The following is a 123,129-nucleotide window of genomic DNA, read 5'->3' as shown; positions in this document are numbered from 1 at the left end:
ATTATGCCAAACACATTGCAAATTACACTTAGCAAATTAATCCCTCAGTACTTCTGCATTCACTTTTATTACCTTCTGCACAGATGCTGTCTTCATTCACACATGCATTAAATAAGGCACATGGCCACTCCTTAAGCAAATCACATCCTTATTTTAGATCAATATTTTACTTCTGTTTTCTATACCTGCAACCTTACAATTTTCATCCTCAGACAAATCTCTAAAATACTCCCTGCATTTCACAACTTCAATTTCATCCCAAATTTTTTATTTCCTTCAAATTACTTTGCATTCGCTCTGCCTCTTTCAGTTATAAATTATATTGTTTTCTGCTTGATTGTTTGTCTGGTGCCAGACAAACAATCAAACACCAGACAAAAAGCAATCAAGCAGAAAACAATACCCTGATCAAGGCACTACCAAGGAGAAAACCATACCCCCAACAACACTGGTAGGGCAAGCTACTGTATATAAACAGGGAGCACACCCCACACTTACTTGCACCAATGATGTTACCAAGTCAAGTAATGAAACATCTGCAAGCAAACAACCAAGCTCAGAGAGCACCAAGGACTCCACAATATAATAAATGTTTTGGAATTGTTTTCTCTAGTCTGGGATCACTCTCTTGTATACCTTCTAATTTTTGCTAGAAATGATGGGATTTATACAAATGTAGCTAATAGAGGATGTTTCATGCAGGCCTTGGACATCCCACTTAATCCTCTTGTGGTTCATCTTTTCCTTCTGTAAAACTGGACTGATAGCTCTGCCCTCCCCTGCAAAGGGGCCAGCAGGTTTAAGTAGTGGTTATGAAAGGTGCTTCCTGAAAGTCCTACAAGCAGAAATGGATGAAAAGCTAAAACTTCTTCTTAGTTCAATACAAATAGGGAACTATCAAGGGTAAGGGGTGGGAAGAGGGATTCTATCTTACCATCTGTCTGTAAGCATGAATCTTAGTAGGAGGATGAAAGGGATGAGTTGGCATTTCATCATCAAAGCTGTTGCTGTAATTCATGGGACTTGGGCCCCCTCCTACAGTTATAAAAGGGCAGGTGGCAAGGTGGGTTGCTGAAAGGAACAAAATTCCCAGCTGAGCCTGAGAAGATAAAGGAAGGAATTTGTGATATGAAGCCTATTCTTTCTGCAAATTGCCTGCGCCAGCAGTAAAAAGCGGGGAGGGGATTGGAGAGAAATGGGCAGATATCTTTAAAAATACATCAGTCACCTGGGGCTGACTAGTAAACAAACAAGAAAAAACAGCTTGCTACAGCGGCTGCGTTGACATGTTTGGAGGGTGATTCACAGCCCATACTGCCTAGTAGTCAGGAAATCCAAGGCACACCCAGAAAGACCTGCTTGCAACCAGCTGGCTGGGTGTCACAAGTCAGACCAGCTTCTTCATCACCATCAGTGAACTCTGGGTTTTTTGTTTTTTTTTAAGTGGCAGGATCTTTCTGATGGCCATAATGTGCTAGAGTGCAATGCTTCATGAACATGGGCTTTGTGAGAACTTCCTATGCCTGTTCAACTCTTAAAAGAACCTGGTGGAGAACAGTAAAGCATTCTATCCAGTCTTGAGTTCTCCAAAACTTCTAAACTACAGTAGAGTATTAGTTTGGGGCTCTGTACTACCTAGGTGTGAGCATAGAATATAGAACATTATACATTACTTTAGTTATTATTAAAAAGAGAAGCCCTGATTTAACAGACCAGCCCCTACATGGTACCTTTCGTAAATAATTTCCATCAATCATATGGCATTATGATAATGTTAAACTGTTTAAAACTTCACTCCTGAGAATAAAGTTGTGCCAGAACCGATATTGCAAATTCTAAAAAGTTTTCTTCCTCTAGAAAAGAAAATAGAACTTTCTATTTTTCTCTGTAATTCTCTGTTATCCCCCATTTGCACTTAAAACAATTCTGTTGCATTTCTCTTGATGGTATTTTTGGATCTGTTTTACTGCAGGTGGTGAAGAGTGTTACTGCTAGTGTTGTTTTCTGTTCTACGTCTTTCCATCACTCTGGCTGTCCATATCCCCATTCTGAACAATTCCAGTGGGAAGAGCCATTTCCTACGTTCTTCCCTTTGGATTTAATTGAGATATGGGAAGTCAGGGAGGCTGGAAAGAAAAATGTACCATGAAAGAAAGGACTGCACAAACCCTGCCCATCTTTTGGCAGGATAATTTTTGTATACTGCACATTACTAGTTATATAGTGGAGCTGAATATTATTCCTAGGGAAGGGGAAAAAAAGCACCTAATAAGAAAGTGCAAAAGCTGGGTTGCAGTTAAATCTCAGAAAAACCAGCCTGATAACTGGCAAATAGAGGGAGAAAATGTAGAAGCAGTGACAGACTTTGTATTTCTAGGTGCAAAGATTACTGCAAAGGCTGACTGCAGCCAGGAAATCAGAAGACGTTTAATTCTTGGGAGGAGAGCAATGACAAATCTCGATAAAATAGTTAAGAGCAGAGACATCACACTGACAACAAAGGTCCGCATAGTTAAAGCAATGGTATTCCCAGTAGTAACATATGGCTGCGAGAGCTGGACCATAAGGAAGGCTGAGAGAAGGAAGATAGATGCTTTTGAACTGTGGTGTTGGAGGAAAATTCTGAGAGTGCCTTGGACTGCAAGAAGATCAAACCAGTCCATCCTCCAGGAAATAAAGCCAGACTGCTCACTGGAGGGAGTGATATTAAAGGCAAAACTGAAATACTTTGGCCACATAATGAGAAGACAGGACACCCTGGAGAAGATGCTGATGCTAGGGAGAGTGGAAGGCAAAAGGAAGAGGGGCCGACCAAGGGCAAGATGGATGGATGACATTCTAGAGGTGACAGATTCAACCTTGGGGGAGCTGGGGGTGGCGACAACTGACAGGAAGCTCTGTTGTGGGCTGGTCCTTGAAGTCAGGAAGAGTCAGAAGTGACTGAATGAATAAACAACAAAAGGAATATTATTTTCCAGTTAAGCCAAGTCTTTTCTTTATTCAGCTCCTAAATAATTCTGTAACCTAGCATTCATGTTGCTTTTTGAAAAATAAGATGTAAGCACCATTGGCACACCGCTTTGATTTTTTCAGTTTGGAGATGACCTTTTGGCTACTCCATTTCCTGGGTATAAATTGCCTTCATTCCATTTTGTCCTCCCTTTTCCTTGACTTTGCTGAAGCAGGTTTGTGGAATAAAATAGGGTGTTTACATTTGTTTACTTTTAGTGCTGCAAAAGAAAAAAAAGAGAACCAATTTTGTGCCAAGCTACTTATTATAGGTTCTATGGACTCCAAATATCTCATGCTCGAAGGAAACTGAGTAATCAAGGCTGGATGCAATTTCCTGTTTTAAAAAAAAACCGATGGGAGGCAGAGCAGAGGCAGAGGGTAAGGGGAAGAGGCCGAAACTTGTCTGTTTGCAACTAAACTTTCTGGAAAACCCGCGCAACTCGAGTGGTTGAACGTTCTCCCAACTTTCGCTTTCCCTACTTCGGAAAACTTTAGGAAGTTAGAGGGAAAAAAGTTATAGCCCTTATAAAGCACGAGGACAATCAAGGGTTTGCGCCTTTTGCTTTCTAAGCTCCGTTTCCAGAGGGGTGAAGGCGGGAGCTGTGGAGCGGAGCAGCGGGAGAGAACCGCACGTGGAGAAGGCGGTAAGATGACCGTCCGCTGATGGAAGCGCGGCTGAAGACTCATCTCAAAGTAAGTCCCCTCCTCTCTCCCAATTTTTTAAGCCTCTGTTTTGGGAAATGGGGTGGAGAGCGGTGGGTTTGCGGAGTTTCAACACGACGAAGAGGTGACTGGAGGCGACGTTTGCGTCGGGCTGGACTTTCTTCGCGAGGGGGACGATTTGGGGAGCGAGAGATTTAGGAAGCCTGGGCTGGCGCGGGGCGGTTTCTCCAGCGAAGCGTCTGATTCATCCCCAGGGGTGAGCGTCTTGTGGGCCGGCCGGAGAGGGAGCGTCTTCAATGAACTTCGCTCTGTCTGTTTCTCTGTCTCTGCGGGCGGCGGCGTCTCCTCGCAGGGCTCCTTCCGATGTCCCAGGTGCGAAGCGACCTCCCCAGCCGTTCCTCTGACTCGCCCGATGGGGACCCCCAAGGGGATTCGGTGCTCTTCCCAGCCCCCAGCACAGGTGAGTGGTCTCTCTCTCTCTCTCTCTCTCTTTCTTTTTTTCGAAGGCATGGAAATCCCCACCCCTTCACTCTGGGCCGGATTCTCAAATGCTTTCAAGCAAAACACCGCAGAGAGAGGGAAGTTTCTCTTCCCCTTCCCCCGCGCCCCCCGCTCTCCCCCCACCCCGCCACCAAACTTTGCGTGTAGGCATGAAGCTTCACAAAGCTCCTGTAATCCGCTGCAGTTGGCCCGCTCATTTTGTGCTTTTTGTACACATGCCGACATACCCACCCTGCCTTGGGCTGCGCGTTTCCCCCTCCCAAGATTCCATTTCCGAGGGAAGAAGGGCGCTGGGACTCGCCCCAAGTGCTGGGACGGCAGTGGGCTTTCAGGAAGTCCCCCCCCCCCCCGACCTCGCTTGTCTCAGCCGCAACTTTGCCTCCTGGGAGCCTGCGGGCCGCTTCCCCGATCGAGCTCCATCAGCGGCTTGGCTCTTCCTGGGCGCCGTCTGGGAGAGGCTCAGCCTTTTGGAGAGCCGAAGGGGGGCTGCGGACGAGGGACAAGGCGAAGCCGAGCGCTTCCCCTTTATCTTCTCTCCCGAAAGCCGCTCTTCGGGCGCCGTTGGCTCTGCAAGAAACGCAGGGCTCCTGCGGGGAAGGGGAGCACACCCTCGGGCTTGGCCAGTTTCGGGCGGGGAGCGGGGAAACCGATTTCTCCCCGGAGGTCTGCAGCTTCCAGGCACCGTCTCTGGCTGGTTCTGGGCCGGCGCCTTGCCCTGATTCTCTCCCCGACCCGCCTCCGAGTCCTGAGCTTTTTGAAGTTCGTTGTTTGCATCCTCTTGCCCAAAGTGCCGCCGGGAAAGAGCGTCTTCCTTTGTTCCATTTAATCCTTTCAGCAGATCTAGCTTCGAAATGGGGCGGGGGAATGTGCTCGGTGCTCCAAACGAGGAGAGTGCATTCCACCATCCATGCAGCAGGTTTCAGAGCCAAAATAGCCTTTCCGGTTTGGAAAGGAACCACAGTACTACATTCACAGGAGACCCAAAACTCCATTACCTGGGTAACCATTTTTCTGTGTTTGCAAAAAAAAACCCCACTGAACTGGAAATTAACCAAGTCAGCTAGGTTCGGACAGCAAGCTAAGTTACAAAAATTCTAACCAAGATTTAATGAGTTACATAAATGCTTCTGCTGGGTCTACATCTGTCCTGTTTAAAGGTGTGGTGGGAACACCGAGACAGCAGGTTCACACAAGAGTGGAAATGGCAGATTGAGAAAAGGAGGCTGAATTTGGGTTCTGAATGGACAGCTATTGTGCTATGCAACACTCAAGCCACAAGTCTTCCTGTGGATTATTATTTCCCAAATTATAACACTTTTAACCATCTCCAAAGTAAATTTCTGAATAATTTTTAAAGCACATCTGGGAACTCTTCCTCTCCCCATTCAATGGTGAACTTGTAACTTTCCAGAAGTGCCTGAACTACAACTTCCAGTGGCCTCAGCAAGCAAGGCTGGTAATGAGAGATGGTGGGAGCTGCAGTTCAAAACATCTGTAGGCTCATATGATCCCCACATCCCTACTTCAAGCATATATATTATGCTTTATTATTCTTTATATTACTATGTTACTAACAAATATTGAGAGCCAGTTTGGTGTAGTGGTTAAGGCATCAGGCTAGAAACCGAGTGACCGTAAGTTCTAGTTCTGCCTTAGGCACAAAGCCAGCTGGGTGACCTTGGGCCAGTCACTAACTCTCAGCCCTAGGAAGGAGGCAATGGCAAACCACTTCTGAAAAACCTTGCCAAGGAAACTGCAGGTGCTCCTCCAGGCAGTATCTGAGAATCAGGCACTACTGAATTAATAAAAAAAAAATATCGGTATGACATTGCTACACTGAAGAGTTTATTGCAATGAGTGCTATAAAGTTACTCTAAGAAAAAGTGATGGAAGTTGTAAATGCTATGAGAATAATGAAAAATGATAAGCACAGGTATAGTTACTATAACTAGAAAAATGTTAAAATATAGGTACTATTTTTTTTATAGTATAGTTACTGTGTAACTTGTTTGCGAGGAGTTAATCTATGCCTGGCAATTGAAAAAATGCTGTTATTGCTCCCCTATACAAAACTATGGGATCTGTTAAGTGCACTAGGAAGGTGTTTAGCAAAACGGTTGAAAGGGTGAAAGAGGTGACAGTAAGCATATTGAAGGAAGTACAGTGTGGCTTTAAGGTGAGCAAGGGATGAGGCATACATGGTCATCCATTCTGATGATGTATGCCACCCACCTCATCTGGGCTGTGATAATCAGGGATGCAATGCTGGTGGACCCTGTGCAATCCAAGACCTCCAGGTTGGAGACATGGTCTTGCCAATGAATGCCAAGGATGGAGCACAGAGCTCACAAGTGAAATTTCTCCAGTTGTTTGTGCCTTCAGTACAGAGTCCAGGACTCACATCCATATAGGAGAGAAGGGATAACCACAGCTCTGTAAACTTTCAGCTGGTCAAGATATGGATGTTGTGTTGATTGAGCACTCTAGTATGCAGTCGCCCCAGTGCCTGGCTGGCCTTGCTGATCCTGGAGTAAATTTCTTTGTCCAAAGTCCCATCACTCAAGATGATGTTTCCCAAGTATTTGAAGCTGTTTACATTTGTAAGCTGGGTGTCGTCAGCAGTGATTTTTGGTTCTACAGGGTTGGTGTTTGGCACGGGCTGGTAAAGTACTTCAGTCTTGTTCAGGCTGATAGTCAGGCCAAAAAGCATAGCAGTGTCTGAGAATTTGTTCAGCATCATCTGTAGATCACTGTCTTTGTGCGCCGGAGTGCACAGTAATCAGCAAAGAGGGTTTCTGGAATGACTGTATGGAGGCTATTAGTCCGTGCGTTCAAGTGATGAAGGTCAAAGAGAGAGCCATCCAATTGGTACCTGATGTACACTCTCTCCTTTAGAACCTGGACAGCATGTGACAACATGCAAATGAAGAACTAGCACACAACCCTGTTTTACCCCTTTGGAAATGGGAAATGCAGCTGATATATCACCATTGTAAAGAAACTGTCCTGTCATTCCATCATGGAGTAGCTGAATCAACTTCGCAAATTTCCTCAGGCATCCATTACATCTCAGGATGATCCAGAGATCCTCCCTCTTTACACTGTCAAATGCCTTTGTCAGGTCAATGAAGACAGAATAAAGAGGCTTGTTCTGCTTGATGCACTTCTTCTGGACTTGACTTATGGGAAATATCATGTCTGCTGTACTCCGTTCTGGCTGAAAGCCACAATGCGCCTCTGGGAGGTTCATTTCTGAGACAGTGACAAGTCTGTTCAGGAGAATGTGGGCAAAGATCTTGCCTGTGATGGACAACTCTACCCACTGGAACAAATGAATGCATTATGAAGTTCTGCTTTCCTTCCGGTATATCACCATTGTCAGCGTCTACGCACCAACTCTCACAAGTCCAGATGAAGACAAGGAAAGTTTCTACAAGGACCTGGACCAGATTATTTGAACAAGCCCTGCCAGAGACAAACTTGCCATTCTGGGTGACTTCAACACTAGGATGGGGACAGACAGTGAAAACTGGGATGGAGTCCTTGGGAGACATGGGGTGGGAAAACTAAATAGCAATGGCCTACTGCTCCTGAGCAAATGTGCCAAGCATAACCTGTGCATCACTAACATGATGTTCAGACTTGCAAACAAGTACAAAATTACCTGGATGCATCCCAGGTCCAAAGACCGGCACCTACTTGACTATGTCATTGTATATCAGTGCAACCTCAAAGATGTCAACATCACCCATGCCATGAAAGGTGCTGAATGCTGGACAGATCACAGGCTGGTCCAGTTGGTCCTCAACCTGCATATAGCCTCTTTACATTGTAAGCAACCAAGGACTGTCAGAAAGTCATTCAGTATCAGAAGACTGCAAGACCCAGACCAAGTCCAATGCTTCTAAGATGTACTTAATGAAAAACTCTCCAGCAATTTACTGCTTGCAGGAACCTGTTATGAAAAGTGGATGCAGTTTAAAGATGTCATCATGCAGACTGCAACAACTGTACTTGGACTGAAAACCCATGCACATCAAGACTGGTTTGATGAAAACCATGAGACCATTTCAGCAGCCCCCCAGGCCAAGAACAAGGCCTATGCAGACTGGCAGAATGATCCATCATCTGTCTCAAAGAAAGACAAGTTTAAGCACCTGGAGTCCAAAGGACAGACAGAACTGGGAGAAATGCAGGACGAGTGGTGGCAGAAAAAGGCTGAGCAGTGGAACATTATGCAGACATGCATGCCACCAGAGAGTTCTTCAGTGCCATAAAGCTGGTTTATGGTCCTTCTAAATCAGGATGCTCACCTTTGCTGTCATCTGATGGGTCAAGCCTGATCAAAGACCAGGAAGGACTGAAAACTGCTGGGCCCTATGCTACGTCTAATGGAATTAAGGCTTATGCCCAATTCTAGAAGAAAACAGCAGCATCTAGAGAGTGTGCAGAAAAAAAATAAACACTAAGGCCAACTTTATGCAACCAGCCTTTTCAAACAGGATCAGGGTGAGTGATTCCCCTTCTTTCCCACAGCATCCCCCCCCCCCCAGGGGAATTTGAGATTTCTATTGCATGTCTTTGGATTCTGGGGAGAGAACAGACTAGTCAGTGATTTTCTTCTCTCATCTTCTGGTTTGCAAGAGAAATGGCTTTTGCTGACTTATATGCACTATAAACAATTTAAACAGACTGTGCAAGATTATGCATAACTAAGCTGCAGTTGTGGGCACAGATAGTAGAGAGTAAGGGCTCTAATGAACATGAAATGCATATAGTTGGAGGAAACGGAATACAAAATTCATGGGAGATGTATAAGTGAAAGTTGCTTACAAAAACAAATGTGGATTATCTTGGATTTTTTTAAAGCACCATTTATTTCAAACTTTCATGAAATAGAGAAGAGAATGCCATATGGTCAGATATAAATTATATATTAAAAAAAATACTGGCAGAAACTAGATATAAGATGAAGTATATATATATATTTTGGAAAATATCTGCTGTTGAGTTTACTAGGATTTATTTTGGAAAAGTATATTTAGAATTATATTGTAAAAAAATGTTGTCCATAAGTGCCCAAAGCCCCTTTCTGCAGTCCCTAGAGCCTCGTGAAATCATGTCTCCAAAATTTGGCTGGAAACTCCTGACAAACCGAGGGATAATTTCTTGCCTATTTTTGCAGAAAATAAACCTTATCCTGAAATCCTGCCAAAATGCACATACCCCCCACCCAGAAGCCACTATTTGCGCAATGTCATGACATCATTAACCTGCCTACTGTTACCCTCAGCCCTCTCCCCACCCTTAAATAAAATGCAGCTTCTGGGCTACCAAAAGACTGGCCAGCCCTACTGTAAGAGTTCTTCTGGTTAATTTCTATATATTCAACACTTTTGTAAAATAATTAATATAGGGAATCCATTTGTCTATCCCCATGAGGAATGCAGCAATCAGATTCTTCTGCAGACTAATACGATACAAGTCCTACCTCACAGAAGCATGGGCTGTGTTCTCTGTGCCGTAATTATCTCCTCCAGGATGGACTTAATGCCATAAGTACAGTCTTTCTGGATCACGTGAGGAATTAATCATCAGCATAAATTGACATGTATTTATTAAGAAATAACTCCCTTTGAATTCAGTGGAACTTACTCCCTGATGCATTTAAGGTAGAAGTCAAAGGCTAGCATTTTATCTTAAAATGTGGCTCATCAGATGCCATAAGAAAAGTGAAAGTTAGGAAAAAATAGCTTTACCCTGTTGTTTGTCACAAATCTCTGATAACAAAAGCATATTTCCTCTATGCATGGACAGCCTGTTTTGACGGTCTCATGTTGATTTGTGCAAATAGGTTAATAATGAATACAAGATAAAGTCATAGAGATGTATTCAAGAATATTCAGCTTGTTACTTCATGTATATTCACTGTGTGGATGTATCTTAAGTTTCAGTGCTGCCTTTATAGATCCTGCTTTCTGCAACATACAAGAATTAACCTTATCATCCCTAAGTATTGAAAATGGAGTAATTAGCAGTGAAGGATATATCCTGTAATGTATTTTGCATCAGCCTAACAAACTTAGCACTGGCTAACTTTGCCTTAATTTCCAATAAAGTTGTTTAGGAAACTTCGCTGAAGAAATGCAGATTGTCCATGTTGTTTTATTTCAGACTGTAATGCAAACATAAACCCTATACCAACCAGAAAACTCTTTTCCAGGACAAATGCTTCTTTTCTGCCCCTGCAACAAGATTTGAATGAATGTTTGCAAAAAGAAAAGGCACTTGCTGATCAGCCATGTTTGCATCATTCAAGACTTCTGATGTCACAAAACAAAGCAGGGATTGACTAAACCTGTAGGTACACTTTGGGAATGTTTACTGACTGGGGACCTACAGTCCTCAAAGAGAACTGACAGCCAATTAAGTACTTACTCTTCATAAGCGGAGGTGTCTCGGCAAGTCATTGCTCAACTGTCAGCCACTGAGGAATACTTTATCCTGCCCTCTTAGTCTTGTACCCCGACCCCCTGCTCCCTTTGTAAAAAAAATACACCACTGGTATGTCTCTGCTCATTATAGTAGGAAGCTATCAAGCTCCTTACTTTGTTATATATTTGAGCCCTTGTACCCCGTCATGATATACATCCATCATATAGGAATAACAGGAGCTGGGAGGTCTGGCAAGCCAGATGTCCCTTCCAGGACCTCACAGATCACATCCTTATAATACCACACAGTGAAATGCTATTCTTTGCAGTAGCAGTCATAGCTTGAAATGGAAGTTCCTCATTTGAAAGAAAGCTCAAGAATGCAACAAAGAAAACCAGGACTTAGCATGATGGCAAGCCTTGGCATGGCACTGTTGGGTCATTCAGAGGCTCAGCCTGATCTATGAGCAGATCTGCACCACTGTCTGGAAATTGCCAAAGTGAGAGAGGTTCATGGATGACTTATGACTCCTGTATCAGAAAACTTGGCACCTTCAAGGTAGTATGTCCATTGTAATCTCATGACATTTCCTTGAAATGTAGTTCTGACCGTGAGCAACAACAGATTTGAATGAAAATCAGATTTGCCAGCCTCCTAAACAACTATTGACCCAAATTATTCAGGTAGTTCAGAGATAAGGTTTAACCATATCATTAAACTAAGGAGGTTAGAAGCATTTTTTCTTTTTATTCTTTTTTTCCTGTACTTTTTCTTTTTGCTTTCTTTCTCTGTTTCTTGTATTCTTTATTCATTTATGTCAGTTTTTATGTTCTTTGTAAAACTTTTAATAAAATTTATATATAAAAAAGAAGCATTTGCTTCCCCATTCAAATAATCATCAATTAGTTTTTTAACTGTTTGTAAGCTGCCCAGAGTTGTTGTAATACGAGATGGGTGGGGAAGAAATATGATGACAGAGAGATAGAGAGATAGAACAAGCAATGAGGGAATCAGTACAAGTCATAGGGCTGCATTGTAGGAAACAGAGCAACAGATTAAGGTTAATGAATCCATGAATGATGTTTAGGTTGAGTCCTCATTTTCTCTTGTCTTCCCACTTCTGTGTAAAAATCCTAGCTTCTTGTAAGCCAGAGTTCTACATTACATCAGAACCAATATACATTAGATTAATACTAGTCAGGATTTTTGCCCTGAAGTGGGGAGATGAAGAAAAGAGCAGTCCTCAGCATTCCTGGCTTTCTAAGCTGATTTACAAAGCCATAAGTATGAATGCCAATCTGGACCACTAATTAGAGAAGAATTGTGGCCCATTAGGCTCCTTAGTGTTTCTCTCCATAACCACTGGCTTTCACAAAAGCAAGAAAAATGGAGGATCTCAACTGAGTTTGATAGCAAATAAATACATTCTCACCTTCTTCCTCCTCTCTGAAATAAGAAAAAGGCCATTTATTTTGTGTGTTTATGTGGAACAGGAATGAGTAAACAGTCACTTAAAATAGATGTAGTAGAAGAAAAGGTTACTTCACAGGCAAATATGAAAACTACATAATACATAAAACAAAGTCCAACGAACTGTGGCAGCTCTGACATGGGTATCTCTTTCTCTCCTTCTTTCCAGTCATTCATCTTTCTGTAGTCAAAATTCCACTTTGCTTTATGATCTTCATAGAGCTGCATGAGATGTACATGTATTCCTAGGATTTTATTTGACCTTATATTAAGACTTCCTGTTTTCTTGCTCCTGCCTTCCTATTTTGCTGTTAGAGCCAGTAGTTCTATGGTATATTTTCTCTGAGGAGAGAAACACAAAGGCAGCACTAACTTGTCACAGACATACAGTGCAGCTTTCTAACCAAACCCAGCTAGTTTGCCCTGAGGTATAATGTGTGTCTTGAAAGCCATTCTCTATCCAGATCCTGGCTTAGCTGTGTGGTCCAGCCCCTCAAATGGTTCCAAACAATGCATCTTTCACAAAATACTAGTGCTTTGCTCAGAGTTAAGCCTGCTGATCCAAGCAGAGCATTTATCTGGCCTCCAATCCATCCATTATTCTGCCTAAATATTCCACCTTTTTCAAATGAAGACCCTTCATGATATACGAAAGCCTTAGTTTTATGTGTCAGTTTCCTGGCCTAGATCTGCCCAACATTTAAGGCCTCACAATCTGGATTTTGCAACAGGTAAATAATGAGAAAATTTAAGTGTAGCAAAGGAAAAGCTGAGCTGATTCTTTCCCTCAGAGATCAGTCCTATTCTTGTTATGGTGTGGTATGTTTTCTTTTCTCCTAAATATGGAAGCTTCCAGACAGCATCTGGCTGAAGGTGTTGTGCCAATGCAAACAGGGTCGTTGTCCCTTTGCCGGAAAAGATTTGTGCTGCAGCTGTTGGCAGCAGATGTGGACTGAGGGAGAGGCAAAAAGCAACATCTAAGTACAAAAAAATTGATTGTACAAGCCTGCAAGAAGCACTGTGGTGGAATAAGGAGGGTCTAGATAGAGCATACAGGATCTTCAACTGTGATTTTTGGAGAAACTGCTAACAATATTGTATGACATAGAATATTGATCTGATTCAGTTTACAGGCTGTTCTTATTTTGATCTGCACAGTTGAACTTCCAAATGGGAAAATAGCCTTCAGTATGAGTTGTACAGCTATTGAAACCTATTTAGACTACACCTGGTAGCAATACCTTAATAATAGAACTGGAGGCAGCATTGCCTCTGAATCCAAATGACTAGGGCAGTGTTTTTCAAACTTGGCAGCTTTAAGATGTGTGGACATGCTGGCTGGGGAATTCTGGGAGTTGAAGTCCACACATCTTAAAAGTTGCCAAATTTGAAACATACTGGACTAGGGCATACCCTCTCCAGTTCTACTCTGAAGAAATGATATGTGACACTTTTTGGTGGGGGAACTTCTACAGAATACTTTGGATTCAAAGCCAGAAAGTGCTTTGGAACACATAGATGCACACATGTACCACTTGACTTCAACTCCTGAAGTCAAACCTGCCAGTTTGGTATAATGGTTAAGGTGCTGGGCTAGAAACCAGGAGGCTGTGAGTTCTTGTCCCTCTTTAGGCATGAAAGCCAGCCGGGTGACCTTGGGCCAGTCACTCTCTCTCAGCCCAACTCACCTCACAGGGTGGTTGTTGTGGGGAAAAGAGGAGGAGGAAGGAGTATTAGGTATGTTCGCCGCCTTGAGTTATTTATAAAAATAATAAAGGCGGGATAAAAATTAAATAAATAAATAAATCATGTTGCAGCTATAGAGAACAGCTGTGGGGGGAAAAGGCAGCTATTTTAAGGAGATGAAGACAGGTACTGTCATGAGTACTGATGGCGAGCAGGAGAGGGCCCCTATCCAGCGGGGAAAATGCATGTGTAGTACTGAGGAATTAAGCAGCCATTCAAAGAGACACAGATCAGACCTGCCTTAACTTTTGGGGTTTATCTGTCTGGGTTTTTCCCACGCTTCTTCAGTTTGTTAGGATTCTGTTTAATGTAGCAGTAATAAACACTAGAGACCTACTCCTCGTCTCAGCATGATTTCTGACTGTTAGGACAGGTACTGTGTGGGTGCCCTTGTAATTCAATGCATTTTTGGCCTTCAAATCCAAAAGATTTCACTGCCATATTGTGGGACTTTTTCCAGAGGAAAGATATTTGATTGTTTTTAGGTAGACTACCAAGGCAATGTTTATGTTTTAAGGTTTTTAAAATAATACGTTAATTCTCTGCTTAACAAACAACTTCTGATGGTTTTAAGAGTTTATTGCTTTCAGTTTTTGTTGTTTTATGAAACATATTGTTGATTATAAATTATTTTGGGGGTTCTCTTTAGGATCAAAAAGTAGAGCAAGAGCTCTTTAAAAATAAATATTTAGAGTTCTGATTTTATTTACATCTGTGTGTGCTTTGATTGAAGATTTACTTATTACAGCTTGTGTTTTAAATCCTGGGGAAAACATGCTTTAATCAGAAATGTACTAAGGTATCTGAATATCTTAAGGAGAACTGAGCAATTGTAATACCCATATTTCACAAATCTCTGCATGTCTTTATGTATGCTGGGAAAATTAAATAGAACCCTTGAATTTAATTGACTCATTATTTGGACCAGATGTTTCCTTTTTTTTCTGGACAGCTGCAGATTTAAGCACCCCCAAATAAAGTCTGTAGCATGAATCTGACTTGAGAATTACACACATGCAAAGGAAATCATGAAAAGCAACTCACGGGCCATTTGACCACCACTATTTAACATAAAAGCCATTTATTTTCCTCCAATCTCATCACTGATAGCTTCTACACAAGGATTCTAAAATTGCCTCAGACCCTGGTAATCCTGTGCAATCTGCTACATTCAGGAGCTGAGCTGCTTCATTTCTGACTAAGCTACAGGGAATTTGAGATCACACCAAAACTACTCCTCTCTTTGGTGGGAACTCTTGCCACCCTCTGCCTCCCAGTTCCTGAATTCAGTTTAACTGTGATTTCCCCCTCCCCAATAGGTTTTCTCTTTGGATCATATCTGCTAAAAACATCTGTTTCAAGGACCCTGCTTGGGGATGGTGGCGGGGGGGGGGGAGCATCAGTTTGGCAGCAGCTGAAGAGAAGGTGGAAACAGGCTGAATGCTTGTCAATTTCATTTCTGCTCCCTTTCCTCAAGAAGAGTTTCAGGTTCCCTGCAACAGTCAAAACAGCTCAGTGCATTCCCTCACTCCTGCTGTTTCATCCACCAACGGTTGTGCTTAGAGCAATTGTGGAAAGTGCAAGTGCCAATCGTTTTTATTCTTTTGGCTTCGCAGCTCAGAGTGCCTTTAATATGAAAATAGAAGGAATGTCACCTCTGCTGTTAATTTCCCCTCATAGAAAGTACTCTTCTTCTCTCCATGAACAGTCAGAGAAATACACTATACAATACAATATACTAAAATTGTGGTTGGGGGCACCAGCAATTTTTTACTCTCCTCTTAATCAGCTGTCAGGAATACTGGATGGTGTGCAGTGTTCTGTGCCTGTTCTCAGTGTTTCAAGATAGCAACACTAATTGTAAGCTGCCCAGAGACATGAACGTGAGATGGGCGGCTATATAAGCGGAATTAAATAAATAAATAAATAAATAAACACACACGTAAACACACACTTTAGAGAGGACTGCTTCCAACTACTTTTGTGTGATTTGAGACTTAATCAAGAATCATGGAAGGATCCCCTGTTTCATTGATTTGTGAGCTGGTCATTTTTTTGCCACAGAGAGGAAGAGTGAAAAAAATGTGCAGAATGTACTCTACCTTGAGAATGTATATGCTTAACTAGAATCCAAGCATCGGAAAGCAAGTAAATCTACTGAATTTTTTCCCCTATTATAAGACACTTCCTTATTATAAGACACCTATTGTAAGACACATTTCTCGAAAAAAAATTAAAGAAATAATTTATCAGTTGTAACCTATGTTGTTTAAACTGGTGTCTCCAATTTCAGCTGAAATTAGGCTTTTTACTTCAGATTGTGTCCCTCTGTAATTTTGTGACTCACTTCCCTTTCTCACATAAATGTTAATTGCCCTGTTGATGTGCTACATAACCAAGAAATAATGTTTTAATGTACCCTGGATGGTGTTTACGGGAGACAGGATTGGGGGAGGATTGTGTCCAGAAAGGTAGGTCCAGGTCCATAGGTGGAGAGAGTGACTCTACTAGCTCCCAGTGATGCTGGTGGAAAAGGCTTTGCAACTTTGCTACTCTGACATTGGTGTTTTGATAGCACCACTAGCAAAACCAGGGAAATACCAGAGATGTACCCTGGGAAGTTTTGAATCTGCCAAATTAATGTTTTCAGATGAGAGAAAAAATTCCATCAGCCCTGGAGTTGGTGTACTTAGTTTACCTCCACGCTTCTTCCTCTCCACTGCCATCAGCGTATATAATTCTGCCCTGGATTCCATACACCCCATGCTCCTGCCCTGTTATACACATTTGAGTTTGCTGTGCCATCAATAAATATTGCTAGCTGTCTCCATGTAACGGTAAGAAATACATCCCAAGTTTATTAGCAAATCAATATATTCCTGTTATTATTAAATTGGTAATACTTTGTATCAAATCTTCCACATACCAAGCAAAACTCTTAGTACAAGTAGACAGATTAATTTAATAGGCATGATGGAGACCCAGTGGGATGACTTCCATGACTGGAATATAGCAACTGAAAGATACAATTTGTTCTAAAGGAAGTGAAGCGGTAAAAAGGAAGGAGAAGCTGCACTGTATGTTGAAAATATCCATGTGAATGAACTTGGAGACACCATAGGGAACAGTGAAGAGAGGAATAAAAGCAATAATGCTGTTGATGTCGACTTTCACCTGCCCATCTAAAGAGAAGATATGGATGAAGTGTTTCAAAAGCAAACTGCAGATCTTTCAGAGAGGAACAAGTAGTTGTGAAAAGTATTTTAAGCATGGTCTTTCCAGAAAATATCTCTCTTGTCTTACTGACAACTTTATTCTTCAACTATAAGAAAACAAGGTTCCCTTGATCTTTCTGGGGAAAGGTATTATGTGGTGCTGATGCTCTAAAGCTGAATGTAGTCTAATGTATATTTTAGATTTCTAAAACATAGATTTGAACAAATTAAATAAAATGATAACCAGGTTTCCATGGAGGAAAAGATAGTTGTTAAAAGAGCTCAGTATGAGTAGTAGTTTGAAAAAAAAAAAAGATATTAAAAGCACAGTGGCAAACAATTGAAATGAGGAAACAAAAAGGAAGATAGCAGAAGATGTCAATGTGAATACATGAAAAAATTTAGTGAAGATCTGAAAACAAAAAAAGAAATAGGAAGTAAATGAGGTATGTCTTCAAAGAAGGAGCCTGGAATTGCAGATACGGTGTTAGAGAGAAGCCAAAGCTCAGAATGAGCTGAAATTGGCCAGAAAAGAATGTTAAAATGTGTGGAAGAGAAAAGACTCAGTATAGCACCTGCTCACTGAAGATGACAGACTAGTAAGAGATAACAACAACAACAACAACAACAACAGAACTACTTGATTCCTATTGTGGTTTAGTCTTTTGTAGGAATACTGTAGGATATTTGTTCTACCAGCAATTATAAAAAGAGGGATGAGGGGTCAGGATGAAGATTAACAGAAACATGGTTAAGGAATACTTACTTAGTTTGAATGTGTTTATGTATCTCCCAAACCAGTTGAAATCTATCCTTGGGTACTACTAATGGAACTTGCTGATGGTTTGGCTAAACCTTTGAGAAATCCTAGAGAATAGCTGAAGTGCCAGACAACTGAAGGAAGGCAGATGTTATCCCTTTCAAAATATGAAAAAGGAGACTCTAGGAAATTACAGAACAGTCATTCAGACAGACTCAATATCTGTGAACATATCATAAAATTATTGATAGGTAAACATTTTGAAAACAAGACAGAACAAGGTCAACATGGGTTTGCCAAGAACAAATGTTGCTAGATTAACCTTGTGGTGTCAGGGCTGAGCCTGCAAGGTGAAAGATTGGACATCTCAAATGTCCTCTTCTGAGAGCCTTCTAGGTCCACACATCCTGACCCTGCTTCCTGACTTAGGGTAGCTGCTTGTTGCCACACCTACCTTCAAGGGGTTCACTACACCTGGTGTTCTCTCCTAACCCTGGCATGAGAAAGAGAGAGAGAGAGAGAGAGGGCTCCAAAACCTGTGCATCTTACTGGCAATTAAGATAAAAAAGATAAACATGAAATAAATTGTATGAACACCTCCTGGCCCCATAGCATTGAAATATGTGACTAGGGAAATGTGCCCTCTCCCCCTTTGGGAGATGGATCAATCTCACAAAGTATAAATAGAATACCTTTATTTTAGACAAGGGGGAAAGATAAAAAATCATTTTTAGCATTAAGTAGTTGCATGCAAGACATTAAGTGATGAAAGAATTGAGATAATAGAGCTGCTAAGTAATAGAGGGCATCTTAAAAAGACATCCAGAGCTGCTAAGAGTGGGGCAGCATACAAGTTTAATCATAATAAATCCAACAGAGAAAAATATATAGAAGAAAAAATAAAGTTCTGACAGACCACAGGATGACACAGATCTGATCTGTTCCTGATTTAGAGGCAATTCCTATGTAAAGAGGATCCATATTGCACAAAAAGCATTATGGCAGAGGTTGTATAGAAACAGTAGTCATCAGAAACAATAAGTTAAACACCCATAGTCAAATTAAAAGTAATCTTATGCAATAATTCTACCTAAAAGTTTGTTATTTATCCTTTCAATGATAGCCATTTTCCCTGAAACAGATTTTCCTCTGTCTCGATTTCTCCTTGATTCTTACCCAGATCCTTATAGTTTCCAGTCAGTTAATTCTGAGGCTGCTGGGGAGATGGAAGCTATTTCTTTTCTATTCTCAGCCAACTTCCATCTGTGTTTTAAAAAGGCAACTGTTTTCTCTCTAACAATAAGGGAGGAATTTGGATAATATGATGTTGCATGTGACCCAGAGCATAAAACTGCCCCTTATGCAGATGTAAATTCCATGTCTGAAATGAGTGAATGTGGATTGAAATTCACACATCTGGCTGTCAGTGATTAAGTAGGGGAGAGCTTGCCTGTCCATTCACTATAAACCTCACCTCATTTTTTTTTAAAGGGTAACTATCTTAACAGACTGTGGGAATGCTGTGGACATAATATATCTTGATTTCAGGAAAGCATTTGAAATTGTACCTTATAATTTGATTAAGGTAAAGGTAAAGGTTTCCCTTGACGTAAAGTCCAGTCGTGTCCGACTCTAGGGGGCAGTGCTCATCTCTGTTTCTAAGCCTTAGAGCCGGCGTTGTCCGTAGACATTTTCCGGGTCATGTGGCCAGCATGATGACACGGAACGCCGTTACCTTCCCACCGAAGCGGTACCTATTGATCTACTCACATTTGCATGTTTAAAGCAAAGGTTCCTCATCAAACTGAAATGGGCAATTGCATACTTCAGTGTTTTTATCATTGACTTTGATAAGCATTTCTTTCATCTTCTTATCCAAGCATGCCATGACATAAAATTGGGTGGGATAACTAATATCCTAGAAGACAAAACAATCTTGATAAGTTAGAAAAACGTCTGAACATAGTTGCCAGATTGTGCAGGAATCCAGTGTGCCTTCCAAATACCACATATATATTTTTATACATTTGACATCTGGGCTATATCACACACATCAATGGCTGTTTTTATTTTTATTGTTTTCTAAATATATATCTTGCATATTCAGATCACTGATGTTCTCTGAACGGCTTGCACTGAAATAAGACATAGACTAATATAACTGGATATTAACATATTACAGCTGTAGCCAGATGCAACTTAGAAATATTGTGAAAGAAAACACAACCTTCTCTGTAGTTAAATGACTGCAACAACCCTTGAATAAAAGTGCTGGAATAATGTTGGAGTAGGCAAGCCACACAGGGAACAGAGTTTTAAAGTGGGGAAGTGCCCCCCACCCCCCGCTCTCAGTTGTTATTTACTTTGCCTTAAGACAGTGTAAATGGCAAATTTAAGATGTGTGGACTTCAGCTCCCAGAATGCTGTCTGGGGAATTCTGGGAGCTGAAGTCCACACATTTTAAACTTGCAAAGCTTGAGAAACATTGCCTTCAGAGCTGGACAGATCTGAAAAAGAGCCTCTGATTAAATCTCAGTGAGCAGAAGGACTTGGGGCTTGCTCAAGAGATTTTGTTGCCTGAGTCAAAGAACAAGATGGCTTATTTATTACCCATTCTGGATGGATTAGCATCTGATTTTTTTTTTTTTTAATTCTGCAGATGGGACAGCTTATTCTACCTCTCCCAATGGCAACAGGATAGCCAATAAAAGTTACCAAGAAAGAAACCAAGTCCACCGCATTCAAACACAATCCAAGGGAGGGTTTATACCAAATCATCTTCCAGGGCTTTCTTAAAAAGCCAATTTTTAATGCCGCCCCATGTAACCAAATTATAATACAGCAGAAGTCAGGACTGTGCAGGCATTACTTGCAGTGGCCTCAATCATGTATGCATGCATTGTTTTGTGTCATTGTATCACTACAGGATAGACAGAGAGTTGTAAGCAGAAAAAAAAATCAGTTCCATCTCAAGCCTGTTTTCAGGAGGCAGCGATCTTATTTTCTAGCTTCCATTACAACTTGTGAAATATCTACATTTGTTTAAAATAATAAACTGAAGAAAAAAGAAAAAGAACAATAAGCTGCCTTTTACCCTTTCCACAGGTTCCAGTTTTAAAGCAAAACAAATCCACCTTCTGGGATCTGCTCTCTACTGCTTTAGCACTGCATTCTTGCACTTACTCCTAATTGGATTTCCTTTGAAATTGCCTGACTAGATTCTATTAGTTGCAGAAACCAAACAACCTATCATTTGGGTATTCTTGACTTTCATATTCTCATTTCTCATTCTTTCCCAGAATTGTAAAACCCCATGCATGCCAAGCTTCAGGCTGTACTCTTTCCACCCATAGACTCTCATCTGATCTAGTTTGATAAGTCTGAACCAAATATTGTTTATGAAATGCCATAAAATGGAGGATGCAAGAAACAAACAAGGAAGCCTTTTACAAAATGTTAAAGGTACAACCTGTGTCATGAAGAAATGTTCATGAAACATCTAAATCTGATACTAAGAATATTTATGTAAAGCCCTTTCAGGAATTCACACCACTTCATATGCATTCATTAATTGGAATCCTCAACAATCCTGTCAGAGACTGAGAGTAGCTAGCCAAAGACCATCTAGTGACTTCATAGAAAGATCTCATTTAAAATAGGAATTTCCAGATTTGCAGCTCAGTCTTTTAGCTCTATATTACAGCTGCTGTCAATATGTTGCATAGTTTTTGATTAGCTTATATAAAATAAATTAATAAAACATACAATTTAGAACTTTGAGATCAGGGCTTGACTCCAAGAAATATAGTACAGGGAGAAGGTACTACACATTATCTCTTGAACAAATTCATTATTCTTGAGCCTAAATTATGCCATCTTGAAACAAGAGAACATACTTGTTCCAGCCCTTTAACCATTCATGATCTAGTCTCACTTTTATCAACCTGGTGGTGTCTGGGATGATGGGAATTGTAGTCCATCACATCTGGACAACACCAAGTTAGCAAGGATTTATCCTTTTTCCTTCTAAATATGAAAGCACATCATTAGGTACAATATCACAAGAGTTTTTATAATGCTTGTTTGATACTGTATAATATAAATTGTTTTCTTTTTTTATATATTCTAATACAAATCAATAATATAGTTAGAGATATCTATATCCATATCTTCTGCTTCTTCAGTTCTACGTGAAAGCCTATTATTGGGCTCTCAAATGGTCAGGTATCCAAGAATGTTTATATTAAAATTATTTTAACTTTTTCAGAGAAGGAGCTGGGAAGTAAGGATGAACTTAATTTTAAAAAACTTCTAAATGTTGGAGTCAATAAAAACTAACTGATTACAGTAGTTGTTAGACCATTTACCTTGGATTTCTAGGACTGTAGGAGAGCAATAGGTGCCTTCTTGGTCTTTTCAAGTATTTCAGACAACAAATCCAGTTACTGTATCTGCAGCAGCATGCTGATTGGAGATGATAGGAGCTGTAGCCAAAATATCTACCATCCCAAAAACTGTCCATCGCCCCAGTCAATATAGACATGCTGTATTCAATAATGGGAGTTACAGTCTAGCACGTCTGGAATGGGCCAGGTTGAGGAGGATTGCAACAGAATCTGATTAAACAGGTGATGCTGTTGCCCTGAAGGTATGTGTAGTAGGACAGGAGAATGGGTGCTGATTTCAAAGCAAAATTGTTTTATCCTGTTGGGAGATGTAGGAGATTACAGAAGAATTAAAAAGTAGTTGCACTTTATCCATTATTACAAGGGAAGAAGACATAAAGAAAGCTCTGTTGACCCTTGGCCTGTTCTTTGCAAGCTGATCTTGGGTAATACAACTTTTTTTCATAACCCTTAAAGACTGCTCAGAGCACCTGGGACATGTCTTTCCAAATTCAGTATGAGTTAAGCAGTTTTATTGGTCTTTCACACAGAGAAAAATAATCTGCCCACATCAGCCAGTCTTGTAAATTCCAAGCAAGCTGTGATGGACAGTACATGGAGGGTAAAGTTTAAAGGTTATGTGACAGCATCTGGAATGAAAGGGTTTTGCAAGACATCATCATCTGTATTAGCCTTTGAAAAATACACAGTTCATGGATTCTATGTATGCACATGACCTGCTTATGCCTATGGTCCTGATGCTTCAGATTTTCTTCTGAGTGGGAGTTTCTTGTTGGCATGCTAGTTTGTTTCCTCATTTGGACAGTATTGAAGTAAGATGATAATATCAGTTACAGTGGTGATGGGGGCTGTTGGAAGAGCTGAAGAACCAGGTTAGGGACAGATCATCATGGAGAAAAATCTATCTATGTGGTCGCTAAGAGTCGACAATGACTTGATGGCACATAATCAATTAATCAATCACCAAGGATGACAGAACTGCATTTAAGATCCTCTGGATTCATTTTTAAATCTGAAACAGTTCCATGCTGCAGTTGAAACATCTGTGAGTTTAAGCCCACCTGTCCCATACTGGGTGCTCTGCCTGGCCTCATTATTAGACAAAGAGAGGCAGATGCCTCAGGCAACAGTTGGGAAGGGGGAGCAGTAGAAGCTCCTTATACACATTTCCTCTGAAATCCTCCAGCTCTTTCTTTCTATTAGAGTTCTTGAATATTATTGGGATTTGGAAGCTACAAAACTTTGGAAGTTATGTAGGATCAGGCCTGGGTAATCCTTGGATGGGAGATTACCAGGAAATGGCAAGGCTGGTACGGAAAACTGGAAATTGGAGGTGGGGGGGCTTCCAAGAAAACAGCGTTGCCATTGTGTTCCAAGAACACTGCATGAAATCACCAGGAGTCAAGGTGGACTTAAATAAGACTTTATAGGCTATTCAGCCTACCTTGATTTGAGAGGGGGATGTGTGTGTTTGTGTGTGTGTGTATGTATGTGATCTGTATGGTGGGCTGTCTCTAGATAAGACAAAGAGATGATGCAAAGTGGGCAGTACTTTGTCACCCCCTTGAATTTTCTTTCTCTGCTTCCCACAATTTAAGAGGGAAGGGAGTAAGGGGGGGGTGTATTTTTTTTAACAAGGTTAAGTTTTTGTAGGGTTTATACTACTGTTTTTGTTTGTATTCTTGCCTCAAAATGGTGCAAGATAATGTTTCCAGTTTTTAATCCTTGGGGATGAGGGGATGTCTCAGATCCTTTGTAGTGGCCTAGGTGTTTGGTGAGGGCACTGCTCCTGTCTTAACTGATCCTCCTCCCCAGCTGTTTATTTTGTATATGTGAATCAAAGCCTGGAGTCAAGACATTAAACTCACAGATGTTTCAACTGCTTTGCTGGCTGGGGAATTCTGGGAGTTGAAGCCCAGACCTTTTAAAGTTGCTAAGGTTGAGAAACACTGGCTTAGACTGAAGAAAAGTTTATATTGAAGATTTGCTTTTAAATTTTTAAACACTGGTTGGCAATAGTAGCATGCCCTACTCAAGTTTTCAAACAATACTGTCATATATTTTCCATTACACGTATTTATGCAAAATAAATACTATTTTGTTGTTTCCAGCCTAGCCTTGCCTAGTAGTAATTGAAAAAATGTGGAATTACAGCATCTTTACAGACTCTCCAGGTCTATTTATCTTTTTTTAAACTAATGTCTGCAGTAGCAATTACTCTGGAGAATTGGTTTTGTTGCTAGAAATACTATTTTCATCAGAATTCTAAGGTATGGATACCTAAATGCCTAACTGGACGTTGCACATCAAACTCTTTGACCTTTTCTCTGGCAGTGTGCATCCCAAATACTATAAAGTTTGAGAGTTTGAAAGTTTGAAAGAGAAACATTGTTTATAGAGAAGCAGTGGACATATGCAAAGGGCCATTCATGGTGGCTTGCTTATATCCTATGTATGGACATGCATATATCTATACAGGTGGCTCTCATTAGTTGTGCTCTCATTATCTTCAATTTTGCACATCCCCAGTTGATAAATAGATCTTGCATATCAGCAATACTGGCCTTGTTTTTCGTTACTTTGTTCATATTGCAAAATGGCAGATGGACTTTGCGCATACATTCAGGATGTTTTTTAAGGATTAGGGTAGGCCTTTCAGTGTATCTGCTTCTTCTTTCTCTCACTTGGTTGTGGTGAATCTCCCTGGGTCAGCCTGGTCTTCCTCAGGGCAGCTACACCTCTCTGAAACAGTTTGTCTCCTGATGATGGAGGGAGCTGTCTGAGTTTCCATGTGGCTCATGCTGGCTTTTCTGCTCTGTGTGGCTCTTGTATGTTCTCAGTAAAAGGGCCTTTTGACTGCAATGCTAGGTACTAGTGCTGCCTACAGACAACTCACAGCTTGCTCCAATGGTCACTTGTGCTTGAAGTTCTTCTCTTTCCTCTGAAGTTTCTGACCACAGTGCTGGTGACCACAGCTGCTCCTGCTTGCAGGAAGATAATGGCAGCAAGCAACCCTACAATCTGTTGAACTGCATGGAAGCAGAGATTAGATGCCTGTATGTCTTATAATTTGCTTTGCCTACAGGCTTTGTGATTGTTGATTGATTGATTGATTCCATCAACAGTTTTGTTTATTCATAGATGTGCCTATTGATGGTAGGTACAAAAATGTCTCATTTGCAAATTTATTATGAAGCTCAATCACTACATAGTGACTCAAGAGCAAGCAGTGCTGTTATCTGGCTTTCTTTGATTTGCATCTCGGTACAGAGCAGGCTTTCATTCGTTCCTTGTTCTTCTCCCCAACTATGTAGAGAAACATAGTGATGGAAAAAATTAAGTTATCAGTAGGGTGTACAGGACATAGACTTGTACTCTGGATTGAGGCAAAAGATGAACATGTCACTTTGTATTGATACAAACCTGTATATCTGTATCAGGGATGAGCTGAAGTCCAAATCTCAAGACAGTTGCAAAGTTGATGGAGATATTCTAAGAGATTTCAGAAGTGATAGAGAAGATGCTTAGTGCAGAGATGCTAAGATGAATCCCTAATATTATGGTGCATTCCATAATTACATGACTATAAGAAATTAATTCTGCTTATAACATTGGGTATCTTAAGAACATTGGGTTTTTTTATTTTGAAATATGTTTCAGGTGAAAATATGCTTCGAAGTATAGGAAATCACTGCTGAAATCCCAGAAGACAGCAGGGGATATGAACTGTTCAGGCCACACAATCTTCTTTGATATACTACATGATTACAAAAAAACCAAAATGTTATTGTTATATTATTATCAATACAGAATTGGCATAGACATTTTTTCTCCTGAAATATATAGAATTTTTAGTTATTCTATAAATAAATAAAATAAATTGCCATTAGACAACCAGTTCCATGAAATTATGCATCATAATGGGAAATGATGGATTTTTTCTTAAATTGCCATTTTTGTTCTCTTCCACAGCTATGATCTTTATCAACAAATTTTGAATCCCATGCTATTTAAATTTCATATACAAAATAAGTGGAATTGGAGCTATTCAGGAGTTAAAATTAGGAGAAAGGAGGACAATATTATACATTTTTACAACATCTCTAGGGTGGTATTCAAACACTTAGAAATTTCGGTAGATGAGCATTCAGGCATACACATTTTGTTTAAAATCAAATGTTGGATGTTGTGTTGTCACTACCCTAGATGATATTTTTTGAATGCAACCTAAGATGAGGGATTAATGTGACTTAGAGTAAAAAGACTTGGATAAGTTCAAATTACAATTCTCATTAATAATAATGTCCACTAGCTCCCATATATCTAATCTTCAATTAACTTCTCCAAAGATCTCGTAATGGCTTAGAGAAGCACAATTTCCCCTTGAAGAACCTGTGCTGGTTTGACCTAAGAAGGTTATACAATTACTGTATGAGCATGTCCTTAATGAGACTTGCCATAATTTTTGTTAGCATGATGATCTGTGTGAAAGGTCTGCAGTTTTCCAAACCTGTTCCTCACGTGCTTTCTCCCAGCCTTCAAGCTTGTCTGTGCGTTAATACAGAAATAAAACAAAACATGGGAAGTACTACATTGCCATTTTTCTTCCTTCCTTAAAGAAGTAACTTCCAATAGCAACTGCCATTTTGTATTAAATGTTGTCCTGTAATGATCTTTCATAAATATTACCAACCAAAATGGGGGAAATCTAAAAAAATATCAGGATTTGTATAATGGTTTATACAGTAAATGTGATTTCTCACAGTGTGGTGGTAATAGACACCTCTCTACACACATGTGAGCTGCATTCGCTACCAATCCTATAAGATGCCCCCCCGCCAACTGCTTAAAGTGCCCTTGTAATAAAACATTCACAGCAAGCTGAATTGACCGAGTGGTGACAGGGGGAAGAACCAGACAGGAAACAGTGGTCCAGTAAACTACATTGTTTCTATTCACTGACCATATCTCAAAGATAGTATGGCTAGCATGATGACCTAGTAGAAAGGGATAAATAATAAGGCCACCTAGATGGGTTTATCAAAAGCAGTCCAATGTCATACTGTAAATTACAATGTGCCTGCCTATGTCTTTGTCTTGTCTTTGAAATGTAGTAGGCCAAAGATATATAAGCTATGGTTCTGCTTTTGTTCAGGGCTGCACAGCAAGCTGCCAATGCTTTGCTGGGAGTCTGATTTACACTATAGTTATTTGCATGCTTAGTACATCTACAGTATTTTGAATCTTCAAAGTGATCTGGTTGACTTAGGTGAGCCAGGCTTTGGCCAGAACACATGGCAATGATCTCCTTAGCCATTGCTGCCTTTTCTCTAAATATTTTTATATGAAAACTATGCTAGCATGTTGATTTCAAATTGAATGCAACCAATTCATTTGGGGAACCAATTACTAATCCTTCAGTGCTGTAGAATGGAGTGACCACATGGCAGAAACTTTAAAGTGTGTAAGTAACAATCTTGCTTAAATCCATGTGTTTGTTTAATTTCATTCCCCATGTTAATAATAACCTAATGCAATACAACCTGCTTGGGTACATGTTTATTTTCTCATAAAAATGGAAGGTAAGTGTAGCTGTGACAAAATGATGGCATATACAGTAAGTCGCTGCCTATATATTTATAGTACATTGGGTGCACTTTTTAAAACTACAGTATTTACCCAAAAGGAAGACAACCATTAATTTGACACCCCTCTCCAAAGGAAGAGTAAACAGAAAAAAAATTATGCAGACACAAGACAAAACTCTTGCTTAACGCCCTAGTTTCCCTTACCTTGTCAACCTAAGATTACCAATCCTACATTGAAATCAATCTTGGAGATTCTCCTTCCCCATAAATATCTATACATGTCATACTTATGCATGCCTATGCAATGGTGTGCATATCTACTTGCCAAAAATCACCCTCCAAAAAATGAAAGGAACAGGACATTTGGAATTCATACCTACTGATTCTTACAGAAATGGCCTCTGATTTATAAAATTGATTCCCAACCAGTCATTTTCTCTCTCACATGAGGACAGGAGGAAGAGCAACTACTAAGGAAATAGTCAAATAAGAGGGACTTGGGCTCTTACCTCACCAATAGAAGAGAATACATGTAGCTCAGGGTTGCTGAGTCCTTGGTGCTCTCTAAGCTTGGTTGTTTGTTTGACATTTCATTACCCAACTGGTAACACCATCAGTGCAAGTGTTATCATCTGACCGTTGCCTTGGTGGCAGCTCTTTTTCCTGTCCTTCAAGGCCATTCCCTATGCCCCTACACATACACAGACCATTCTCACACCCTGAAAAAATAAGAAGTCTCTCTTTTAGCAGAAGCAGCCATAAGGATGGAGTGAGGGAATGGGATTGCTCAGCTCTGGGAAAGGAAGAGAAAGAGAGAAGTAAAAGCAGATGAAGTTGAGGCAAGGAGAAGAGATACCCTGATAGAGAAGAAACAAAAAGAGAGCAAAACCTAATTTAGGTGTCATAAAAAAGTTTAAAATTCACTAGGCAAGCAGCCCTTCTTAAACAAAAGCTAATCTTCAAAGTCATTCAAAATTTTCAGCAAGCAATCATTTGAAATTCCTGACCATTTACAAAGCAGGTCAAATCTGAGGCTTGCAAGGAGAAAGCCCTATGTATAACACTGAGATATGTAAATGCCTTAGTTTATTTTGAAGTGGGTTAACTGTTTAATTGTGTTTATTAGGACGGTCTTTTAGAGGTTCAGACAGATGTTTTTGCTTTTGGGACAATGAGTCTATTTTGCGTAAAAGGATATGTATTTATTTAATTTATATTGAAATATAAATATAAATATAATTTATATTATATTAATAAGGTTATGGTTTAAATATGTAATGGTGGAGATATAATGTTTAACTATATAAATGCTTTGGTTAATTGTATAAGTAGGTTTGTCAGGATGATTTCTTTTTGATGAATGCGTTTGCTTTTTATTAATAATATTAATTAAATGTAGATAGGTTTTATTCTTTTTTTAATTATTGTAGCAGATAGAGAGGAGTAAACTTGTCATGAAGAAGGATAATATTTGATTATCTGTTTATCAGGTGAAAAATATGTTATAAAAATGTTTTATTTATATATTCTCCTCAAGGGAAAAATAGTTTGTTTTAGAGGAAACGTCATACTGAGAATGGAAATGCTTTGTAGAAGTAATGTTTATTCCAGTTTAAATTAGAGCAAGAGATTGATACTGAGTTATGTATATCTTTGTTGCAGAAAGCTGAAAGTCGTTGTGTATGTAGTGTGTAGTAGTCCTTTTTGTACCCTCACACTTTTTAGTTCTTTTTTTCTTGTGGTAGTCTTTATTTCATTTCTTGTAGTTTTTATGTATATGTTGAAAAAAATTCATAAAGCTTTAAACTGATATGAAATTCCTGGCCATTTTTGTTTCTTTGTTTTCTCATCTGCTGACTGAGGGGAAAAAACCCTAATCTTCCTATTAATAAATATGGTCACTGTTTCACAGGGAAACAAGGTACTGATGTCATGATGTCACAGAAATGGGCAGGACTGTTTTTTCCAATATTTTGTTCTGTGGGCTTCTAAAGAATTTCTCATTTGTTTCTTGTTTTGCTTTAGTTTCACTAAGCCTATTGGAAAGTTTTGCCCATCTTATTTGCTCTTGCTATAAAATAGTGGGAATCACACAATCCGTTTTCAGGGACAGTGAAAATTGGCAGCATAAACTTTGGCTGTACAAATTGCAGTATAGATTTTGGGGCCACATGCAGCCTATAGCTGTGAGCAGTACGCTCCTGATTTATTACAGCATAAACTGATCCTTATTAGTGTTCAGGTGCGTATGTGCACGTGTGTTGCATTTCTTATACCAGGAAGGCTTTATAAACAAAAATCCAATACTAAGTTTTCCTTTCATTCATTTAAGAATAATGGGATGTCGGCCTTCATACGTTGCATGCAGAATTAGTTCCAAACCTCATGAAACCACAGCTCCAATGTCCCTATCATAAGACGCAAGTGTCCACAAATATTCAGCTTTGAAGACAGTTCAGAAAACCCAGCTGCTGCAAATACATGTTGCTCCATTTGTAGAATTATTTTTACATCTGTTTCACTAAAGAATGATGCAAAATCTCAGTAAACTTGGGAAAGTTTCACTGTTGATACAAAGAACGTGCTCTGCTTACAGACTCAAATGCTCTCTCTCTCTCTCTTTTATGCAGCTTCATACCATCTCCACACTTAAGAGCTTGAATCCAGAGATTCTGTTAAATTGTTCATCCCTAATAATAAATATTTATATTGCAATATTGCCCAGAGGCAGCCTTTTGTGGCATATATTGCATACACAGGTAATAGATGACAAGTTCTGTATTACCACTATAACCCTGCAAGCCTAAACACATTTACTAGACAGTATGTTTAACTGAATGCAGTTAGATTTATTATACCTTGGGGGATTTGCATTTCTATTCCAGGTATTTCTTGCTAAGCGGATTATCTCCATTAAGAGAAATACAAAAAAGAAAGCTAAAACTGAAATACAAAAAAGAAAGCTGATGAATAAAGGAAGATGGTGATGCCCCATAAAATGGCTGTAAAGAGCTACCGTCAGTGCACATTTGAAGATCCATCCAGAAACAGGTGGGGTTAAATGCTAAGCATGCAGCAATCCAACCAGTTTCTTTTGCCTCATTAGTCTTTTTCTGATTCTTCTGAGAGATCAAGACAGAGTTTTGAAGCTGCAAAATGATAGCTATAAAAACCTACCAGACTCATTTGGTTAAAGAAAGTACCACTAACCAACTCTTCAACATACCCTTCAGCAATTTCTCCACCAGATTTTAGCATTTTGTGCATTTTGAAAACACAGAGACTGAGAAGTAGAATAATCAGCATGTGGTCAAAGCAGGTCAGATTTTTGAATGATGCTATTAGTTCTAGGCATTTTTCTCAACCTTCTAGCTCTGAAACTTTTGTACTGCAAACATGAGTCAATTGCCCTAGAATGTGGAAAGTTTCCAAAAGCATTGACACAGAATAGCATGCATTGCTCTCTTCCTCTAATGCTGGCGTTTCACATTGATTAATCATCTTAATTAGTGATGTGAATAAGATTTGGAGATGTTTCCCAAATACAACTTTTTTCTCAGAATGCAAAATGGATTATAATTAATTTCTCATTGTCATCTATATGCATCAGAGTGATATTACCAGAAGTCAAAAACATCCCTGAAAGTTGGGATCTTGGTGTTTCTTGAGCTTGCTTTTCTCTTTGCAATGGTTTCATTACCAAACTAAGTTATATTGTCCATGTTTTGACCCAAGAGTGGGATTTACTCGCTATTTATGTGTGGGAACTTGTTCTACCTATTTTGATCAGGGTTGCTGTGGTTGGTGTGTGTGTTTCTGATTGGCCTGCCTGGTTTGGTTGATTGTATTGTTTACCTTAGATTATTGCTGCCTGTTGTGTTGGTCTCCCCTTATCTATGTGTTGATTGCTAGGTGTGTGATTATCTTAAGGAAGCCATCTTTGCTGTGGCAGTGTAGAACTTTTGAAAATGGAAGGTGATTTATATCTTGGCTCCTGTGCATTTCTGCCACCTAGGAATATCCAGTTCTTACATACATACATACATACATACAATTAAAAAGATATATATATATATATATATAGTGATTTTATTATATTATTAATTAAAATAATTTTATCAATAATTAAAATATTGTTTATTATTAAAAGATATATATAGTGATTTTATTAACAATAACAGTTGCAACAAAAACTTAACACAAACTAAAACAATAAAAGAATAGAAAAAAATAGAAGGTGCAGATAAGAAAAAAATAGAAATGTAGAAAAGAAAGAAAAAATAAGAATATATCAAAGAAAAAGAAAAGAAATATATTAAGAAATGACTTCTCCCTTCATCACAACAAGTTTAAACAATTTTAGTAATTTATCACCTTTTAAAATACAGCAAATGATCTCTTCTTCCTATATCCCATCTCTTACCTATAAACAAATCCTTAAAGCCTCATCATTTCAGTCCTGATGTCAGCAAAAGTCCATTAAGGGTTACCAGAGATAACAACATATCTATTTTAACCTTGATCAAATAAACCAACTTTATATTCCTTCTTTTTACATTTAACAATCTTGATATTTAGTCCCTTCAAATAATGTCCTAGAACTTAGTTTCTTTTGATTTTTTCTTTGTCCCTTCTTACCACATTCATCAAAGCTTTAACAAGTCTCTTTTGTAAATCCAATATAGGAAAATTATCCAGGTCACTCTCTTGGTGTGTTATTTGTATATCCATTCTAATTATTAAGATATCAGCTGGTTTCTTTTGTATGTCCAGTGTAGCATCTTTTTCCATATCATTCTTGTAGCCTGTCATTTTTAAATCCACTTTCAGATCAGTCTCAGTCGTGTCTGGTAAAACGTGTTTCTCTTCCATAACATCTTGTAAACACAGTCTATCTATAGAGGCAGATACTGTACTCTTAAAATTGTGGATTCCTTGTGCAGTTGGTTGGCCACTGTGAGAATAGACTGCTGGACTAGATGGTCCTGCACAACTCCATCATGGTACTGCAAAAAATCATGTGTCCCAGATTTATTTATTTATTAAACAAATTTATATGGCCACTCAACTCTGGGCAGCTTACAAAATTAAAATCCACAATCCAAAAATCCATCAACCCCCCACCCCCCGCAATGGGAATAGATACAATTTTGTATATAGCTTTGTATATAGATATAACTTTGTATAGATACAACTTTGCTCAGGTTTTTAATTTCTTTGGATGGCTTTGCTACTGGTTGATGTGTAGGATATTACAACAACAATTTAAATTATTATTTATTTATTTTCATTAGTCTTTTTAAAAAAGCTTTTTTAAAAAGAATCACAAATTCAACAAATAACCACAAAAAATCCCCAGTAAAAAAGCATTTTTCTGGGCATTCTCTAATGATAATTAATTACAATTTAACTGAAGGCCTTTTGATCATTTTTATTTTTGTATAAGCAGCAACAGCCCACAATAAATATTTTGATTCTTGAAGTCATCAACAATTTTGAAAGTAGTGGAAGATTTCTATGTCTGTAAATTACAACTGTGTGTGTGAGTATGGAAACACCACGTAATCTCATAAGATGCGGAGCTTTTGGCTTACGTGTCTTCTTCAAGAGCAAGAAGACCTTATATAGCTAATGCCACGAAAACATGAGTAAGTAGAACCCACTGAAATCCACTGAGAACTATTTGAAATTCCAAAAAGAATGACATCAAGTGCGACTTACATTCTCAAAACTCCTAATGATTTAGGCTTCATACTTACTGCTTAATGAACATTGCAGTTCCATGGGGCTTTCTTTTGAGTAGATATATACTGAATTATACCGTTAGTCAGTATTTATTGAGTTCAGTGTAACCTGATATAAAATGACCTGCTTGAAAAAACAATTTTAAATCCAGAATGTTCTAAAGTTTTGTAGCCTGTACGTACTCTAGATTAGTGTTTCTCAACCTCAGCAATTTTAAGGTGCATGGATTTCAATGACCAAAATTCCCCAGCCAGCTTAAAGTTGCTGAGGTTGAGAAGCACTGCTCTAGCTGATCCTTCTCTTCTGCTGCAGTGATCCAACTAACTTTCCATCACTTAGTCACTTTTGGTCTTTGAAGTGTACCTCTTACGACGAACAAAGAGATGCAATAGGATAGGGAATAATAACTGTTCTGTGCAACATTTATTTATTTAATTTGTATGGCCACCCATCTCACTAAGTGAGTCTGGATGATGAACAAAATTTAAAAAATAAAACAAAATAATACAAACATTAAAATCCATAGCAGCCGAGAATAAAGCACCCATTGCGGTGACTAAATTAACCACGGAACGGGTCCCTGCACACACTTGGGGCCTGTCATGATCTCGTTGCAAGGCACAAAGAGCCTCACAACGTGGATCATGATCATTAAGGAAAAGGGGAAGGAGATAATCAAACCAGGGATTAACACAAGCACCCAAAGGCACCCACACCCATGGACCCATAAGCAACTGAAAAGAGAAACGTCAGAGGAATGAAGATAAGACGCACATGGTGCCCCGGAGGACACAACCGTCGCAGGGAGACAAAGAAGACACCGGGGAAAACGCCCAGGCAGCCATCAAGGGTCCCATCAAGAGGGATCGAGGCATTGAGGGGTGGGGAAGCCCGGGGCAATACAGGAGGGTATAAAAGGGGCACCCCCACACTACCTACTGTCATGAGTGCCGTTGAGCTGAAGACATCAGCACAACGGCACACATGACAATAACGAGGAAACAGAGGAAGGGGCTCAAGATAAGCATAGCATGCACAACAAAAACCACAGACCCTAGCCGGAGCATGCAGCCATCAAAACACAAAAGAGAGAGAAGAAAAGACAAAGGATAGGCGGATCGCGAGGCACACCCAAGCTGTTAGCACAAGCGCAATGGAGATCGCCCAGCTGACAGCAATCACCGGCTGAATGAGGAAACCGATGATGGGCGATCCCGGGGCACCCGCTGGGGCCTCGCAACCCTTCACCTACCGGCAAGACAGCATGCAGGACAAAGGGGGGATGACGTAACCCAGGGTGAGGGGGCGCTGACCGGCGCGGGGTATTTAAACCCCGCACCGGCGCGCTCTCCTCACTCTCAGCTTTTTTCGCAACTGATACTACGTAAGAAATAAACCTGAACCTGCTCTCATATGAATCAGCGTCAGTGTTTTACTCTGCGGTAGGCAGTGCATGACATAAAGCTGAGAGTCACAAACTCAGCCTCGACGAGCCCCACCGGACAACGAGCCGCGGGAGGAATAGACGGCGAGAAGACCACGAGCAATGAGGCCGACGCATCGCAGCCAAAGCGGGCGAACCGCACGGCAAGAAGCGGAGGAGGACCGATCGAGGCCAGAGGCACCGCGGACGCCAGGAGCCATGGACACCCGCCCGGCCCACCCCGAGCCTCAGCTCCAACCCCAGAGGGAGACGGCGGCGGAGGCGACCCGGCCACGGGAGGGAGCAACATACCTCCTGAGACCAGCGGAGACCCCCCCGCCCCACATTGCACCCCAGCCACGGGCGTGGAGCGGCAGCCCAACTGCAGCAAGCACGGTGGAGGACGGAGAGGCAACCCAGCCGACGCACCCCCAAACGGAGGAAGCGGACCAGCGGACGGGACTGCCTGAACCCCACCAGCGGCTCAACCCGGCGGACACCCCGACAGACCCGACCCCAGCTGCGGCGCGGATTTCGGACGGGGAAACTCAAGCCAGACTCGCAGCCATGGAGGCCCAGCTACAGGACCTCAGGACCATGCTGCAATCGCTGATGTCCCCGGCGCCGCCCAACGACGTTCCCGTGCAGGCCCACACCCCGAGCGGGTCGTCGCTCCCCCATGGGCCGAATGCGAATCAACAAGTGGCCCAAGCGGACGAAGCCAGGAGTCGGGAAGCGAGAGGAGGGGACTCACAGAACGCCCGGGCCCCAAAGGACTTCCCCATTTTCTTCGACGGGAACCCCGCGAAACTGTCATTCTTCATTACGAACGCCAGGGAGTTCATGGGGCGGCACGGACACTCCTTTAACTCCGAAGCGGACAAGATCGCAGCCGTGGCGATCAAACTACAAGACCGGGCAGCGGACTGGTACGTCCAAATGTACGAGTCCAACTCCCCCACCCTCTCTGACTTCCATGCTTTCATTACCGAGATGAGGCGCTACTTTGAGGACCCACTAGCCAAAGAGAGGGCTAAAAGCGCACTCCAAAGCCTCAAACAGGGCGCACGCACTGTCCCGGACTACTCCCTCGAATTTAAAGCTCTAGCAGGGAAGATCAATGACTGGTCCGAGACCACCCTGCTAGAAATGTTTAAAAGGGGGCTCAACCGCGAAGTACTTCAATGGGCTCTCTACCAGGACGATCCGGAGACTCTGCACGGCTGGATCCACCTCGCGGGGAAAGCAGAACACGCGCACCACACCTTCCTAATGGCAACGACGGAAGACAAAACCAACACCTACCCAAAGGTATCCGCGCCACACGTGGGGACGGCCGGTCCCACATATCCAAGGAAGAAATTCACTCGCGGGCCCTGCGGGAGGTGTGGGAAAATGGGGCACAAAATGGCAGATTGCTTCTCCAACCGAACCCCAGCGAGCGCGCCTAAACCCGCACCGAAACCTAACCTCAAACCAACTAACCCGCCGGCACCCCCCCCACCGCCAAATGACCGGAGCCACAGCGACACCGGACGAAGGCTGGGATGCTTACTGGGGGGGAGAGGACGCCGTAGACCCAGACCAGCCGGCGGGAAACGCTCCCCGCCTGCCCTAAAACGCGCCGCGAGGCAGGTGGTGGGACAGAGGCGCGGACCACTTCGACAGAGCGGTGAAAACGCCATAATAATGGCGGCAATCAAGCTCTCTGGGGGCAACGGAGCCACCATGGCCGCGGCACTAGTGGACTTGGGGTGCTCGAAAAACCTGATCCACCCCGACATAGTCGCAAAACTCGCCCTACGCTGCCTCCCCCTCCCCACGCCGCTGGCATTTCACCAGCTGGACGGCTCAACAGTGGGAGGGACACCAGCCACGATGCAGACCGAGCCGGTTACCCTACAAATGGGTACCCACACCGAACGAACATCGTTCGTGGTAACCCACATAGGACGGCCCATCGTAGTCTTGGGGATACCATGGCTCGCAACAAACAACTGGGCGACCCGCACCTTCCGATTCGACGACGGCGAGTACCGGGCGCCAGTTCCAGCGGGCAGGACCAACCCCACGGTGGGACGAGCAGATGCGGCAACCCAGGACAACACAACCACACCAGAAGACCTACCGGAGCAATACGCTGACTTCTCAGAGGTCTTCGGAGAGGCGGAAGCTGATCAACTACCCCCCCACCGCAAGACGGACTGCAGGATTGACCTGCTGCCCGATGTCCCCTTACCTAGGCCGAAGATTTACTCGATGACCCCGAAGGAGATGGCAACCCTCTGGGAGTTCATCGACAAAAACCTAGAGAGGGGATTCATAGAGCCGGCATGCTCACCAGTCGGAGCACCCGTCCTATTTCGAGAGAAAAAGGACGGCACCCTACGGCTCTGCACCGACTACCGGGGCCTCAATGCAGCTTCCCTATCCAATAAATACCCCTTACCCCTCGTAAAAGACATGCTCGCCCACCTGTCCACGGGCAGAGTATTCTCCAAGCTGGACCTGCGCGAGGCGTACTACCGAATCCGAATCAGGGAGGGGGACGAATGGAAAACGGCGTTCAACTGCCCCCTAGGCGCCTTTCAGTACAAAGTGCTGCCATTCGGACTAGCAGGGGCCCCGGGGGTATTCATGCAGCTCATCAATGAGGTTCTGCATGAGCACCTGTTCAAAGGGGTCCTGGTCTACATAGACGACGTCCTAATCTACTCCAAAATGCACGAGGAACACGTGACCCTAGTCAGACAAGTCCTCAACAAGCTAAAACAGGCGAAACTCTATGCCAAACCCTCAAAGTGCGAATTCCATAAAGCACGCCTAGACTACCTGGGGTACCGAATCTCCGGGGAAGGCATAGAGATGGACCCCGCAAAAGTCGAGGCGGTGGTGAACTGGGAACGCCCCCGTAACAGGCGCCAACTCCAGAGCTTCCTCGGCTTCGCGAATTTTTACAGGTCATTCGCCCGGGGGTTCGCAGAGATAGCCCTCCCCCTAACAGACCTCCTCAAGACTAAAGGGGTGGGGGACACACGATGCGCCAAGAACCCGGGCACAGTACTGAATTGGACTCCCGCATGCCAAACCGCATTCAACAGGCTGAAAGCGCTGTTCACCACGGAGCCAATCCTCACGCACCCGGACCCAGAACGGCCGTTCGTGGTCCAAGCCGACGCCTCAGACTTCTCCCTGGGGGCCATCCTACTCCAAAAAGACCCCACAGGAGTCCTAAAACCATGCGCCTACCTGTCGAAGAAATTCTCTGAGACAGAAAGGCGCTGGCACGTCTGGGAGAAGGAAGCCTTCGCGGTGAAATCAGCGTTGGAAACATGGAGGCACCTACTGGAAGGAGCCACCCAACCATTTGAGGTCTGGACTGACCACCGGAACCTCGAGGCCCTCCGAACGCCCAGACGCCTCAGCCCAAAACAGGTCAGATGGGCCCAATTCTTCAGCCGCTTCAACTTTCAGCTGAAGTTTATGCTGGGCAAAAAGAACTTCCTAGCTGACGCCCTCTCCCGACTGCCCCAAGACGAGGAGCCCGCCCCAGACATGATCGGGACGGTCCTATCCGCTTCCCAGCTGGGGATGGCGGTGACCACCCGGAGCGGCGCTCGGAAGCAGCCCAACCCCACGGCACAACCGACGGTGGGGCAACCAGTAACCAGACGGCGCCAACCACAACTGCCAGGGGGGATACGCGCAGACCTCACTGCCGCCCTCAAAACCGACCCTTGGCTCCTAGCAAACCCCGACAAGGTGACGATGGCACAGGACCTGGCATGGGGGGAAGGCAGAATATATGTCCCAGACTCGCAACGCCAGGCGATCTTGCGCAGATCCCACGACGCCAAGCAAGCGGGACACTTCGGGTTCCTGAAGACCCTGCACCTCACACGACGCCAATTCTGGTGGCCCGCACTGAGACGGGACGTGAAAGCCTATGTAGCGTCCTGCCCGACATGCGCCAGGGCCAAACGGGCACCAGGTAAGCCCCCGGGACTTTTACAAAAGGTGGTGGAGCCCTCCCACTCATGGGAGGAAATCTCCATGGATTTCATAGTAGATCTCCCACCCAGCCAGAAGAAAACGGCCATTTGGGTGGTGAAAGACTACTTTTCGAAACAAGCCCACTTCATCCCCTGCTCATCGGTCCCGTCCGCCCAACAACTAGCCAAACTCTTCCTGATACACGTGTACAGGTTACATGGATGTCCCGCACGTGTGGTGACCGACAGGGGCACACAATTCACTTCTAAATTCTGGCGGGCCTTCCTAAAGCTGACGGGGACCCAACAGGCCCTATCCACTGCCTGGCACCCCCAGACGGACGGAGCCACAGAGGTCCTCAATGCCACCCTAGAACAATTCATACGCTCATACACAAACTACCACCAAGACGACTGGGTCGAACTGCTCCCGTTTGCGGAAGTCGCATATAATAACGCTGTCCACATGAGCACGGGGAAAACCCCGTTCGAAGTAGTCTCGGGGCGCGACTTCGTCCCCATACCAGAGCTACCGCAACCCCCGGGACCCCAAGTGGATGCTAGTGACTGGGGACGGAAGATTGCGGAATCGTGGCCAATAATCACGGCAGCGCTGAAGGAAGCACAGGCGGCCTACAAAGAGCAGGCCGACAAGCACCGGCGCCAGCAACCGACGTTCCAGGCAGGGGATATGGTCTACCTATCCACCAAATTCCTAAAGTCACCTCAACCCTCGAAAAAACTGGGGCCTAAGTATATCGGGCCGCTTCGAGTAACACAGATAGTGAACCCGGTGGCAATACGCCTGGACCTGCCGCACAATCTACGGAGACTCCACCCGGTATTCCACACCAGCCTCCTGAAACCTGCAACCACCTCTCGATGGCACCCGAGCACGCCACTGCCCTCCCCAGTGATGATCGACGGCCAACGACATTTTGAAGTAAGAGACATACTCGACTCTCGCCGTCAACGGGGAACATTACACTACTTAGTAAGGTGGAAACACTTCCCCCACCCGGAATGGGTGGCGGCGCAACATGTCCAGGTGCCAGACCTGACCCGGGCATTCCACCGGACGTACCCCGACAAGCCAAAGGGGCGACAAGCCGAACCGGCCCCTGAACACTTTTTTCCCCGTGGGCCCCCCCCCACCAGCCGCGCCCCCAGGGGAAAGGGTCCCCCAAGCCCGCGACTTGGGTAGACCTCCCCCCCCGGGACTCACCCTCCCCCCGCCCCGGGCCCACGAGGGAGTGACAATGGTCACCCGTGCATGCCTGGGGGCAACGCCCAGGATGCACACACAACAATGACGATGCACTAGAAACAAAAGATAAGGGCCCTACCTGGAGCTGAATAGCACCCGACCAGCCACGCCTCTTTCCTCGCCGAACTGAGCCGAACAAGCAGGGTGTGGCTGGAGCATGCGCACGCCCAGGGTGTGGTTGGGGCATGCGTACTGGGAACACACCCTAGATGGCCACGAGGTAGAAGGCGGAACAAAGGGAGGGGCGAAAACACTCCGGCGGTAAATTTAAAAAAAAAAAACAAACCATTTTGACAGCTCACCTGGTAAAAAACCGGAAGGCCGGGGGGGGGGGCACTATTCGGACAGGGGGCAGTATGTCATGAGTGCCGTTGAGCTGAAGACATCAGCACAACGGCACACATGACAATAACGAGGAAACAGAGGAAGGGGCTCAAGATAAGCATAGCACGCACAACAAAAACCACAGACCCTAGCCGGAGCATGCAGCCATCAAAACACAAAAGAGAGAGAAGAAAAGACAAAGGATAGGCGGATCGCGAGGCACACCCAAGCTGTTAGCACAAGCGCAACGGAGATCGCCCAGCTGACAGCAATCACCGGCTGAATGAGGAAACCGATGATGGGCGATCCCGGGGCACCCGCTGGGGCCTCGCAACCCTTCACCTACCGGCAAGACAGCATGCAGGACAAAGGGGGGATGACGTAACCCAGGGTGAGGGGGCGCTGACCGGCGCGGGGTATTTAAACCCCGCACCGGCGCGCTCTCCTCACTCTCAGCTTTTTTCGCAACTGATACTACGTAAGAAATAAACCTGAACCTGCTCTCATATGAATCAGCGTCAGTGTTTTACTCTGCGGTAGGCAGTGCATGACACCTACCCCGTTCCCGTTTTTCGTTCTGTCAGCTATCATTCCAATAAACCAGAAATCCTTAATACCCATTAAGTGAGTCTGTGTCTTATTGCGAAGCGAGGCTGGCCCTGACAGGGCCCCAGGCCCGGGCCCAGAGCCAGGTCTTTAAGGACATACGAAAAGCCAGCAGGGTCGGGGCCGTCCCAATCTCCGGAGGGAGAACATTCCATAAGGCAGGCACTACAGCAGAAAATGCCCCCCTTCTAGGTCCTGCCAACTGGCATTCCTTAGCCAACGGGACTCGAAGCATGCCCATCCTGCCTGACTGGATCGGACAGGTAGAAACAACTGGGGAGAGGCGGTCCCTCAGGTAACCCGGTCCCAAGCCATGAAGGGCTTTAAAGGTGACAACCAGCACCTTGAATTGCACATGGAAGCACACTGGCAGCCAATGCAACTCACAGAGTAAAGGTGTTACATGTGCCAAATAACCGGCGCCATTTACTACATGGGCTGCTGCATTCTGCACCAGCTGAAGCTTCCAAATGCTCTTCAAGGGCAGCCCCCACTTAGCATTGGAATGGCTAATATACATTGCAAAATAGCTTAGTTTTTAAAGTATTATTATTCTGAGAGAATAAAACTGTTTCCAAAAATACAGGGTACATTTTTTAAAAAAAGTACAGTCCAGACATGTAGACAGTTCAATCTGTTGAGATTTTTCACTGATAAAGCATGTTAGAAAGGGAGGTTTGTCTTAGAATAATCCTGGTATTGAGGAGGGAAGAAATGGTAGGCCAAACCAATATTTGTCTTCCTGTTTTTAGACACCAAGCTGCATGTGTGTGGAGAGAAGTCTTTCAGAGAGCTCCTTCTTGAAATGTGGCCGAGTGCATCTCTTTAAGCACAGCTGAACCAGGTCAGGAAAAGTGCAAGGCACTTTTAATGCACGATCTGGTCTTTTCTCCTCCACAAAGCTGTAGGTTTCTTGGAGTTTCTCTTTTCTAGATTGTATTCTGGAGAGTGGGGCCTGTTATTTAAGAGAGTTACTGTGGTATAGGTAATACATCTGTGGGATCTGTGATATTCTTCAATAACAGAGTTCAGTTCTCTTGGATGTAGGCTTGTTCCATCTTTCCAAACGTGTGTGTGTGCGTTTGTGTGTTGAAAGTCTGCATGAGCCACTCTGCTTAGCTACAAGAAAAGTTATGCCTCTGTGTTGTTCCTGGTAAAGACAGCCAGTTTGGTCTAGTGGCTAAGGCTCCAGGCTAGAATCCAGGAGACTGAGAATTCTAGTCCCACTTTAGGCATGAAAGCCGGCTGGGTGACCTTGGGCCAGTCCCTCTCTCTCAGCCCGCAACATCAGGCTCAGGTGACAAGCCGGTCAGTCAATTCCTGTCACAACCAATAGATCAACATTTGGTTGATCCAAAAACAAGTAGACCCAGCACCTGTAGGAAAAACACTAGGAAGCAAGAAAGTTGTTCCTGATAAAATCAAAGCAGGTTATGTAATAATCTGTGCATGTTAAATCTGATAAGGGAACCTATTGGGGCAGGGAAGGCTAAGTAAATAGTCCACCCTTTTGATTCAGAGGCAGAAGGAATACAGAACATCTGGCTGTGACTACAGGTAGTCCTCACTTAATGACCATTTGTTTAGTGATGGTTCAGACTTACAATGGTCCTGAAAAAACCAACTTAAACTGGTGCTCACACTTACAACTGTCACAGTGTCCCCACGGTCACGTGATCACAATTTGGGCCCTTGGCAACCAGTTTGCATTTATTTATGTATTTATGACTGTCGCAGCATCCTGTGGTCACATAATTGCCATTTTCGACCTTCCTGGCTGGCTTCTGGCAAGCAAAATCAATGGAGAATCACATGATTTGCTTAACAACCATGTGGCTTGCTTAACAACCATGGGTGATTTGCTTAATGACTTCTGCAAAAAAGGCCATGAAATTGGGTTTCACGATTCACTTAATGACCACTTTGCTTAGCAACCAAAATTCTGGTCTTAATTGTGGTCATTAAGTGAGGACTACCTGTATAACCACATGCATTCTCAGAAGAGAATGTTGTCTGAATATTCACTCACTTGATATTAGATGGCATTCAATAAATCAGAATAAATATTATTTAATAATATAATACAGGGGTGGGAAATCTGTGGCTCTCCAGGTTTTGCCAAATAGCAGTTCCAAGCCTCTCCCTCTTGTATGGCTAATAACGAAGGATGCTTGAAGGTAGAGTTTGCCAACTTCTAATTGACCACAGGTTCCCCATTCCCGGATGGTAATCCATAACTCTCACTGTATTTAGGTAGTTACTGCTAACTAGTTTGCTTCCAACTCTGAATTAGAAAAGTACTAAAAAGTGTAGTTTCTAATTACAGAGGCAAGCTGTATTTAGCAGGAAATATATATTACAGCATATTTCTAGGTCTGCTTTGTGGTCCAAAACAGCTCCCTGGCAGCTTGTAAAGTTCAACACAAATGCAGAAGTCAAAATACAATAAAATAAAGGAAAGGTAAACAGCAGCTTACTCAAATTGAGCTCACAATATCCAAATTAACATAATTGAAATAAAAATACCAAAAACCCAACATATCCTTCCTCTTACCTTAAAGAAAAACAAAAATGTTCTCCTCCCCAAATGTTAAATGAGTAGGAGTAAAAAACCACACACACACACCACACACACAAAACAAAACTAAGAAGCTTGTTGCCTTTTAGGAGTAAATATCATCTGCATGATTCAAACTGTATGGCAATCTGTAATTTCTGCAAACCAAGAACTGCAGGAGGGAATCAGATGGTAATGGCAAATGAGCAAAAGCATGATTTGGTTGTGACATGTGAGTAGAATCAATGTGACATTTATTCAGTTAATAAGATCCCGCAGGGAAGACTGCAACATCTGCAGATAAGTTCTGATCATTCATAATAATTGTAAAATAAAAGATTAGGATTAGAAGACATATTACTTCTTTTTTATCCTAGATATAAGATGAACAAGATGCAACACTGCAGTTATTCACTCTTTGATTCTAGACCGAAAAAAGTATGTGATGAGTGAAAGGTGAAAGGTCCCCTGTGCAAGCACCGAGTCATGTCTGACCCTTTGGAGGGACGCCGCTTTCACGACGTTTTTGTGGCAGACTATAGAGCAGGGTGGTTTGCCATTGCCTTCCCCAGTATATCAGCAATAAAAAGAACTTCGAACGTGAACATAACATCTAATCCTTTGCAACTGGGGGTTAAAGTGAAATTGGTAGGAAGTGTTTTACTGACTGATTCTCCCTCCTTTGCTATTTTAATGGAGTGCACACTTACATGCACACACGCGTGCACACACACACACACACACACACATTGGAGGGTTGGTCTCTCAGGCTCCCTCAAGTGAGAGTCCCTACCCTACAGGAAGTTCAAGGGAGGGAGTGGGAAGCACATTCAGACTTGCAAGATTCTGTCAATATAGCTGCTACAATAAAAGTAGTCCTGGCCTATATGGCATTGGTTTCCTAGTCTGGTCTACCTTGTTGGAGTTACTGGAAGCAACTTTCTGTAACAGCTATGTAGAAAATTGAATTTTAGCACTAATCTGTATTACTAAAATTCTATTAGCCATGCAATTTTTAAAGATACTGTATTCAAACATATGGTTTTAAAATGATGGAAGTTTAATTATTTATATTTTAAAATCACAGCATGTTTCATATTATATTTGAGATAATAATTCAGGATTTGAAGAGTACAGTAAATAGTACAAGTATCACCTCTAGTATCTCTTGTTTCATTAATTAAGCACTGGGTCCATATAGCACAGGGTCCAGAAATGTTGCAGGACTAAGGAACACATTTGGCCTTTGAGTAGCAAGTTAAGACCATACCCTAAAAAATAATGAGCGTGGGCAGGACAAATACTAGCTTCAACTGCATGACACTTGCATTTAATTAAAATTAAATATAGTTAATATGATTGCTCTCCAGACATGTGTTTCTTATTGTTTTACTGCTTTTTATTATTTTTCAATGTTGTTCACTATCCAGACCCTTACGGCGATGGAAAGACTTATAAATCAAATAAATGAACAAATGAATGTATTAAATACTTTTCTCTTCTGCCACCTTAAAAAGTGCAATGGAGCTGAACCCTGGGGAGTCCAGTCTGGCCCTTCGTGGAAAATTACTGTGGGTAATTTCCAGTTTAGCTTGCCCTCAGCCTATTCCCAGACATTCCCTATATCCAGATCAGAGCCAGCATGCACAACACTCAGTACAGCTTACAGAACTATAGTTTGATATTTATTTATTAAACGTCAACAAACTTCAAAATACATTTATTTATTAAACATCAACAAACATCATTTGTGAACAAACAACAATTTATATTATCTATATCCATCTGTATTAGAAAGGACAACTTTTCAGAGCCATTGGAAACAATACTGTGGGTTTTACCACCATGCATGATTCCATACTTCAACTTCCACTTTAACATCAGTTGGACAGTACATCAGTTTCCTCCCCCTTTTCTTCTATGTCTTTTATATAGTGCAATTTAACAAACCTTCTATACTATTTCACAGGATTATTATTATGCATGTGTCCTGCTAGTCTGTTTGCTTTAGGCTGTATAAGTTCCAGCAAATTAGATTCATTGTGCTGTCTTTTCAACATTACTTGGTGGTCTTTTGTAACAGTGCAAAGTCTATTTTTAGCACAATTTTACAACCACATTACATAAAATAACACAGACACTGTAATTTGCATCCGGTTCGGGTACATAATATGCTTCTTGAAATATTACATTCCTGATTTCATTATGATTCATCAGGCATTTTAGTTTAATACTGTTTTTTCCATGTACATCTATTGATATTCCATTCGCTAAATTAACTTATCCTTCATAAGATTCATCAAGGCTTATAAACGCTTCTGTGTTGTAGATATATGCACCCCTATCCAGCAAAAATCTGTTTTTCCTTTCAAAATCATGCCCAGTTGCAATTTAAGAAAACTTAAGGAATTTATCAAATGATAAATGTATTTGATAAATAAATTCCTTAAGTTTCCTTAAATTCTAAGCACATTTTGCATATTTTGACAGTGAAGTTTTCCAGACAATCAGCCCATTCACTTCCTAAAGCTTTTAAATGCATGTTTATATGAAATCAGAATACTTCTTAATATCTTTTCTGATCTACATTGAGAATCCTAGTATTATAATCCATTGGAACATCTATATTTCCACAACTATAGAATTTTTAGGGAAAGTCAACCAATCAGTGTTTGCCTTTGCTGTCCCAAGTTGGACTACTGTTGGATGTCTCTTATGCTGCCTTGCAAGCCCTATCTCAAGGGCATCAGTACAGGTCATGAAGGATCAGAAATCCTTTCATTCCTCCTCCACAATAAGACAATAAAGTAACTTTAATGTTTCCCCCACTTCCATCAATGTATTTGTCAACATTTGCTGACAGTTTGAAAACAAAGTATCTTCTGAGATTCTGTGAGGGGTGGAGGTGAGGAAAAATGTACATAAAGGAATTCCCTTGGATGCAGGGGCTCCGTTGTCATGAGATGCACAAATATAGAAGCCCTTCTGAGGGGCTGAAATCATGATGGTATAGCAACATGGCTATAAACTTCCATATAGAAGCCTCTTCCATTGGGTGCAAGCTTAGAGTACCATGCTAAGCCTGTATAAGGGAAGCCCTCTTGAGCACTGGGTAAGAAATGAAGGAATATCTGATAGAAACAGTAAGGAAGTGCAATACATTTAAAACAAGCAAAGCCAGTTGATATGAACAGTGCCCCTTCTCGATGAATTGAGGTACCACATCCTACATAAGGCTTGATGACGCTGGTTTGAGGGCTTTCCCAGGTGGTTTCTGCATGCATGCACATACACAACTTCTTCATTACCCTTAGTCCCACATGTGTATGTATGTAAACAAGCAACAGCATTTTTAGTCTGCCCCATTTCCAATCTTCAAAGCTGCTGTTCCAAGCCTGTCAGATAATATGGCTACCTCACGTCTTTAAGAAAACTAGTTTTGTTATTGCCAACACACGGTGTGAAATACCTCTTTGATGTACCTCTTTGAAGATTTTGCAAAGCCCAAGTAAACCATGCACAAATAGCAGGGCACTGGAGACTCCATGGACAAAACAATAAAACTTTATTGGGGTAGGGGGGAGATTATTTGTAGATGACTGTTTCACATACAAATGAAATGTGGAAGCTGAGCAGAGGCACCAGGCAGTGGCAGGGGTAGGGGGTGGGGGAGAGGGATTTCTGGAAATTCCTCAAGAAGAAAAGAGATCTCTCCCACTGGCTGCAAAGCACGGGAGAAGTTTCCAGTGTAATAACAATGGCAGGCATGTTTTGTATTTCAAAGGAAAAGCCAGCTTTTCTTTCTTAGGGCAAATGCTGAGGGAGGGGAGAACATACATTAAATTATAAAGGGATGGCTTCTGTTTGATGAAAATTGCCAATAGCTGGGGTATTCTGATAGTGGACAAAAAAAATCATTTTTTGGAAAGTTTTTACAGTGCTGCTGTATGAGTCACCTCAAATCATTTGTTTATGCAGATGTTTCTGAATCACATAGAAAATAGCCTGTTAACTATAGTAGCCCAAGACTCCATCCCTCCATCCCTCAGTCATACTGGGCTCTGTGTAACACAGACTAAAATTATGTGTGTGCGGTCTGCCTCCTTTCCTCCGGGGCTGCCTGCATGTAGGACCACTTGTTCTATTCGGTATAATGAGGGGTCCAAAGCCTCTTGCTTCCTGTCTTCAGCCCCCTGCCTGGCTGCAAGGAGGCCTTGTTGTTACCGGCAGTGTAATTATGGGTGTTTGGTCTCACTCTCTTCACCTAAGGTGTAATTTACTTTATATAAAATGTGACTCCACCCCTCCAAGGCTGGTGCACCCAGCTGCTCATCTTGTGTGTAAATTGCTGCTATTCTGAGTGCCCAGCAGGATCAGGAAGGAGCCCAAGGAGAAGGAAGGGACAGGGCTGTGGGTGAAACTGAAGGTGCTTTAGGGGTGAAGAGAGAGTCACCTGCCATCTCAGAGACTCAGCAGGAGTTTGGCCACTGATTTCTTCTCATGCCTTGGTATTCCTCTTTCAACAGGTCCCACTGCATCCCAGTAAAATTCAACAATTGCATCAAGGCATTTCCCAATTACACACAGTTTACTGTTGTAGCTTCACAGATGACCTCAGTGCCTTTTTAGTTTGTGTGTGTTTGGCAGGAAAAGGAAAATTGCTCTGAAGTACATCCATGGCTGGGGTAGTTAAATATTTCAAACAACAAGACACTTTATTTCACAATTTTGGGTCTTCTGTGGACTAAAAACAATGGAGGAAAAAAAACAATAGTGCCACTTCCATGAGAAGTATAAGTTCAGCAAATACCACTTTTGCCAAACTGAGATACGTGGGTGGAGAAAATTGAACTGGCAGTGGGGAAGGTGATGAATTCCAAAGGACAAGTGGCAACAATAACTGGGGTTTTCAAATGAAAGAATGTAATTCTGAGTGTCACTGACATAGTGTTACTATTCCATTTGCTTTCTCCTGCATAATATTTCTGGCTCTTTTTAATGTAAAATAGAATCAAGAGTGAGTGGCTCATCATTTGAGGGGTGAGGCTTAAATTTGATTTATCTAGCCACTGAAGGTAGCATTAGAACTCTTGCTTCACTTTGAGGCCAAATCGTAGGTACATAAAAAGATCCAAATTAGTTTGAGCTTATGAACAGGCCAGCAGACTATCCAAACTTGGGGAATACTCATGTGGGGGGACACTCTGCCCATTACCTATCAATGCAGGAAAAGTATTTCTCCTCACCCCACCATTGCCTTATGCACAATCACTCATATGAATGAAAAGGCATCTGTATTGTGCAACTTTTATCTCCTTTAAGTAAGACTGAGTCACCTTTGATTCACTTTTTTTCATATTTTGTCCATGTAGTAAAAATAGTAACATTTTAAAACTCACAATACTTCTATGGCCCAGTTCAAAATTATGTATCTTCATTTATTAAGCCCAGATATACACAATATCAAATTAAATCTTTATTGTGGTCTTTGACCAACTTGAGAAGTTTTCAGCAGAGAAATGAGAAATAGTAATACTAAAATCTAAACACAATGAGATTAAAGTTAATTATAGGAATGTTGGGACCATACATAAAATAGTAGTATTAATCTATTTCTACAATACATTTCCTGGTATATACAATATTTGTACACAGTCCAGACACAGACAAATCCTTCCCTTTTCTCTTTGACACTGTGCCATAATTTCTCATGATGTCGAAGCATATGATATTAAGGCCTGATTCAGCACTAGACATAATGGGGAATTATAACTAACTAAACCCAGCAGTGCCCTAAAAAGGGAAGTGTTATGAAAGGGGAGAAGACAGGATGGAGCACACAGGCTCGGGCTCATACGTAAGTTGGCTTCTAAGCTGAACTGATATCCTGCCATGCTATGTGTATATATGTACAGATGGACCTCATTTGTGAAGGTTACATTCCAGCCTAACAGATCCTTGATCCTATAGAAATTAGAAGATTGGGTTCTAGAGGCCCAGAAAAATCCCCCCAAAAGTAAGGATACCTGGATACAGAATCAAAATAAAGATGCACTAAAGCACTCATCCTCCCTCAACACTTTCAAAAGTGCAGGGCTGCTTTCTGTACTGTGCAGTTCCTTCTTTTCACTGTGTAAGAAGTAACGTGTGAGAAGACAGCAACCAATATAAAATCAGGACCCTACAGATCACCAGGAGATTCTAGGGATGGGGGCCGGATGTGTACTTTTGCTCAGGCACAAAATGGCAAATGGACCAGTACTGTGTGCCAAAAACCAGAAGGTCACATACCCATTTACTCTATAGTCAACAACTGCTGAAATTATAGATAATGTAACGGCAGACAATGAGGTCCACTTTTGTATTTCTCTTTCTCTCTGTGTCTGTATATGTGAATGTAAAAGAGAGACAAAAACACTAGTACTTCTGTGATGACATTTCCACTTTTATCAGCTGGGGTTTTCTGAAGACACATATTGTCCATAATATAAGTAAGCTGTACTCATGCTAAAAGCCTCTCTTCTCTTGCAGGCCAAGATACAAACTCATGCCCTTCCTCCAGGCCAACTTCAGAGGTAGCGCCAGCAATTCCAAACTCCATAACCTCTATTCCTAGTTCTCAAAATCAGACCACAGTTGGGAAGGAAGAAATTTCACTGGAAGAAGGTTCAACATCTCACAGATCCCTGAGGAATGGAAATTCTTCATCCACTGCAGAATCTGAAGGCAACTTCACAGTAGCAGAAGCTGTGACATGTATGTTTTTTTCCTTCCAATCACATCATCTTTTTCCTTTCTTTTTTTAAATGAGAAATGAAATATCCAGATTAAATAAAACAAAATTACGAAGTTAAAAATGAAAAATAAATTGGGGCAAAACAAAAGGATTTTTTTAAAAAATGGAGAGCATGTATATGTGAGACAGTGAGTGAATAAAAGAGACCCAAACCTTCTAAGCAGCTATATTCAATATTACTATCTAGAACAAATATTCTACAGACAAAAGTAATATTTTAGGGAAAGGTTTCCCTTGACATTAAGTCCAGTCGTGTCTGACTCTAGGGGGCGGTGCTCATCTCCGTTTCAAAGCCGAAGAGCCGGCGTTTGTCTGTAGACACTTCCGTGGTCATGTGGCCAGCATGACTACACAGAACGCCATCACCTGCCCGCCGAAGCGGTACCTATTAATCTACTCACATTTGCATGTTTTCGAACTGCTAGGTTGGCAGGAGCTGGGACTAGCAACGGGAGCTCACCCCGTCATACGGATTCGAACCACCGACTTTCTGATCAGCAAGCTCAGCAGCTCAGCAGTTTAACCCGCGGTGGCATACTATACCATAACCAAACTTGAAAAAAAAACCCTTATAGAAGATTTTTTTTCAAGGCCCTTTATCATTGTATGACAATTTTCAACCAGAGCAATTTCCCACATAGTTAAATATCACTGATCTATTGAAAGATTCATTTTAATTTTCCATGTTTTGGGATAACAAACTGGGCAAGCAACTGAAAAACTGAACCAATTTGGTTTTTTTTTAATTTTAGTTTTATTTATTATTTATTTCTTAACAAGTTTTGCAGAAAGAAATAGAAAAAATATTATGTGACTTAGGAAATATGGGAAATAATTCAAAAGCAGGATTCATTGTGAAAGATAATTTCTCAATTTCTTCAAAAGCTTGTGACTAAAAAGTTATACCAATTTGGTATCACCAGTAAAGATGACAATATAAACACATTTATTTACAATCTCCCAAACACATTTGAAAAACATTACAATTTGTATAGTCTAGTTTTTGCAGACAGTAATTTTATTTATGAATTATCTTGATGTTTAATTCTTGGTAACTCACCATAGCAAATTTCAACACAATTCTATGCTATAAACGGTTCCAGTGAGCTTCATCGAGTTCATATCCTAAATAATCCTCCCTGAGCTTCTTAATTACTTCAAAAGTCCTATGGTTGTTAACTTTAAAAAATTATATATTTTATATAACATTGATATCCTTGCAATTAACAGAACAGATGTACACCTTTTTCAAATGCTGTCTCAGCTGATGAGATCTAAATAGTTTAGAAAAAAATGAGTTGATTTCCCTGATTTGAAATTCATTCCTTTTCCTTTTTAGAAATTTTCATTTATCTAGTTTATTTCATTAACAAGCACAAAAACAAAAACATGCAGGTGTTCTGACCCTGATCCAATTCATCGTGCTTTTTTATATCAATTCAGTCAATGGTTGAATGCATAGATGATAGGTACATCCAACCTTATGGCATTCCTGTGTCTTTAGTTTGGCAGCTTTTAAATCTGGCTTCAGATACGTTGTTTTCAGGCCCTCAACTAGGGTCTGTGTCACCTGGGGCAAACATGGATTCCAGGCCCATTTTGGCATCCCCCCAGCACTCATTTTGGCGCCCCCCCAGCGCTGCGCCCGGGGCACATGCCCCACTTGCCCCCTCCTAGTTGCGGCCCTGGTTGTTTTGATATGCTGTTCAATGATTAATACAGTATTTTGACTCACAACATGTAATAGCTAAGCTTTTCAGCAGGTGGCAGCACTGGGGTGACCTTGTTTGGGCCTGGAAGCTTGTTTTGGCCTCCAGTCAGGGTCAAACTTGGTTAGTACTTAAATGGGAATCTCTCAGGTGGCAATGCCAGGTCCGTACGCTAAGCTGGGAAATCAGAAAGCAGCCTAGAAGTAGGCAGTGGCAATCTAGTAAAGGTAAAGGTTTCCCTTGACGTAAAGTCCAGTCGAGTCCGACTCTAGGGGGTGGTGCTCATCTCCGTTTCTAAGCCTTAGAGCCGGCGTTGTCATAGACACTTCCGGGTCATGTGGCCAGCATGACGACTCGGAACGCCGTTACCTTCCCGCCGAAGCGGTACCTATTGATCTACTCACATTTACTAAGAAGACTGCATGCCAGGGTGCATATAGTTGCCAGTTGAGCTCAACTGAAGGGCAGTACTCAGACTGAGTACTGAAATAATAATATCTCTGCAACTTAATATAAGAACTAATTATCTTTGCTTGGTTGCTAGTGTAAATTAGGAATAAAACAACCTTTATAAAAAGTATGTAGGTGGTTGGAGCCAAGTGAAAGGAATGGTCATATTGCTATTTCATCCATCAGAGTATGACATTTCTATCAGTTTCTGAGTCTTTGAGTTAAAGCTTTTTGCTACAGAATCTAGTTTTCCCAAATAAAAATCATATTTCTTATATTTTCTATCTATAAATGTGGCATATTAATTTACTTGGTTTAATTTTTCTCTTTTTTCAGAAGACAACATAAAGAAACAATAGTAGCCTATGTATGCAACTCTCACTCATTTTGGTGGGCTTGTTTGAGTAAGCTCCCTGTTGACTGTACCACATAAATCTGTTGTCCTTATTTACCCTTGAATCAGAGAGACCTTTAGAAACAATTGACATTGCTACTGGAGCACTGGGTGTTGGTCTGGTTTGAAAAGGGAGACTGTTGGAGAGGCAAGAAAAAAATTAATAATGTGCTGGGAACAAAATTCTCTATCATCAGCAAAATTCCCACCTGTAATTATCTGATTAGGGGAGTTCCCACTGTATAATTTCATCCCTGAAATAATGATGATTAGAATGGTTCACTCATGCCACAGCAGTTAAGGTCACGTCAGTGTGTGAACCCATATTCTCATGGGCTTCATTGAACTCAGCCAGCAAAATTCATTCTTAAACTTAAGCTGAAACTGTAAAACAAAAAGGGTTTCCTCCCAGAAAGCATTTAAGTACAAAGACAGAACCTGCTCTTGTTATTCTGCAGATAGGGAGTTGTAGATGTAGTTGGATCTTGGCAGCCATTATTAGGAAGTGAGAAACTTTCATTCAGAATTGCCATTAGCATGCTATTGCAGCCTTCCAAAGTCACAAAAAGGCAGAAAGAAAACCACAGTGCAGATGTTTTCAGAATGCTGATGTTTGCATACCTGGGTCATGGATGGGTCAAGAAACAAATTGTATTTTAAGAAATAATTTCTTTCAAAAAGAGCTTAGGAGTCTGCTCCTAACAAGTAACTTAAGGAATGTAATCTTGATTCAATTTTAAATGCAGTACAGTATGCACAAGGCCTATGTGATATAGTGCATTAAACATGCAACAGTACATATCTCCTCTTAGTTCATATATCCCTGTAGTCATGAATTAAACGGGACAGTTCTGGCTAAGGACAATGTTATAAAATGCAGTCAAACCTTGATTTAGGATGCTTTGAGATCAGTTGAAAAGAGTTCTAGAAGTCTTTAAAATAAATGTTAAAAATTGCTAAAGAAGGATGTTTTATAATCATGAAAAGTACTCATTGGCCAGAAATCATTTCTGTCTATTCCCCAGGAGAGTAATCCTTATAGAAAGCCAAATTTGTTTCTGTTCGGTTCTTTAGGGGAAAAAATCTTCATAGAATGCTTTAATGCTTATTTCTTGCAACCATTATTGATCATCAACAGTTCCGGCTTATAGCTAAAAAAAATCTTTTTGACATTTTATCTGTTTAGGTTAGCATTCTGTGTGTATGTAAGTAATTGCTGTGAGTTGGTAATGAAACCCTGCTTATAAATGACTCTCCTAGAAGGAGAGTAGTTTAGTTTTGTTGCTTGCACAGATTGCTTTTGCAGGACTGAACATCCATTTCTATTGATCAAATCAAAATCAAAGCAACTAGATCTTTTCTGTATTCACCTCAGGATGTGTACTTAGGTGAAAGCCATAATAGTTATGCGTCCTCATGCATTCCGCTCTGCTTCTTTTCTCTTTGATTCCAGTATTTCATAACAGAGCTTTGAGTGACACCCTTTTGGTAGGTTACCCACAACTAGAGAAACCAGGATTTTGTGCCATCCACTGTGCATTGCCTGGGTCCTCAGTATCATGATACAAGGAGCATCTTGTGTCTGAAGGCCATGCATGGTGCTTTCAGTATGACTCAGTGTAGCCTTATTCATCAGAGAAGTGCAGGAGCCTGTCCAGCTAACACCCCAGAAAGAATATAGCTTCTGTTTCTTGAATTGGCCCATGGTGCCTTTAGCTCTCAAGACTTTTTGCTGAATCACTGCTCGTTTACAAACCAGAGAGGAGAGAAATGCCAAGTCTAGCAAAAAAAAAAAAAAGGAATACAAGGTCTTGGTGGGTGGAGGGCTGGTTGGTTGCTTTTTGGCCAATCTTATCCTTTTGCTTAGCTCTGGTCTGACAAGATTGTGTTATAGTTCATAAATGGTTTGAATTATGCTTGGTTTCCTTCAAATCTCTTTCCTGGCCAAGATAATTTAAAAATTTTCCATGAATCTGCCCATTGTCAATTAAGTCAACAATTTTAAGACTGCTTCAACACATTTTGCATACGCAAGTATTATTTCTGTACTGTTCTGATTACAGGGGACATTGGGACATTGCTTAATTACAGTCTTCAGAAAGTTAACATTTGACTAACACTGGAAAAGTTTAGATGGATTTTTTAAAATTTTATAAAGTGCTCCTTTATCTTTTTCCCATTATTCTGAGTAGCAATTCTTAAAAAGCTCATTCAGTGTGTTCTGGATTCCCATATTGTACTAAAATGATAATGTGCTTTGGTGGACTTTGGCTTAGTGTATTATGTGAACCCAGCCAATTATGATTTATTTATTAACACTTGGTAAAAATTCATGGTGTAGATGTGTGAGCCAGGTTATTTTGTATATGTCCTGTTCATTCCTGGGTATGATGTAGACTGCAGAGAATGTATGCACTGAAGTTAGAACCCTATATCAGTGTGTTGTAATGGAAATACATTTTAAAAACCATATGAAACCCTGTATGGGTAATGTCTTATTTGAAAGTATAGAGGCAGAACTGAAACAGGGACTTCAAAATAATATCATGCAAGCCACTGCCATTCTTATTTTTGTTTCCCCATCTTTCTTTAAATTAGAATTTTTCTAAATTTATGTTTTAAGGAGTCTTGAGCATTCACAGCCAAACCACAATCAGTCAGCGTGTTGCCTCCAACAGAGTGGTTGTCATCTAGAAATGATTGCTTCTTGCTCCTCGAGGGGCCGGTGTACATTGTTTGAAATCTGGCCATGCTGGCGACGTGGCAAAGCAGCCATGTATACATGTGATCTCTTAGCTACAAATACTTTGTAAGTTCCATTGGAGCAAATGCAGCCACACAGACACAGCTAGACCACAGGTTACAATCACAATTGCTCTTTTATTGTTGCATGGTTGGTATGGAGGATGAGCTGAATAACAGATCAGCCAACATTAGGCTTGTCTAGCAGTGCTCAGAGAAGACAATGAAGCTGCTTAATGCAGAGAACGCCACTTCCCCAAGGCATCACATACAGCCATAAACCCCAAGGAGTTCTGCTCTGCCCCACCCCACCACCAAGGAAGACTCAAAGCCAGGATAATGTTTGCATTTTTCAAGTGGTTTTTTTTCCCCCATATAGCTCCATTTCCTAATGGGCTTTCAGGATTTTATTTGCTTGTTTTGGACTTCTGCTGTGATCCTGTCACAGTTACATGTACTGTATATAAATGCTATTAAAGTTGACTGGAAATACTTCCAAATGCATATTTCCTTTTTTAAAATTGGCACTGAATGAGTATTTGGATTATACTTTTCATGCAAAACATGTTGTATTGCATAGATTCAATTTTGGCATGTGTTCAGTACAATTTTCTGAGTTTTAGAAGTCATAAATAATTATACCTCTTAACAACTCTAAATATGGCTGTTTATTACTATTTAATATTAATTTGGTATATCTCTATTCCATGTTTCTGCCTGATAACAAGCCCAATGAGACTGACAGTAAGGAAGAATGAATCCATTCATGTTCTTTAAAAGCCCTAGTGATTTACAGATGTCTGCTAAGTCTTAGAAATTGTTGAAATGCAGAAGGAAATAATTGGTTAATCTCCTAATATCATACCCTAATCTACATATTTATTTAGCTTTTTTTGTCATATACACTCACCACAGCTACTGTAATCCCCCCTCTACTTTCTATTGGGTGGTAAAAATACAAAGCTGTTCTCTATATGTTCACATAAATACACTAAATACATATATACCTGAGGGACCACCTCTTCCCCATTACATCAACCAGTCCTACCCAGTTATGCAGAGAGGGCATGTTGCGGACCCTGTCAATAAGAGAATTCTGTCTGGTGGGGTCCAGGAAGCAGGCCTTCTCTGCAGTAGCCCCCGCCCTCTGGAACATCCTACCCCCAGAGGTGAGGCTAGCCCCATCACTCCCGGCCTTCCGGAGAAATCTGAAGACCAGGCTCTGCCACCTGGCCTGGGGCAGGGAGGTGAGTCATCGTTTGGGGATGGGTAGTGCGCTAGAGTGCTCGCCACACACAAGGACTGAGATCATCTGCCATTTGGATTTTATTTTTATTTTATATTTATTGTCTATATGTAATTGCATCTTTATATATAGTATTTTATATATTGTAATTGTATGTCTATTGTTTTATTACTTGTTGTAAACTGCCCAGAGTCCCTCAGAACCCAGAGAGTATACAGTATATGAACATACTCATATGCGTATATATGACTAACATTAACAAAAAGCACACAAATCAAGTAAAAAATGAAAAATCGTGTTAATCTTGTTTAAAAACTCAACAGTGAAAAGATACTCATAGCAGCAGAACAAAACAGTAATGTAATGTAAGCTTCTACATGCAAGCATGTGTTGGCTTCTAAAACCTATTTTAAAAGGCCAAATTTTTTTAACTTGTGGGGAAAAAATGTTTCCAGACAATCAATCAATCAATCAATCAATCAATCATATGGGAACTTTGTCCTGTGTTTTGAAGAGCTTTTCAGCTGTGTCAAACTTCAAGGGAGATCATTATTAAGGGAAAAGGAGCAACTACATCTTTTAGATCAGTTACTTTTTTTTCTTCTTTTTCTGTTTTGCAGATCCTCATAGGAACAGCTGCTGTCCTACCTTACAACATAAATAATTATCTTTTATTACTACATCATGTTTGCATCTGTCGTGGGAGAAATGTATCTCTGCTAATTTGTTACCGACTTTTGTTGCTTACAGTTTAAGCTGATAGTAAGGGAAGCTAATGCTCTGAGAGCTGGCTCATGATGGGACAAGTTATTGCTAATCCTTTAGTTGTCCTGAAACAAGCAATAAAATGAGGAGACTTTTAATTATTGTTATAAAGAAGCTTTACTTTACCTATGAGTTAAAATTCAGAAAGATCTTAGTCACAGGAAGGGACATTGCTGGACAGCATTGGACTGTATTAAGGGCTCTTGGTATCTCAATCTCAGTTCCATGCCTGGCTGATTGATTCAGTTGCATTGAGGACTGTGGAGAAAAAGCAATCTTTATAAATAATCAAAATGTTTTCTGAGAAATTAAAGCCAATAAAATGATTGCTCCAGGAGCAAGTTATGCAGAGAAGAAACAAGTAACATAGCTCTGATTATGTAGGTTGCTTATTTGGAAAAGGGGAAGGGAATAATTCCAAGCAACCTATTCTCTTTTTGTCCAATAATAAAATGCCATTATCAGAGGTGATAGCACAGAGTCTTGATTCAGGATATGATAAACCTCGTATGTATATCCACTCCCAACTTAATCTTCTAGAAGGAAGTGATAGCTTGTGCAAGCTACAGTTACAGTTTTGTGCTCTTCTATGATTTGTATGTCTATTTTTATCTAGTTTCATTTCAATAGATCATGCCTGGATTTGGAACTAAGGGTTAAAAAATTAACCACAGATTCTCTTGGGCATTCTGCTTTTACTGGACTTAGCAGGGGCGTAGATACTAATATCACATAAAGTCTGGCTAGAATTTTGTTTTTTTTCATTTTTTTATAGTAAATTTTATTAAGTTTCAAGAGAAGAATAAAACTACAGAAAAACAAAAAACTACAAAGGAAAAAAAAACTAAAAAGGTGCGGAAACACAAGAGAATTTTTTTTCAAATTTACAAAAAGATGTGACTTCTGACTTTTAACAGCAAGGATATACAAAAATTTCCATAATCAATCTCTTACTCTATATTAAACCAAAACACCACATTATTTCTATAAATCATTCCACTCTAACACATCATAAAAATCACTAAGTACAGTTACTCCTCCCCCTTATATTAAAGAGAAAAAGTTCATATAAACCTCCTAAACATCTTTCTGTCCTCCAAAAGATAACGCATATTTAATTATTCCCTTCCTACCACTATTCTATACATTCCTAATAGGAATCAAATTAAAAAGAACATAAATTGTCTGCTATTATACTTAATAATACAGCAATTTTAATAGTCCCAATCTTAATAAACCCAAAAAGCAAAGACAATTCAAAACAGTAATTCCATATCTTTAAAAGCAAATAGCATCAATCAAATTCTTAAAGCAAACCAGATAGACATTCTTTAACCCTAATAAAACAGTTTTAATAATATTAATCTTAATAACCCCCCCAAAAAAGACAATTCAAAACAGTAAATCCAAATCTTTAAAAGCAAATAGCATCAATCAAATCCTTAAAGCAAACCAGATAAACATTCTTCAACCCTTATCCCACTTCAGAATAAACCAGAGCAGTTACAAATCCCCCACAATATGCAAAGAGCTTTTCTCTTGAAAGAATCAAATAGCCCAACTTCCCCCTTCAAAGATTCCAGGTTCTTTTCATGGCATTCCACCAGATCAATTTTACTTATGGCTTGCAGATCACTCTCCCCCTTAAATTTCTCCAACTCCCCTATCCAATCTTCATCCAGCATCTTGATAAAAATCCCAATCTCAGTCTTAAAAAAGACCTTTCTATAGCTCTTAAATTCCTCAATTTCATCTACGACATCCCCAACCTAATGGCACATTTTAGATCTCACATTTTCTACAATGTCCTGGATATCTTGCATAAAAGCTTGATAAAAGTCAGAAGAGATCTGTTTAAAATCTTGGTGGAAGTCAGAAAGAATCTGTTTGAAATCCTCCATGTCTCATGCAGTAAATTACGGCACTCCCTAGGAGCTTAACCAGTGAAGGTTGAAGATATGGAAGAGTTCCAAAGTGTGTTTACATAAAGTGAAAGTGAGATAGCAGATAGTACTCAAGGGAAAGTGAAAACAGAAAGCTGAAGGTTCAAATCAGCTGATTCAATGTGTAGGAAAATGCTAATATCTTCATATTTAATACAAAAATAATAACAGGAAGACAATTGTTTACTCTCAATCCTCCTTTATATTTGGAAGGAAAACAAAATCCAAAACTTAAAAAAAAAAATTGAAAAGTAATCCCAAAAATAACGCTAAGCACCAAGAGAACCAGCTTCTCCTTGCTGTAGAAAGCCTCTCTTGGGGTAAATATACTTAAAAAAAAATACAAATTGGTGATTTAGAAATGGGGTGGCCGGTCTTAGTGTCCCTTTAAGGCTACAGCATGGCTTGGAAAGTGATTAAATCCCCGCCTCCCAGCTGGCTTTTACCAGTCAAACGCGAAATGTTGTTTGCGATCTTCTGGCTGCAAACAGCCATCTGGAGGACAGATGGGATGACTCCCATCTGTCATCCGGAGAATATTTCTGGGCTTCAGGAAAACCTACCTCAGCCCGAAAAAAGTTTCTGCATTGTCTGCTCCACCTGCTGAGCCAGCAGGCACAGCCGTTCAGTCTGCCATTCCCACCGGAAGCCCTTTTTCATTTTTTTTTAAAGTGTCTGTAAACTGGTATGTTAACTTAAAGTTCTGTATAAATAGTGGTAATAACTTAAAAAGAAAACAATTACATCCAGGAAACTTAAATTAAAGAAGTCCAGATGGGGAGCAAAGCAAGGTGATTTGCTGTTTAAAATTTGTTTTCTTTTTTCTTTTTCAAGCAGTTTATGTTATGTTATTCTATCAAGTAAATTAAAAGATGTGTACAAAGCTTGGTACAGTGACTTAAACAATTATGATTTTTTTTTTTAAAAAAAATTGTCTTTCCTCCTCCTTTAGGCCAGCCCCAAAGCCGAGTCAATGTTCAGACTCCTTCAGACTTGACTTGTGTCCCTTTGCTACAAAATGGTGCTGGATGTATATCAGATGATCTCAGCAATTCTAAGGGAGAGGCTGGCAATGGGATCTTGTGTTCTGAACTTAGATCACTGTCAAGTTCCCAGAAGCCTCATCGGAAACTGCAGCCCCATCACTCCATCAACAGCCATATCAGCAAAAAGAGCAAGACCAGCTCCAAATCAGCATCCTCTCAGATTCCTACCGAAGCACAGGAAGGTATCTCTCCACATACATAACTATTTTAGTTTACTTGGTCCTCCAAGTGAAAGAGGCTGTGTTCCCACTCATTCTTTTTATTCTGACACAATCCAAGAGCAGCCTCGAGGCCTGTGAAATCGGTTAGACTTTGTCCCCCATTCCCTTGGAGGGAAGTCAGGTGATTGCAGAGTCTTGAAACAGGAGGAAGAGAGGCAGAATACAGTTCAGGAATGAGGACAGCAGCTTTCATGGGAGTATAGTTTTCAGCCAACCTAAGGACAGGTGCATAGAAATTCAGTAGTGGGGAAATGGGGAGAGAGGGAGAGAAACACTGATGCCTCCAATTGTCACTCAGCCTACAATGACTTGGGAGATCACAGCTTCATGGAGCAACTTAATACATACCCACCTTGTCCAAAATAGATAGTCTCTTCTGGTTTCTAGTCCATGTTGTAATCTAGCCTTCAGTCAAGGTTGTGGCTCCCAGCCTGCCAATAAGCAAAGGCGATGGGGTCCATCTATGGGAGGGGTGGAGAAGAGGGGAAGGGCAGGTATAATGAAGCCATATAGACAGCAAATAGGAATTAGGATGAGAAAGCAAAAAGCACAGTTTTCATCCAACCTCAGAGACTGAAGAGCTTGTTCATTTATGTTAGTTTTGAACCTGTGTATCTCCCTCCCCTTTCGGAATTTGGTTAATTAAGATGGGATATCAGCTGTAAGGTTCATCTTGGAAGATTATTAAGACCTGGGTCCCCTTTTTAGGCTGAGCCCATGAATCCATTCAGATTTATCCACTGACATGGCCAAAGGGTTGGGGGATCTTTTGGACTAAGGGTGATTACTTATACTTCCACTGTCCGCAAAAGCATTAATTCAGAATAGGAAATTTCTGGGTAATCATGCTCTTCTTTTATCTTGAATTATTGCTGGGCACATTGTTTCAGGAGTTATCACAGAGCAAGTTTGCTGTATGAACATATGTTTGAGGAATGTTTTCTGCTCTTAAAACTAGGTAGGTCAGGAGTCTGAATTCCATTGCTCCTTTCTGTAGTTTGTCTACACACTGCTGCTTTGTTTTCCAATATGAATGCGAAACTACTGCTTACTGTGCATTTTCCTCACCCCTGTAAGTTGCATTCCTAAGTATATTTTTTTAAAAAAACTTGATTTCAAGAAACTTACTACCTAGACGAGATTGTACAAATAGGGGAAGGCAATGAGTAAGATAGTAAGTACTGCAAGCAAATACTCAGTATTTATGGGATGATTTGGGAGAAGGATCGGCAACTGAAGTGCCACAACTATTTGCAGTTCCTGAATTTCTCTTTTTTGCAGCCCTCAGATATCCCTCTTTCCACAGTTTCCATAAGTTAGTGGAATGGTTTCCTGCCATTTTAATGTGGGAAATACTATACATCAAAACTGTAATGAAAACCTTAATATAGGCAATAAAATCTCTATTCAGATGTTCTAAAAGCCAGAGCACCAGGAGAAGTCCAGGGCCCTCCAACATCACTCAGGTGATTATCAGCCACTTGGAGAGGGTTGTGTATTGAGTTTCCACTCAGCCTGGATTCTTTCTGCAGGAGATCAGTGTCATTTGAGCAACATCAGTGAAGAACAAGGCTTATCTGGCACATTACATACAGATTTTACAGAAACAAAGATACTTTTCCTCAAAATTCTCTCAAAAATCAAGAAAAAACAGACAAGTTCACTCTGCACAAGGACACCATCCAATCTGCTCACTTTTCAACATAACACTGTCCATTGGGGTCTGTACCTCAATAAAATTGTTAAGAGTGGTTCCCAACCTTAAAAAAAAAAGCCCTGATTTTAGACCTTAATGTTGTTTTAAGGCACTCGGTGCTGGCACAGGGGACCTTTCACCTCTCACAAGACGTGCATTCCCTATGGAAGTTACTGGGGGCTAGTTGTTATTCTGCCAGAGAAGTCCAATGGCAATTGTTTCCAAGAGACTGATGGAAGGACTCTTGCTTACCATTTTTCTAAGAGTTGTAGGGCATCTGGCCCATCATGGAATTTGCTATATACCATTGACAATGTGTGGTGTGCTCAAAAGGAAAGCCCTGCACTCCTTCAGGAGTCTGTAAGTCGTGTCTAGGGAATCCAGCCAGAGATGCTAAGGACACGGAGGGGCTTCAGTTCTGCAAAATCTGGAGGACCACAAGTACCCCTGTCCATGCTATAAATATTGTGACCAGGAAGCCTTTTATCAAAAATCCTCCCTGCCTCATCTCTGGAATTTCATTGAGAGCTCAAAAGGCATTATCTTCCTTTTGGCACTCTCCTGCATTTTCTAAGTATTTCTCTCCCCTCCCCCTTTTCTCTATCAAAGAAAATCTGTTAAGAATAGAAAGATGGACTAGTTACACAATTCATTAATAGTGCTATGAGCTGTGCATGTGGAAGTACTCCAGACTTGCAATCAAAACTGCCATAAGATTATTAGATATGTTTCTTTTTGCTGTAGTCTCCCAGATAATCGCTTACTCACTCATACATTCAGCCCCTTCAAATACCACTAGTTTCTACTCTGATCCATCGAAGCAGGGATTTTATATTATGAGGCCCAGCCAACCACCACCCCAATCTGCAGGATATTTGCAAAATCTCTTAAGGATGGTCCCAGGGGCTTTCAGATACTGGTACGCAATTGGTCTGTCTCAACATTAGTGTTCTTTTTGGCATCTGTAGAGCTTCAGAGTGATGCCTTTGCAGCATCCTGCTGTGCTCCAGCTGTGCAAAATGTTGCCTTCCATTTCTTCTTCCTTCCAATTCTTGTCCAATCTTCCTGCCCTATTTCAGCCTCTTGTGCTTCACTAACTGTGGCCTGCTTTTTGATAGTCTTCTCTCTTTCTGATTCCAGACTGCTGCGTCCACTGCATTCTCTCCTGCCTCTTCTGTGAGTTCCTGACCCTCTGCAACATCATGCTGGACTGTGCCACTTGTGGCTCCTGCAGCTCCGAGGATTCTTGTATCTGCTGCTGCTGCTGCGGCTCTGGGGAATGTGCTGATTGTGACCTGCCCTGTGACATGGACTGTGGCATCATTGATGCCTGCTGCGAGTCAGCTGATTGCCTGGAGATCTGCATGGAGTGTTGTGGCCTTTGTTTTTCTTCCTGAAGCCGAATCTTGATCCTTGAACAGGAGCTCTGAGTGGGACCCTTAAGGGAAAACTGTGCTAATGAGGTCTCTGTTTGTTCTTCTTTAGTTATCAGATACTGAGGTTTGAGAAGTTCCAAGTTTGAAACAGGAGACCTGACTAGAAGAGTTGACAGGGTTAACTCTATTGGACACAATTCTGGGCTCAGAAACAGTTTAGAAGATGTGGTTCTTTTTTCCCAGACGGCAATGAAACGTTTGAAGAACAGGCAGTATATCTCCATGTAGTAATCTTTATTCTTTCTCTTTGCCCTCACATTGGAATCTTCCACAAGGAGGCTGGGGAATAGCAGTGTTCCTGCTGCCTGAGCCAAATACCAGAGAAGAATAGTTGCACAGCTAGCTATGCTGGTTGGTCAAGATCTGAAGCAATTGCACAAAGCCAAAGATCACAGCTGACGTACACTGGCTGTGTCTAGTGTGTCAGTAAGTTGTTCTACCTACTGGCCCAGCTGCAAGGGTTGTTCTAACTCTGGCACTTACTGCTGCCTTATCTGATGCCTGCTAGTTGGTAATTATGCTGTCTCCTGAGCACAATAGGCACCTAAAGGAATGGCAACTCACCTAATGTGCCAAGAAGGAATGTTTTCACGCAATTGTTCTGGGTTTATCCCTGGCACACCAGCTAAATTCTTCCAGTAACGTGATGCAGGGAACAGCCCCTAATTCATCCCTACTGATGTGGTCCCACTTGGTATCTGTCAGCAACTAGGAGTTGATCTCTCCTGTGAATTCTTTGAGGGGAGCCATATCTCATCCCTGCTGCCCCATCCTTCATCTGCCCATTGATAGGGACATATCAGCATTGGGATTGTATAATTTCATGTGACCAGAACATGCTGCTGTTCACTGCCAACGTTCAAAGTTGAGGGACTTTTGCCACCGCTGGGGACTGACAGAAGAGGCTTTTGAACAGATTGGGAGAGAGAAATTATTGGTTTAAAAGAGGACAAGGAAAACTGCTGTCCCTTGCTTTTTCCCACAGCAGAGAAATACTAGACCTAACTCAAAGACACTGGATATGAGTCACTTCCTATTAAAAAAACACTTTATATCCTCTTAACAAGAAAACTGACAATATGAGAGCAAGACTTCCAATATCTTGGGAAGAGTGGGTGGGACCATTTGTAGCAAATACGGGCAGTACTCTGCCTCCTTGTAGTATGGGAAAAGTTTTATATTTTGTCTGTTTTTATTTGTTACTGTAAATAAAATATTTTTCACTTTTGACCCTGAAAATTGTTCAGTGTTGTGTACTGGCCTGGGAAATGAAAGTACTGTACATTTCAGTTGAAATGTTTTTGTACATAAATATTATACAAATTATATATACAGCATGAATCCTGTTGAAATTCTGAATGTACAGATTTAAACGATTTGCTTCCCTTATAGTGAAAGTGTGCAGGCTTGGGAGGGGGATTTACACACACTTATCATCTTGTAATTTCAGTATATGAAACTGCTTTAAAAGAACATTTTTAATTGCTTCCAGTTACAATTATCCAAAAGTAGCGGGTCTTGAAAATGTGGTCCAAAATATTTTTTTTGATAATCAACTTCACATTACGCAAGATACAGAAATACTTCTAAACAGTGAACCAGTCATCTAGCAGAGGAGGAGTAGGAATACTACCACACATACACACAAAGTCTGTAATTTGAATAATAAAGCCATGTTAAATGGCAAACAATTTAGTCATCAAATTCTTTCAAGAACAGAAAATTGTCCTTATCCTTTGGGAGTCAATCAATATTTTATTACGGTCACAGACCAGAATTAGTTCTTTGGGAGTTATGTGTAATGGTATGTGGGAAAGACCTTGGGAGAGATGGCCAGGAGACGCTGCCTAGGGAACGGGCAGATAAGAGTCAGCATAGCCTGCAGCTGGGTAGTGGATGGGGCAAGAGGCTCAGAAGAGACCCTCCCTAGTTTCTTGGGCTGTAAAGGAGATGGGTGTCATGAGTACTGATGGTGAGTAGGAGGGGGCCCCTATCCAGGGGGGAAAATGCGTAGTACTGAGGAGTTGAGCAGCCATTCAAAGAGACACAGATCAGAGCCACCTTAACCTTTGGGGTTTATCTGTCTGGGTTTTTCCCACGCTTCTTCAGTTTGTTAGGATTTTCTGTCTAATGTAGCAGTAATAAACACTAGAGACCTATTCCTTGTCTCAGCATGGTTCCTGGCTGTTAGGACAATGGGGGAGGAATTGTATTTTCAGACTTACAAGATTGATGTCAGCCTTACAAGGTAGACCAAACAGAAAACACAACCAGATGGGCTAATTCTACTTTATTGTAAACTACATTAACAGAATCTTGCAAGTCTGAAAGTACAATTCCTCCCCCCCCCCATCTCCTTTACAGCCTGAAAAATCAGGGAGGGTCTCTTCTGAGCCTCTTGCCCTGCCTACTACCCAGCTGTGGGCTATGCTGGCTCTTATCTGACCATTCGCTAGGCAGCGTTTCTTGGCCATCTCTCCCAAGGTGTTTCCCACATACCATTACATTAGGTGAATAAAGGGTAGACCCAGCATCTCCTACTTTTCACATCCACCTGATCTTTTACCACTACATGAAGATGTTTCATGTGAAAAGCATCTGTTTAAATTCCCCTTATACCCCTTAGAAGAATAAAATTCCCATCCTCTGTTTCTTCTAATTACTTAATTTTGCCCCCCAAAATCATTTTGCTACCCAGCCTGAACTGTAGGCATCGTCTATGGTTGGCCAGCGGCTGGCAAGATTGCTGCCTTGGAATCCTGCAGACATGAGCAAGGAAAGAGTTAACCAGGCTTTGGGGAATTAATTAACAACAGATGTCTTTAGTTTCAATTAATTAATCTCTTGCCACATTTGGTTTTTACAGTTCCCTGGGAAGTCATTCTGCAATGAAGAGCTGTCCAGATGCCAAGGCAAACTCAGTACTTATAGGGCTGGTGGGTCACGTGGTACCTGGGCAGGGGCAGAGGGTAAATGGGTTTGTTGTTCTTCTATTTGTGTTGCGCCAGCTAGCAGACAAGCAGACTTCCCCTGATGTTAGAAGAAGTGATGCATTGCACATCATGCTTCTCAGACAATTTCCCAAGGATTTATGGGTCATTGGCCAGGAATTACTGCCACCTGGTATTTTGGTGTGCTTGGAGATGTTAAAACTCAGTCCATATTAGAAAAAATATATAGTGTTTAGATCAGTTACAGAGGAAAGGAGAGCACTGATTCATAAATTTATAGGGATTTTTTAAAAAAATCAGATGAGATGATTTATCTTCAGCTGATGGTTCACATACACAAAATGTTCGCTGAGTCGCAAATTGTCATGCTGAGTAAGCACTAGTCTCCTCAAGGGGAATATGCTTAAAAAAAAAAAGAATGGCCAAGCAATAGCTCTGGGGCATCTGGACCCATAAAGCATCTGAGGATACTAAGGCCTCTTTAGGCACAACCACCTCTTAAGCTAGGATATACAGAAAGGGGAAAGATGTAAACCTTTTAGATCACAGGTTTTCTTTCTAAAGGATTCCAATGTACAAGTAAAGACAAGGTCATGTTATTCAGAAGCAATTCTGAATCCATTTCTGCTCTATGGCATGCAATTCTGCCCTTATTAAAACACAAAGCCTTTAGAAACAGTACAGTCCAAAGTGAAGTGAGTCCCATTTTCCATGCCCCTTGGCTTATCCACAATGCCCTACTGAAACTTGAATTAGGATTTCCTTCCAGAGTTTTCTGGATAAGAATATGCCACCTAAGATACTGGCTGAAACTAAACTGGTAGTAATTCTTTGGCTCAGCTCATTCTTAACAGATAATTTAAATTTATCTCTTTCCTTCTGTGGTCTCTGTATTCAAGCACTATCAATGATGGCTCTGGAGAAACACAAATAATGCACTCTTGATCTCAGTGTAGAAGCTGACAGATCTAAAGTTTCAAATTATGCTTCAGGCAACTTTTATCACATCCTCTTCATTTTTCAAACGACCTTTTAAAGATATTTAAAAATCAACACTAGGATTAACACCAGATGAACCATCAAACAGCACAATACACCCTAATCAAGGAACTATTAGCTCAATCAATCAACCAAGCAGCAAACAACAGCCCAGTCAAAGAACTCCCAAGGAGAGAACACCCCCCCTACCAACGCAAGCAGGGCAAGCCACTGTATATAAACTGAGAGCAAGGCCCTCTCCCTGTTCGCACTGAAGATGTTGCCTGGTCTGGCAGTGAAACGTCTGCAAGAAAACAACAAGGCTCAGAGAGCACCAAGGACTCCACAGTTCAACCCTGAGCTACAAATATTCGCTTAGATATTTATCCCTCAAACAAAAAGGCATTTACATTAACTAGCTTTAATATCCTGATCTTAAATCTAGTGTGGGGCAGCTCAGTAACATTCCTTATCTAGATTGCCACTGCCTAGGTTCAGAAGCAGCTATTGAAATAACACCTCACATTTTCTTGCACTGCCCACTATATCAGGACTGGCAATCTATATTACTGTATTGCATCCAGTCCTTGCTAGTGCAGAGGTTAAGCAGAGTAAAAGATTGTACAGTTTTTACTAGCAGATATTCCCACAGAAACGTCTAAGAAAGACACTAGATTCTGCTTCATGCCAGTTGCCATCAGAAATCAGTTGGCTTAGCAATGCACCCCCCCACCAGCTGCTAAGCCTGGACTGGCTGTCATTTAGGGGACTAAATGTAGTTTTCTAATGGCAGCTACTGCCTTATTGCTTATTGCTTATTAGCATTTTATTATTTTACTCTTTGATATATCCATAAATCTTATTCACTTCTGTGTGTCTTCAATTTATTCTGCTTGTTATTTATGCATTTTTATTTTTAATTTGATCTTTGACAAAATAAAATAAAATAAAATAAAACCATCTGAAGCTCCAAACCCCATGGAATCAAACAACTGAAGTTCAATGCATATCACAGAAAAATAGACCACAATTTCTTACTAATTTTGGTTGAAAACATAGGTTGAAAACACCTTTAGAAAACTTTACCATATGTAAAATAGCAGTAAGTCCCCACCCAAACACCCTTGAATTCCTTGCTCTGTTTAAGGTTTACAGTAATGTTATTGTTGCCCCAAACACTATAGTTTTAAAAAGTGTGTCCCCTTAGCTGCTGAAACTTCTTAAGGTGTAATTGTTTTATGAAAGGAGAATGTGAACATAACTGACAATTAAGGCTGAGCAGAAGTCAGACTGGTGCTTTTAGGGCCTACAGGTGGCAGTATCTGTTTGACCTTACATGAGCCTGGAAGGTAAACAGGATCGGGCCTGATTAACTTTTGGCAAATTGCTATCATAATGTTATCAAGAAAACCACATGGGTAGAGCCATGGAGTCAACCTTGACTTGAAAAGAGAATTTATTTTTTTAAAAACAAGGAGGTTATTCCCCACAAAATAGCAAAAGCATATCCAGAGACATAGGGTGAATACAGATTTAACCCTGAATTGCCCCAAAACAAATCAGCAACTGCAGGTAAACTGCTTGCAAGTGATCTCAAGAAGCAGAATTTATTCTTGCATGGATTGGGATGACCATTACCAAAACAAAGAACAGATGCAGACTTTTCCACCTTAACAAAAGAGGAAGCCTCCACCTCTACCCAGAAAAAATAGGAAGAAAGGACATGAATTTTGCTGCCCTATCTGCTTATATATAGATGTCTCTTTAAAAGCAGAGTACCTTTTACTTCCTTCTATTGTAACTTGTAACTTTCCTGCTAATACATATTAGAACACTTCAATCCTCATTCGTTGGATTGTTTCCAGAAGTCTCACACAAGTTATAAATTCTAACCATTTTCCTCCTGCCTTTTCAAGTCAGTAGATAATTTGGTTGTGTGATTAAGACTGAGAGACATCTTGCCATTGCCTTCTTCCTAGGGCTGAGAGTGAAGCCACCAGTGGACAGCTAAGACCACTGAATGGAGCAGAGCTTAACACAGCAGAGAAGCTACACACAGAAAAAGAATATTACCTTAAATAGCTTTAATGAGCACATTAGAGATACATACAGTAGGTTATTGATCTTACACACTTAGCTCTCCCAAGCATAAAGAATTATATGCTTAGACAAAGTAGTTTAAGATAAGTAAAAAGAGTCTTACTGACTTTATTCTTGGTTCAGTTACATCCACCTTTGGTGGAAAAATGAAGTTCCTTGTTTCTTCTGTTCTTTCCCTAAACTGCTAAGAGGTGCGTAGAAGGAAGGGGCAAGTACATGGCTTTAGGCCCAAGATGGAGAGAGAAGCAAAGCATGCTTCTTCCCAGATGGTGAAGAAGGAGGAAGAGAGAGAGAGGAAGTGGGAGTGGCAACAAACAGCTTCCTCACACATAGAGAATTGCATCATGGAATAAACTCATCTATATGCTAATGAGGCATGCTGATTTGTTAACATTTCCAACAGAGAGCAAGTGACTGGCCCAAGGTCACCCAGCTGGTTTTGTGCCCAAGGCAGGACCAGAACTCACGGTCTCCCAATTTCTAACCTGACACCTTAACCACTACACCAAACTGGCTCAATGGAAATAGCAAACCACTTCTGAAAAACCTTGCCAAGAAAACTGCAGGGACTTGCCCAGGCAGTCTCTGAGAATCGGACATGATTGAATGGATTATAAAAAAAAAAATCTATGCTAAAATTACAGTTCTCCCTGGCCAGGGGACAACCGATACCTGTCTCAACAGCTTCATTCCTTATAATACAAGCTCAAGAAGTCCAAGCAGCCTAGATGTCTAGATGTGATTTTTTTAAGGAATTAGTAAGATGGATTTCATGATATATCTTTTCTGGTGAATTGTTTACAAGGGCCTCATTAACAGACTACATTTAGGAGAGCTTAATTTTTACCAGCCTTACCACCAATTTATTATTGAGCATAATGGAAGTTTACTGGCTAATTGCTAACTTAACTGCAAGAGAACTAAATTCTCTGTGCTCTGCCTTTGTTGCACAGAGTTCTTCCAGCCTTCTGCCTTTAAATGAAATTGCCTTTATTTACAACCAAGATTTGGCTAAAGTCTGAGAAAGTATCAATCCAAATGCAGATGAGTGATACTGACTTGAAACATTTTAAGAATTATTTTTGTCTGTCAAATTAACTGACAGAAAAACTACACATATGATTGGGTTAACCGTGTGTTATAATTAAATGTAAAAAAAGAAAAAAGTATCAGCACAACTCCAAACACTTCTGTCTATGCTTGTCAAGGACCTAGGATAGGCAGATGTTGCTTGATGGTGTTAAAGGTATCATCACAGAATGTAAGCTGATCCAAGTAAAGCTGCCTTTTGCAATTGACTGATGGTGATTTTGTCAGTGCTGATGGTGTTCAAGTGGTGTTCCAGATGTGTTAGAACTGCACCCAAGGGGCCTATTACTATTGGTACTACCTTTGCTTTTTTTTTTTTTTTGCCACATTCTACTTCTACTTGCAGGTCTTTGTATTTTGGTTTTCTCCAGTTCTTTCTCTTCTATTCTGCTGATTCCAGGCATTGCAATGTCCACTATCCAGACATCATCATCATCATCACCATCATCAGTACTGATCTAGGATAAAATAACAAGGATGGACTAAAGAGGAGGAACTTGATTCCTCTCTTGAAAATGGCAAGTTCCAACACAACAACTGATGTACAAATCACAGGCTAAATTTTCTGCAGTATCTTCAAAACATAATTTAAAAATTGACATTATGCACAGTAACTCATAGTAACAGATTTCTGTATGTCTTAAAAGATTATAGATAATTTTTCAAATGTTTTAGCCTAGAATGCAAACAACAGTAATAGATACCAGTAAGCATTCCATATCTGGAAAGTTGTCACAGAACACCTAGTCCCATTTAGGTATCCTTTAAACCAGGGGTGTCTCAAAGTTTGGGTCTTGACCCCTCCAGAGGGTCATGAGCAACTGAGAGTGGAGTGGTCATAATTTCTTTTAAATCTGATCAGCTTTACGTAAGCAAAGCTTGAGTGTATGTGTGTGTTTGTGTTTGTAAGAGAGAGAGAAATTAGAATTTAATTAAAAGTGGTATATTTATTTCTTGCTCAATCTTAACTCCAACAAAATCATGAGTTTTATTCATGGAAGCATACAATTCCTTCATATTTGGGAGGGGGCAGGTTGCAGTAACACCATACCTGAGCCCCCTTGCTCTAAATTTCATATTGAGCAAGCATGCAAATGAAGGCCTCCACAGAGAATCTTAAGCACTTCTATTCAGAAGTAAGATGAATGGAATTTCCTGTCAGGTGTCTATGTATGGGGCTGCAGCCACGGGTGAATAATTTGAGATAATGAAGCCCAACATTTGACTTAGCTGTGTGAAAACTTATTTCAGTCACACACCTCTACCATGAAGTCATTGTGAATGGCCTTGATACTGTTGTTCTCTTGTTTCATGAACTAAATTTCTTTCAAATAATTAAAATGAGAAAAACCTATCATCTATAATTATGAGGATGAAATGAAACAAAAAAAAAAACGCTGAATGAAGAATAAAAACAAGGAGACAGTGGACTTTGAATACATATAAAAAAAAGTGTGATGGAGTTTATTGTGCCAACATGTTCAGTGTACATTAACTTCCCACACAAAATTTCCCTCTGTATAGTATCCCTTTTATTTTCTTTCCCAAGAGAAATGCTTTTAATGGTGAATTTCTGTTGCTATTTCAAGTGCAAGTTGATGAGCCAGGATCAGATCAAGATCTAAATCCTGGTTATAATTTTTGTCCCTTCCAAATCGAAGGGATTACTTAGGAGCAACCATGACATTTGTCAAAAGGTATGATCTTTACTCAGCCATGTTTTGATTTCCTCTTTGGTTTGCTCTTATAAAATAGCATCAGTGAGACTCTCAACAAACAGACAGGACATGTTGAAACCACAGGCTCTCCTAGTACTGTATATGTAGCAATACATATACATTCACATGCAAGAAACATCTCAGGGAAAGCTTTTCCAGTGAGCTACCCCATGCAGTGCTCATTCTATGAAGAGAAGACAGCCACATGGACTGTGTGTTTGCTGTTCTGGTCAGCATCATGGATAAATGAGAGTCCTCATTCTATAACTACAGGAAAAAAATGTCCCCAGAGCATGGATATGCCCTAAATTATGTTATGTCACTCTAAGCACATAAGAAATAGTGTTTTAAAAGGCCAGTATATTCACAGCAATGCTTTAACTTGCAGCTAAGATAAATTGCCCAGCCACTGTAAAAATGGCAAGCGTGATGGTTGCCATTCAAAAAAGGGGGGAATCAAACTTTTGGGGTACTTACTTGCATAAAATGTTTTGTTAGGAAGGGAAGGAGAGCAACAGTTACGTCTTCAAATCAGGATGCCCCCTTCACTCAGACTACTACTGGCCATGCAGTCACAGTGTTGGGCACAGGGAGGGGTAATAAGCACTAGGCCTCTTGATCATTCATTGGGCAGCCTAAGGATGACAACATGCTTGAGAAAAGGCAAGCTTTTCAATCAGATTGTGCTTCCAAAGTGTTACTTCCATTGGAACAATGTGGGAGAAGTCTGAACAAACCATTGCAATGGCCTATCACTCTAATCCAGCATTTCTCAACCTTGGCAGTTTGAAGATGTGTGGAATTCAAATTCAAATTCTATGCTGGGTGGAGAATTCTGGGAATTGAAGTCCACACATCTTCAAGCTGCCAAGGTTGAGAAACACTGCTCTACTCTATTTAGAGAAATTTATATACCGTAGTTTGTCCATAAACAGAGAGCAAGGCCCACTCCCTTTTCGCACTGAAGTTGTTGCCTAGTCTGGCAATGAAATGTCTGCAAGAAAACAACAAGGCTCAGAGAGCACCAAGGACTCCACAGTTCAACCCTGAGCTACAAATATTCTCTTCAAATTTATTTGCTGTTAGGCAAAAACCTTTGGTTTAGTGGTTAAGGCATCAGGATAGAAACCGGGAGACCATGAGTTCTAGTCCCATCTTAGGCACAAAGCTAGCTGGATGACCTTGGCCAGTCACTTTCTCTCAGCCCTAGGAAGGAGGCAAGGGCAAACCACTTCTGAAAAACCTTGCCAAGAAAACTGCAGGCAGTCTCCAAGAATCAGACATGATTGAATAGATTAAAAAAAAAAGGCAAAAACCTTTTGGACATGAGATTTTATCACCTTTGGCAGGCCAAAAAAGGAACAAGAGCCCTGCCCCCTCCAATTTCTGAAGAACATGATTAAAATTTTCTGGCCAATTTTGTAGTTTAAACTTAACTTAAATTGGAGTGGGGTGGGTAAAAATGGGGATGGGAGTGGAATGCAAACTGTTTCCATTCCCAATCCCACTCTTAAAATCACCTGGAACTTTCAAACCCCTCTGAATTTCCAAGGCACAGCCTTGGAATCCTTAGGGGGATGCAAATGAGGTGTTGAGGGCTGCAGGTATCCCATGGATAGCCTACTCCTGCTCCAGAGGCTCAGAGAGGATTCTACATGGTCATAATGGCAGAGGCAGCTTCTGCATCTCAGATGTGAGCTTGTCTGGACAACTGGGTGTCAAGAGAGAGGGGAGAAAAAGAGCAGCTACACTGAAGTGCCTGGACTCCAAGCACTTCTCAACAAATATAAAAAAGCAGAGGATGTGAGGGAGAGGGGCAGATTGGTTTCATACTGCAAAGAGAATCATTCTTGATGCAGAATGATTCTCTCTGCAGTATGAAACCAATCTGCCCCTCTTCCCAGTAAAGCCAGGGGTGTTCTTCTGAATCACACTTGGAAGCTGGGAACAAGTAAGTATTGACTGGATCAGGCGGCTTGACTAGGACGGACATCCTCTGCACAGTCAGAAACACATTACTCTTCCAGTGAGGGAGGTCACCTGGCTGATCTGGGATTTCTTCCCAGTTTCTCATAGAGACATGGTCTTATGAGGAATAACCCAAGCGGTGAGTGCTCTATGATGGGACATGGCTAGCATTGCTATACTATCTTCTCGTGGATAACAGCCAAACTCTTCTGTGCTCTAGTTCAGTCAGTCTGGCACTTTCTCGCACTTAAGATAATCATTGCTTTCTGCCTCCTATGCTATTCCGAGTCTTCAGAAAAAAAATCAATAAAACCCACCTTTTTCTTCTCCACTGCACAGCCTTTCTCCTGGCTGGCCTGCTGTGGAGTGCAGTGAAATGGCTTCCAAGGCTGGTCACCTGACTTGCTTCTCATCTCCAAGGGCCTCTGTTGGTCAACCCCCCTTAGCAAAAATGGTTTCCTCCCCTATAACAAGCTGAACATTGAAAAGGCATGGAAACACATGGCACTGAAACGAGCCAAGCCAAAAAGAAAAATAAACCCATGGTAGATGAAGACTTTTGTTTAATCACTGGGCTGCACTGGGCTGCCTCTGCTAAAGCAGTGCCAGTGAAGGGATGGGGGCAAGCAGAGAAGGCTGCAGTCTATTAAACTTCCTTTGAGAGCCTGCCAGACTGACAACAGCTGGAAGGAATTAACATTTCAGATCCATCCGCCGACTTGCTGCTTTTCCCTCCAGAAAACAAATGGCTTGACAGCTATAGTCTTGGCAGTTTCACCTCGTCCTGCTCACTTCAGACAATTGCTGGCATGATTTTGCATTTCTAAGATTCTCCCAACCTCCATCACCTTCTCCTGAACCTGCAAAGAGAACAAATAGCCAGCAAAATAACGAACAATCTAGAAAAGGGCAGCTGTGGGTTGAAAAAGTCCTTATAGCTCTGCTTTTACAGAAGGCATGCTTTAAGATCTGCACTGACAAGGCTAAACAGGTACCAAGGGAGATACATAGCCTAGCTGAAGAAGCAAACAAAGCATTAACAAAATTTCCTCAGTACCTCAAAGCCACTGAAATAGCAACTACTGTTCTCTTCAATATCTGAAAAAAGTCAAGAGAATTGGTCATGACATTTTGTTTATTACTTTAGAAATATTTGTTTCAGTTGCTTTTCTATCATGGCTCCAAGAACCGTTTACAGGTGAAGCACAATATAGTGGAAGTTCAGTTAAAAATAAACATGCTGAACCAATTGTTGTAGGCAGATTGAAATACACTGTTAAAAAAATTAAGAAATTTGGAAAAAAGAAAATTAAAACATCTTTACTTATCAAAGAGAAAATTATAGTGCCACTGAATGAATTTCTTAAGGAATAAATTCTGGAACATTTTGACTAGAGACCATGTTAGGACATTTGGTCCCTGATCAGCTCAGGTTTCTTGCCTTCGTTGCTTCCTAAGAAGTTAGTATTTCAGGCAGCAAGAAAAGAAAATCAGTAAATGAAGATGGAAGAGGTTGGCCTAGCACTCCTCTCTCTTACTTTCTCCTGCCAAACTATCTGCAGACAAAAATTGTTCTTTATTAGCTTTGTATATATGCCTTATGTCCAGCAACAGACTGCAAGTTGGTGTTTAACTGTATAGCAATACTGCGAAATCAGATGGGATGATATCCCCAAAGCCTTCCACTGATCAGCACAGCAGGATACAGTTGAACATGGACTTCTGGCCCTAAAGTCTTAAATTCTTACATTGTATCTGTTGTATCCCTCTGGCTCTCAGGGGCTTTTGACCATAAGTGGAGTATGTTTAATGGCAGAACTAGGTTCAGGGTCTAATCTGCCCTGAATATACTCAACATCCATAAATGAAGCATTCTTTGCCTCTTTCTATTTTTTAAATAGGAATATTAACCCTACCTAAGGAAATTCAATAAATAGGTTTGTCTTAAGAAATAAGTAAATCATGCTAAAAAAAAGAGAGAGGCTAATTTATCTTTGTAACGTTCAAGATTTACATTCACCTCCAGTTTCTCCCCAATTCAAGACCTTTGTTCTATCTTGAAGCTCTTTGCCTTATTGACTAGGAGTGGAAGAATTCCAAATCCGATCTGCATTGCTATCATGTAACTTCTTGTGGGAACAGAAGCACTTTGGATCCTGCAATATTTAATACAAGGCCAGATTGGCAGACCAAAACCAAGGTTGTGCCAAACTACAATCTGTTTGGAAACTTTAGCCTCTCAGCATAGCCTTGAGTTTTATAAGTTCTGCTTTGCTATTAGACTGGAGGAGAAAAAATGCAAGTTGTTTGAAGTCAAGTTTAGTACAGGGCAAAAGTGGACATTTTGGGGCCCTCCAGAACTTTTAGACTTCAAATCTCATCAGCCCAAGCCAGCATGGGCAATGACAAGGGATTGTGGGAGGTATAGTTTGAAACTTCTGGGCGATGCCCATTTTTCTACCCCTGTAGGTGAAGAGAAGTCTGAATTATAGTGAGAATAACGCAGGCCAAGAAAACGAGTACTTCTGAGAATGTTATGGGAAATTTTGTCCAAGTACATATGTAAGAATTTGTTCTCACTCCAGAAACAGATCAGTACTTAAGTGTGACTGCTCTTGGCCATAAACTTCAGTTGCAAACTGGCAAACAAAACTGTTGTTTTGGTGAGTTTTCCCAGGAATTTATCTCCCATGTATCTGTAACACTGAGCTCTTCTGAAAATCTGACCCAGCTGATAAAAGGCTACCAGTGCATTATCTGGCTGTTTGGTCCATACAAGGCCTGGAGGAAAATCCAGGTTTTAAGGACTCTATTAAACAAGGTCAAGGTTGTTGTTTATTTGTTTAGTCGCTTCCGACTCTTCGTAACTTCACCAGCCCACGCCAGAGCTTCCTGTCGGTCGTCAACACCCCCAGCTCCCCCAGGGACAAGTCCGTCACCTCTAGAATATCATCCATCCATCTTGCCCTTGGTCGGCCCCTCTTCCTTTTGCCCTCCACTCTCCCTAGCATCAGCATCTTCTCCAGGGTGTCCTGTCTTCTCATTATGTGGCCAAAGTATTTCAGTTTGGCCTTTAATATCATTCCCTCAAGTGAGCAGTCTGGCTTTATTTCCTGGAGGATGGACTGGTTTGATCTTCTGGCAGTCCAAGGCACTCTCAGAATTTTCCTCCAACACCACAGTTCAAAAGCATCGATCTTCCTTCTCTCAGCCTTCCTTATGGTCCAGCTCTCGCAGACATATGTTACTACGGGGAACACCATTGCTTTAACTATGGGGACCTTTGTTGTCAGTGTGATGTCTCTGCTCTTAACTATTTTATCAAGATTTGTCATTGCTCTTCTCCCAAGGATTAAGCATCTTCTGATTTCCTGACTGCAGTCAGCATCTGCAGTAATCTTTGCACCTAGGAATACAAAGTCTTTCACTGCTTCTACATTTTCTCCCTCTATTCACCAGTTATCAATCAAGCTGGTTGCCATAATCTTGGTTTTTTTGAGGTTTAGCTACAAGCCAGCTTTTGCACTTTCTTCTTTCACCTTCATCATAAGGCTCCTCAGTTCCTCTTCGCTTTCAGCCATCAAAGTGGTATCATCTGCATATCTGAGATTGTTAATGTTTCTTCCAGCGATTTTAACTCCAGCCTTGGATTCCTCAAGCCCAGCATGTCACATGATGTGTTCTGCATACAAGTTGAATAGGTAGGGTGAGAGTATACAGCCCTGCCGTACTCCTTTCCCAATCTTAAACCAGTCCGTTGTTCCGTGGTCTGTTCTTACTGTTGCTACTTGGTCGTTATACAGATTCTTCAGGAGGCATACAAGATGACTTGGTATCCCCATACCACTAAGAATTTGCCACAATTTGTTATGGTTCACACAGTCAAAGGCTTTAGAATAGTCAGTAAAACAGAAATAGATGTTTTTCTGAAACTCCCTGGTTTTTTCCATTATCCAGCGGATATTGGCAATTTGGTCCCTAGTTCCTCTGCCTTTTCTAAACCCAGCTTGTACATCTGGCAATTCTCGCTCCATGAATTGCTGAAGTCTACCTTGCAGGATCTTGAGCATTGCCTTACTGGCATGTGAAATGAATGCCACTGTTCGATAGTTTGAACATTCTTTAGAGTTTCCCTTTTTTGGTATGGGGATATAAGTTGATTTTTTCCAATCTGATGGCCATTCTTGTGTTTTCCAAATTTGCTGGCATATAGCATGCATTACCTTGACAGCATCATCTTGCAAGATTTTGAACAGTTCAGCTGGGATGCCGTCATCTCCTGCTGCCTTGTTATTAGCAATGCTTCTTAAGGCCCCTCAACCTCACTCTTCAGGATATCTGGCTCTAGCTCACTGACCACACCATCAAAGCTATCTCTGATATTGTTATCCTTCCTATACAGGTCTTCTGTATATTCTTGCCACCTTTTCTTGATCTCTTCTTCTGTTAAGTCCTTGCCATCTTTGTTTTTGATCATATCCATTTTGGCCTGGAATTTACCTCCAGTGTTTCTAATTTTCTGGAAGAGGTCTCTTGTCCTTCCTATTCTATTGTCTTCCACTTCCGCACATTGCTTGTTTAAAAATAATTCCTTATCTCTTCTGGCTAACCTCTGGAATTTTGCATTTAATTGGGCATATCTCCCCCTATCACTGTTGCCTTTTGCTTTCCTTCTTTCTTGGGCTACTTCTAGTGTCTCAGCAGACAGCCATTTGCCTTCTTGGTTTTCTCTTTCTTTGGGATGTATTTTGTTGCCGCCTCCTGAACAATGCTGTGAACTTCTGTCCATAGTTCTTCCGGGACCCTATCTACTAAGTCCAGTCCCTTAAATCGATTCTTCACCTCCACTGCATATTCCTTAGGAATATTAGTGAGCTCATATCTAGCTGATCTGTCGGTCTTCCCTAATCTCTTTAGTCTGATCCTAAATTGTGCAAGAAGATGTTCGTGATCGGAACTACAGTCAGCTCCAGGTCTTGTTTTTACCGACTGTATAGATGTCCGCCACCTTTGGCTGCAAAGGATGTAGTCAATCTGGTTTCAGTGTTGTCCATCTGGTGAAGTCCATGTATAAAGCTGTCTCTTAGGTTGTTGGAAGAGAGTGTTTGTTATGCAGAGTGAATTGTCTTGGCAAAATTCTATGAGCCTATGTCCTGCTTCGTTTTGTTCTCCCAGGCCATACTTACCTGTAATTCGAGGTGTCATTTGACTGCCCACCTTAGTATTCCAGTCTCCTGTGATGAAAATAACGTCTCTTTTAGGCGTGTTGTCCAGTAGGTGCTGCAGATTCTCATAGAACTGCTCTACTTCAGCTTCTTCAGCATTTGTGGTTGGGGCGTATATTTGGATCACTGTGATGTTAGATGGCTTGCCCTGAATTCGAATTGAGATCATTCTATCATTTTTTGGATTGTATCCAAGCACTGCTTTAGCCACTTTACTATTCATTATGAAGGCTACTCCATTTCTTCTGTGGTCCTCTTGTCCACAGTAGTAGATCTGGTGGTCATCTGATGTGAAGTGGCCCATTCCAGTCCATTTCAGTTCACTGACGCCCAAAATGTCTATCTTTAATCTTGACATCTCACTAATAACCACATCCAATTTGCCCTGGCTCATAGATCTTACATTCCAGGTTCCAATGGTGTGTTGATCCTTAGAAAATCGGATTCGCTGTTCACCACCAACACCGTCAGCTGCTAGCCGTCCTTTCAGCTTTGAGCTAGCTGCGTCATCACGTCTGGGGCTAGTTGAACTCATCCTCTGTTCCTCCCCAGTAGCATTTTGACCATCTTCTGACCTGGGGGGGTCTCATCTTCCGATGGTATACCGACATATCTCTGGTTGTACTGATCCATTTAGTTTTCACGGCAAGAATACTGGGGTGGGTTGCCATTACCTTCCCCAGGGATCGCATTTAATCTGACCTCTCTGTCATGACCTTCCCGTCTTGGGTGGCCCTTCACAGTTTAGCTCATGGCATCATTGAGGTGCTCAAGCTCCAGCACCACGACAAGGTAACGATCCTTTGCTGAAGAAGGTCAAGGTGGGGGCAAGAAAATCTCTGAGGAGATGTTCCAGAGGGCAGGCGCTATGACAGAGAAGGCACACTTCCTAGGGCCTATCGGTGACATTGTTTAACAGATGGAATCTGGAGTAGGTTGACTTTGCCTGATCGTACAGGATGAACACAAACTACAGAAAGCAGATGCTGTGTCAGATAACCAGGCCCTATGCTGTGAAAGACTTCATAAGTAATAACCAGCATCTTGAATTGCAGCTGGAAGCCTACTAGTAACCTACTGAACTCAAAGCAGAGGTGTTGCACAATAATATGGTGGCATGCCCATAACTGCCTGTGCCACTGTATTCTGGACTAGTGGCAGCTTCTAAGTATCACTTCTCAGCCTTTTGCTGAAGAATAAGTGCAGTACCTGAATGATTTCCAAGGGCCAATTTTTCAAGATCATTTAAGATCAGATAGGTACTGCTTCCTTCCAGTTGTAACCTAGAGCTTTCCCAACTGCCTAGGATGATGGGGTTGTATCCAACACCTTGGGAGAACACCAGTTTGAGGAAGCCTGTTCTAAATAAACAACAAGGAAATTATATAAACACCATTTCTCAGGCAGCTTAGTGATACTACAGTCTTGTGTGAATAATGTTTGTTTCATTGTTGCAGTTATAAAAAGCAACTCAGATAATAAATAATAAAATTCCTCCCACCTCAAAATATCAAGTTGGTAATTGTAGTTTAGTTCACATTAGTTATTTCTGAACGTTTGTACACCAAACTGGCATTCATTTCCTGTTATAACAGTTATCATTGCATTGTGACATGACTAGCAGCAGATGTTTCCTACCTTTATTATTGTGCTTATTTTCTTTATCACTCTGCTTGTATTTCATTGATGAAAAGCTACATGACCTCTGCTTATGTCTCACACAAGCTGTTATCCCACCTCTAACTTCATGAATCCCACCCTCAATTTTGATATACTGTAATCATATTTCACCCCAAATGGCCAGCTAGACCTGGATTTATGAATATGAGAGAAGAAACAGCCTTTGTGTTGATGCTGATATTCAGGCTCAGAATTCCAGATCTGTCTGGATGATATAATAATTGATGGCTCAAATGCTGTTTCCTTAGTTCTTGTATGTAAAGAACAGTTGGTATAGCAGAGTGAGAGAAGACGAAGAAGGCAGAAGATGGAGTGCCACATATCCTCTGACTGTCTCAGTTTCACTCAGGCGTATCCGTTGTTGCTTACCAGTTGCTTGTGATAAGCCAGAATGAAGTTGCCATGAAACATAAACTTTGATCTCATGGGATTCTTACCTACAATATGTGAAATCAAATCAATCTTTATAGACGAGCATGACCTATAAGACAGAGGGAGTAAAAAGCAACCATCCAGGGAATTTCCCGGAGAGAGACCAATTTTTGCCACTTCTGTCTTCATACAGAACCAGAACTACCATCAGGATGTGTGACATCCATTCTACTACAATTTGAACCCAGATTCCATAATTCCACATCACCAGATTACTGAGAAAGAAAGTAGGGTTGACATCTTATTTTTATTTTAAATATTGTCATATTCCCTCTAGTTACTTTGGGGAAGGACATTCCCTCCTGTGACAATGTGACAGTTGTTAATCTCCTTTCTGTTTACCAATTTACTTCCTTCTCTGGATTCCAGTAACATTGGTAAGATTGTGGAAAATCAGATCAGCTTCACCAGAACTGTAGCTGGCGTTCTTTTAAAACAATCTGCATAGATGAAATAGTGCAGGGATGCATGTAGTAGTTTAAGAACAATATTATGTATAAAAATAAAAAAGGTGGGATAGAAAATAAATAAATAATAATTTAACCATCTGTCAGGGGATCGATAAAATAAGGATTTTCTTTGGCCATGTCAATTTCACCAGCGATCAGAACATATGGATACTGAAGAAGACCTGGTGCTTTGTCACTTTAGAAAGAATTTGTCTCATCTTGAGAAAAAACAAAAAATAAATTCTGGTATGTGATTTTAAATTAAGAATACAAATTTTATTAGCTGATGGGAAAGTGATAATTAACCATATCAGAGCAGGCACCAATGGAAAATTTCTGCCCAAAGACCAAAGGTAGGAACAAATATGACATCGGTTTTACTCACAAGCAGTCATGATAAGAATTTACAGAAGTCAACTCTCCACCCCCATCCCCACCCGCATCTTCCTATTAGGCCACATGAGAGTAGTATAGGTATGTAGAAACACCTAGTTTATTAGTTTGTGTGAGGTAATAGTTCCTTTGTGACTCTATTTGGATTAGCTGATATTTGTAAATTCCTCTTGGGACATTTTCACACACAGTAAGGTTGCCTGATAGGAAAATGGGGGTGGTAGAATTCTCTTATTCAGCTCTTGTTTCCCTCTGAAAATAACTTTTTAATTGCTGTGTGCAAAAATGGAAGTGGATATTCTATCTGTCAGATTTCAGTGTGTTCTGCTGTCGTTTCCTCAGAGCAGAGGGCAGTACTTTGCTGAACTGGATTTTTTAGAAGACTAAAGAGGCTCAGACTTGGTCAGTAGTGGACAAGAGATCACCAGGAAATCCCAGGACTGTAAATGAAACTGGAAAGTAAAAAAAAAAGAGGAAAAAATAGAAGGCAACAGCAAACCTCTTCTGTATTTTTGCGCAAAAAGAATGAGGATATGTCCATGAAATCACCAGACAGACTTTAAGTTTGTATTATGAGTGTGGCATGGAAAGTTCACCCAGATAAATGCCAACAACTGGAAAGGATCCAATGTCATTTTATTTTCTGAAGCTAGTAGGTTGTAGTGAGTCATCGGTCTCTTCACCCAGGCAAACCAAGAACAAAAGCCCCAAGGTTGCATAAGTCTTAAACAAGATGTTGATTAAAAATAGTTTGAACAAGCATATTCTGTTCTAACAGTCAGGAATCACGCTGAGACGAGGAGTAGCTCTCTAGTGTTTATTACTGCTACATAAGACAGAAAATCCTAACAAACTGAAGAAGCGTGGGAAAAACCCAGACAGATAAACCCCAAAAGTTAAGGCGGGTCTGATCTGTGTCTCTTTGAATGGCTGCTTAATTCCTCAGTACTACGCATGCGTTTTCCCCCCTGGATAGAGGCCCCCTCCTGCTCGCCATCAGTACTCATGACATATTCTTCTTCCTAGCATTATTCCTGTGCTATGGCAGGGTCCACTTGTCGGCATATCCGTCTCCATTTGACTCGATCCAAGGCATCTCCAGGGGTGACGTTCACGCATTCCATGTCCTCCTTAATGCAGTCCATCCACCATTTCTTGGGTCTACCACGGGGTTGCCGGCCACCAGGGTCGAGATGCATGGCTGTTCTCACCACCGAGTCTTCTTTGCCATGTACAACGTGTCCATACCATCTAAGCCTTCCTTCCAGCAGTTTTGCCACAATTGGTGCGACTCCCAGTCGTCGTCGTTCATGGTGTGGTCGAATCACGTTAGTCCAAGGCACCACTGGAGCTTTCACATTTCCATCATGTGCAAGGCCTGCTTGTGCTTTGCTGTCGCTGGCCAGCACTCCGATCCATAGAGGGCGACTGGGCGCACTACCATTCTGTAGACCTTTGACTTGAGGCGTAGGGGCATTCGACAATCACACAGGGCTCCAGTCACCTAATGCCACTTCATCCAGGTGATGGTGACAGGGGCACAGGCATCCAGAAAGCTATCACCATCACTGCATATGAGGGAGCTGAGGTACTTGAATTGCTCTACTTTCTTCAAGTCTTCTCCACCAATGCTGATGGTTCCATTGGTTTGGGGGCCGCATTCCATATATTCTGTTTTCTTGATGTTCACTCGAAGTCCAAATTCGCCGAGCCATTCATTCCATTGCCGCATTTGCTCTTGGAGGCCTTCACATTGTTCATTTGCCAAGAAGACATCATCAGCATAGAGGAGTGACCATGGATGAGGTGATTGGAGGTCAAGCGTCAAAGTGTCCATGCAAAGGATGAATAGTAGGGGCGAAAGCACCAATCCTTGATGTACTCCGACGTTGATGGCAAAGGGAGGCGATGTTCCTACTGCACGTTGGACCATGCTGGTGACGCTATAGTACAGTAGTTGAATCCACCGGACGTAGGCTTCGGGGACATTATGAGATCATAGGGCGTGCCAAATGAGTTTGTGTGGGATGCGATTGAAGGCCTTTTCCAGGTCAAGGAATGCCATGTGGATGGGCTTGGTCTTCTCATGGTGTTTCTCCAAAACTAACCAAGCAGCGTAAATGGCGTCCATTGTTCCACTCCCTTTGACAAAGCCACGTTGGTTCGGAGTGATGGTGACAATCTTGTGGAGCCTGGCATCAATAACCCATTCAAATATTTTCATGGTGTGACACAGCAGCCGGATCAGCCAATAATTCAAGCATTGGTCATGTCACCCTTGCCCTTCCAAATTGGTACCATGGCACTGGTTGTCCAAGCTGCTGGGGCTGCACCCTCATCGATGATTTGGTTAAAGAGGGCAGCGAGAATCGTGTCACCTTGGTGGCCGCGGATCTTCCATGCTTCAGCTGTGATGTCATCAGGGCCGGTTGCCTTCCCATTCTTCATCTTCTTTGTCGCTTTTTCGACCTCCTTGATGGTAATTGGTGGCACAGGTCCAGAGACCAGATCAGCACTTTGGATTGGAGGGTGGTCAAATTCCTCATTGCTAATTTTGGAGAAGTAATCGCTCCATCAGTGGAGGATGGCGGGTGGGTCTCGAAGGAATCGATGGTCTTTCATCCTTTATGTGCTTGACTTGGCCAATGTCCTGAGTGGCTTGATGACGTGCATTGGCCAAGCGATAGATTTTATTTTCTCCTTCAGGCGTGTCCAATTCGTTGTATACGTGGTCATAGTAAGCAGTCTTGGCTGCTACTACTGCTGTCTTGGCAACCAATTTTTGCACCTTGTAATGCCGGAGATCTTCATTGGTGTGGGACTGAAACCATGCTTTTAACACCTTCTTCTTCTCCCTCACAGCTATTTGCACTTCTTCATTCCACCACCAGACTTGCTTATTGATGGCCTGTTTCCCTGGCTTTGTCTTCGCAAGGACGGCTCTCGCTGCAGCGTGGACTTGTCTGACCAATTTATCCCACATGGCCAATGCTGGCTGGTCCATGTCCACACTGATGGGACCAAGGGCAGCCATGAACTGAGCTTTGCACTCCAGTAAGCACCACCATTTTTCCCGTTCCACTCCAGTGATTCGGGATTGCTTTTGGCCTAAAATGTCCAACTGGAGGTCCATGACAAGAGGCCGGTGCTGGGGGGCAATTGATTCCAAAGGGATCGCTTTTACATTGGTCACCAATCTCAGGTCACGTCGTCTCACAAGCAGATAATCGATTCTGTGCCCACCACTGGTGTAGGGGATGAGATGTGTAGGCCTCTTCTTGAAGAATGTGTTGGCCACCACCAGCTTGTGTGCTTCGGCACAGTCCAAGATCCAGATCCCATTGTCGCTGTGAGTGCCAAACCTGTTTCCACCATGACATTAGCTGTAACCATCTCTCGCTGATCCAACATGACCATTGAGGTCACCTCCTAATACCAGATGTTCTTCAGGGCCAACAGTTCGCAGATGGGCATCCAGTCCTTCCCAAAATTCATCCTTCTCATCATCGGGGCATCCAGTTTGGGGGCTGTAGCACATGACAATTCGAAGAGTAGTTGTGCTGGACTCAATTTTGATGGTCATGAGTCGATCAGATATTCAGTGGACATCGACGATGTCCCAATACCTCTTGCGGATCGCTATACCAATGCCATTCTGAGTGCTGTTTTCTCCATTATAATATAGTTTGTATCCTTCGCCGATCTCCCGAGCTTTCACTCCTTTCCACTTCGTCTCTTGGATACATGCGATGTCGATGCGGCGGGCCTTCAGAGCTTCAGCCAATTCTCGGCTTCTCCTGGTCATCATTCCAATATTGACGGTCGCAACACGTAGATAAAAAATACATAAAATAATAAAAAATAAAAAATACATAGATAAAAGTTTGAACAAGCATATATGCTAGCAAAAGACCTCAAATACAGAAATAATTGCTTTACAATTGATAAGGATACAACAAAATAGAAAGGGGAAAATGGATTATTCAGAGTGTTATGACACCACAGAGACATTCTTTGAAATACAACATAGCAGCTTTGATATACAGGAGGTGCCAAGACTCTCTTATTCTAACAAGCTGACTCATGCTTCACTGTAGAAAGGAGTGAGATAAGGAAGCAGGAGAGCACATCCTTGAATCAACAGCCTCTGCTAAGGGCATAAATTCTGTAGGTATTTAATTCATTTGCAGCATATTATTGGCCCAGTTATAAAATTCCATACCTAAAAAAACCAGAGAAATGCAACTAAAAGCATAAAAGCAATATATAAAAAAACAATTATAGGGAAGTACAATCAATTAACCAAGTCATCTTGTCTGCCTCCTGAGGAATCTGTATAACGACCAAGTAGCAACAGTAAGAACAGACCATGGAACAACAGACTGGTTTAAGATTGGGAAAGGAGTACAGCAGGGCTGTATACTCTCACCCTACCTATTCAACCTGTACGCAGAACACATCATGCGACATGCTGGGCTTGAGGAATCCAAGGCTGGAGTTAAAATCGCTGGAAGAAACATTAACAATCTCAGATATGCAGATGATACCACTTTGATGGCTGAAAGCGAAGAGGAACTGAGGAGCCTTATGATGAAGGTGAAAGAAGAAAGTGAAAAAGCTGGCTTGCAGCTAAACCTCAAAAAAACCAAGATTATGGCAACCAGCTTGATTGATAACTGGCAAATAGAGGGAGAAAATGTAGAAGCAGTGAAAGACTTTGTATTTCTAGGTGCGAAGAGTACTACAGATGCTGACTGCAGTCAGGAAATCAGAAGATGCTTAATCCTTGGGAGAAGAGCAATGACAAATCTTGATAAAATAGTTAAGAGCAGAGACATCACACTGACAACAAAGGTCCCCATAGTTAAAGCAATGGTGTTCCCCGTAGTAACATATGGCTGCGAGAGCTGGACCATAAGGAAGGCTGAGAGAAGGAAGATCGATGCTTTGGAACTGTGGTGTTGGAGGAAAATTCTGAGAGTGCCTTGGACTGCCAGAAGATCAAACCAGTCCATCCTCCAGGAAATAAAGCCAGACTGCTCACTTGAGGGAACGATATTAAAGGCAAAACTGAAATACTTTGGCCACATAATGAGAAAACAGGACACCCTGGAGAAGATGCTGATGCTAGGGAGAGTGGAAGGCAAAAGGAAGAGGGGCCGACCAAGGGCAAGATGGATCGATTATATTCTAGAGGTGACGGACTTGTCCCTGGGGGAGCTGGGGGTGTTGACAACCGACAGGAAGCTCTGGCGTGGGCTGGTCCATGAAGTTACGAAGAGTCGGAAGCGACTAAATGAATAAACAACAACACAATCAATTAAAACCATGTTTAAATTTCAATTGTTTACAATGCAGAATTATAAGAATATCAGTCTCAATGGTCTTTTAGCAACAATGCCTCCCATTCGTGATTAGTTCAGACAGTATCTAGACATTTCTTAATTCCAAATATCCAGTGGCAAGGAGTGCTTTCTCCCCCCTCCCCCCCAAACTTCTTTGTGAACTTTTATGCTGGAGTGTCATGTTCGCCGTTTCAATGTCTTTGATGCATCGTAACGTTTCGCATGTCATTAATTGGATGCGTGTTTCATCTTTCTGGGGAGGATGGGAACGGTTATCTTTTGGCTTTGCTTTGGAATGTATTTGTATTATCTATTGCGCTCAAGGTTACTTTCCCAGGCTAGCAACGCTGACGATTGCTAGCACCTGTGCCGGGCGGGGCTGTTACGAGGGAGGCGGGATACGTTTGCACCAAGGGTTTAAGTTTGTATTTGGCGCGCTTTTGCTCATTCTCAGCTTTCTCTGTATTTGTCTTTAGTACTCTAATAAATCAGATTTCATTTAGCAGCCTCTTGTGAGTCTGAGTATTTGGGGCTAGGGCAATCATTACATAAAGCTGAGAATCTAAGTTCCTAACTCCGCTGGCCCCTGTCCAGGAAAGACAAGCGTCTAACCCTGTGAGGGAGAGAGCCCGCGATGACTGAACCCGACATCATGATGATGGAGGAAGGGGAACCGGACTCGACTGTGAGGCAGTCCGGCCGACCGTCCCAAGGTGGGGAGCTGTCAGCCATCCGAGAGGAGGCGAGCTCCGAGTCGGAGAGTGAAGCCGGGGGGTTGAAAACGGCCCCGGAGACCACCGTAAATTCTCCGGGCGAGCTGCTCACCTGGGATGAGACCCAAGGAGATGCCACGGCAGCGGGGGGCCCCTCCTGGAAGCAGAGATACCCATTATCCCCCAACGTGGTGCAGGTGCAGCCAACGGAGGGCTCACCCACTCCGGATCGGATCCGAGTGCTGGAGTCCAAAATGGATTCGTTGGAGGCTATATTGAAACAGCTGAGCTTGGATGTGACCTCGTTGCGAGAGGTCCGGGAAGAATCAAGCCAGAGGCATTCAACCCCTTCTTCCCAGGGGCTGTCCCCGGAACGGCGACGGGTGGTGCGGAGGCGCGAAGGGGACCAGTCGGTCCAGATGGAAATCGCAGCATCGCCAGGGCGATCGCCCCGGGGCCCCGTGCCGCCCCGAGCCAGGGAAACACAAGCCGCGGCAGCACCGGTGGTGGGGCGCAGCCCGGTGGGAGGCGGCATGCGAGACTTCCCTGTCAAGTTTGATGGGGACCCGACCAAACTCTCGTTCTTCCTGACGAACGCGAAAGCCTATATGGAAGAATGGGGGGCGTTTTTCCAATCGGAAAAGGCAAGGATCATCACCATTGCCACCAAACTGAAGGGGAGGGCGGCAGACTGGTATGTCCAGATGTGCCAGTCGGAGGCGCCTGAACTGGAAAGTCTCGAGGAGTTCCTCGGGGCGTTGAAGCAACACTTCGAGGACCCCTTAGCAAAGGAGAGAGCAAAGCGAGCCCTGAAGGAACTCAAGCAGGGGTTCAGATCAGTGGCCGATTATGCTTTGGAGTTTAAAGCGCTAGCTAGGAAGGTGGATGACTGGTCCCAAGCAACCATTATCGAGCTCTTCAAGGATGGCTTGAATACAGAGGTGCTGCGCTGGTCCCTGGGGAGGGACGACCCATACACGCTGTATGAGTGGATCCTGCTGGCGGGGAGGGCTGAACATGCCCAGGAGATCTTTGCCCAGCGGAAGACTGCCAAGTCGGGGCGGGAGGTGAAGCCCAGCCGCCCATCGACCACCGGGGGGAAACCAGGACAACGACCCTGGGACGAGGAGCGGGAGAAGCGGTACGCAAAAGGCTTGTGTCTGAGATGTGGTAAGGAGGGGCATCGAGTGGCAGCATGCCCGAAGGCAAAGGTAGAGGAACGGCCCGGAAAACCGCCAGCAAAGTCCCCTGCATTGCCGAGGAAACAGAAAGCTGCGGTGGCTGAAACCGAGGGAGACGATGTGATGTTCTACGAAATTGAAGGGGAGACCGAAATCCCGCAGCCGGCGGGAAACGCCAGCCACCTGCTCTAAAGGGCGCCGCTGGGCAGGTGGTAGAGGACGGGCGCGAGCCTCCATCGGTGAGTGGCACTTACCACATACTCATGGTGAAATTGAAATTGGGCTCCCAATCCAAGACTGTGGAAGTATGGGCCATGATTGATTCGGGGTGTTCCCGGTGTCTTATGCACCCCGACGTGGTGGCGGCTTTGGAGCTCCCCACTTTCCCTTTACAACGACCCATCGCTTTTACTCAATTGGATGGGTCCATGGCAGGGGGCAAACCGGTCACCCATTTTACAGGGCGTGTAGCCTTGCAACTGGGCAGTCACCAGGAAGGGTTGTCTTTTGTCGTGGCTCCTGTAGGGGGGCCATTGGTGGTGTTGGGGGTACCCTGGTTGGTGCAGCAAAACCCCCAAATAAACTGGGTTTACCGAACTATCACGTTTAGGGATGGGTTTTATCAAGCGGCAGAGGGGAAGGGTGCCCCAGAGGAGATGGTGGGGGTTGCGGCAGCTGCGACTCCGCCTTACCCGGCCTCTCCTCTGGAAGGCTTGCCGGCCGAGTACTGGATGTTTGCAGATGTATTCGGTGAAAAGGAAGCTGACCAGTTGCCCCCCCATCGAAAGACGGACTGTGCCATAGAACTGCTGCCCAACACCCAATTGCCTAAACCAAAAATTTATTCCATGACGCAGAAGGAACTGACTCTGTTGAGGGAATTTGTGGACAAAAATCTGGCGCGCGGATTTATTGAGCCGGCGAATTCACCCGTGGGGGCGCCGGTTCTTTTTCGCCCAAAAAAGGACGGGACATTGAGACTTTGTACGGATTTCCGCGGATTAAATGCCGTCTCAATTTCCAACAAATATCCCTTGCCATTGATAAAGGACATGTTGTCACATCTGGCCAAGGGAAAGATCTTCTCTAAGCTTGATTTAAGAGAAGCCTACTATCGTGTACGAATCAAGGAGGGGGATGAGTGGAAAACTGCATTCAATTGCCCGTTGGGAGCTTTCCAGTATAAGGTGTTGCCGTTTGGGTTGGCTGGGGCCCCTGGGGTATTTATGCAATTAATCAATGAAGTTTTGCATGAACATCTGTTCAAAGGTGTACTGGTGTATTTGGATGATGTGTTGATTTATACTGAAACCATGAAAGAGCATGTAGCTCTGGTAAAGCAAGTATTGTGTAAACTCAGATCTGCTGAATTGTATGCCAAGCTGTCGAAATGTGCCTTTCATCAGACCCAAATTGACTACTTGGGGTATAGGATTTCAGATAAAGGCATAGAAATGGACCCTGCCAAGGTGCAGGCTATCATGGACTGGGAGAGTCCCCGCACCCGCAGGCAACTTCAAAGTTTCCTGGGGTTCAGCAACTACTACAGATTGTTCATAAGGGGGTTCGCTGAGATTGCCTTGCCCCTAACTGAGCTGCTGCGAACCAAAGGGGTGGGAGATACTAGGAGAGTCAAGAATCCCGGAGCGCTGTTGAGGTGGACGCCTGCTTGTCAGACGGCGTTTGAGCGGCTGAAAGCAGCTTTCGTCAAAGAGCCCATTTTACAGCATCCTGATCCTTCAAAGCCGTTTGTTGTACAGGCAGATGCCTCCGATTATTCTATTGGGGCATTGTTGATGCAAAAAGACGAGGCAGGATGCCTCAAGCCCTGTGCCTACTTATCCCGCAAATTCTCCGAGACTGAGAGGCATTGGCATGTTTGGGAGAAGGAGGCATTTGCAGTAAAAGCTGCATTAGAAGCTTGGCGGCATCTGTTGGAAGGGGCAAATCATCCCTTTGAAGTATGGACTGACCATAAAAACTTGGAGGCTCTTAGTACCCCTCGAAAACTGAGCCCCAAACAGGTTCGTTGGGCTCAATTTTTCAATCGATTCAATTTTCAGTTCAAATTTATTCCAGGGAAAAAGAACTTCTTGGCTGATGCCTTGTCAAGGCAACCTCAGGACTCTGGGGCAGCGCCAGATGTGGTAAGCACCCTATGGACGGCGCCCCAATTGGGCATGCAGGCTGTGACGCGAAGCCAAACGCGCGCGCAGCAGCCGCCCACCACAAGCGCTGTTCAGCCAAGTACTTTGTCAATTCCCTCCCAGTTGCAACAAAAGTTTCTAAAAGAACTGAAAACGGATACTTGGTTGCTTGCGAATAAAGACAATGTTACTTTTGACAGAGGCTTCGCTTGGAAATCCGACCGCCTCTACGTTCCTGAAAGCCTCAGAAAAGATGTGTTACTACGTTCACACGATGACAAACTCGCAGGTCACTTCGGGTTTGTAAAAACCTTGCACCTCGTTCGGAGGCAATTCTGGTGGCCCACATTACGTAAAGATGTCAAAGACTACATTGCCTCCTGCACTGTTTGTGCAATGTCCAAGCGCAAGGTGGGCAAGCCCCAAGGACTGCTGCAACCGGTGGCAGCCCCTTCTTCCCCTTGGGAGGAAATCTCCATGGACTTTATTGTAGAGCTACCGCCCAGCCAACGCAAAACGGTCATTTGGGTGGTCAAAGACTATTTCTCCAAACAGGCTCACTTCATCCCTTGCGTGTCCATTCCGTCGGCACGTCAATTGGCTCGCCTATTCCTTGTACACGTGTACAGGTTACACGGATGTCCCTCCCGCTTGATTTCGGACAGAGGTACACAATTTACCTCGCAATTTTGGCGGGCGTTTCTCAAGCTGTTAGGCACGAAGCAAGCCCTGTCCACGGCTTGGCATCCTCAGACGGACGGGGCCACTGAGGCGGTTAACTCTACTCTAGAGCAGTACCTTCGAGCTTTTGTGAATTAACAGCAGGACAATTGGGTAGACCTCCTACCGTTTGCTGAAGTGGCTTACAACAATGCAGTGCATCAAAGCACTGGCCAAACCCCATTTCGGGTAGCTCAGGGTAAAGACTTTGTACCTATCTCTGATCTACCGCAACCTCCGGCAGGTGCAGTCACTCCAGATGATTGGACAACACAACTGGCTGACTCCTGGCCAATGATTCAAAAGGCATTGGCTGATGCACAAGCGGATTATAAATTGTATGCTGATCGGAAGCGGGCCCCCCAACCTGCATTCCAAGTGGGGGACTCGGTGTACCTTTCTACCAAGTTTATCAAGTCATCACAACCTTCAAAGAAACTTGCGCCTAAGTTTGTGGGTCCTTTCCCGATTATCGCTCAGATTAACCCTGTGACTTTTAAACTTGACTTGCCTCATAACCTTAAACGCTTACACCCTGTTTTTCATTGCAGCTTACTCAAACCGACTATTCCTTCTGACCGCTGGCATCGCCAACCTCCACCTCCCACCCCCATCATGATTGATGGTCAGCAACACTTCGAAGTTAAAGAAATTCTGGACTCTAGACGCCTTCGAAATACTTTGCAATATTTAGTTCGTTGGAAGCATTTCCCTCATCCAGAGTGGGTCGCTGCACCAGATGTGGCTTCCCCTGTTCTGGTGGCCCGTTTCCACTCTGCTTATCCCACAAAACCAGGTCCCTAGGTGTATTTTTAGGGAGGCGGTATGTCATGTTCGCCGTTTCAATGTCTTTGATGCATCGTAACGTTTCGCATGTCATTAATTGGATGCGTGTTTCATCTTTCTGGGGAGGATGGGAACGGTTATCTTTTGGCTTTGCTTTGGAATGTATTTGTATTATCTATTGCGCTCAAGGTTACTTTCCCAGGCTAGCAACGCTGACGATTGCTAGCACCTGTGCCGGGCGGGGCTGTTACGAGGGAGGCGGGATACGTTTGCACCAAGGGTTTAAGTTTGTATTTGGCGCGCTTTTGCTCATTCTCAGCTTTCTCTGTATTTGTCTTTAGTACTCTAATAAATCAGATTTCATTTAGCAGCCTCTTGTGAGTCTGAGTATTTGGGGCTAGGGCAATCATTACATGGAGAGACTTTACTATGTTTTCCCACTCTTTCTTCCATCTGTTTTTTCCTTACCAAGAGAAAAAGGCAGAATAGCTTCAACATGTTTCTTGACTTGTAGGAGCTAAGAGCTCTTTATCTCTGGAAGTGCCTATAGGTAGTCCCAGGGACCTTTTTTTTTTTTTTAATGGATTCTTATTTGAGAAATGGGCAGCTCCCAGGACATTCCCTGGCTAGGTAAGGTCAATGTTGGGTTTTCTTTGTTTGGAACCTTGGAGCAAAACATGTTCTTTCCTCCTCAAGTACAGTATGTGTTTACACAGACACTTAATTCAGCATTGGGATTATACAGTATTTTACCCCTGCCATTTGTCAAACCCCTACTTCCTGATCTCTGGTTCTCCAGTTCAACAAGGGCCTTTTTTCCTCTTCAATTTCATTTTCCACTCAGGGCCAAAGCTAAGATAGCAGAGGGTCCCTCGCCCAAGAGAACGCCACATTCCAGACCCACTGCCTGCCTTTTCCAGGAGGAGTTGTGATGAGAACGAAGGGGCTGTGCTGGCTGGCTACAAAATGCTAACCCTGTAATTCTAGCACAAGCAAAGACTGACAGGAAGAGGTGCCTCATAAAACCAAATAGTGATTTCCTGCTGCAGCTGGCAGGGGTTGTTTTCTTTATAACACACTGCTGAAATTGGAGAGGAGATGGAGTTTAAACATCTCGCTCCTGGAGGAGTTGCTGTGAGCCTGAAACAGAGCCAGCAGCCAAAGTGCACAAGGAGAGGACAGATGCCAACATTTGAAAGCCATTAACTGGGAATATTTGGGGAGGATAATTAAAGAACATACCTTTAACCCACTTTGAAAATATACTGAAAGGGCTTATGGCTTGGACCTATGGAGGAAAAATATGGCAACTTCTACTTTTTTTAATGCATACCTTTCAAAAGACTCCCCCTACCCTAACCCAAATAATCTGTCTGCATAATTTCATACAGCTAAGGCAATTTGATCACACATGTGATTGATTTCTAAAAAGAGCTTCTAAGGTTAAGGGCCTGTGGAGAAGCCTTGCTTGGCATTTGGACTGCATTTGTCGTCCAACACCCCGTCCCAGCCAGCAGTGTTAGAGGAGATATGGCAAAGGAAACACCATTTGAATCCACCCTGGGATCAGACTCAAACCTTATCTACTCCTGCATCCTCTTTCTCTCCTGGGAATTCCCCAGGAAGGCACAGTGAGATGAGCTGCTGCTTTGTAACGCTAACATTTAACACTGGGCATCCACATTTGTATTCAGCTATGCCTGTGAACAGCTAGCTGGTCTCCACTGCAGCTCTCCAGATCAGCTGGACTGTAATGTCCATGATCCCCGTTTTGGCTGGGGATTTTGTCGGGTTTAGTTCAACTCATCGGGAGGGCACCCGATTCTGACAGTAGTAAACCTGGGAAGGCAGCCATCACCTTATCATACAAATTCAGTGGTTATCTCTAATGTCAGACAGATAACAAGAAATGTGTGCAAGCAAGGACTTGCTTCTGTTTTATAGGTTAGGAGACAATATTTGATGAAAAACTCAAAAAGGCAGATTCTCACTATTGGAAAAATAGTTAATGGAAAAATAAACAGAGTGTAAACCAGTGTTTTTCAAACTTGGCACCTGTAAGCTGTGTGGACTTCAACTCCCAGAATTCCCCAGCCAGCATTCTAAGAAGGAACTAGGAGATTCCGGTGCTGTTTTGCTTTTCTTTAAAAAAAATAAGGAAGAAAGAATTATGGGAGTGTACATACATAATTCAGTAATAGTCTGATGAAACTCCTCACCTTTAATAATCAGATGCAGAGTAAGAGAAAGCACACCAGTCACTTTCATAATCATGTAGAAGAGAACTTTAGCACTGGAGATACATGCAAGATGAGAAAAACTCATTTTTTTTTCCTACACAACTCCCTGTTTATGTTCATATTGCTTAAACACAATCATTTCCTTTGGAATGAATATGTGATGATACCAGTATGGCATAGTGGTTAAGGTATTCTTAGTTACAGAAGCTCACTAGGTGACTTTGCAGATGCTCTAAGCTCAGCTTCACTACTTCATAGTGTTACTGTTATTGGAAAAATGGAAGGAAGGAGAACTACTTATGCAAACTTGAGCTTCTGAATGTGGTAGGATATAAATTTATGATATCATCATCATCATCATCATCATCATCATCATCATCGAATACGTCCCATGGAGTTATAGTTTTAGAATAGCCACCTGTTTGAGGCTATTTATTTATTTATTTGTCACATTTATTTACTGCCCAATTCTCATATACAACGACTCTTGCTACAAGTGTGCTGCAATTCTGATCCTTAGTACATCATAAGTGTGTGTGTGTGTATATATGTATACACACACACACACACACACATATGTACATACATAAATACATAATTGATTGAACGCAAGGATGAGGACAAGGGCCACACTTACTAGCCCTACCTCCGATGTCCCTGCATGCACTGGCTTTCCTGACTTTCCTGACAGATGCATGGCTGAAAGTGCCTGAACTTTAACTGTCTCAATTAGCATGAGAAGTTTGATGTAGGATCTGCAAAGTAAACATAAAAAGCTTTGTCTGGACCGTGGTAAAGCATGTTGAGGGCTGTATTTGGGTGACTGAGTGACTGATTAATTGACTGATTGATTGATGCATGCCTTCAAGTCAGCAATGACTCCTGGCAACTGCCTGGACTAGTACCTACAGTTTTTCTTGGCAAGATTTTGGAAGTGATTTGCCATTGCCTACTTCCTAGGGCTAAGAGAGAGGGACTGGCCCAAGGTCACCCAGCTGGCTTCATGCCTAAGGCAGGACTAGAACTCACAGTCTCCCGGTTTCTAGCCTGGGGCCTTAACTGCTACACCAAACTGGCTCTCATTTGGGTGAGGCCAAGATGAAAACTTGTCATGGCCATGTCATGCGATCAAACTCGCTGGAAAAGACAGTTATGCTCAGAATGGTCAGTGGTAAAAGGAAACAACGTCACCAAAAAACACGGTGGTTAGACACCATCAAAGTTGACACCAGCCAGAGCATTAAACAAACAAAAGAAGCTATACAAGATCAGAAAAAGTAGAGAGAGCTGGTCTGTAGAATTGCAGAGAATCAGACACAATTACATGAACAGATAGCATCATCATCATCATCAAGATGAAAACTAAATTTAAATTTTGTTTCATCTGCTTTGGTAATTAATTAAAACTAAATATTGTTGTTATGATTACTCTTTCCCCTTCTATTATGTTAAAGAATATATTTTGATAACAAGTTTTAGAGATTTAAGGAGCTGCACCTCAGGTTTTGAGATGCTTGGTGTGGTCCTACAGCTTCTGGTTATGCATTTCTGTATCCGGGAGTGAAGTTATAAATATACCTTTCCCTCCTTCTTTCCTTGATTTCAGGCAGTAAATCTTGAGGACTAAGGCATGCCATCCACAAGAAAAAGCACAGAAAGACCTAGGAATATTTTGCTGGTCACATTTCGATGAAATGAAAATTCTGATCATCCAGACCAACATTCAGCACTCTTTGGTTGAGGATATCAAAGAAAAGCTCAGATGTGGCCTGAAATTCTGCCAAGTAGATGAGGCTGGGCAGTATTTGTTTGCCATTGGATGGCCTACCAAAGTCTGTTTTTGCTCTTTAAATAATTGACTGTTCTCCTTATCTCATCAGTTAACATTTGTCAATGGGATTACTCTGAGAAGCTAGATTATTTACAAACCACCCTCTGCCCCAAAATGGATTTTAACACTATCCCAGCACACATACCATCCCAAAACAAATATGGCATCAGATTATCTCCCTCTGCCATGCTGGCTTTGTTCCCAGTGAAAAGTGAGCTTTATTGCTGCAGAAAGATTTAATATAGCAGTTTTATAGTTAGCTTGCTCCTGCTGGCTGTGACTGATAGGATTCAGACTCGTGTTACACTACATTTATTTCACAGATGCTAGACATTTCCCAGGATCTAGAATAGTCCGTTCTAACTTGGACTGCAGGTCTTTGGCCTTTTCCACATAGCCATTGATTTCACTGTCCTCTCTGTCAGACTTCCCAAACAGACTTGTGTCACTGAGAAAGTGTCCTCACTGCTGCCATCTTCACAACTGCAAGAACTCCTCTTGAGTAGACACACTAACTTCTGCTGAGTAATAGGGAAGCACTGACAATTCTACAGCATCCTTCTCTCACTTTAACCAATGCTGCCTTGCAAACATTTTCATAGCAAGGTAAAAATAACCTGATCTGCCTATATAAAACTACTGTGCTGCAAGAACAGTGGCATGCTGGAGGCTTTGCCACGTATCTGAGGTAATCAGATTTGCAGGAATCATCACTTCTCATCAATGGGACCCCACTCCCCAAGCCCCTTCAAACTCAGCATCTCCAGTTGCAAAATGAAAACTTTGACAAAGAAATTGCATTGTTGCTAAGCTGCAATAAAACTGGCCCAGCTGCCCAAGGATGAAGATATGCAAATGCTGGTATATGGAGTAACCCCAGAAAAGCACAGTTTTTGTAGGACATGCTGAACACCCTAGTGTATTTATGATTCCTGCAATCTAAATCTTGCAAAAAGCAAAATGGGGTGCCACAGCTTCTATGGGCTTAAGTCTACTTTGCTTTGATGTGGAAGATGTTCAGCTGTCCCATAATGGAGATTGCTAGAGGAAAAAATATCTTTATTTTGGATAAGCTGTAGATAAATAAATATCTACTAGAGCTTATTTTGGATAGGCATTCCTTGTGGAATCTTAACTGTTCCAGCCTATAGATAGCATGACAGAATATTTTGTTTGTTTGTTTCAAGGCATTTTGTTCATTTCTTTGACACACCCCATCTAACACTGAACTCAGGTGTCCATTGTTATCAGAATGCAGCCAAAACAAAGATCCCTGAGAAAGAAGAGGAAGGTATTAGCATGTTTATTCTGACATATGGCAAGTAATTTGAAAAAAAGAAGAAAAAAGAGCTGTAGAAGTTGCCCCTTTCTCCCCACTCCTCTCAAAAAGCATCATGACTACCAAGCATCTAATAGCTTCAGCATGTCTGGAAAAGAAATCAGAGAAGAAGGATGGAAGGGAGAAGCATGCGGCTGGTTGGCTTGAACCTGGGCCAAAAAACAGAACTGGGGGATATAACATTTGATGGCAGGATACTTCCACACTTCCTCTCTTTCTGTCAAGTTTATCGGTGTCCATTGAGAATCTAGGCTTCTAGAAATGAATGCTGCATTTCTGAAATTTTAGGTCTTATTTGTTCTTTGTCAGATTTTGTTATAATCACCTTGTTGATCCAACTTAAATCGTAACTGGTCTTTTCAACCACAGTATAAAGCTATTGAGTTATATTCATGTTTGTATTAGGTTTCCCTAAATTGCTAGCCTTGATAAGTGTTGGGTTACAATCCCCTCTATTTGCACCCAAGGAAAGATGAGAATTATGGTACAAAATACGTGAACTTCTTAGAGAAGGATGGCCTAAATAAATAATTGTTCTCCTGGTTTCTTTTGCTTTCTTGGCCATGTTTCCCTTGACTTGTTTTTTCAATCTTAAAAGGAATCTACATGCTTTGATTGGAACTGGATCTCTATAAGTATGGAGATCAGCCATTACTTGATTCTTTGTCCCAGCAGTCCTAGGTGCAACCTATGCATGACCTATTAGTATTCTGTCTATAGATTTGGTTTTGGTTTTCCTCTTATGGAATAGCATAATTTCCTTTGCTGTTTCCCCCACTCCCACCATGTATGTGGGAAAAAACGTAAAAGCCTTTTCTCTTAAATGTTCTCCACAGAATTCTTTTATGGTCATTTCAAATGAGACAAACCTGGACAATTTAAAGAGGCTTGTGAACTTAGTCCTGTCCTATAAGGAACTGGTGCTGGGATTAAATGCAGACAGGATTTATTAGGGGAAGGAGGATACTGAGGACTGAATGTGTATTCAGCTGCTTCTGAGGTTTGGATGGGTTTGGGAATTAACTTAGATTGTAGTTTACTAATTCAAGGCAGCTGGCCCAAGCCAACCTTTAACTGCTTTATTACAACCACAGCAACTCAAAAGAGCATGCATGGCTATAACTGAGAGCAAGAGCAAGCCTTCTGTGTGATATTTATACCTGCAACCAACTATTTTGTGAGGGTTTTTTTCTATCATCTTTTCATCTGATTTGAATGCCTGCTTTCCTGACACTGCAATAAATTGGCCAGTAAGTTGCATACCAGAGAAACACTACTGCCCTCTGCTGGCGGGAATGAAAAAAATCCGGCAGAAAGGGGTTTGGGGAAGGAAGGGGGAAGTCTTTAAAAGAAACTTCAGAACATTCCCATTTGTTTCTCTGTCACATATTCTTATGGCAAACCTTGAGAAAGAATCTCTGAGGTCTCTGTTTAGAATTCAAGTGAAACAAAGATACTGTGACAGCACTGTGCTCCTTGATGCAACACTATGCATCCATTCAGGTGGAAAGACAACCAGGCCTCCGCTACAGAATGTCTAAGCCTGCTTTCTCTAACCTGGTGACTTCTGAGTATACTGGGCCATAGCTGCCCTAATTCCCAGCATAGTAAAAAGTTATAAATATTTAAAAGTTCATAGTTAGATAGCCCCTGTATTAGAATCAGTCAAAATGGCATAAAAGAATGTACAGACAAATGTTGGCTTTTCAAAATACGCATATTCAAAACAGGAGAGAGATCGTGAATCAGCTTTGAGTTTGCTATTTCATATTTGTTGGCTGTTCTTTCCTCTACCACTTTCTCCCTTTAACAGTGACACTAGAAGTACTGTCAATGTCAGGCACCATGACTCTTCTGAAGCTGGTATTCTTTATCAAGGAGTTCACTGCCTAGTCCATCAAAGTTCCATAAGAAGCCCAAATTATTTCCACCTTAGCTAGGGGCTGGCAGTATTTTCTTCCTGTTAAAAGTTCCTGCTTTAAGGATGAATCTGGCTATCATTTGTTAGTTTCTTGGAGTTGTGTGCACCATGGGATGGGTTCTTTTCTCACAACTGAGAAATGTTCCCTCTCCTTCTACCCATAGAATGGTTTTTGCAAGAACAGGCTGAAGTCTAAGGTGTTTAACAGTTAAGAAGCTTTTTGAGTTTCTTGAGGCTTGCTCATGTAACATGTGTTTGTTCCTCGCAGATTCCCTTTTGTGAAAAAAAGTGGTGGTGGGGTTATTATAGTAGCCTCATTCCTGGGGTGTAACTACCTTCACTTTGTGGAGAACTAAAGTAAAGCAGCACTCAGCTAAGTGTCATATACTACATTTTTATGGAACACCTATAAGACACATTTTATGGTACAATTAAAAGAATGGATTTGATCAGTATGTCATTTATCATTCAAGTTCTCGCTTTAATACACCATCACAAATAGCATTTGATATCAGTTCTCCTTTGTCAGGTCTCAAGAGGCACCCAGATTGATAAATCTACTTACAGGAATTACATAATCATGAAAAGTAGACTGGAAGGAATTCCTTGGAATCATACTGCCAAAACAATGGCAAATTAAGAACAGCCCCAGTGTAATTTCACTCTTCTGCATAATTTTTCAATGTACGGGAGGCTGCAATCTGGTACTTTCCAAATGTGTAGGCTTTCCTAGATTTCCCTACCATTTACATTAATCACGTCTAGAGGATGCCAGGTTGCAGAAGACCTGGCCAATTTATAAACCTAGGAAGAAATAGGCTTCATTAAGGCTCTCTAATCTTCCTTTCAGTAGTTCTAGGATTATATCTAGCTTCAGCAACCATGTCGATCGGAAGGTCGGCGGTTCGAAACCGCGCGGCGGGGTGAGCTCCCGTTGCTCGTCCCAGCTTCTGCACACCAAGCAGTTCGAAAACATGCAAATGTGAGTAGATTAATTGGTACCGCTTCGGCGGGAAGGTAACGGCGTTCCGTGAGTCATGCTGGCCACATGACCCGGAAGTGTCTATGACAACGCCGGCTCCAAGGCTTTGAAACGGAGATGAGCACCGCCCCCTAGAGTCGGACACGACTGGACTTTACGTCAAGGGAAACCTTTACCTTTACTATACTTCAAATTTAGTCACCACCCATCTCACTCAGACAGCAACTCTGGGCAGCTTACCATAAAAACAAGAATAAATAATCATTAAAATACAATAAACAATATTCTTACATAAAAGTACAAACCATTAGCTGTGTTTCAACTGTCAGACTGTCATGCTACCCACACTCTGCCTTAAGAGAGCCCCAGTGGTGGACAAAGGTCTCCTTGAACACTAATACATGATTATGAACAATAAAAAGAAACATACAGTATTTCCTGCCTAATACTGAAGATGCTTCCTTTATCTTATGATCTGCACAAGTAGTCCCTCTTTAAAAAAAAACGATCAGCCAAACTTTTCCACATCTCAATCTGTTTGAGCAACATTGTTCATAAATTGCTTCCAGATATCAAACCCACTCCTTTAGTCTGAATGTTATTATTCCATTTGTCATTTGGATCAACAACATTTCTGCTCAGCTGCAGGAACACAGCTGTTCTTCCCAACATTTACACAATGTTTCACAGCCGATTATTAATTCAATCCTCCTTCATATAGAGAACAAATTATTGACCCTGCCATTTGAAACATGACCTTCAATTGCTGACCATACTCTCTGCATGTAGCCAGAAAGGAATCAAACCACAAAGCCAAGAAGTGAACTGACCCCTGGGCAGATTGATAGATAGAATTTGGGTTCAGTCCTTCTTGGGAAAACTGGACTCCTCTGCTCTGAATGCTGTGAATGATTTCAATCTACAGCAGCTGTAGGTCTAGTTAGTACTCTGTGGCCAGAGAGACAGAAATAGCTGAATTTAACAGCTGTATAGTCTTTATATTTGTGTAGGGCCAAGAGTCTCCTGCCCTTCCAACTGCTTCTGCATACCCAACATACTCATAAGAACTTTATTCTATACCCAGTGTCCAGTGGGTTTCAATTATTACAATTTCCCAGCCATATCCTGCTCTATTCCTTTGACCTTGCCAATGGTAGAGAGCAGGGTCATGTTAGGCAGAGCCAATTATGCTACATCTCACCTTCCTTCCTGTAATACACATTTGTCTGCTATAACAACAACAACGTATTACCCAGAACAATGAGGCAAGCAAATTGACTCATTTCAAGTTCAGCATGAGTGTAAAGAAACAAGTTGGGATGATTTCTATGACTAGAAGAAGAACTTCAGAAGGTTTCTTGAACCCATATTTACCAGCTCCACAAGAAAAGCTTTAAAAGCATTATGGGCTAATTGATCCCAATTTAAGCAGAATAAAAAGGGCCAAATCTGACCCAAATCACCCTTTCACATAGGAAAAAACCCCCACACTCAATAATTGTGGTTAAATGTGGCAGGGTTGGCCAGGATGACACTGTCACATACCAGAAATGTGGCAGTCTTGGCCAGAAGTGCATATTTTTTTTACAGAGGAAAAAAGCAAAGTTTTTCCAAAGAAGCAGCAGCATATTTTCACAAGAAAGTGTTTTTTAAAGTTGGGGAGGAGCTGCCTTTGTTTTATATGTTCTTATCTGAGTAATATTTGCCCTATAATAAATAAATGGTTTTTCTTGTTCCTGAGCCTGTTATATTTTTTAATAATTTTTATTGATTTTTAAAAAAAAATAAAAGACAATACAAACTAAACTCAGAAAGGAAAAGAAAAATAACAAAGAGAGAATAGAAAGTGCAAGAGAAAAGAAAAAAAGGAGAAAGAGGAAAAAATACAAAAAAGGGAAAAGAATATTTAAAGAAGTGACTTCCAATCTTCATCACAAGTACAAACAAACTTAGTAATTCATCACCCCCTCTAAGGTTATATGCAAGTATCTCTTTTTCCCATAACCCATCCCTTATCCATATGCAAATCCATAAATCATTAATATTTCAGTCCTGGTGTCAGCAAAAAGTCCATAAGAGTTCCCAGAATTTTATAGAAAGATGCTGTAGTTTAACCTTGGTCAAACAAATCAACTCTGTACTCCTTCCTTTTGCTTCTAGCAATCTTGATCTTTAATTCATTCAGATGTTGCCATATGATTTGATCTGTCTTCAGGTTTTCTTTTTCCCATTTCAAAGGCTTCCTCAAAGCTTTAGCAAACCTCTTTGTAAATCCAGTAAGTTGTCATTATCCAGGCTTCTCATCTGTATTTCCACTTTAAGTGTCATCTCTGTCTTATAATCCACATCTTTTTATTTTCCAGTATTTCAACAATTTCTTTATATTCTAATATTTCTGCATCAGATGAGGTTTGTTTCAGCTCTATATCCTGTAGATCTTCCAAGGTATTCTCTTTCACATCTGTCATTTCTTCTTTAACATCTTTTGGACATAGTCTATTTACAGAAGCAGACATCATTGCTGACACTGTAGCTGCTAGTTTCTGTCCCCATTCTTCAAATATCTCCTGAAGTATTTCAAATGTCATACCATTTTCTGTCATTTTGTCTCAATGCTGAGTAAGACAAAAAGCAAGCCTGCCTCTCTCTCTCTCCCTCTCTCTCTTTCCTTTTATGCCTGGAATATTTAGTCCTGTCTAGTGTCCAATTTCTAAAAACATAAAGTCTTGAATTTCTGTTACGACTTAAAGTAGACTAAACAATTTAGTTCCCACGAAGGTGCTGTTTATTTTTTTAATTATTTCCAAAATCTTATAGCAAAAGTCCTAATATTCCAAATTCATCTGGTTCCTTAATTCATTTATAACTTTCTTGGATTAAAGTCTTACTTTTTTGCCATTTATTTAAAATTCTTAAAATTCTTAAGCTTATAGTTAATATTTCTTTTATTCTGGAATGAAGGTAAACTCACCAGGTAGCTTTGCAAACTTAAAAATAAAATAGTTAAATAGGTAATTTCCAGAAATGATTAGAAAGTGAGATTAGCAAACCCAGTGTCCTTAAAAAGGCTCTGCTGCAGTTGAGAGCATGATGGCTTCCCTTCATCTCCTGGTGCTCAAACCAGCAGGAAACCACTCAAACCAGCAGGAAACTGCAGTCTCTTTATGAGAAGCAGCTGTCCAAACACCAGTGGGCAATCTCCCATCCTCTCCTTATCTGGAGAGGTTCCAGGGGACTGGTCTACTTGCCAGTCCTTCAGTCATGGCTGTGGCATCATCTCAGCTCATTCAGAGACATGCTAGCTCACCATTCCTCACCCAGAAATCTCACCCTCCTATTATGGACTAGGATCCAAACTAACACATGGTGGTAGAAGCAGAGAATAGTAATCTCTCTTCTCTCCAGAGATAGGCAGTAATGGCAATAGAATCCTGTAAATAGATGTTTGGCAAATTTTGGTTTCAGCAGCCTAAGATTTACAGAAAAAAAAAATCTAGACTGTGACCTTTAACACTGGCTTTGGAAAGTATAAATTTTTGTGGCTCTTCTTTGGCATTTCCTCTGCTCTGTGGTGTATCATAAAAGTGTATTAAGATACCTCAAATGATACAGACAGTTTGTTATTGTTGACACTTTGCTGGATATCACTTAAGGGCTTCACTGGGCAAGAACATTACCTGAACTTTTGGGATGGAGTCAACAAGAGATGCCAAGTTGAAATTAAATATAGACATAGTTACCTTCTTGAGCAATGTCATTTCCAGTGAATCTGATAAGAAAATTATGGTCACTGGCATGATGTCCTGGGCTTATGATGTGCAAAGGTATCTGGGGTTGATCAGTTACTTGGGGAAATTTATGCCCATGTCCATTAAAATGGATCTCTACAAGCCCTTCTTGAAATAAAAAATGAGTGGAGCTAGAGTACACAGCAGGAAGGAATATAGACAGCTTTGAAAAAGATGTTGTTACAGTTACACCCTAGGGAAGTCCATACAGATCTTAACAAATGTTTCACAGACTGGACTTGATGCAGTGTTCCTATGGAACCATGATGATCTTTGGCTACTCATCTAAGGCAATGACAGAATCTTACACATCTACTGTAGGTCAATGACAGGTAAAATTAGATATTTATATTTAGAAGGGAATTGTTGGGAATATGGTTTGTATTTTTCTGTGAAAGATCTCACTAGTTTATTAATAGCAAGTATATGTGCAAACAGACCACAAACCACTAATTGCTCTTTTTGACAAATCTCTGAATGAATGTACCATTCATATTAAAATGTTGATGTATACACTACAGAAATATGAATTACATGCATTTTATATACAAGCTAAATTCATGTTCACTGGCAGACACATAATCATGAGCCATACTGAAATCAGGAAATTTCAAACTCAAGTGCATATCTATAACATGATTGTATAGTTCCTCCCTATTGCAGAAAGAAGACAACAAAGCAAGAGCAAGACAAATTTCTATGTTTTTTGAAATTATGCAAGAACAGATTGCTAGCCTGAGATTCATGGGGAATATGTTATTGCCACTGGAGTCTACTAAAACAGCAGACATGACTTTTGTGGTTGAGGAGGTTGTTTTTAAGAATAGCAGAGTGAGATTCTTCAAAGCTTTCAACAAGACATGAAGGCCAATCATGGACTGAAGAGTGAAAAACCAAGCACAAGATATCATGTTCAAAACAAGAGCCTACCAATACAATGCCAGTGTTGTTTAAAATGTCAACACTGCCAGCAGCCTGAGCCCATCAATATCCAGTTGCATAGAGGATGTATATAAAAGTCAGCATTGATCTTTTCACTTCTGTTTATGCTTTAAGATAGGCACTGTTTAGGTGAGAAGGGGGAAAGAACTCAACAGAGAAGAGAATGAATTAATTCTGCATAATTAAAAATCTTCCAAAAATTTAGCTGAGGAACAGGAGGACCTGATGGAGAGGAATATTTTTTTGGAATAAATAATAAAAGGGCACCATGTATCCCAAAAAGAGTCCCTGATATTTAGGTTTTTGATAAATCTAGTTTAATATCTAATTTTCTCCAATTAAGAATTGTGCATTTTCTTCCATCCTTTCAAACAATTTTCTTCCATGCTGAACTGATAAAGTAAACAAATTCATTCTTTGTGCATGAAATTAGCATGTTCATGTTTCGGTATAAATAATTGAATCAAAGCCTCACACAAGGTAATAGCTGGGCCAGTTATGCTGGTAATGGATTGGATTTCATCTTTCAGAAATCATCTACCATTGGTCACACGGGCCACATAGAAACAAAATACCCAACCCTCACCAGCATCACAGAGAAGAAGTACAGTTCACATGGCCCAGTTTGACAGAAATTAGACTCCATCTGTGAACAGGTTTTACTGCTGCTTCCCTTGTTTGAGTTGAGATTATCTTGAATAGCACACAAAGCAGCACCCCGTTGACAGTTGATACAAGAAATGTTAAGATCTGCCTAGAAGCTTTTATGACAGTTGGTTTACCCTAACCTGCATCTATGGCATTTAAGCTATTTCTAAATACTAGAATCCTGGTCTTTAATTGAATTAATTTGCACTGTACAACATTTTCAGTGCAGGTAAATTGTCTAAGAGCTTTCATATTCATAGTTAATTAGGAGACAACAGCAATAATCTGGCTTCCTTAATATCTTATTCTGAAGAGAAAAGTGTAAGGTGTGTAATGATTAATTTACTATTAATCATTAAGTTTCATAATTTAAATATTCCCCCTTACCCTCACTTGGAATATGGATTGAATTTCAGAGGATCTGAAAACTTGGGGGTGGGTGGGGGAATCTTAAGCCATGGCTTCCATATTTTTTAAAGTTGAGTTCCTCAAATGGCTTTTAAATTGTGCTGGAAAGTGAATTGGAAAAGGGCTCTGACTCTCAACACCAAACACTCTCACTAACATCCCCCACATGCAGTCAAGGGAGCAATGAGGTCTGCCACACTGCTAGCCTCCCCATTCACAACAAACTTTAAAGCCCACTCATAATTTCATTACACTGGCTTTCAGCATAATGTGGTCCATATGGTTGTAAGTCTAGAGAGAACACAGAGAACTGACCCAGTCACAGCTCAGAGTCAATCAATTAAGTACTCTTATAAGATATACTGAAACTGGGATGGGGCAGTGGGAGGGGCTATGGCATAGGCAGGCCTTTCAGTAGAAAAACAAATGCCCCAAGCATATGATAAACTTACTGGAATGCAGGTTTCATCCATCTCTGAAGCAAGAGAGTAAAAATGCAAAGAATTTTTCAGAGGATGGTGAGGAATTGCAGCTTTTGTAAATTTGCTATGCACATTTTTTAAAAAGTTCAAATTGATAATGATCAGTGGAGACAAATGCCACCCAAAATGTGGAGCACACCACCACATCATCCAGGATTTCAGATCTTGGTGTTTGTTTGGGTTTTTTACATTTATCATTTGATAACTATTTGCATTTTTATTTTTTTTATTTGGAATCAAGTACTCATACATTTTCATCTGTCCCAGAGTAGGAGAAATTTTGTTTTATGTGATACCACAGGAATCAGATCAAACGAATTTTCTGCTTTCAAAAAAATCTACTAGCACCACCTCCAAAAATAATCTAGAATTGTTAAATCTACAAAGTACAAGAGAAGCACAGACAGAGAAGTTTAACTGTACCCAAGCTTAAATTATTTTTGGCAACGTTTTATATCAAATATCTGATCCGTATTGTGCAAAACGTAGGTTTGATTTCTTGAGCAGTTTCATTCTAATACAAAGAATGTGCACTTTTCTGTGCACTTTCCTAATGTAACACATTTGTGCATACAGTTTCTGTAAGACAAGTACTTGTTCCATACTTCTGAATTGCATACTCCACTGTAAAATTTTGAAAAGCTTCAGGATTCTCCCCTATCTCTATTTACAAAAAGCAGGAAAGTAGCAAATCACTCTACCCTGACATTGTTTCTTGTGTAATATCTGATTATTCCTCTTCCAATCTCTCTTCTAAAGTGGTTCCCTTATTAATACATAATATATTTGCATAGTTACAATCTAGAGCAGTGCTGATGTAAATATCACATGTGTAGATGCACATATGAAAAAACCTGAAAAATGCAAGGTATGAAACCGAGCAAATGTAGTCACATTGGCTTTCAGTGCAAATTGCTTAATTGGAGGCATGATTGTATTTGAGCAAACAAGAATACAGTAAAAGTCAACCTTGCTTTCAGATAATTGACTGTCCGTACTGGAAAATATCAGAAAGCATGTGATATGTGTTGCTGCTCTCACTTTTCAGGTGTTTAAAATGAGCAACTATTCCTCATGGCATATTTCAGGCAGTAGCCATCATGGTATAAGTTTGGTCAGCCCGTACTGGCAGCTGTGTCAGTGTTGAATCATTCCAAAAAGTTGCTTGCCAAACACAAGATTTGCTCAGCTTCCATTTTGAGTTGTTAGGCTGTTGTGTCAAAGCTGAATGCAGTGCAAGCCAATGGACCGATGCAAATATTTCACCATATGCAGATGTGGTGACTGAAGCATGGAGTTTTGTTCTCTGGTTTCTTGAGGTTGAAATGGTCGGGAGATTGTCTTTCTGGCATTTAAAGCAGTGTATCTTAGAAAGTAAAATTTTGTCTATAAACCCTCTTGACACACACACAAAAATTGTTAAGATACCAATGGAGTCTGTTGTTTTTGTTGCAACATACAAACTTATTCTTAGGAAACAAAGTGTATGTTTGAATTGTCCAAGGTCTGTACCAATATTTCTGCACAATATCTGTATCTCCTTCATTCATTCTTCAGACTTTTTAGTAGTTATTGCAATTGGATGTTTTCCTTAATAAAATAATAATAATAAAATATGCTAGTGAACTGATCATTTTCTAAGATTATTCACAAATTGGGGATGGGGGATGGGGAAATCCCAAGGAATCCCATTCCAGTTTGAAGGGTGATTCAAATTGCACTGACCACAACCTACTGGCCACAAGTTGTAGAGGGATAAACAGTAGATAGAGAACTGGGAATGATCTGTGTTCCCTGTTTACCTCTCACTCTGTCTGCTGTTTCTCTGTAATATTGCTGATCTCAGGATACTTCCATTCTGACTCTGTTCCTGGTAAGATGAAGCTAGCTAAGAGCTAGGCTTTGCTTATCCCCACCCCCCTATATTTCCTGTAATAAACTTACTTTCTGTTAAAGTTGCAAAGAGCTGCTTCAGTAACTGCTCAGATTAGAGTTCTGCTCCCTAGAAACAGGCACTGCCTAACATTTTGCTGAGTCAGGGTTAATAGGAAGGGATGGAGGAGATGGCTCCCCCAGTTGAGTCAACTGAGGGACGGTTATTACCGTGTAAAAAAATCCCAACATTAATTTTGGTTTGTGCAAAAGAAAAAGAGAGCAAGGTTGCATTTGGAAGATGCTTCACAAGAACCCAATGAATTGTTAAGATCCTTCTTTGTTCACCTTTGTCACCCATTCTTTAATGCTTCATGTGCTGCATTATGAAAACATCTGCTGTTAAAGTCTTGGCAGCACTTTCAGGAGCTGTTAAGGACTAAAATTCAGGAAGACGAGAATTGCCTAAAACTTCACTTTGTCCACTAAACTGGGTGTCTAATCTAGTAACACTGTGAAGTAAAACATTCTGTCATGGGATGTAGTACTCTACAGTCACCGTGATGAGAGACTTTCATATGGGAGCAATATCTTCACTGAATCAAAGCAAACCACTCTAAAAGCTTACTGAGAGACAGACAGACAGACGGGTGATGGTTAAGGTGTTGGAGTAGGACTGGGGACACCCAGGTTTAAGTCCAGCCTCAGCCATAGAAGCTCACCAGGTGACTGTGGGCAATTCACCTTCTCTCTCAGCCCAACCTAACTCACAGAGATGTTGTCTTAAAAGTTGGAGGAAGGAGTGCTAGTATGTACACCAGCTTGTATGTACACCAACTCAACCTCCTGGTGGAAAAGTAGAACATAAAACAAAGAAATAAATATTTTAATGATAAAAATGGCTGCATTATAATAAGGCCAAGAAGATTTTGAACAAAAATCTAGTGCTTAATTTGTGCAAAAATCCTACAACTAGACATTTTGGAACTAATATGAAATCCTAAAATCTCTCAACTTGTCTATGTAATATTTTGATCTACTGAGAGGGAGAGAGAGAGAATATATATGTGTGTGTGTGTGTGTGAAAGGAAAGAAAGAAAGAAAGATGTATGTATGTATGTATGTATATTGGGCTTTCTGATTTCACAATTGTGTGCCCCAAATTCAAGGTCAATACCTCTTTGCACAGTTCTGAATTCCTCAGAATTATCTTCTGTTTAGTAATTCCCAGGATTGAATAGTTCACCTGTGGTGAATTTACATGTGTTGGGAACTGGAATTAGTTTTCACTTTCCAACACATGTATATGCAGAAATGATAATCACAGCAATATGATGGATTTTCTAATGTAAAAAAGCCTGTAGAAATGCCATTTCTGGATCAAGGGTACATGTTCCCTTTAGTTTGCAGCTCCAATTCTTTATTTTTTTTAAATAAACAAATTAAACAGAGACAATCTGTAACTATGCCTCATTCTGAGAAAACTACTTGGCCTCAAATAAATTATTCTTACTTTGGGACCATAGGAACCAGAAAGGTGTTTTCAGCATTAAATAGTAAAATATTTTGCAGCTGAAGAAATAGGGGGAAAAAAAACCTGACATGCCTTGATTTGACAGTATTTGTACATCCCCACTGAGCTAAATTGTAGCCAACTATTTAAACCAATCTAAATACAGGTAGTCCTTGTTTAGTGACTGCCACATTTAGCAACCATTCACAGTTACAGTGGTGATGAAAAAGTACCTTTGCTTGCATTTACGACCTTTGCAGATCTATAAAGCAAAGGAAAGCTGAAGTAAGATCATAAGCACAATCGCAGTTTCACTTAGCAACTGCTTCACTTACTAATGAAGTTGCTGGTCCCAACTGTAGACATTAAACAAGGACTACCTGTATTCCAGATACCTTCAGTTCATTTGTAAACATAGACTGATTTCACAAAGTTTTAAAAAAATATATTTGAACTCATATACCCTCCAAACTTTTGAATCAAATATTTATTAAAATTAAAGTGACTCCTCAACCTAAGTATTACAGTTTAAAACCAGGAAAAAGAATATCATCTGTATTACAGCTGTATTTAGAGAACTGTACTGTTGTGATAGAGTACAAACTATGACAGTTAGCCATTCGCAATGCTACAGACATCAATCAGTTAAAGAAAACTAACCTTCTGGTTGTGTGGCTCATATAGACTCTTGTTATATAGGCTATATTTACTGTTTACCTATTTTCCTGAACAAGGCTTCATGCAGGTGCATTGTGCTTGTGATGGCATGGCTGATGAGTACTATTATAAAAAGAAACTGCCCTTTAAAATGAGCCTCCCTGAGCAACCATACAACTGCTAAACCCAATTTTCCCAGCTCATCTCTAACTGCAGGTTGACATAGGGAAAAATTAGGTTATGTGTACATGCATAGGATTGCCTGTAAAGAATGCCAGAAAGGCCAACCAAGCCAGGCTTAGTGTGTGCATTGAATGTCCCAGGTTGGTTTGAAATGACTACGGCTTGCTTTTGCAGCTGTACTCTTAGAATTCTTGACAAACATAAGTGGTTAAACAAATGGACCTCTAGCAAGTTATCTCCCCTCCAAAGAAGCTGCCATGAAGTCTCCCATCACAGAAAAAAGAGAGACAGAGATAAATCCTTGGCATCTCTGAAAATCTTTGCAGACAAGAATCTATGGGAGCAACTTGCTGATCAGTACTTTTGATGCACATAACTTTAGGGTTACCTCTGAATGGGAAGTGAGTCCTTGAAAAGTGATCTTGAGCCTTTTTGATTCCCTGTTCCAGAATGCTCCAGGAAGAGCCTTGGTCCCTGATTCAAACAGACACCCAGAGGAGAGGTTTATATTCCTGAATAGAAGCAGAAGAAAGAGATTTGGCAGTGGGGGAGGAGAGAAGGCAGCATTTCAAATTCTTCTTTTTGCCAGCATTGCTGAGTATGAAAGGAAAACCCTTGTCCTTTTGTCCCCACACTTGCCCTCTACAGATGCACATGCAAAATCTAATTAAAATTTAGCAGAAGAGGGGAAAAAAAACTGACATGGGTTTTTTAGGTAAAAAAAAAAAGAGCAGTGAACAGTGAGAGAGAAAGAGAGAGAGAGATCTTTAACAAAGGCCATAATATTAACAGGGCCGATTCGTCAGCCACTGCCTGATAATATAGAGTTGGGAAAAGCTTTATTAACATTGGAAGCCTGGGTTCTTTGTTAATTACGGGCTTGCTAATGATTTGGAATATTGGCCAGTTCCGGGGGATGTTGATGAATAGAGACCTCGCTAAGATTTATTCCTAATTATCTCATTTGTCTCCCTCCATTACTTTTTATGGCTGAAATTTATGGAGCTATTACTGGGGACATCGCTGCAGCTCAGAGATTATTTGGGAGAAGAGAGATGTTTAATAATAATAATAACAATAATAATAATGCCAGATTAATAGGAAACCGATTATGCTACAATGAGCAATGAGCAGAAGGGTATTTCATGTTCTCCCCCCATCCAGCCTTCCCCCTACTCCCCTTTAGTGTGTCTTGGTTTGTATTTAAGATGAAGTCATGTCCTTCCTGAGAAAGCGGAAGAGAGTTTTAAAGAACAGTTTGGAAATTCCCTTTGGCACTTTTTCAAGTTCTTTTCTGTGTCCCTTTGGCTCAACTCATTCCAAAAAAAGACAAAAGGATATCCATCATACATGTACTATTGCCTCTCCTACCCCCACAGCTGCCCATCTTTTTTATGCACACTCCCCACCAATCGCAGTACCTGGCATCAACCTGTTCTTATAAGTTTATGTTGGTGGGCAGGATCAGTGCAATTACTGGGTGATGAAAATGCCACAGTTAGGGAAAAGGTGCCATTTAGGACAGAAGCATTAATTTCTCGTGATGTTACCGAAGTTATGCATCTGAATATGTCATAGAAATAATTGGTAAATGATAATCTATTGCATTGTGGCATATTTGCACAATCTTGTTTGTAGGCTGTCAAGCATCTTTAAGTTTTTAAGCAAAGTAAGGCACAAGAAAGAGACATTGTAAGGCTGGGATAATTCATACTTACACTAATGACAACTACATCCTAATTTCTGGCCACCTTGATTCCTAGTTGAAGGACAAACAAGCATGGAAGTAAATGGAAAATGGAAACAACACAGAAACATATCTGCAAAAAAGGACATTCTTGTTAACAGACAGCAAAAACCATTGTGTAGTGACCAAGATCTATTTAATTTGGTAGAATCCTATCAGGAAAAAGCAGTTTAAGTCCTACGTTCTATGGACAGGTATAGGTATTCTATTTGGGACCAATGAATGTCATGTTTTCTCATAATCAAGAAGGGCCTTTCATGGCCATTACAGGTACCTTGGGCATGCAGCTATGGTCAGGGCTGAATATCCGATAGTACCAACATCACCATGACAATGGAACATATATTAAAATGCTTCACTACTCTATACAATTTGTCATCATATAAGTCTTTGTGCATTCTTTGTGCATATTTTAAAAAGATAAATTACTAATGGAGTAGTAAACTTGACTTCAGCAAAGGATCGTTACCTTGTCATGGTGCTGGAGCTTGAGCACCTCAATGATGCTATGAGCTAAACCGTGAAGGGCCACCCAAGACGGGAAGGTCATGACAGAGAGGTCAGACTAAATGCGATCCCTGGGGAAGGTAATGGCAACCCACCCCAGTATTCTTGCCATGAAAACTAAATGGATCAGTACAACCAGAGATATGTCAGTATACCATCGGAAGATGAGACCCCCAGGTCGGAAGATGGTCAAAATGCTACTGGGGAGGAACAGAGGATGAGCTCAACTAGCCCCAGACGTGATGACGCAGCTAGCTCAAAGCCAAAAGGACGGCTAGCAGCCGACGGTGCTGGTGGTGGACGGCGAATCCGATGTTCTAAGGATCAACACACCATTGGAACCTGGAATGTAAGATCTATGAGCCAGGGAAAAGTGGATGTGGTTCTTGGTGAGATGTCAAGATTAAAGATAGACATTTTGGGCGTCAGCGAACTGGAATGGACTGGAATGGGCCACTTCACATCAAATGACCACCAGATCTACTACTGTGGACAAGAGGACCACAGAGGAAATGAGTAGCCTTCATAATGAATAGTAAAGTGGCTAAAGCAGTGCTTGGATACAATCCAAAAAATGATAGAATGATCCCAATTCGAATTCAGGGCAAGCCATCTAACATCACAGTGATCCAAATATACGCCCCAACCACAGATGCTGAAGAAGCTGAAGTAGAGCAGTTCTATGAGGATCTGCAGCACCTACTGGATGACACACCTAAAAGAGATGTTATTTTCATCACAGGGGACTGGAATGCTAAGGTGGGCAGTCAAATGACACTTGGAATTACAGGTAAGCATGGCCTGGGAGAACAAAACAAAGCAGGACATAGGCTGATAGAATTTTGCCAAGACAACTCACTCTGCATAACAAACACTCTCTTCCAACAGCCTAAGAGACGGCTTTATACATGGACTTCACCAGATGGACAACACCGAAATCAGATTGACTACATCCTTTGCAGCCAAAGGTGGAAGACATCTATACAGTCGGTAAAAACAAGACCTGGAGCTGACTGTAGTTCCGATCACGAACGTCTTCTTGCACAATTTAGGATCAGACTAAAGAGATTAGGGAAGACCCACAGATCAGCTAGATATGAGCTCACTAATATTCCTAAGGAATATGCAGTGGAGGTGAAGAATCGATTTAAGGGACTGGACTTAGTAGATAGGGTCCCGGAAGAACTATGGACAGAGGTTCGCAACATTGTTCAGGAGGCGGCAACAAAATACATCCCAAAGAAAGAGAAAACCAAGAAGGCAAAATGGCTGTCTGCTGAGACACTAGAAGTAACCCAAGAAAGAAGGAAAGCAAAAGGCAACAGTGATAGGGGGAGATATGCCCAATTAAATGCAAAATTCCAGAGGTTAGCCAGAAGAGATAAGGGATTATTTTTAAACAAGCAATGTGCAGAAGTGGAAGAAGACAGTAGAATAGGAAGGACAAGAGACCTCTTCCAGAAAATTAGAAACATTGGAGGTAAATTCCAGGCCAAAATGGGTATGATCAAAAACAAAGATGGCAAGGACTTAACAGAAGAAGAGATCAAGAAAAGGTGGCAAGAATATACAGTAGTCCTGTATAGGAAGGATAACAATATCGGGGATAGCTTTGACGGTGTGGTCAGTGAGCTAGAGCCAGACATCCTGAAGAGTGAGGTTGAATGGGCCTTAAGAAGCATTGCTAATAACAAGGCAGCAGGAGACAACAACATCCCAGCTGAACTGTTCAAAATCTTGCAAGATGATGCTGTCAAGGTAATGCATGCTATATGCCAGCAAATTTGGAAAACACAAGAATGGCCATCAGATTGGAAAAAATCAACTTATATCCCCATACCAAAAAAGGGAAACTCTAAAGAATGTTCAAACTATTGAACAGTGGCATTCATTTCACATGCCAGTAAGGCAATGCTCAAGATCCTGCAAGGTAGACTTCAGCAATTCATGGAGCAAGAATTGCCAGATGTACAAGCTAGGTTTAGAAAAGGCAGAGGAACTAGGGACCAAATTGCCAATATCTGCTGGATAATGGAAAAAGCCAGGGGGTTTCAGAAAAACATCTATTTCTGTTTTATTGACTATTCTAAAGCCTTTGACTGTGTGGACCATAACAAATTGTGGCAAGTTCTTAGCGGTATAGGGATACCAAGTCATCTTGTCTGCCTCCTGAGGAATCTGTATAACGACCAAGTAGCAACAGTAAGAACAGACCACGGAACAACGGACTGGTTTAAGATTGGGAAAGGAGTATGGCAGGGTTGTATACTCTCACCCTACCTATTCAACTTGTATGCAGAACACATCATGCGACATGCTGGGCTTGAGGAATCCAAGGCTGGAGTTAAAACCGCTGGAAGAAACATTAACAATCTCAGATATGCAGATGATACCACTTTGATGGCTGAAAGCGAAGAGGAACTGAGGAGCCTTATGATGAAGGTGAAAGAAGAAAGTGCAAAAGCTGGCTTGCAGCTAAACCTCAGAAAAACCAAGATTATGGCAACCAGCTTGATTGATAACTGGCAAATAGAGGGAGAAAACAGAGGCAGTGAAAGACTTCGTATTTCTAGGTGCAAAGATTACTGCAGACGCTGACTGCAGTCAGGAAATCAGAAGACGTTTAATCCTTGGGAGAAGAGCAATGACAAATCTCGATAAAATAGTTAAGAGCAGAGACATCACACTGACAACAAAGGTCTGCATAGTTAAAGCAATGGTATTCCCAGTAGTAACATATGGCTGCGAGAGCTGGACCATAAGGAAGGCTGAGAGAAGGAAGATCGATGCTTTTGAACTGTGGTGTTGGAGGAAAATTCTGAGAGTGCCTTGGACTGCAAGAAGATCAAACCAGTCCATAGTCCAGGAAATAAAGCCAGACTGCTCACTGGAGGGAATGATATTAAAGGCAAAACTGAAATACTTTGGCCATATAATGAGAAGACAAGACACCCTGGAGAAGATGTTGATGCTAGGGAGAGAGGAAGGCAAAAGGAAGACGGGCCGACCAAGGGGAAGATGGATAGATGATATTCTAGAGGTGACGGACCCGTCCCTGGGGGAGCTGGGGGTGTTGATGACCGACAGGAAGCTCTGGCGTGGGCTGGTCCATGAAGTCACAAAGAGGCAGAAGCGACTGAATGAATAAACAACCGTAAACTTGAGCTGGAAAAAGTACAATTGCTAGAATGAAACTGACTAGTCAAGAATCATAGTGGGAGGGAGCTCATTGATATGAGAAAAGACTGTTCATTCTATTTACCTGATATCTAAATGTAATTGCTATCTGTTGGGCCCTGCTGTTTCATTTTCCCTGGGCATGATCTACCAAGCCTCCACACCAGCCAAAACAAAAATATTGTAATGATTGCTTTTGGAAGCTGGGTTGATTTTTCCCAGAACACAGCTGAAATGACACAAATCACAGTTTTGCTAAAGATCACAAGGTGGTCAGAGCACATACCAGGAAAAAAATGCCTCAGATTTTCTCAAAAGCCAGCAATCCTTACAAATACCTCAGCCGTGGACAGAGCAAATGTTATTCAAGACTTGTTGAGACTGGCTCATCTCAGATCAGATTTCTGTTAAACCCATAGCAAGAATAGCCTTGGTTTTTGTTTTTTCGTTTTCCAGCAGGCCAAACACCTCCAGGGAAACAAATGCTATTTGTGTTATTTATATCCTATTTCAGGGTCTGGGTGGCATTTTCTTTCAGTGACATCAGAATGAAAAGCTAATGAGCCCCTTTAAGAGAGGATAAGGGGAACATGAAATCATTGCTCTGGCTCACTGCAGGGCCTGGCCTGAGAAGTTATTGCAAGCAGCCAGGCAGCTAACATGTAGGATCCTATCCCAGCACTAGCATGGGGATTGGGGCTTTGCTAATGAAACTTGCCTGGGGTAATTATTTTAATCTGGGTTATTGAGATGGAAAGCAGCTCTTTCTGTGTCTGCAAATTTATAATAACATGAGGGGGGAGAGAGAAACCCCTCCTCTCCACAAGAGCCTTGCTTTCCTTTGATCCTTTGTGTAAGGCCTCTTATCAGCAGGCGAGTAGGTTTACACAGTGAAAGATAGAGGAATAATACTCAGCCAAGATAAGCCACAGCCCAGTCTTGCCTTTGTGTAGCAAATTTGATAGCACTGGGAAAATGTTTACGGGGAGACTTTGGGAGGGAATTAGTCCCTGATGCAGCTGAGAAAAATAATTGACTTGAATTATAATTAGAAGGGTGTTGGGTGGGATTTCTATTGCCATCAGTTGGATCTGTATGCTCACCTTGGTTTGCTGTCAATGCTTCTAGATTTTTAGAATCAACCACCATAATTTTAGAATAACTTTGTTTTATACACGAGGGCCAGCAGAAAAGAGGAAGACTTTCAATGCGATGGATTGTTACAGTTACAGCAACAATGGATGCAAACATTGGAACAGTCAGGCATGTGGCGCAAGACCAAACAGCATTTCGTTCTGTTATACATAGAGTCGCCATGAGTTGTAAACGACTCAGCAGCAACTAACAACATGCAATCCCTGCAGTTGATAGGGAATTTTACAGAAGAAAACAGATCAACAACGTTTAGCTTTACATGGACTTTGCATTGCATAGTGGAATTCTCTGCTAATCCTGCACTTTAAGAAATCCAGGGCTAGCTCTTCTAAGATACATCTGAAGATACATTAGTTTTAAACAGATTTGCATCAGAGGAGTTGAAACATCTGGTACCATTGCAGGTAACCAATCACTCACAGGTCTTTGGGGTAGGGATTAAAAGAAATCCACCAGAAATCCCATTAATTTCCCTGGGAACAGAAGTACAAGATGCACAAATATGGAGTCAGCTGCTATACAAAAGGCAGTACTGAAAGGAGACTCTGCTAGTACCTCTCTTTATCAGGTCAAATATCTGCACAAAAAAATGGTTGTTTTTTTAAAAGATGGTCTAGAATTTTATCCTACTATCATGGACAGTATAAAAGAAGAAGAGGGGGATTATACTGACCTGAACATTCCATTTTATGCATTTGGCATATACTAAGAGATTTCATTTTTTTGTTTATTTAAACTTTTTGCATCTCATCCTTCTGATTCATATGCATCACTCAGGGTAGTTTACAGCTTATAAGACAAAAAAAAGCAATGCTTAGAACACTTACAAAATATCTGATAAAAATTATGAAATAGGCAGGAAAAAAAGGAGACAGCGTTTTCTAAAAAATTACATTGCCATCACAGTTTTCTCTACATTAAGGGTAACAACTTAAGTTACACTTTGAGAATTTCAGAGGTTCAAGACACATCTCAATTTTAAAATGTAGTCAGTCCTAAATAAATAGCTATCCTGTTCCATAATCAACTGTGAAGCTGCAATTCTTTTTTCAATTGTCTTCTGAATTTGGAAATCTGGAGGTTTAGTCTTGAAAAGGTATTTCAAATCCATCTATACACTCAAAAAGAGTCATGCCTCTACTGAAAGTGTCATCAGACAGTGAATCAGACATGATCATCACACATCAAATACTTGTCCTAGGAAACTGACTGGTTTCAAGGCAGCCTGAATTGAAGCTACTGTTCTATATTCTGATCTCCGTCAGATCGCAGCTCTATGCTCTAGCTGGAAGACAAGACTGAAGCCCTATCCCATTGCAGAGAGCACAGGCAAACATCAGGGTATTCAACAAGGGAACAGATCTCCCTGTGAGAAATTGGCATCCTCAGGAGTATGGCCCTACTTACAAGGAGTATATCTTTCTCCCGGCCCTTTCTTTTTAGAAAAACCTTCACACCACAAACATGATTGCACTGAGTTTTAAAAATAATAAACTCGAACAGCTTCAGTGGAGCACTTAAAACAAACCCTGTTCAGCTGCTGGGGGAGGGGGGTTAATTTTATTTTTAAAAGCACAGTGGACTAGGCTACTCTTCTATTATACTTAAATTTTTTTTAAAAAAAACAGATAAGGGATGGGATGAATCTACAATTATTGTATCATCTATTTTGCTCATCTGGTTTGCCTCTTGTGAGCTTTCTCTTGCTTTCATTGTATAGCCTGGGATTCTCATTACCTTATCCCATAATTAAGGATTACTGGTGGTGTTTACCTTTTATATGCAGCAATAGCAAATGCAGTTTTATTAGATTAGTGAAAATAAAGATATGTTAGTAATATTAGCAGCTGTTTTTTTCAAGTGCATCAACTGGCATGAGCCTGCTTATAGGGTGATTACTGTCAACAGAAAATATTTCATAGCAAGGCTGATTCTTGTAAAGGCAAACTAGCTGATTCCCTCAGTATTAGCACTTGTATGCATAATACATGACAGGTATTATGGAAACAAGTATACAATCCCCACATTTTATTGGGTCAACAAGGTGCTCATGCAAAAGTCACTGGGAAATCTAAGTGCAGGCCAACACCCACCACAATCCAGCATTTGGTCTCTCATCACAGCCAAACAGATGCTTCTAGGGTGCTCACAAGCATTAGGTGGAGACATAACCCTTTCCTGCCTTGGACACAGACTGCCCCCAACCCAGAGATGCCAATAACTTTCAATAGTCCTCCATAAATTTATGTTATCACTTTTTAAAACCATTCAAGTTAGAGCTATTTTGTTAGAAATAAAACATTAATTCCATTGGGGATTTGCCAGTTTAAGAACAAGGGGAAATACTAAAGAGATTGGAAGATCTTGGACACATTCTGCCAGCAACACATGTAACAGCTGCACCTTTAATTGACTTGCCTCCCCCACCATCCCAGATGACCATTAAAAAACTATGGTATATCAAACACCTAACTAAAATACCCTGACTACTCAGAGGACAAAGATTTTTTAAAAATGGTCTGCCTGGCCCAGGAACTGAAAAATGGGCTAGAGTCAAAGAGTCCAAACTAACCACATTACCCATATTCTTGAGATACCTGAAGACTTTAGGACCTTTGCCAAAAAGACACAAACTTCTAAAATGGAGAAGGGGGCTAAAGAACCTGAAGTTAAAGTAAAAACTACCTAATGAAGAAAATAAAACCATCAATACCCAAGGAAGACTCAAAGCCCTTGGTGCTGGATAATCTTGATTCTAGAATGTCTCAAGGTAGCACTATACTATAATACTTTCTCCAACCCTCCCAGAAGAACAATATGGAAGAGCAGATTCACAGACATCTCAGTGATTTATCTCTACACCTCATTCACTGATGGCCATCTCCTGGAATCTAGCCAGATGGAAGAATAAAAGCAGTGACATCTCTTTTATGAATTACATCAGAAGGTTGGACTTATTTTTTTTACAGGAAACCTAGCTTTCCGAGGAGTCAAGGATTTGAATCCTTTACAGTGAGGACAATATGGTGCCCTAAGCCTGCTTGTTTCCTTTGCAGTTCAGTTTGAAATTCTTCATTGGTGTTCCTTGGAACACTACTTAATGCCTGTACTACTAAATTTATCAATGTTATGTATTTATATATGTTTACATCCTGCCACTGTGATTAGAGCTATATATTGGTAATATACAAATGAAATTCCCATATGCCTTTATAATCCTCACAGGCAATTTTAATGCAAGGATAGGTTTCCCTGACAAACTGCTTTATACTAAATAATGCCATTATTATCCCCTGATATAGATAATATATATCTATTTTCACCACTTTTTAGATGGCAATTAGCAGATAGGGTGGGGAACTTTACTTCAAACCCTCAACAAATTTAATCTAAACTTATTAAATGGTTTTGTGCCTAGTGATTACCCAGTAGAATTTTCCATTGGGCTGGCCCTAGTCCCTCCCTAATAGACTACATAGCAATTTTCTAAAACATGGGCCTTTTTATGCAGAGATCAATAGTATTCCTTACAGTGACCGCTTTCTGGGAATTTTAATCATCCAAGTTCCTGCCACACATTTTTCTGACCCATGATGTGTCCTTGCGGAGGAAGATAAATTCTGTCCCAGCCATATTAAGTGGTAACCACCACAGGAAGACATCATTACTAACATCCTAAAATCTGATTCAGCTCATCAGGTTGAAGAT

The 123,129-nt window shown here is 41.5% G+C and overlaps 1 protein-coding gene across 2 annotated transcripts; it reads left to right on the top strand.

The window, feature by feature from the left end:
* The first annotated feature begins 3,600 nt into the window (after positions 1-3,600).
* Positions 3,601-65,443, top strand: MDFI (MyoD family inhibitor). 2 transcript variants are annotated; one of them, XM_063300093.1, is made up of 5 exons: positions 3,601-3,705; positions 3,930-4,135; positions 50,242-50,466; positions 60,708-60,983; positions 63,859-65,443. In XM_063300093.1, the coding sequence occupies exons 2-5, from the start codon at positions 4,039-4,041 to the stop codon at positions 64,113-64,115; spliced, it is 855 nt and encodes a 284-aa protein (XP_063156163.1). In that variant the 5' UTR covers positions 3,601-3,705; positions 3,930-4,038; the 3' UTR covers positions 64,116-65,443. The 2 variants fall into 2 exon arrangements, with proteins under 2 accessions (XP_063156163.1, XP_063156164.1); XM_063300094.1 differs by lacking the exon at positions 3,601-3,705 and having other exon boundaries at positions 3,855-4,135.
* Positions 65,444-123,129: the final 57,686 nt, after the last annotated feature.

The sequence above is a fragment of the Candoia aspera genome, chromosome 3 (genome assembly GCF_035149785.1).
Source record: "Candoia aspera isolate rCanAsp1 chromosome 3, rCanAsp1.hap2, whole genome shotgun sequence".
NCBI lineage: Eukaryota > Metazoa > Chordata > Lepidosauria > Squamata > Boidae > Candoia > Candoia aspera.
The sequence above is the reverse complement of the archived record's forward strand: the minus strand, read 5'-3'. Positions and strand labels throughout refer to the sequence as shown.

What these genes read in the sequence shown, in the direction of transcription:
- MDFI (XM_063300093.1), top strand. Translation starts at nt 4,039, where the DNA reads ATGTCCCAGGTGCGAAGCGACCTCCCCAGCCGTTCCTCTGACTCGCCC. An exon ending in CTTCCCAGCCCCCAGCACAG is followed by an intron (nt 4,136 to 50,241) that starts GTGAGTGGTCTC and finishes CTTCTCTTGCAG; the next exon opens with GCCAAGATACAAACTCATGC. An exon ending in TCCTACCGAAGCACAGGAAG is followed by an intron (nt 60,984 to 63,858) that starts GTATCTCTCCAC and finishes TTCTGATTCCAG; the next exon opens with ACTGCTGCGTCCACTGCATT.